Source organism: Artibeus jamaicensis, unplaced genomic scaffold (genome assembly GCF_021234435.1).
Source record: "Artibeus jamaicensis isolate MK-2021 breed Jamaican fruit bat unplaced genomic scaffold, CSHL_Jam_final contig_233, whole genome shotgun sequence".
Taxonomy (NCBI): domain Eukaryota; kingdom Metazoa; phylum Chordata; class Mammalia; order Chiroptera; family Phyllostomidae; genus Artibeus; species Artibeus jamaicensis.
Genome location: NW_026521486.1, coordinates 4,643,934 through 4,781,176, shown reverse-complemented (window position 1 = coordinate 4,781,176; position 137,243 = coordinate 4,643,934). Strand labels below are relative to the sequence as shown.

Here is a 137,243-nt window from a genome sequence, read left to right as displayed (position 1 = left end):
AGCAGAGCCTTCATTAATCCTTGGGGACCCTGGAGATTCGTAACCCATCTAGCAAGGGAGGGGACATTAACAGACCAAGGAGCCACACTCCACTAGAGGCACTCTGAGCTTCCCTGTGGAGGACTGAGCCCCGCTCCCAGCAGAGGTTGGGAAACACTGTCTGGAGCACAGCGAGAAAGCCGTGGGCTCAGCAGGTTACCAGTTGTGTGACCTTGGGCAGGCCACTTCCCGTCTCTGAGCCCCTATATCTTCAGGCAGGTAGGGAGGCTGAGTTCGGTACAGTGTCACTGGCATGGAGCAGTGTTGCAACTAACCGCTATTTACTCCAAAATGAATCTCAGCGCATCTGGCTACTGGTCACCCTGATGCGAGACTCTGCCTAAGTATAAAACCTGGAAGCTATTTTAAAGCAGAGAAGCGCTACAGGAATGTCTGTCATGGAGCAGACGCGATTATGGTTTCCAGCGATATTTGAAGGGCTGAAGTGTGGGAGAGTGGTTAAGCTCATTTGGTCTGGTTCCGAAGGATGGGTCTGGGAGGTGAGGTCTAGCATGTGTCAGGCACTGGGCTGGGTACTTTCATGTAAGTATTCTTCCCTAATCCTCACTGCAGCCTGCGAAGGTGTTAACCACACTTACAGAGGAGAAGAGCAATGTTCAGAGGTTTCACTAGAGCCACACGAGGTTACAGAGCTTGTTGGAGCGGAGCTGGGCTTTGAGCCCAGATCTTCAACGCCAGAATCTGTCCTCTGATGTAATGGAGGCATGTTTCGGTTGACGTAAGAAGCATTTGTTGTTGTAAAGTACTAGAACTGTCCCGTAGTGGAATAAGCTTTCTGGAAGAAAACGAGCTTCTCAGTCTAATCTTGTTGAATCGGGCTTCTGGAGTTTGCCAAAGAGAGGTTTTTCTACCTTGAAGCTGCTCTCATCCCCTTTGTCCCTTGAGAAAGTGGTCTAAGTCTCTCTTCTAGATAAGGGCTTGGTGTTTATCCATGAGAATTTCACAGGCCTGAGACTTGGGCTCCAAGTTCGGGAAATGGTGCCGTTTCCCAATTGTGATATCTGGGTTGCATGGCCTTATGGGCAAACTTGGGAATGTCTCTGGGCCCTCGAGTCAGGTGTTTTACTTTTTGACTTAGGAAATAAAAACAAAACCCCAGTAAGTGATTTCCTTAAAAATATGCCCAAGTCATCATTCTGTTTTTTGTTTTTGTTTTTTTTGGTGAAGGTGCCAGGGAATGAACCCGGAGCCTCATCTTTTTTAAATAATAATAATCTGGACTACTCATACCCCAACCACAGTGCTCAACATATTATTATAAGACTTGGTAACACCAACTTTTAAGGTAAAAATAATTTCTTACCTTTTTTTATAAAGATTTTATTCATTTATCTTTAGAAGGGAAGGGAAGGAGAGAGGGAGAGAAATATCAGTGTATGGTTGCCTCTCATGAGTCCCCTGCTGGGAACTGGCCTGCAGCCCAGGCATGTGCCCTGACTGTGTATCGAACCTCAACCGTCTGGTTTGCAGGCCTGTGCTCAATCCATGGAGCTATACCAGCCAGGGCTAATTTCTTACCTTTTTTAAACAGTATTTTTTTAAAAGGTTTTATTTATTTACTTTAGAGAGAGGAGAAGGGAGGGAGAAAGAGAGAGAAACATCAGTGTATTCCCAGTTGCCTACTGGGAATCTGGCCCACAACCCAGGCATGTACAGCACTTTACATGTTCAATTCCCCTGACTGGGAATCGAACTTGTAACCCTTCAGTTTGCAGGCTGGCGCTCAATCACTGAGCCACACCAGACAGGGCTTTTTTTACTTTTTTAAAATTGAATTTTGGGGTGGTGTTGGTTAATAAAAGTATATAGGTTTCAGATGTGCAGTTCTATAACACATCATCTCACGTCAAGTCTCCTTCCATCACCATTTATCCCCTTTACCCGCTTCTACCTCCTCTCACTGCCTGTCCTTCTGGTCATCGCCACACTGTTGTCTGTGTCTGTGAGTTTTTCTCCTAATCCCTTTGCCTTTTTCATTACCTTTTTTCTTGTTTATAAAGGTACCTATTGTAGGCAACTTGGAAAATACAGAGGTATAGAGAATATTATAAAAACTACCTATAATTAATTTATAATATCCCACCTCACCCTGAAATAACTACTGTTAACATTTTTGGTAAATTTTCTTCCAAGGTTTTAAAATTTTACAATTCAAATTAAAAGCATGTACAACAAATAATATATGTATTTATACAGGTAGCCATGAGAACATTCTTATAAATATTTGAACGGTACTGGTAAAGCTAAAATCCTCCTTTTCTCCCAGCCCTTACTTGAACTCCCTCTTTCCCCAGGAGGGTCCTCAGCAGATCCTTCGGGTTGTGTCCTCTTTGGTGTATCTCTATGCACGTAAATGTACCTGCAGAAGTACAGAGTCTGGAAGCGCTGTGTTGTGCATTTTTTTGTGTGTGTGTTGTGCATTTTACCTGTAACTTGATGAATCTTGGGGATTTCCCCTGAAGTGCTGTACAGTATTCCGCAGAATGGATGAAACGTAACTTTTTAAAAAATAAACAGCCCTGGCTGGTGTAGCTCAGTGGATTGAGCACGGGCCTGTGAAGCAAAGGGTCACTGGTTCGATTCCCAGTCGGGGCACATGCCTGGGTTGCAGGCCAGGTCCCCATGGGGGACACATGAGAGGCAACCACACATTGCCGTTTCTCTCCCACTCTTTCTCCTTCCCTTCCCCTCTCTCTAAAAATAAATAAAATAAAAATAAATAAATAAACAGACATTTATGTTGCTTCTAATTTTTTAAGTATTTCACGTAATGGTGCAGTGAGCATTCTTGCAGCTAGCTGTCTTTGTGTGTGCTGGAATGGCGCGGGTAGTAATGGAGAAGTGGGGTTGCTCGGTCCCATCCCATTGAGTGCTGTGGTCCTTAAGTTTCACAGCTATTTCCGTTCCCACTGAGAAGACTTCCCTGGTACTCTCTAATAGCGGAATCCCAGGTTGCTGTCACCCCCAAACCCTTGTTCATATTTTATGTTGTAAATCTTTAAAAGTTTTGCCAGTTGCTTTTTCTATAATGGGGGGTAAATATTCATGTTCTTTAGAAAACTCAGCCTTCATTCTTTTGCTTTTTAACAATCCAAAGTAGGTGACAAATTGTAGAAAATAGTGTGGAAGGTGCATGGAAAGAAGTTTATATTTCTCTGAAAATTTTTTCTGATTTTAAAATTAGTATACGTACAGTAGTCAAGGTTCAAAATTACATAAATATAAAAAGTTAAATGTTCTCCATAATTTCACCCTCCAAGGATAGCCACTGTCATCCATTCCTTTTTTAAATTTGATTTGATTTCTCTTTTAGTTGACATTCAGTATTATTCTGTGTTTGTTTCCGGTGACAGCATAGTGGTTGGATTTGTCCGATTTCTTTGACTCATTCGTGTCCTGATCAGGTAGAGTTGTCAGGAGACACCCGCAGGGCCCGGGGTCCGGGCTGCTTTTGGGTGCTGGTGTTGATGTGTCCCACCCGCGAGATCTTGGATGGGTCAGTGCCCTTCTCCAGCTTCCTCGTGTGTTAAGTCATACACAGCAGGGCTGTCCATTTGTGTAAAGGGTTATAACTTGGCACTCAATGGAAAGTATTACAGTACGAATAATGATGATTATTATCATTGTCTTTGCTTAGAAACCTCAGCCATGATACCTGTTTGATGTGGGTACTGTCGGTGCTGTGGGTACCGTGGTACCAGGCACTGTGGGGAAGGTTGGGTTCATCGTAGAACCAGTACTGGGTGCCCTCCTTGGAGTTAGCTCGTACCTGGCGTCAAGCCAGGGAGTCTGGTGGAGGAGCGGTGGTGGTAAGTAACCCTGGAGGGGCCTCAGGGAGTTACAAATTGTGTTTGATGTATTTTCTAAATATTTTCCATGAAATATATCCTACTTTTTAAAGTGGGAGGGAAAACCCCAGTAAATGATAATTTTTAAAAAGCCCTGCTTGTAGCATTTTATATAATTATGCTGTTCTCGGAGCCCATTCATGTCATTTCTTGCCTCATGTAATACTGTAGATGTTAGTCCCTTTTCCTAAATGAGGAAATGGGTTCAAAGGTGAAACCCGGGTGAGGTCACACAGCTGGTAGGTGGGAGAGCTGGACTCTGGAGCTAGGTCCACGTACCCTTCACTGTGCTCTCTTGTGCCTTGTAAACCACAGTTTGTAATTCAGGCTGTTTTGGGATGGTGAACCACACCCTCCCTGGCCCTGTCTGGTTTCCAGTTGACATTCCATTTCCTGCTTTGTCTTTTACCTTCTGCCTTTGTGAGTGGTTTTTTAAACATACAGACTGTCCTCTCTCAGTGCCTTGCAGACTCCTGTGTCCTCCACAGTCCTGCTCAGTGAAGCCTTGTGTGCGTGTGTGTGGGGGGTCCGAAGGAGAGTTCATTGCTCCCTCTGCTGCACTCCTGCCCATTCTGTGTGCTTCCTTCTTGCAAGGGTCACAACATGTTGCATTTCATTTATGTGCTTATCTTGGCCAGACTAATGTATACCATCGTAGGGACCATCTTACTCTTCTTGGTATCTGTGTCATATTGCTTGGTACAGAAAAAGTGCTGAAGTGTCAAACTACAAATGTGCTTATAGGAAAGAGGTTACAAGATGAGTCGCCATGAGCCTGTTCTACTTCTGCCCCTCTCAAATGCGTTATCTACACAGCAGCCATGATTTAAAAAAAAAACGCATGTCTGATCTTGTCACGATCCCGCTTAACTGCAGTTGGCTTCCTGTTGCTTTGGGGATCAGGTTATAAATTTAGCAGCTACTATAAACCTCACACAGGACAAGGCCTGCTAAAGGCACAGTGAGCCACTGAATGAGCCATATTCAGATAGTTCATTACTTAAATACAGAGTGAGAAGAATAGGCCAAGGGTGCCAGCTGCCTGGGCCTGGTCCCACACTTAAAAGGGGTAACGTGAAAACAAAAGGAGCGGAGGGGCCGGGGCGGGAAGCTCCGAACCTCCCCGGGTCCAGGGAGTGAGGAGAAGCCGTCTCAAGGCAGCCATCCTGGGGCATTGAGGAGGCAGATGGGACGTAGCCTTATAGCTCCTTAGAGGCCTCCACCTCGGTGCTCCCCGAGGTTCCAGGTTGCTCAAGGGCTTTTCTCCTGCTACAAGGCCCATAAGGATACCTGGCTCCGTTTTCCTCTTAGCTTCATTTATTTATGTATTTATTTAGGTCATTTCCACTGCACTTCGTTCACTTTGCTCCAGCCAGGCTGGCTTTCTCTTTCTTCCTTCAGTTATAAGTGCGTCCCTGCCGTTGGGCCTTTGCACATGCTCTCTGTTCTCTCTCTGCGCCAGGTTCCCTGGATACCTGGCTGACTCCTAGTAATGCTTCAGTTCTCAGAATAAATACCACTTTCTTGGAGAAGCCCTTTCTCTATTCTAGATTCGTTTTCCCAGCTTTATACTGTTACAGCCACATAACTTTTCTTTCATAGCTCTTCTTGTATATAGTTGCTTGTCTGTCCCTGGAGTGAGTACTTGGTACCTGTTTTCTCCCCCGAGCTATAAACTCAACAAGGGCAGGGGCTGTGTCTGTCTCATTCATTCAGGCACCACAGCACGAAGTCTGGGGCTGGAGAAACATTTGTTTAATGAATCAGTAACATCTTAGTTTAAATTAGGGAGGGAGTACAGTGTGGAAAGCATTGATGTGAGAAATGATCAGCTTGAGTTGTGCCCCAAACTGCTCTTAAGTAGGTATGTGACCTTGGGCATTCATTTCTTCATATGTCAAATGGAGAAAAAAGATTTTGTGATCTTTGGTCACCTTGGGCTCATAATCTGTGATTCTAGATGAACCATTTAATGAGCAGAGCTCTAGAGGTGTGGGTCCTAGGGTTAGAATCCTGCTGCCTTCTTAACATCTCCACCGGGGTGTCAGATAGGCAGAGGTTCGTAACCCATCTCCTGATCCCACCCCCACGCCTGTTGTCCTGTTGCCTTCCCCATTTTAGTTTATAGCACCTCTGGTCTTCCAGTTACTCAGGCCCAGAACCTCAGTGACATTCTTGCCTCTTCCTGTGTCCAGCCCTTTCTCACCACCTCCGCCACTGCGACTCTGCTCTAAGTCACCGTCTCTTTCCCTGGCCATTGCATTGGCTCCTGCCAGTCTCCCTGCTGCCTCCTGTCTTACATACAGCAGCCAGGATGATTCTTGTAAACAAGGCAGGACATGTACTTCCTGCTCAATTCTCCCTTAGCTTATCATCTCACTCAGAGTAAAGTCCAGAATCTTCACTGTGTTCTACAAGGTCCCATACAACTGCTTTTCTGCTTCCTTTCATCTTACCTCTTACCTCACTCCCCCTGTTTATTCTGCTCTGGCCACAATGGCTTCCTTGCTGCCCTCCTCCCATCCCCATATATTTAAACAAAATTTTTTAAAGACTTTTATTTATTTATTTTTAGAGAGGGGAAGGGAGGGAGAAAAAGAGGGAGAGAAACATTGATGTTTGAGAGATACATTGATCGGTTGCCTCTGGCACACCCCGTACTGGGGACTTGGCCTGCAACCCAAGCATGTGCCCTGACTGGGAATCGAACCAGTGACCCTTTGGTTCACAGGCTACACTCAGCCCACTGAGCTACACCAGCCAGGGCTAAAAATATTTTTAAGAGACCATTTTAAGCATGTTAAGTGTGCAGTTTAGCACATCAAGGACATTCGCGTTGCTGTGCAACCATCACCCGCATCCGTCTCTAGAACTTTTTCATCGCAAACTGCAGCTCTGCCCATTAGATAGTAACTCCCCACTTCCCCTCCCCCAGCCCCTGGAGACCATGATTCTACTCTCTGTCTCTGTGATCTTGATCACTCTAGGTTCCTCATGTAACTGTAATCGTATTTGTCCATTTTCTTATTTCTTTTCAATTTTTAAAAAAGATTTTATTTATTTATCTTTAGAGGGGAAGGGAAGGAGAGAGGGAGAGAAGCATCAATGTATGGTTGCCTTTCTTGCATCCCCTGCTGGGAACTGGCCTGCAACCCAGGCATGTGCCCTGACTGGGAATCGAACCGCGGTTGTTTGGTTCGCAGGCTCGAGCTCAATCCAGTGAGCTGTACCAGCCAGGGCTCTTTTTAAATTTTTATTCATTTTGGGGAGAGGGGGAAGGGGGGGGGAGAGAGAGAGAGAGACATTGGTTTGTTGTTCCACCTATCAGTCATTGGTTGCTTCTTGTGTGTGCCCTGACTGGGGTTCAAGCCTGCAACTTTGGGGTTTGGGGATGGCACTCCAACCGACTGAGCTACCCAGCCAGGGCCGTGACTTTCCTGTTTCACTTAGCATGTCTTCGGGGTTCATCCATGTTGTAGAATGTGTCAGAATTTTTTAGGCTTTAAATTTTTTTTAAGGCTGACTAATATTCCCTCGGATGTATGGACCACATTTTGTGTATCTCTTCATCCCTCAGTGGGCACTCTGCTGCTTCCAGTTTTCGTCCGCTGTGCGTGACACTGTCGTCAGTACGCGTGTACGAGTACCTCTACTTGCTGTCCTTCGAGGGCTACAGAGACTTCCTCATGTTACTCAGAATGGTGTGCAGTTTAAAAGTTAATGATTTGTTTGTTTCTGGACTTCTCCACTTAATATTTTCAGAATGTGATTGACTTCTGGTCACTGAGGCCATGGAAAGTGAAATTGGGTAAAGGGGGAGCCTACTGTCCAAACGTTTTACTTTAACAGGTGCTGCCTAATTGTTTTTCAAAAATGTTGAACCTGTTTACAGTCTAACCAAAAGCATCTGAGACTGGCAAATTATTGATTTGTCTTGTTCACAGTTTGTTCTCACAAGGTTAGCCAGCCCCGCTGTGTATTTAACCTGCTCGCTGAGAGAGATCTGGTTGATAAATGAGAGGCAGCATTCATTGGCTTATTGCACTGGTGTTTGGGGGGCACCTCCTGTGTGTGAGACCTGGTGTTCAGGCACGGCGAGTATAGTTACTAATAAACAGACACAATTCCTCCCCTATGGGAGTTTGCAAACTACCGCAGACGGCTCTCATGGTGGATGTCAGGAAGTAATAAGTGGGAATATATAATGGGCTCTGATTGGGCTGCATGTCCGAGGATGATTCTCTGAGAAAGTGAAATTAATTTGGAACTTGAAGGATCAATGGGAATTATGTAGACAAAGGGCAGGTGGAGAAGAGAGCAGGCAGTTAATTTACAAAAAGTGATAGCTCCTTATATAGACCTAGGAAAGATGTGTGTGTTGATAAATGATAAAGACCAGTTGCAGAATAGTTTGTCAGTTTCTCATTGGTGTGGAAAACACTCTAGAGGGGCCTGAGTGTAGTCTTGTAAATGCACAGGGGTAATAATAGAAACTGCGCCAAGACTTTATGTGATCTCCCCTGTCATCACAGTATCTCTGTGTGGAAGTGAGTGCTTAGTGCGGTAAATTGTCCAGATGACTCAGATAGTAAATGGGCCGCCAGACTTGACTCCGGGTCTCCCCACTGGGGTAGCAGTGGGTGGTGGCTACAGCTGCAGTGTGGCATGTCCCTCTGCACACATGCTGTCAAAAGTCCTTTGATGTGTTGGCTCGTCCTTCATTCCTGCCCAGTGAGACAGGTGATGGGGACCCCTTGGTGGATTTGGAGATGAAGGGCAAGTGGCTCTGAAGCCTGTACTGGAAGCTCAGTCCTGCCGTGATGGGGAGGTGGGTCGTGGTAGGGGTGCTGCTCCTACTGGGGTGGGCTCCCACCACTGGATGACCTGAACAGGGCATGGCATCGGTGCACTTGTATTGGTCCAGATGCTGAGGTTGGCAGGGGTTGGATTTAAATGTCCAGGGGACACAAAGAAGGGATCCTGGGGCAGTAGCTTGGGTGTTACCTTGTCCTTGCTTGAGGGTGCGTTCCTCCTGGGACTGCACACACCTCCGAGAAGGGAAGCAGCTGTTTCTTCCCCTCTGTCGGTTCTCTGGGTTCACGTAATCCTCCCTGGTCACAGTGAACGCTGTGAGGGTTGTCATCCACGGTTGAAAATGAACTAATACCCCATCTCAACAGTCATTTGTTTACTGCTGCAGAGCAGATTGTGTCCTCAAATTTAGAGGCTTAAAACCACAAATGCTTCTTTCTTCGAGTCTGTGCACCAGGACCTTGGGAGCATGGGGGTTGCTGAAGAATTTGCCATCCGGATGTCCGCCAGGGCTGTGCTTATCTGAAGGTTTGGGCTGGGGGGGAGCACTGGCTGGAGAGGTGGCTGCCGCGTGGTGTTTCACACCCCTGGCAACCTGGTGCTGGTTATTAGCCTCAGTTCCCACGGGGGCCTCTTGCAGGACTGCTTACGTATTTTAACATGTGGTGACTGTCTTCCCCAGAGCGATCAAGGATACAAGCCAGGTAGAAGCTATCCTTTTTATGACCTAGTTGCAGGAATGAGAGAATATCCAAAACTCATGCTTGGGGTTTTCCTCATTAATTCTTCCATCTATTCAACAGTTAGTTATTGGCTCTCTAGTATGTGCCAGGCATTCTAGATACAGAGATAGGTAAAATGAATGAAGCTTGATACCCACCCTCAGGGAACTTACATTGGAGAGTAGAGTAGCTATGGCCTGTGTCGTGCTTCATAGCTTAGCAAGAACTTTCACATTCTGTTCTCATTTGTCCTTTCCAGTAACCCTGTGATCACCAGGGTTGGTTGGGCCTCCATTCCCATCTCCTCTGGTGCTCAGATGATGGGAGATTTTCTTAGGTTGATAGAACTTGACTTTGATCCAGCAATTCTGATTACAAATCCCTTGCTCTTTCTCCTGCCACAAGCAGTGTTCCTTGTGGCTGCTGTCTCATCCGCGTCATCTCTATGCCTCAGAGGAAGAAACAGGGTTGCGGCCACTGAATACTCCTGACATTGTCATTCCTCTCTCTCACTTGTCACACTGATCCCTCAGGGGCGGACCACCCTCGGTCCTCTGTTGACAGTTGCTGTTGTCTGTCTTCTTGCAGAAAGCCCTGGGTGTGCGGCAGTACCATGTGGCCTCCGTCCTGTGCCAACGGGCCAAGGTGGCCATGAGCCACTTCGAGCCCAGTGATTACATCCGCTATGACCTGCTAGAGAAGAACATCAGCACCGTTCGCAAACGGTAAGGCTGCCGGAGGGAACTGCGGAGAGGCCTACAGGTGCTTCTTCTGCTACCTGCCCCTTTCGGGGAACAGAGGAGGTGCTCGATAAAAGATGGTTGATGATGGTGGCAGGATCAGGACTTTTGGGTACAAAGGTCCCTGCTGAGGAAAGGCGTTCTAGATAGGCAATGGCCCTTCTGCCCTCTCCGCTAAGGGAGAATCTGTTATCAGGAATCCTGGTGATATGGACCATAGGGAAGGTCTCAGAGACTCGTTGGTGCTTAGGCCCAACCTTTCCAGACACCGGGACGGGCTGCTGACCCTGGACCAGCCCTCTGGGACCCACAGGGCCTGATTGCTAGAGGAATATGTATATTTCCTCTTCCGTGAGCAGGTCCAGAGGAGAACTCGGGTGGGATCTTGACTCTTTCTTTTTGGGGGGTCTTCCTTTTCTCATTTGGTAGGATGGCAGCCATCTTTGCACTACTGTCCTGTGAGCCAGGTGCTGGGCTAGATGCTGGCCCCAGAAGGATGAATAAGCTGCCATAGGAGGGTGGGGGGCTGGTAGTATACCCCAGCCAACACTGCTCCTGGAACCTGAGCGACTCCCCACCTGGTGACAGTGACCCTGGGAGTAAGGGAAAACAGATAGGAATGCACTCATTTTACAGCCACACAGTGAACAAGTGGTGGGGACCTTGTCTCCATGTCCTCACCCAGTGCTCTAGCCATTGGCCCACCCCTCCTCTCTGTTGGCACTGTTTGCCTCCTTACTGGTCTCCTCACTTCAGTTCTAAAGGTAGGGACAGCCTAGTCTTTATCTAATCCTAGTAAGGACCTGTGAGCGTTCTGCAAGGAGCTACCTAAGTGTCCAGTTTGGTCTGGACGTGTCACGTGCATGATTTCTCTTCTTTTCAACAACCTCTGTAGGTCGTTGGTACACCCCCTCCTCATTTGCAGACACGAAAACTGAGTGTCAGACTGGGGAAATACCCTGCAGGTCTGTCTGGCTCCAGTGCCACCCAGGGTTAGTTCCAGTGTTCCCGTGGGGTTTACCCAGGCTGCACTTTAGAGTCACCTGGGAAGCTTTTGAAACTGCTGATACTGGCCCCCCAGAGATTCGGATTCAGGTTGCGAAGGCCTTGCTCCTGAAAATGCGGTCCAGAGATCAGCAGCATTGGCACCCCCGGGGCAGTCGTTAGCAGTGCAGAACCTCAGGCCCCACGCAGGCCCAGAGTCACAGTCCTCTGTTTACCAGCATCTCCGGGGGACTCGTGGGCTCCTCAAACTGTGCCGGGCCCTGGCCAGTTTCCCAGTTGGTTCGCACACGTAGTTAGGGTTGCGAACCACTGTCCCCATCGATATGAAACCTTGTGCAAATATTTTTTTCCTCCTGGAAACAATATTTTATTTATTCTTGGAGCTTTCAGACCATAGCTCAAAACTGCAAAACACTTCCACCTTGATCTTCATTATGCTCAGAAGGAGAGTTAACCTGGAAGTTTGCCTTATGGCAACGTGACAAAGAGTAATATTCACGTCTAGTCTTTGTGCTAAAAAAATTAACCAGAAAAACTGCCTTCTAAGGCACTGGGAATATTTGGTTTTACTTAACATCAGTAAAATTAACCAAAAGAAGGGTTTTTTTTCTTTTGCCTAGTTATTCCAACCCTGCTTTAACAGAAAAGCCCATAAACATTCAACATTTTCCAAATTAGTACAGATAAGGGATGTTAAGTTTTCATTGTTGCAATAGAGCAGGGGTTCTCCCTTGGGGTGGGGGTGTTGATTTTGTCCCCTGGGGGAATTTGACAATGTCTGGAGACATTTTTGGTTGTCATAGTCCCGTGGGGTTTTGTGTAATCTAGCAGGTGGAGACCAAGATTAGTACTGAACGTCCTGCAATGCTCAGGATAGCCCCCCAGCAAAGAACTGTGGGGTCCACAATGTCAGCGGTACCACGCTCAAGAACCCTTGGGTAGAAAAAGAAGGCCCAAGTGAGGCTATTCTAAAAAGATGGTAGTGAATTAAAATACATTTACGGGTATTTTGGAAAGCCAGGGGACTCTTCCTCCACCCTGTGTCTATGACAGGAGGGGCCCAGTTCTGTTCCTGGGAACTGGCTCTGTCATTTGGCGAAGCAGAGGGCAGGTGGGACATGGAGGACCCAATTTGCTGTCCGCAGTTACTCCTCAAGGAAACGTGGTGACACGCTGTCCTTAGGCTCTCGTCACTGTCAGGCTTTTAATACCACCGCAGGCATCTGCTGTCAAGGTCTTTGGTTTTAAGCCTGTGTGCTATTTTTTGTCTCCCCTGGGGCCCCGAAAGAGGGGCTGTGCTGCACACAGTGGGCATGCCTGCCGTGGGGGTGCTGCCGCTAAAGGGGGCAGGCTGTACCTTGGGCTGGCGCTATTTTTACTCAGGGTCCCATGACAGCAGAGCCACAGGGTTCTCAGAATGGCCGGTTGCTCCGCTGTTGCCCACAGAGCCTGTGCCTTAGGGAACTCTCGCTCCCAGGAACTAGGTACACGTGTCAGTGAGGGGCTGGGACCCAGGCTAGTGGGAGAGTCAAAGGCCAGCAGAGTCAGATTGGTAGTGACAGTGATGGTAGTGACTGGACACTTGCACGGGCCCAGCCCGCAGTGTCCTGTAAAGAGCACAGACCGTGGAGTCACACTGCTTGTCCATCCGCTCCTTGGGCCACTTGCTGGCTTTGTGACCTGGGCAGGTTACTTCACCTGTGCTTCAGCCTCCTCATCTGTGTTGTGAGGATAAAATGATTTATGTGCAGTGAGGTGCTTAGCGGTGCCGAGCTGAGAGTAAGAGCTGTGATGGAACCAAGCCGTAGTGGTGGAGAGCAGACCGGTGGTTGTCGGGAGTGGGAGTGGGCGTGAGGCCACGAAAGCACTTTTGGGGGTGCTGGGTGTGTTCATTATCTTAATTGTGTTTATTTTATAGGTGTGTACACATGTAGAAACTTAACAAGTGGTATGCTTTAAATATATGCAGTTTATTGCACTCCACTTATACCTCAATAGAGCTGATATGTTGTAAGTGCTGTCTGTTATCTCACTCCAGTTGAAGCCCTGGACTTATGGGTTGGTCAGCTCCCTGTGAAGGACAATTGCTTATCTGGTTACTCAGTGGGTTTAATTAATAGGGTCAGGTCATACATACCTGGCTGGTGTGGCTCAGTGGATTGAGTGCCGGCCTGTGACCAAAGGGTTGCAGGTTCAATTCCCAGTTGGGGCACATGCCTGGGTTGTGTCCCCAGTTGGGGGAATGCAAGAGGCAACTGACTGCTGTATCTCTCACACATTGATTTTTTTCCTCCCTTTCTCTTCCCCCCTCTCTGAGAAGTAAATAAATAAAATCTTTAAAAAAAACACATCAATGTGTGGTTACCTCTCACGTGTCCCCCACTGGGAACTGGCCTGCAACCCAGGCATGTACCCTAACTGGGAATCGAACCGCAATCCCTTGCTTCATAGGCCCGCGCTCAATCCACTGAGCCACACCAGCCAGGGTTAATCTGATACTCTTTTTCCCTTGAGTTACTGGGTGTAAGTGGAACTCTGCCCCTTCCCTGGAGGTGTCAGGTTGGGCGTAAGCTTTGGGAGTGGTGGGAGGCAGTGTGAGGTCCAGCCATGCTGCTGTGCGTTGTGGGCCGCCCAGTGGAGTGGGCGGCAGCAGGAAGTCGTCAGGACGCCCCAAGGTGGGTGGTTGAGAGTTGACCTGCACTGATCTCAGTCTGCGTGGGGGGGTCCTGGGGAGAATGAAACGGGGCCTGTGAGCCTTGGCAGGGGCTGCATATCCCCAAGGGTCAGGCTTGGACTGCTATTTTAGCCCTGATGAGGAAGAGGGGGTGAGACTCACAGGGAAATGGGGTGTGAAAAGAGGGGAACTAGTGAGAGGCTAGAGGCAGTGATACGGGTTTCTGTTCCCGAGAGCCGACAGCCATGCCTCTCCTAATGGAGTGAGAGCAAGTGCTAGTGCAGCTGGTGGGCAAGGTGTCAGCACGGTAGGGTGAGGAGGCCTCCGACACTGGGGAGGTTGTGGGTGAAGGGTGGGGCGGGTTGGGTGAGGGGGCTGCTGGCTAGGATCCTCTGTCTTGGTGGGGCTGACAGCACAGGGGAGTTGTTGGTGGACAGAGAGAAATTGAGGGTTCAAGGTGAGGCTGGCTGTGAACTTGGGCTGTTAACACCAGTCTGCTGAACCTCCACTCCTTCTTGGTTGTTTTATTAAGTGCCAGGGATACAATGAGGATTAAATGGTGAAAAGTATATGTAATAGATGCTCCTCAGATAATAGTGATTAATTTGCCGAAAAACAGTCCTTTAAAAAAAAATCCCTCCCAACTCTTGGGCCGTTGTCATTTATTTATTCATCAAGTAACTTTCAAGCAGGTAATAAGTGCCAGGTTCTATGCCGTGTGCTGGAGGTGCCACCGTGAGCAGGACCGTTCCATCCACCCTTGCGGAGTCCTCTGTCAGGGGCCATGTGCACAGCGGGGGGATGCTACGTGTGGGCGGGAGACTGTGCAGACGGCACCAGGCAGCCCCTTCCCTTCCCCCCAGACTGAACCGGCCTCTGACCCTCTCTGAGAAGATTGTGTATGGACACCTGGATGACCCGGTCAATCAGGAGATCGAGCGGGGCAAGACATACCTGCGGCTGCGGCCCGACCGCGTGGCCATGCAGGACGCCACAGCCCAGATGGCCATGCTGCAGTTCATCAGCAGTGGGCTGCCCAAGGTGGCCGTGCCGTCCACCATTCACTGTGACCATCTGATCGAGGCCCAGGTTGGGGGCGAGAAAGACCTGCGTCGGGCCAAGGTGAGCTGACGGTTCTGTGGGGAGTGGGGGTGGCATTTTGTGGCACAGACGAGAGGCAAAGCCCTCGCACTGGGCATGCCTCCAGGGTCCACCGGGCTCTTTCTTCGGGTTAGTCTCTTTTTTAAAAATTATTTTTGTTCTTTTCCAATTCTTAAAATATCTTTTGCTCATTGCAAAGATGTTAGAGAATACAGAGGAAACCTAAAATCATAATCACCCTTAATCTTACTACAGTAAAGGTTTTGTCTTCCTGGACCATTTACTGTTATATGTGAGAAATGATGTAGGCATCAGGTTCTGGTAAACACTGTCGGTTGCTCTGAGGAGGGCGGTTCAAATTTTCCGTTCTGCCAGCATCACCCGTGCGCTCACTCAGTCCTGTTTGACCCCCAGAGGCCCCGCCAGGGAGGCAGGCTGATGGCTGTGATGTGAATTTGAGGCAACCAGGGCACTGTACAGTTGAGTCCTGTAGCCTCATGGCTGGGAGCGGGGGCGTATGACTGGCCTCCTCTGGGGGCTTTTCTCTTCTGTCTTGCTTAATGAGATACAAGGGACTGTGTGCCGTGCCGAATTACCCCCTACCCTTCCTTATGAACCAAGTCCCGGCTCCTTCCCAGGCTCTGCCTGTGGTACCTTTGTGTGTGATTACTCTTGGCAACAGCAGGTCTCTCCCAGATCTGGGCCTCTGCCCTCTCCGCCCCCTGCAGTGGAAGTGGGCGCCCTTTGTGGGGGGCCTGTTGGCAGGAGCTGAATGCTGGCAGGCCCTCGGCCGGGCCGGGCGCAGAGCGTGGCATGCTATTGAAAGTGCTGCAGCTCCCAGGGTCAACACGGCTTAGAGAGCCCCCGAGGCCCATGGGAAATGCTTAGGACAGCTTTCCCATTCAAGCCCCTTCTCCCCACCCTGGCGCGCTGGTCTGTGTCCTGGTTGCACAGTGGCTCTTTTCCCACTCAGCTGAAAGAGTTCAGCCTGCTGCTGGTGGTTCCCATGTTAGTGCAGCAGTGGTGATGGTGACACCAGAGGGGCACCTGTGTTGCCAGGAACTGGAGCCTTGTCACCCCTCTGGGGGGGTGACTGCCCACAGCAGGGCCACCACTTCAGGGTCTGGCCCTCCCCTCACTTTGTGGATTCAGAATATACCTTCTGGACATGAGAGTCACAGAGTCAAGGATTTCAGAGTTCATGCCCTCATTTAACATGTTTGTTGAACACTAATTATATATAATACTGTGCTAGGTGCTAGGGATGCAGTGAACCAGACAGATCCTGCCGTCGTGGTTCTGAGAGTCTAGTAGGGAAACAGCTAGTCACACAGATAGGTAATTGCCAGTTTGTATGTGTTATGAAGCAAAAGCACAGGACTCCGAGAAGAAGGAAGGTGTCTAATCGATACTTTTGGGGGAAAGGATACCTCTTCGAGGATGTAACGTGTAAGCTGAGACCTACCTGAGCAGATAAAACGATGTTTAACTGGAGGAAGAACATTCTAAAGTGTATGAAGGCTCCAAGGCAGGAGGCAACTCCATGCATTTGTGGAATTGAAAGCAGGGGGCTGTGGGGCTGGAGCTGTGTATAGAAGAGGGGTGGGAGGAGGTGGGCTGGGGCGGGTACGGACAGGGCCTTGAGGGCCAGGGGCACCAGCCTAGGAGTCATTGAAGGGTTTAGGCAGGAAATGATATGGTCAGATTTATAGGATTGGGGCCCAGAGAGGCAGAGTGACCTGTCCCAGGTCACACAGGCAGCCAGAGGAATCTAGGCTGAGTTCAGGCCAAGCCACTGCGGCCTCTTCCCCCACTTGCACAGACATACGACTGCCTGCTTCCTGCCCTTGGTGCCAGTTTTATAAGTGACTGATTTGTAAATGAAAAAGCCAGTATTGTTAATAATTAATCAGAAAGAGACCACTCTGGGGACCCAAGTTCTTTGTCTTTCTTTTTTACTTGGAAGAACCAAATGGGCCCTGAGAAGGATGCGTTGCTGGTCTGGGGTGTGGGTGAAGGGGGTTACACGGTCTTGAGGGTGTTCTGTTGAGGGCCCAGGGGAGCTGACAGTGGGTCCCTCCTCTGCCTTGGAGCATGACTGTCCCGTGCCCAGAGGCCGGCAGATCTCAGTTCCTAATGTTGCCTTTGGGACTCTGTGCAGTCTGTGGTGGTCCCATCCCTTTTGACACTGGTGTTTCACCTGTGCAGCGGCAGGCATGGCATCCAGGTAAACCCTGGCCTCACGTCAGTGTGCTAGGAAGCCTGCCTTGCTCTCTGAGGAAGCTGCCTTCGAATTACAGACAGAATGGGTATAGCCCACCCCATTGCTTTGTTGAAACGTACATGTCAGAACATGGTTCGTCTGGCAGTCTTTCTCTTGGGGACCGTCACATGTGTTACACACTATGGACCGTCTGCACCATGCGCGGTGCTGGTCTGGGTGTACTGAGATCCAGGGGGAGCGTTATTTTATGTCTGAACGTCGCTCTCAGGCTCTGGGGTTGAAGAGGCCTGATTTCAAACCCCGGCTTTCATCTTTCACTCTGTTTTTGTGTCTGTAAAGCAGGCTTGATGACAGCACCTCTCCCCTCGTGTGGTGGCTGGGCGGGTGTTTAGCATGAGGCCATTTCCATAGCTGGGCGTTCATTCAGTGAAGGACAGCCAGGGTCACAGATGAGGCGGCCGAGGCTCAGGTGGCGGAGCAGCACCACTGTCCGGTGCGCCCTCACTGCTGGCCTTGGCGGGGAGGACAGGGTACCACAGGGCCCCTTGGAGGTCATATAGCCCAATTCCTTCTACAGCTACAGAAACTGAGACCTAGGGCAGGGAAGGAACTTGTTCTGGACCCACTCCCTGGCCAGGAGTCGCAGAACTGGGGCTTTCTCTCTGCTCCCTGTTTTTCTCCCAGGCCTGCCAGCTGAAACCGGGCCAGCATCCAAGCCCTTGGAATGTTTGTAGAAGGCCTGCGGGAGAGGGCTGCCCTCAAGTGCCAGCATTTCAGAGTCACAGGGGTGGTGCGGTAGAGGGGGCAGGCATGAGCAAAGGTTGTCCAAGACAGACTGTGTTACTAATGCTCTGGTTATTGATTTGTCTCAATAGGACATAAACCAAGAAGTGTATAATTTCCTGGCAACTGCAGGTGCCAAGTATGGTGTGGGCTTCTGGCGGCCCGGCTCTGGAATCATTCACCAGGTAAAGCAGGGCTTGGCCTGCCTTTTGTGGAGGGGGTGGCAGGCTGCCCCTAGGGAACCAGAGAGCGTCTCCAGGCCTGTGGGAGCAGGGAGCTCGGGGGCGGCGGGGGGGGGGGGGGGAGAACTGGCTTATATCAACGTCTCGGGCAGCCCTTGGGCTCCTTCTCCATTTTTAAATTAATTTTTATTATGTCAAGTTACTCTCACTCTCCATGTAAAAAATTAAAATAGTCCCTTCTGACCCCTTCAGTAACCAACATTTTAAGTTTGACATGTTTCAAAAGCAAAAACAAACCAAGGAAACAACAGAATGGGAACAGAACCACAGAAATGGAGACCACATGGGGGGGGAGGGGGGAGAATGGGGGGTAAGTTCCTAGGAATAAGAAGTCTAAATGGTAGGTACAAAGTAAGACGGGGGAGGTTAAGAATAGTATAGGAAATGGAGAAGCCAAAGAACTTAATATGTAGGACCCATGCATGGAAATGGACTAAGGAGGGCATGGAATGCGGTAGGAGAGGATAAAAGGGAGAAAAAAAATGGGACAACTGTAATAGGATAATCAATAAAATAGTCTCAAACCAAAAAAAAGAAATCATTGACTGTAGAGGCCGGTTTGGGGAAAATAGCAAGAGGAGGTAATAATTGTCAAGTACAACATATAAATAAATGTAAGGCTTCTTCTACTTCTAAGATAGTGTGATTTAATTTGACCATGTTACTAATGCTTTTAAAAAAATACTTATTTTTAGAGAGCAGGGAAAGAAGGGAGAAAGGGAGAAAAACACAAGTGCGTGGTTCTTCTGTGCGCCCCCTACAGGGGACCTGGCCTGCCACCCAGGCACGTGCCTGACTGCATATCAAACCATGACCCTTTGGTTCCCAGGCCTCTGCTCAACTCATTGAGCCACACCAGCCAGGGCTTACATTATTAATACTTAGCAAAATTTGAGTATAGCTTTAAAAAAAAATGTTTGATGTTCCTTCTTCTAAGCATTATAGTATTGTGTTATTTTTTGTTTTGCTTTTTTCCCAAGTGTTACTCCTTGCCACATGAATAGCTAACCAGATGGGAGCGTCCCACAGGTAGTCGCCTCCTCAGGACCCCGAGGTGGGTGGTTTTGTTAGCCACGCCTTACTGACGAGGAAACGGAGGCACTGAGAAGTTACTGTAATCTGCTTGCCCAGGGACACCCAGCTTGCCTACCGTGGGGTCCAGACTCACGCCGAGGCGTCTGGCCCTGGTGCCAGTGCTCCCCACTGTATGCCACTCTGGGGTGCCTCCCCTCGGGGCACAGCGCTTCTCTGAGTCTTTTTGGCCAAGATGGTATTTTGTAGGTTGGAGGTACCATAGGCCACGGGGCCCTATTGGCCAGGAGTTCTTCCGGGATCTCTCCCAGGAGGAATTTTCTCTTGGTTGGCAATTTTGTCTCTGTAAGTGTGAGTGTTTGTGCGTGTGTGTGTCTGGGGAGGTGGGCGCCTAGCTTTCGTCAGAGGACCACTGGCCTGGTTTGTGTGTTCATCTGCAGTCCATCATCCATGTGAAACCTGCCTCCGCACCTTTCCAAGGTGACCCTTCTCCCTGCCTCCATCCCAGGCCTGGCTTCCCAGGATTCCTTCAAGTGTGCCGAGTCAGGCTGTAATCCGACCCTGCGGGTGCCCAGCACCCCCCTTCCGAAACAGCCCGCGGATCACTGCTCTGCCCTTTCCAACCCCTTTCCAACCGTCACCCAGTGGGGCTGCCTGGGAATAGCAGGTCACGGCCTGCAGGGGCCAGAAAGCCTCTCAGCTGGGGTGGGGAGGGGAGAGGCCGAGCCTTGGCCTTTGGTTGCTAAGGGTGTCCCAATCCAGGTGTCCCCTGTTCCACCTCGGTTCCACCTTGGCACAAATGCCCAGGCCTGTTTGGAAGCTCCCGGGCCAGAGTTTGGGGCTATGAGTGATGGCAGCTCACACCTGCCACTGGCCGCCAGCTGAGCTTACAGCCTGGTACATTTGTTCCTTTAAAAAGAAAATTCTAGGGATCATGTGATCCTGTGCAGCTTTGCTTTTGTCTCCCCCTTGGTGACCCGCCATCAGCAGCTTTAATCCACCACGTCCCAGTCAGAGCTTACCTCCTTTCCCTGCTCCACGTCCCGCCTCCCTGTGCCCCACTGGCCCCCCTGTGGCCCACATTGGCACTCCCTTGTGGGCCCTTCACAGTGCGGCCCTGACTTGTGTCTAGTGCTTTCCCCACTGGGCCCTGTGCTCTGTGGGGACGGAGACCGTGGCTCATTCTTCCTCTCTAGTCCCGGGCCTGGGGCCAGGTCAGTACAGAGTAGGTCCTCAATGTATGTGTGTGCTGTGGGGGTGAATGGCTGAGTTTCCAGCCTTAGGTTGAGATGTTAGTTGAGCCCAAAGTCACTTCTCTTGCCATCACCCCCTGCCCCATTCCCTCAGCCATGTCCAGCTGATCACTGAGGTCACTGTCACAGCCAGCTTCGTTGTGACACTCTCTGCAGTCCGTGGGTCTGCACTAGCCTCTCCTTTCAGATGCAGACCACGCGGGAGCACACTGAATCCTGTGTATCTGGTCTTCTGGACCAGTGTCTTACAGCCTCGAGGAGATTCAGAGATTAACTAGTTTCAAAGTTTTGTTCATGGCTGAGGCAGGGAGAGCTGGAGAAATAAAACCTTTAACCAGAGTGCGCTCCAGCAGTTGCTTTTTGTTAGAGATTTCCTCTGTGTTAGCCTGTTCTCCCAGCCAGCTGCCACCCTCCAGGGAAGGAACCAGATATTCTAACTTTCTGCATTCCCGAGAGAAGACCCCCTGTACCGTGATGAGTCTGCTGGGCAGGGAGCCTGCCCTCCATTCGGTGGGTCTGACAAGTTGTAGAGCCTTCTCGTCTCTGCTCTCGTTTGTCCTCCCCAACACCCCTCCGCATGTGTTGGGGGCATGATTCCATCCGATAGGCAGGCAGCAGAAACTAGGTTAACAGATCTTGCTGCAAAATAATAAAAATACGCACCTCCCAGGCACGATTACAGCTCTCCCCGAGTCCATGAGCTCCCCGAGTCGTCACTGTGATCCAGTGAGGTGAGCGCACTGTCCACCTCTTCCACGCGTGAGGAAACTGAGGCTGCGAGAGGCGAAGCGACTTGCCTCAGGGCCCGTGGCTACTTGCGGGTGGTGGGGCCAGAGTTCAGACTCTGGCCAGGCTTGCCCAGTCGTGTCCTGCAGCCTCAGAGCGTCCGCCACCTCCGGGCCACGCTGGGAGGGCTGACCTGTGCCACCATCGGATGTGGGGGAAACCTCACTGCAGCACCTTCCCAGCGAGGACGAGTGCTGATAAGGGAGCTCCGTGCCATGGGAAGGTGACGAGACAAGTCACCGTTTCCTTTGAGCAAGCCATTTCAACTGTCGGAGCCACCGCCAGCTTGCTGGGGTGGGGAGGCGTTGCCTGTACTTCAGCGCAGCGGTGGGAAGCGGTGGGAAGCGGTGGGAAGCTCACGGCCCCGCCGGTGCTCCCTTTGGGTCCCAGTGCTTCCTCGTGGGGGCTGGCGCCGGGACACGGAAGAATTGTCTGCCCTGGTGAGAAGCCGGATAGGCGCACTCTGCATGTCCACCTCACGAGGTGGGGACTGTCATCAGGAGTACCTTTCAGCGGTCATGCTTGTCCCAGGCCTGTCCCAGACACTTCCTTGCATCCCAGTTTATTTAGATGGTTCTCACCACAGTCCTGGGACCGCGAGGGTGTTGGTGTTCTCATCACTGTGCCAACAAATGAGGAAACAGAGGTGCGGGGAGGCACTTCCCAGCCCAAGTCAATCAGCCAGGAGCTGTCAAGCCATTCACGAGCCCAGGCCAACCGTCTCCCAAGTCTCTGGCTCTTCTGGCCCCGCCCCCAGAGTGGCCCCTCTGGAGGGGTACCTGGGAATGGCCCAGTGGTCCATTGTTAGTAGGGAGCAGTTTCACAGATCTTTTTTGGGCCCTACATTCTCTGCTGAAGGCTTTTAAAGCTTAAGATCTTGGATTCTTTTCCAGATCATTCTGGAAAACTATGCATATCCTGGGGTTCTTCTGATCGGCACTGATTCCCATACCCCCAATGGCGGTGGCCTGGGGGGCATCTGCATTGGAGTTGGAGGTGCCGATGCAGTGGACGTCATGGCTGGGATCCCGTGGGAGCTGAAGTGCCCCAAGGTAAGTGTAGGGAAGGGCTCGCTCCCGGGGGGCTGCGGAGGGGTCGTCGGTGGGGATGAATGGGAAATGTGGAACCTGGAAGGGATGTGTGACTGGGTCAGCCTCACGCCTCTGAGAGGGAGGCGGGGAGAAACCAGCAGAAATGGGGAGTCCAGTAGGTGGGTTCCTGGTTGGCACGTGGCACACGGGGCCTATGGTTGCTGTCTTGCCCCACCTGTTCAGGTGATTGGTGTGAAGCTGACGGGCTCGCTCTCCGGTTGGACCTCACCCAAAGATGTGATCCTAAAGGTGGCGGGCATTCTCACAGTGAAAGGCGGCACGGGCGCTATTGTGGAGTACCACGGGCCTGGGGTAGACTCCATCTCCTGCACTGGTGAGGAAGGCACCACGTGACGTGGCCCTCAGCCTGCATGGGGCCTGATGGTGGAGCTGTAGAAGCAGCGACTGGCTTTCCCTTGAGAATCTGTCCAGTTCGGGGACTTGGGGCAGACACTTAGAGGCTGAGGGGAGATGGTTAGTCCAGGTCCCCATTAAACAGGCAGGGATGGAGGCCCACCAAGGAGGGAGGGCTACCCTGCTGAGCAGGACAGGTGGTCCAGAACTGGGACTCAGCTGGTAGGGGCCGAATCCTGGATTCTCTTCACCCCACGCAGCGGCTACTCTTGAGCGCCAGAACGCTGCGCTCTGGCCCCTGGGGCCTCCCTTCCCTGGCCCTGGCTTGAACTTGGGCCACAGGGAGGAGTCTGCCAACTGCCACGAGGTGGCCGTGGAGTGAGGGAAGCAGGTGTGTGGGGCCCACGCCAGTGCTCAGCCAGCCCGCGGGCACTGTCCCTCTGCAGGCATGGCAACAATCTGCAACATGGGCGCAGAGATCGGGGCCACGACGTCAGTGTTTCCTTACAACAACAGGATGAAGAAGTACCTGAGCAAGACAGGCCGGGCAGGTGAGCGGCAGGGGAAGCGGGGCAGGGCGAGGGTAGGGAACAAAGTCATCAGCTGCACCTTTCCCTTCTGGGCAGGGGTCCTAAGTCCCTCTGTCTCCAGACTGGCCTCGGGGGCTCTGAAAAGCCCCTAAAAGGGTATGAAAATTATGTGTGTCTTAATGTTCAGCAGTTGGGTGTCTTTAGTTCTGACCAGCGTCTCGAAGGGACTGGCATCGAAGTTTGAGATATCCCTGCCTCGGGACTGGAATTTAGTTTCCACCTGAGAGGGTGGCTGTCTGTCCAGTCGTCTGGCCTGGTCCCTGGTGCCCCCTACAGGAAGCTGTGGAACTGCCAAGGATCTGCTTGTGTTTGTAACTCCTGCCCTGAAAGGGGGGGAGGAAACACATTTGGAACAAGAACCACTTTCCCAGCCTCCCTCACAACTTCCCTGAGGTTCTAGCTTGGCTTCTGTGAAGCTCGGAGTTGGAAACAGGGCTTGCGGGAGGGATTATTGGAGCCTCCAAAGGGAGGCGGGTGAGGAGCCCCAGGCCAGGCGGCTGTGGGGGTAGCGCGGCAGTTTGTTTCCTGGATCTGGGCAGGGGAGTCCTTCCTGGAAGGCCCTTTCCTCCTTCCCACCGCCTGGTGACATCTCCTTCAAAACTCAGCATTTCTAGTCTCCGGGAGGCCTTCCCTGATTCGGAACCTCCGTCGGTGCTTCTCCTGTGTGTCCCTGTGTTCCTGTGCATCTGTCATCTCGTATCGTCACTTCTGGCTCACTCATAGCTCCTTCACTAGGCTGTAGCTCCTCAAGAGCGGGGACAGCGTCCTGGACTGTTTGTCTGGTTTCTTTGTTTGCCATCAGTGCCCGGGGCCTGGTGTTTGGCAGGTGCTGGGTCCCTCTGGCTTGGATGGATAGATGGTTGGATGGGTGGATAAGGTCTTGTAACCCATTTCTGTCTCACATGCTTCAGTCTCCCTTCCTCGTTGATTTCAGACATTGCCAGCCTAGCTGAGGAATTCAAGGAGCACTTGGTACCTGACCCTGGGTGCCATTATGACCAGGTGATTGAAATTAACCTCACCGAGGTAAGGAAGGGCATTGGGTCCGAGGGGTTTCTGAGGGTGGGGAGTTCAGGCCCCATTTGGTGTGCCCTGGGGAGGTTGGGGGCGCTCTGGCCCGACCTCCCCAGGACTCTGCGCCAGCAGGGCTCTTTGAGGCCAGTGATTCAGAAACTAGTCCAGTTTGCCCTACCTCAGCGTGAGCAAAAGCCAAGATTACGTCCTGGAGTTTACTTCGTGTCAAAGCTCAGAGGTCAAGGCCTGAGATCTCTAGTCCTGAGCAGGTTGTGGCACCTGAGATCTGTAGACCAGGCCAGAGGGCAGGCAGGCTGCAGGAATGGAAGCAGCAAAGGAGAGTGGTCAAGGGTTCTGGCCCTGAAGCCTGTCTGTAGGAGGTCAGATCCTGGCTCTGCCACTTAAGCCTGTGACCCTGGATAAGTCAGTCAGCCTCTGCAGACCTCACTCTATCATGTGTAAAATCTAAGGCGGTCATGGGCATTGAATGAGCTCATTCATGTCCTACCAGTTGCTGACATGTATGGAGTGCTGAGTGCCAGGCACCTTGCTAAGTGCTCCACGTTTGTTGATGAGTGTTATCGCACACAAAGCATCTGGCCTTAAGTCCATTTGTCGTAAAATTCCCAAAGCACCGTAGTATGGGAGATAATGGACTTAGGAGGCTGCCAGCCTCCATTCATTCCATGTCTCTGCGAACTCCTAGTTATGTGACCTTAAGCAAGGCACCATTGAGACCAGTAACCCCAACGAACCTGGCAGGGCCGGAAGGATCCCAGGGGTGTGCCTGGGAGGAATTTTGAACCTGAGAACAGTAGTCGGCTTCCTGGGCCCTCTGTAGGGGCCTGCTGAGCAGGAGCCAGACAAGCTCTGAAGAAGAGAGGCGTCTGCACGCCGAGATCTGTTCTCTCCCTGCTTCCTGCTTCTCATGACTTCCTCTCTCCAGCTGAAGCCGCACATCAATGGGCCTTTCACCCCTGACCTGGCGCACCCTGTGGCAGAGGTGGGTGCTGTGGCAGAGAAGAAAGGATGGCCCGTGGACATCAGAGTGGGTGAGCACCTTGCGCTGTCTGGGTCACGGGCCTCAGGGCCAGCGGGTCTGCCCAGGGCTGTGGACGGCCACCTGTGCTTACCGCCGGTGCTTCCCAAGTGTACCAGGCACCTTCTGAAATGGTTTAGTTTTCTTTATGGCTTTTTAGAGAAACTTCGTTTTCTGGGTATAAAAGAAATACGATCATTGTAAAACACCCCTAATCTCAGCCCCAACCAGAAACCAGCTCCAGGAGCTCTCCGCGAGGTACGCCGTGTCTGTGCCCACACACCCAGTGAGGCATGTGTCTGTCTGACAAACGTGTCATCGTGCTGCCCGGGGTGCCTGGTCTCACGTCACGTGTACGGACACACTGGTGTGTCAGTGCCACTGGCACCTGCTGTTGTCACAGTGCAGTGTGGCTGAGCAGAGCACGGACCTGGAGCCAGGTGGCCCGGGTTTGAACCTGCCTCTGCCACTTCATAGTTGGGTGACCGTGAACAAGTAACTTCACCTCCTGGTTCCCGTCTGTAAAGTGGGGGTGACCATCATGCTTCCCCCTGAAGTCCTGGGGGGGTGGCGACTGACTGTGGAAGCAGCCTCCATGGTGCAGGGCACAAGGTGCGGCAACCTGTCGCCCATATTAGTCGAAGTGCACACAGTGTTGGGTGGTTCAGCAGTCAGAACGTAAACAGCCGACTCGGTCAGGAGATCCGCCTCAGGATCTGTGGGTAGCATGAGGTCATCCAGTCTTTACTGACTTTCTTAATAACGGATGGGCTTTTTAAAAGACACCCCTCTCCCCAATTATAAGCCAATTTTAAAAAGCCAGAGAATTCTAGAAAGTCTAAAAGAAGAAAATCAGTTTTGTCTGGTGTGGCTCGATAGATTGAGTGCTGGTCTGCGAACCAAAGAGTTGCTTGTTCGATTCCCAGTCGGGGCATGTGCCTGGATTGCAGGCTGGGTCCCCAGTAGGTGGTATACAAGAGGCAACCACACACTGATGATTCTCTCCCTCTCTTTCTCCTTCCCTTCCCTTCTCTCTAAAAATAAATTAAAAAGAAGAAGAAGAAAATCAGTGTCTCTTGTAAGCCCTCACCCAGCGGTGGTCTGTCCATGTGTCAGTGAGCCCACTAATGTGCACACATACACAGCGGGTCTGTGAGTGTGACAGCAATGGTGTTTGGTGGCCACACTGCCTTCCCTTAATGGCTGGGTCACAAGTAGCCTGCTCTTCACTGTTGGACAGTTACGTTGCTTCTGACTTGTCTGTTACGAATGGCCCCTGGCCCAGCACAGAGGGTGAACACTTGACCAGGTCTGGATAGTTTGAGGTCAGGTGGAGACCTCTGGTCACTGTCTCCTCCTGACTCCTGGCCCTCTCCCCCGACAATGCACCAGGTCTGATTGGCAGCTGCACCAACTCCAGCTATGAGGACATGGGGCGCTCGGCAGCTGTGGCCAAGCAGGCTCTGGCTCATGGACTCAAGTGCAAGTCCCAGTTCACCATCACACCAGGCTCTGAGCAGATCCGTGCCACCATTGAGCGGGACGGTTATGTGAGTGCCCACGTGCCTCTACCCCTGGCTCCTGCCTGCTGAGTACTGTGTCTTCAGGACGGGGTGCGCCAGCACCCTGTCGGCCAGGGCTCGGGCAGGGCCCGGCAGTGCCCCGGGCTTCTTCCAGTGCAGCTCTTCGTCCCCCAAGCGGCGGAACCACCCTTCCCGCCTGACAGTTCCCTGTCCCCCTTTCTCCCCTGCAGGCACAGGTCCTGAGGGATGTAGGCGGCATCGTTCTGGCCAATGCCTGTGGCCCCTGCATTGGCCAGTGGGACAGGTGAGAGGCATGTCTTTGGTAGGACAGTCCCTTGAGTATGGAGCCCCAGCTGTTGAAGGGAAACATTTTGGGGGCGGACGGAAGAGACTCAGGCTTCAGGCAGAATTGGAAAGTTGGGCTGGAAGAGAAGCGGGAGAGCCCTGCAGAAGGACTGAGCAGCCACCTGGCCAGAGCCCCGGCTGCTGGGAGGAAGGCAAGGTCTCACCCTACTGGACACAGCAGGGGCTCTCGTAGCCATCGGAGGGAGTGGTGGCCCAGGTCAGCACAGTCAGGCTGTGGTCTGGGCCCCGCCTCTGCCTTGTCTGTGGTCTCGGGGGAACCTCAGTGATCCACGGGGTTCTTTCCTGTTCTCTCTGTGGGAGTCCCACAGCGGAGGCCCATCCTGGGGTCTTTGTTACCCCTTCTCTAGAGACTTAGGCAGAATGGGCCAGGCGACAAGGCCAGACATTCCTAATCCTGTTCTCTGACCTGGCAGAAAGGACATCAAGAAGGGGGAGAAGAACACAATTGTCACCTCCTACAACAGGAACTTCACGGGTCGAAACGACGCGAACCCAGAGACCCATGCCTTTGTCACATCCCCAGAGGTGAGACGTCCTAGCTAGGCCCTAGCCTGGGACTGCCTTGGGTGGGGCCCCGCCCCCAGCCAATCAAGGGAGGTTTGGACAGATGGGGCTTGGGACCAGGGCATCCGACCCACGGCCTGCTCTGGGAGGGTTGCAGGGCAAGGGGGTTATGGGAGCAGAAACCAGGAGCCACTGGCCTTGTCAGCATCAAGCATTGTGCCCCCTGCCCGGCCCCGACACGTCCCGATCACGACAGTCGTGATCACAGACGGGAGCTTCGGAATTAGCATGTGAGACAAACGCCAGTGTTACCTCTACGCAGCCCCGTGGGCTCGTCCATGTCACTCTTTTCTGGGCCTCAGGCCCCTGTCAGGATCACGTGGGCAAGTGCAGAAAGCCCTGGTGCTGTCTCCGAGCCACTCGGAGCCTGGTTTTAATGAACAAGGTCTGAGCCCAGCGCTCTGGCCACTTATTGGGGGTTCAGTTTTAAGATTTTATTTATTTATTTATTTTAGAGAGGAGAAGGGAAGGAAGGAGAGAGAGACATCCATGTGTGGTTGTGCCTCGTGCACCCCCAACTGGGGACCTGGCCTGTAACCTAGGCATGTGCCCTAGACTGGGAATCGAACCAGCAACCCTTTGGTTCATAGGCCAGTGCTCGATCCACTGAGCCACACCAGCCAGTGGTGGACTTGATTTTTTAAGTGAGTGTTTTAGAAACACTTGTTTGCTAGAACTGAGTGACATGATGGTCCTTCACGTTTCCAGTGTGCTCCCACGCAGGGCCATTCTCATCCCAGTAGTGTTTCTGTGCCGGGAGGCACGCCTGCAGGAGAGGAGGGGTACCCAGCCGTGCCGGCCCTGCCCTGTGGGGGCCGGGGTCCAGGCCCCAGCAGGGTGTGGGCGAGGCCCAACTGCCCGCGGTTAATGAGTCTGCAGACCAGCTCCAGCCTCTGCGGAGAACTTGGACATTTTCTGGGCTTCACTCTCCATTTTGATTTAGGCTTTGGCTGGGTTTGGGGGACAGGAGTGGTGTTTGGTGCTGATCAACACACTGGCCACCTCCATTTCAGATTGTCACAGCCCTGGCCATCGCTGGCACCCTCAAGTTTAACCCAGAGACTGACTTCCTGACAGGCAAGGATGGCAAGAAGTTCAAGCTAGAGGCTCCGGACGCAGACGAGCTGCCCCGCACGGTGAGCAGCTCCGCGCCCCTGCTCTTGGCGCTGCAGACCTGCCTCGGCCTGTGAGCCTCAGGCCGCTGCCCGTCTTGGGTGGGCATGGGGACACCTTTGATGAGAGCTGTATTTGCTTCGGAGGCTTGTCTTCTGGCCAGAAGGGACTGAGGACTCTGCCATACCCAGCATGTCTCTGTCCCCCTACAGGAGTTTGACCCCGGGCAGGACACCTACCAGCACCCGCCCAAGGACAGCAGTGGGCAGCGAGTGGATGTGAGCCCCACCAGCCAACGCCTGCAGCTTCTTGAGCCTTTTGACAAGTGGGATGGCAAAGACCTAGAGGACCTGCAGATCCTCATCAAGGTCAGTAACGTGGGGACGAGGGGGCACAGCCCCTGCCCGCCAGGGCCCCCTTCCTGGATCACCAGGGAGGCTGGCTGAGACCACGTGCCCTCCTCTGGGCCTGGGAAGCAGCAGGGCATGGTTAGGGTGGGGGCAGGGAGGGAGGTTTGGCTGGAGAGGGGCCAGGGCGTCTGTAGCCCAGAGTCCCCTTCGTGGCAGCCCCATGCCAGCTGCTGTCTGGGGCTCTCAGCCACCTGGCTGTGACTGGTTAGTGCCACCCCCAGTGGGTGTGGACAGTGAATGCACCACAAGAAGGGCAAGAAAGGCATGTGCGATCCAGCATAGCAGGTCTCCACCCCTCGGGTTTGACCAAACAGGCCCCAGAAGTCACTGATTGCCGCTCCCGCAGTCGGCCATCAGCGGTGTGGCCTGTGTTTGGGCGCTGAGCTGCACAGCCTTTGTGATGAGGCCAAACAGGCAGGCCGTGAATGTCTGCTGTCGACTAAGGGGTCTCCAAACAGTGGCACCACCAGTATTAAGCCTACAGGGTAAATGAAACTGATGGATGGCTTGCCAGGACCCAGACACACCCCCTTGCTCCGCTGTCTGAGTCCAGCATGAAGTCTGTAACTGGCTTCTGACTGGGGCATCTCTTACCGGGGGCCGAGGCCTGAAGGCTGAATGAGCAGACGCATCTGTCTGGCCTGTCTCGCCACTGCCCCCTTTGAGTGTCCTTTTCTGACACTCTCACTCCCATGGCCTTTGAGAAGGGTGTGATGGCCTTGTCTGGGCCATTTTGGCTAGAGGTGACAATGCCAGGATTGTAGACTTTGTATCTTGCACCTGCTTATCTTGTTGCCCCTCCTGGGTCCCCAGAAGGGGACTGGCCTGCTGCCTGCCTCTGGAGGGCTTCTCCCCTTAGCCACCAGTCAAGGGCCACACCCCAACCTGTCTTCTCTGCCCACCCACCCAAGGTCAAAGGGAAGTGTACCACTGACCACATCTCAGCTGCTGGCCCCTGGCTCAAGTTCCGTGGCCATCTGGACAACATCTCCAACAACCTGCTCATTGGCGCCATCAACATCGAAAATGGCAAGGCCAACTCCGTGCGCAATGCCATCACCCAGGAGTTTGGTCCTGTCCCTGACACTGCCCGCTACTACAAGGTGGGTCAGACTCAACCAGGACAGGGGTGGGGTCCTCTGGCACCTCCTGGTAACTGGGTGGGATAGAGGGTGGTCCGGGGAAGGGGTGCTGTCCATCCAGGAGCCCACACCCAAAGCTCTGCACTTGAACGATGGCCAGTGCCATGGAGCAGTCCTGTGTGTGTCCCCTTCACTGCACACCCACTGCTCTGGGTTCTGGGCCTGCCCCGGGGCCCTCCACCCAGCCGGCTTCTGCTGTGCCAGTGGCGGGGGCCGTGCGTGTTCCCTTACAACAGACAGGGCCCGTGTGTCCTCACCTGTGTGCTCAGGGCCTAGTTCGGACCTGATTCACCTCTGCCTTTACCTGTCCTTGGGGAGCAGGTGACAGAGGGACTCTGTAGCCCCTTGTCCTGTGAACCTCAGGAAGCCCAGGGGTACAGGCCCTCCTCCCTCATACCCCACCACTCCCACGCCTGACAGAAACACGGCATCCAGTGGGTGGTGATTGGAGACGAGAACTACGGTGAGGGCTCAAGCCGGGAGCACGCAGCACTGGAGCCCCGCCACCTCGGGGGTCGGGCCATCATCACCAAGAGCTTCGCCAGGATCCACGGTGAGCTGGACTCCAGCCCAGCCCCACCCACTCCCCTCCTTGGCAGCCCAAGGTCAAGATCATCCAGCTGCCAGTGGCTGAGCTGGGCTGGGGCCATGTGCCTGGCTTCCAGGCCTTTCCCGCAGCTCCTGTCTTCCACACCCACCAGCCTCCGCCCCTTCAGACTTGTGCCGCCCATGGCTTCCCGCCTCTGGCAAGCACCAATCTTCCTTCTAAACTTGTGGACCTAAACAGTGGAAATCTAGGGCTCATGATCAAAGGGGTTTTTCCGCTGGTGAATATCTGTCAGGAAGGCTTCACAGAGATGGGAGCACCCCGCATGCTGGCGTAGGGCCCTAGCCCCACACCTGTCCCTGGTGGCAGGACAAGGGTGTGTCCAGAGCCCTAACTGAGCCTAGGAAAGGAAGCTCTCCAGCTGGTGAGGTTCTGCAGAGGGGCGATGGGGCCCGCCCACCATGGACTGAGTGTGCCTCTGCCTTCCAGAAACCAACCTGAAGAAGCAGGGCCTGCTGCCCCTCACCTTCGCCGACCCAGCTGACTACAACAAGATTCACCCTGTGGACAAGCTGACCATCCAAGGCCTGAAGGACTTTGCCCCTGGCAAGGTCAGGGGGCCAGGGAAGGAGAGCAGGCTGGCCATGCCATCTCCCCAAGGGCCCTCTTGAGGGGGGAGTAGAGGGGGCAACCACCTTGCTTCCCTTTCTATACTTGGCCCCACCTGCACCTCTTCCCATGAGCCTTTGTTTCAGCTAGAAGGGCCCTTACAATTCTCCAGGCAGCTCCCAGAGGGGGAGGGAAGTGCCTTCCCAGAGGTGAGGGTGGGGCTATCTCAGGCCCTCCTACTGTGCACTCCTTAGCTCAGGCTTGGCCCTGAGAGGCCAACACCTCAGGAGTTACGCTATTCAGTTCTTACCATTGCCACCTGGGCCCAGACCTGGCCTAGAACTTGGTTTCCCTGCTGGGCCCTGAGGCCCCAGAGGCCCCAGAGTAGTGCCCTGCCTTCCTGACCCTCCAGCAGACCCCAGGGCCATGTTCCTAAGGGCTACCCCACCCACACCCACTTCCTCTCTCGCAGCCCCTGACATGCATCATCAAGCACCCCAACGGCACCCAGGAGACCATCCTTCTGAACCACACCTTCAACGAGACCCAGATCGAGTGGTTCCGCGCCGGCAGTGCACTCAACAGAATGAAGGAGCTGCAGCAGCAGTAAGGGCCCGTCCTGCTCCTCGGACTCGGCTCTGGTGGCGCGAGTACAGTCAAGCCACACCTGATAGACCTGGCCATGGCTTCCTGCACTGAGGTGGTGCGGCCAGGCCTCCCACCCTCCCGCCTCAGCCCGCGGAGTGACCCGAGGTTGCAGGGTTCTTAATCTGCCTTCCTGTTCTCGGTTCAGATCGTGAACCAACTGTATTTATTTTTGATGACAAGACTCCCATCTAAAATTTTTCTCCTGTCTGATCATTTCACTGGTGGCTGAAGGATTTTAAGGAACCTTTTGGTCTTGCAAGGAAAATAAGAACTCACACTCAGCGATGGCTCCCGTGTGTGAGTGGTGGTGGCATTATCAACTCCAGGGTTTGCGGGGGTCTTTTCACTGGGGTTGGCAGAGGCCCTCAATAACCACAACGCAGCTGGACCCAACGCTGCAGTGGAGACGGGAGCTGGCAGGCTCCCCCCCTCCATCCCGGGGTGGGCCTGGGGAAGGCCCCAGGGGAAGTCTTCCCTTCCTGTGCGGCTAAGACCAGACCCTGATGCTGTTCGGCCAGAACTCCGGTACCGCCACCTCCCTTTCCCCTGGGCATCCGGTCCTCCACACTCAAGTGGGCACAGCCCCCATCTTCCACACAGGCCACCCTGTCCTAGGTCACAGCCAGTCCACCGTGCACACGGCTCCCTGGCACTGCCCATGCCTCCATGTTCCTGTGCCACGTGTGGGCCAGAGAGGCCAGGAGGGCAGGACAGAGGGGCCCCTTTGCCAAAACAAGACTTAACTACAAAACCGGTGTCCTGGTCCTTACAGAACTAAGCGGAAGGGCAGGAGGAGCTTGGCAGAGCCATTCTGGTGAATAAATGATGGGGTTCTTGCACTCCTATCAGGCTCTGGGGGTCCGTGGCAGACCCACAGGGTGTTCCTAATGTGGCTGGTCTGAGAGACAGCTGTCCCCAGGCATCCTGCTCTGAGGTGGTGACATAGCTGGTCACTTGTCCTTACCCTCAGGCTCTTCCATGGCCCCAGGCAGCCACCCAAGGCCAGCCTTTTGTTCCCTGTATCACCTTAAGGAGCCACCAAGCTCAACCAGCCCAAAGCCTGGCCTGAGGCAGCCTGGCTCTCCCAGCCCCCACCTTCTGCTATGTGTGGGGGCCATCTCCACAAGCAAGTTCAAGAGATGAAGGGCATGCTGTCCCAGCTGTGGCAGCTCGATGACCTTAATCATGACGACAGCCAGGGAAACTGGTGGCTCTTCAATGGACGTCTCCACTGTTTATTAAATGTCTTTGCTGTCACTGAGAGCAGGACTTCCAGAAAGAGGAATGAGCCCTGGGTGGCAGAGGAGGGGACAAGCTGGCTGCCCTGCCTTGCGTCTCCACATTGCGCAGACTCAGTTCCTTGGCATCTGTGAGGCGGCCACGGTGTTCAGGCCCTTCCCAGGGCTGGGGTCTGCGGACATGGGCTGGTTCACAGCTGAACCCCAGGGCTAGCTGCTGGTCCACCAGGAGAGGAGGCCGAGGCCCGGCTCACTGATGGATCCCTGCCAGGAGGGGAGAGAGAATAGGAGCATCTCGTCTACCTTCAGGGCTTGAGCCAACTGCAGCTGGAGGCAGAAGGGGCCCTTTGTCTGGGCACAGGGCAGGCCCAGCACTCACGGCTGGTGCGTGTGAGCGCACATCTGGCCTCCCCTCTCCTGCCCCAGCTTCTCCTGAGGCCTCTAAGGAAAGTACTGGTTTACTAAGGACACAGCCCCTGGCCTCAAGGTCTCAAGGTCAGGTGTCCCCTTTTTTGTCCTCAGGCCTGTCCAAACCTGGGCACCCTCAGGCCAGTCATGAGTATGCCCTCCCAAACCCCCTGTGGTCTCCCTGCCAGAAAGGCCCAGCCGCCAAATACATGAGAGGGGATGCCCTGGGCCACCTGGATTCTTGGCAAAGATAGCTGCCACCAAAAGGAATAACCCAGGGTCCACGTTACACCAGAAGCCCTATGAGGAGGGCCCCGAAATCCCACTTTTGCCATGTGTCACTGTCTGAGTTCGTGAAAATAAAAGGCAAACGGAACCCACGTCAAATCTGGCTGGGGAGCAGCCCTGAGGGTCACCGTCTCTGCAGCCTCATCCCTCCTCTTGGGGCTTTGACTCCTGACCGCTTTATCACCTCACCCTGACCTGCTGGGAGAGGGGGTTCTAGGACTGGGACCCAAGTCACCACACAGGGAGGCGGCTCCCCTACCACTCCACAGCGGGGTTCTGCCACCACTTGGTCCCTGGGGTTTTGGCGGCGCATCAGGATGTCTCACCACAAGCGTGTATGGGGCCTCCTTCTTTGGCAGCTCCTCACTGGTAGAGGTGGTGGCCTCGGCAGAACTGGGCCCGGTGGGGGACGTGTCCACAAAGCTCTCATCCACCACCCGGAAGCGGACCTCCTCCCCGATGTCCATGTACAGGTCGTGCGCACCTTCCTCGGTCTCATACTCCCACACCCACATCTGCTCTGCCTCGTCGCTGGGTGGAGCCCAGGTCAAGGCAACTATCAAGCCGTGGGGGAGCTCCTGAGGGTTGGGGCTTCCTCCCCCAGCACCCGACCCTCCCTTTGGCTGGGAAGTCACAGGGAAAGCAGGCCCACGTGCCAAGGGTGAGGCGGGGCTAGATCCAGGCCCCCCAGAAAGGAGTGAGAGCTGCTGGGGCCAGGATCCAGACTGGGAACACGGGGGCCCCCCACCGAGTACCTGCAGGTCATAAAAGCAGGGAGGCTCAAGAGCAGAGCTCAAGTTCGCCTTTCAAGATGGGAGTGACTGAGGCCTGTTGCTGCCTGGGGTCCCCTCCCTGCCCGGTCTGACTCCGCCCGTGGGTCCTCTCTGAGGCCAACTGACAAGTGCAGAATCAGCTCCACAACCTGCCAGCTGTGACCTGAGGTCAGGCCCAACCTCTCAGTGGCTCAGGGTCTCCATGTCTACAAACGGGCTATGTGGCAAGGTCCCCCTTGCAAGGGTGTGGTGAGGAAGAAAAAAACAAAGCGCTCCCCATTGGCCCTCCCATGTTAGCTAAAGCTAGCCTGCTTCTGTGCACGGTGCGATTCCACATCCCTTTCCATCTGCACCTCGTGACACTGACTGGGCAGCACAAGGACTTCCCTAGAGTTCAGTGGGTTGGCGGTGGGATGGAAGGTCACGTGCCTGAGGGCCCACAGCTGGCAAGAGGACCGGCAGGGCTAGGTCAGGTTTTCTGACAAATTCTAGACTCACACAGACCTTGACCCTGGCCCTGCACAGGCCCAGCCGGGGCTGTGTGCCACACTGGCAGCCCAGGGTTGCCCTACGGAGCCCACACTGAGGAGCCAGTGCTGCCCTCTAGTGGCAGCCTGGGTCCTGCCTCTCCTGTGCCTGGTCCTTCAGTGGGCACCTTGGGTACAGTCATGACAGGTTGGGGTACCTCCCAGTGAGCAGTCTCAGTGAGGATGCACAGAAACAGACAACTTCAGTGCAGCAAGCGAAGGGCTGGGACAGGGACAATGGGGAAGATGAATAGAGGGCACCAACCCCACCAGGACCCTCACAGCCAAGCCCTCAAATGCTTGGTGCTACTTCCATTTGCAGCCTAGGGAGGAGAGGAGGGGATGGGAGCCATTTGGGGCAAAGCTCTCGAGGGAAGTCACCTTTGAGACGATTCCTGCGTGGACGACCAAAGCAAAGGGGGCAGGAAGTGAACAGCACCCTGCCTGCGTGTACAGCCCAGAGAGACGACGGGCGTGTGGGCACCACAGGCAGCAGGGCAGCCCAGGCGGTGTGGGCACAGAGGCCAGCAGCATCAGGTCACAGGACCCAGGGCCACGCCCGGGGGTGAGGACCAGCCTTCAGATTGGCCCGAGCCCCGCTGCGACCCACTCTAACCTTGGGAGGATACAACTTGGCGGGCTGCTGCAGCGATTCCGGGGGGATGAGAATGTCGTCGAAGAACCCTAGAGAGACTGAAGACAGTGGACGGTTCAACATGGAGGGGTCTGGGTACTGAAGAGGCAAGTTCCTTACCATGTGCTGCCTAGGGGGCAGATGTCACCAGGGAAACCTGGGCCCCGCCCCACCCTTGCAGTCCTACACGGGCCTCTGCCTCTGCCACTCACACACCTTGAGCAGCCACCCAAAACTGCAGGTGGACACCGCACACAGCATGGACCAGGGGGTGCCAAGGCCCCTGAGTCACCTTGACCAGGGCCCACCCTGATGTCTGGCCTCACGGTGAAGCCTCACAGCCCACCAAGGTCCTCACTGTTACAGGAACACAAGAGGGGGCTGGGTGTTCTCGCCGACAAGCTTTTCTGACACTGTGGCGACATTCTGCTTCTGTATCTGACTGCTCCCCTGACCATGTGGCCCAGCACAGAGGCTAAAGGCAGGCTGGCTGGCTGGCCTGGCCATGGCCCTAGCCACTGATCCCACTGTGCTCCCAGGTCCCATCTCAGGAGTCAGGGCCACCATTACCGTGCACTCCCTCGGGGCTGCAGCCTTTGATCTTCCCAATCAGAATCTCGTCCAGGAACGGGTGGAACACCACATAGCGAAAATGGACTGGAAACGAAGAAAGCACGTCAGTGATGAGCAAGCATGTGAGGAACGGGTGCTTCCACCAGGGTGGCGCTCACTGGCCAGCACACTGACCCAGAGGGCCCTCGGCTGCTCCAGGAGCCCGCCCAGCAGTCCCCATGGAGCCCCTCTGTGGGCCCAGACACAACAGTGGAGCCAGAGGGAACTTCACGCGGTTCCGTGCAAGGCCGCAGCTTGGCCCTCACGGGAGGCCAGCAGCAACACCCCAGAACTGGGGGCTGGCTCCCAAATCCATCAGAAAAGTCACACCTGAGTCCATATTCTGGGCCATCGACGACCCCAAAGTCATGTCCAATCTTCCTCCAGGCTCTCTCCTTTAAATCCTAAAAAGGGTGGCAGGGCCTGGCAAAGGCTCCCACCGACTGGTACAGTTTGCCCCAGGCACAGCTCTGACCTGGAATGCAATGCTAAAAATGCCCTGACATTAAGGGGGACAGAGCTGATCACCTAGCAAAAATGCTTCTGCAGCCTTGGCTGGTGTGGCTCAGTGGATTGAGTGCTGGCCTATGAACCAAAAGATTGCTGGTTCGATTCCCAGTCAGGGCACATGTCTGGGTTTTGGGCCAGGTCAGGCCCCCAGTAGGGGGCACATGAGAGGCAACCACACACATGACCCCCAGACAGGGCCATGGGGCTGAATCTGCCCTCCTCAGACAGACTCACTCCCCACATAGGCTTCTGCTACCAGCACCCTCAGCTGCCTGGTCTGCCAAGGGACAGCAGGCCCACGTGGCCCCCAGCACCCTGCCAGGCTGCCGCCTCGTGACTCCAGGCAGGGAGCCGAGGGAGGAGGAGAATCAGCTCAGCCATCGTGAAGATGGCAGGTCCTCGCCTGACCTCAAGGAGAGTAAGCGGCCGAGAGCGGCCAAGGGTCACCCACCCGCAGGACGGAAGGTCCCTATCCCCCACACGATACAGCATCAGTTCAGTGTAACAACCCCCACAGAGCCTCTACCAAGTCTGTGCCAGGCGGACTTCAGCACTGGACTTCCGGGGAGGGGGCAGGACAACGGGCGCCCCTGTCCGGAGCAGCCACAGCACACCCAGAAGCACACAGCGAGCCACCCAGGGCTCGACGGGCGGCCACGAACACAACAGCCTATCCGGGCGATGGGACAGTGTTCTGCCTCCAGAGACAGAAGTGCTGGTGTGCGCTCCCACGTGGAGGACACCACACTACGTGACGGAAACCACTTACAAAGGCCACTGAGCGTGTGACTCTGCCTCTGTGAATGCCCAAGATGGGCAAATCTGGGACAGAAGTAGGTTAGTGACTCCAGGGGCTGAGCGAACTAAATGAACGCAGGGTTTCTTCTGGGGTGATGAGAATGTTCTGGAATTAGCGGAGATGGTTGCACAGCTCTGTGAATACACTGAAAGTCACTGGAAGGGTGAACTTTAAAAAGTTCACTTTAAAAGGGTGAACTGCCCTGGCTGGTGTAGCTCAGTGGATTGAGCGCGGGCCTGTGAACCAGACAATCACGGTTCGATTCCCAGTCAGGGCACATGCCTGGGTTGCACGCCGGTTCCCTGCTGTAGGCCACTTCCCAGCAGGGGACGCACAAAAAGGCAACCATACATTGATGTTTCTCTCCCTCTCTCCTTCCCTTCCCCTCTAAAGATAAATAAATAAAATCTTTAAAAATAAAAATAGATAAAAGGGTGAACTTTATCTCAGTTTAAACACAAAAAGGAAGCCACAGACCAGCTGGAGGGCCGGCAAGGACAGAGCAGTGCAGGGCCGTGCGGGGCTCTGGGATGCGCAGCGTGCAGGCAGGAAGTGTGGAAAGTCGGGAAGGGTGGGTCTGAAGTGCCGCTAAGAGCAGGAAGACCTGTTCTCCGTTGTGGGCTTGGGTACGATTGTTCAGAACAGGAGAGCTGCGTCAGGATGACCGAATTTCTACAAAGGACAAATGCCACAGGACTCCACTTCTGTGAGGTTCCCAGGAGCCAAAGGCGTGGACAGAAAGTCGGGCGGAGGCTGCTGGGGCCGGGGGCGGGGTGGAGGCGGTGTGTGGTGGGCGGTTTCCGTTCCTCATGACCTGAAAGCTCTGGAGTGGGATGCCGACGGTGGCACAGCCACGCAAGTGCACTCAACGGCACTGAACCGCACACTTCAAAGTGCTCAGAGTGATACGTTTCATGTTATATATATTTTATCACAACTTCAAATTAAAAAGGACAAAGCAAACGGCAGGCACAAAGACAACAGGCTTACTGGGGAGCCCCGATCAGGCCCCAACCCGGCCTGGGCGGGTGTCGGAGCAGGTCAAAGGGGCTTCCCAGGGGCGGCCACGTGCTCCCAGGGTCACGGGGCTGGTGCCAGGCAAAAACACCCTAAGTGACAAGACAGAAGGCTGGCCAATCGGCCACTGCCACAAATCACAATGGCCGGCATCTTGTGAGTACTTCCTCTGTGCCAAAGGCCACACAGTTTTTCCCATTTACTCTTCACACTCATCTTAGGCGATGGGTAGCATTACTACTATTATTATTATATTATTTTTCTAGATATGGAACCCAAGTCTTAGAGAAGTAAAGCGACCTGGCCTGGGCAGAAGCGGAAGGAACGGAAACAACTGGCAAATGAACCTTCCAGGCAAAGGCAGAGCCGCGGTGCTGGGCGCTCCCGGCACATTCTCAGCCACAGCCCTGGGCTGTGGGGCAAGGGGGCCCGCTGGAGGGTCAGCACAGAAGCAGGGAGATTGATCCCCACCACAAATCAACAACCCACCCTGCACAGTACTCAAGGGGCCACAAGGAGCTTTACAGCTGCCAGGGTTAGCCCCATTTCACAGATGAGGAAACTGAGACTGAGAGGTGGAGTTACTTGTCCAAGGTCTCCACCCAGGGGGCCAGAGCCAGAATTTGAATCTAGGCCCATGAGGGGCCCAGCCCAGCGCTTTGCTCCTCACACCTCACTCCCAAAAAAACGTGGGACCTGGTGACTGGAGGGGCAATGAGAAAACCAAGTGAAATCTCACACCCGGTGGCAGTGGCAGAAACGACCAAATGAACAGAGAGGGTTTTTTCAAATTTAACTTTTTTCTCCCAGTTTTTCTGGTACCTCTTATTACTTGTCCCCTGGACAACCAAGGCCCCACCCAAAGGCAGAGACTGGCTCATCTGGACAGTACCCTTCTCCGCAGACAGGGGCTCCGTCTTGTTTTTCTGCTAATGAAACTGCTCCAAGTCCCTTCAAACAGCAGAACACGGTGGCACGCACGAGAGCTAATGAAGCTCCCGCGTCCCTAGACATGGATGCCAGGCAGCCTCTCGCTCTGAAACGCTTCACATCTCTGTGCCTGAGCTGGGAGGCTGAGCAGTGCCAGCGAGGGCAGAGCTCCTCAAAGGTGGCCCCGTGTGAGAACCACCAGGTCCTTGGTTAGAACAGTCTGCGGACTCCACCCCGAGACACTGTGATCCTGCAGGCCTGGGGCAGACACAGCAGGTCTCCCGCCCAGACTCCAGCCAGCCCTGAACCACCTAAATGGCCCCCTTGCCCTCTGCTTCTGATTTGGCTGGGAGAGCTCTTCGCAAGGGGATCCTTCCTCTGCATCTCCCTCGCATCCTCAGTGCATGCGCCTTTGCAATGAGACAACATGGAGAGGTGTAGCCTACTTCTCCATCCTCCCCCCTCAAGCTGCCTTCAGCCATGTGATCTGCTTTGGCCAATGGGATAATAAGCAGGGGCTCTCAGCCAAGTCCAGCCCACTGAAAGGGGAGACCACACAGAACAGAGATATCAGTGTTTCTCTCCGTCTTTCTCCCTCCCTTCCCTTCTCTCTAAGAATAAATAAAATCTTTACCCACAGATTTTGGGGGGGAAGTTCACTATGCACCCGAGTCCTGTCCTGAGAGCTTTCCGTGCGTTAAGACAGTAATCCTCACAACAGTCCTGTAATAGCAAAACTACTGTTAAATGCATTTTATGGGTGAGGAAATGAGGCTTGGAGACACACAGTGAAGAAGAGGCAGAGTTGGGATTTGAACCCAGAGGCCACACTGTTCGCCGTTATGTCTTAGTGCCCCTCGAAACCCCCCATCCCCAGCCTTCCTGGGGGGGGGCAGCTGCGCTCCCCTCTGCTCTCCACACCTTCCACCTCTCCAAGTGTCTTAAGCTGTCTCGCCTGCTCCCTCCCTCTGCCCTGCCACTGCCCCGGACCAAACAGCCTGAGGGCCAGGCACACAGCAGGGTTCAGGAGCAGGTGAGACCCAGGGGGCATGGACACAGAGCTGCAATCTCAGGGCTGGAGAGGAGTGTCCACCTCCCATTTCTTTCTTTAAAATTTTTATTTATTGGTTTTAGAGAGAGAGGGGAAGGAGGGAAAGAGAGATAGAGAGAAACTGACTTGTTGTTCCACTTACTTATGCATTCACTGGTTGATTCTTGTATGTGCCCTGCCTGGGGACTGAACCTGCAACCTTGGCGTCTTGGGATCACGCACTAACCAACTGAGCTACCAGGCCAGGGCCACCTGCCATCTCGTATAAGTGAGGAAACTAAGGCCCAGAGAGAAGATGCTGCCCTTCACCACCGAGTCAGTCCCTGGCAGAGTTGGGACTGGGCCTCAGGTCTCCCAACGCCCACAACAGGACTCTCATCACTGACAACTGAGCCTCAAAAGTCCAACGCCCCAGGAAGAGAGGGCACCCACCTTTGGTGTGTGACGCGCCATCCCCGGGAAACACGTAGGAGTCCTCCAGCTTGGTGATGTCGAACAGACAGATGCAGAGTCCCACGTTGTACACGACCTGTGAGAATCAGCACGTACACACACGGTGAGCCCAAGGCCCAGCTCCCGGGCAGTCTCTCTTTAGACCTACCACCTCAGGGCAGGGGTGACCACCCCACTTCACGGTGGGAAATGAGTTGGGGGCACTGCCTGAAGGAACCACAGATGAAGAACCGTAGAAGAGGCAGAGCTCTGGAAAGAACAGGGCATTTGAAGACAAGGCAAATGCAGGTAACAATGCCCAGCTCTGCCACTCACTGTGTGACCTCCAAGGTCACCTCTCTGAGCCTCAGCTTCCCCATCCACAAAGACAGACATACCAGGCCACAAGGTGGTTAAATAGAGAGAATGGATGGATGGGAAGCTGTGATCCCACTACCTGGCTCACATGCTAGAAATTATAATGACAGTCAGGGAAAGATCATTATTATTACTAGTAAGGATCAGTGGTAGGGGAACCCCTAGTTAAACCTACACTGTCCAAGGTCCCCAGGCCCATGCTAGAGCTCACAGCTCACTGAACATCAGAACCGTAAGTAATCTCCCTTCTGCTCACAATCTCAGACACACAGACGTGGCCACAGGGACTGAGGCTGGCAGGATGACACATGGCCAAAGTCCCAACACTGGGCAGAGAACATCCTATGCCCCACCCCCACCCCATGGGGCTCCAAACAGTTGGTTGCTTGCTTGGTGTCTGCTAATCTGCCACTAGTGTCATCACCTCCCAATTAGAGACCTTGTAGGACTGTTCAAGGATTAGCAAGAAGCTCAACGTCCTGGCCAGACCTCATGGTGGTAAGGCAAAGTCCAGCACAAGCTCTGTGCCCTTTGCCGGACCGTGGACCTCTCTGTGCGTCCTCCTCTCAAACGACTCAGATTCCAATACGGAAAGAGTTGTTCGACAGGTCCCTGAAGGACCTATGCCACAAAGGGGCTGCATTCCTTTCTTGGCACACGTTCTTCCTCCATGAGGGTCACACTTCATCCTCCCCCGCAGACCCCCTGGCTTTCTACAGCACAAAGTAACCAGAACCCCTTTACCAAGGACTCCATGAGAGCTCTCCACCGCCACCGACTCCCCAGATCTGCACACCCGCTTCTGCAACCTCAGCCTCTATAGAAGGGACTTGCCTCCTGTCTAAAGCCAGCTCATCTTCCCCTGACTGGCTCTGCCCCACTTAATGCCTCCTGCTGTTCTAAGAATGCAAACCAACACCTCGTGAAGTCTTGCGGCCCTGGGTGGCCTGGTCCCTACCACCTTTTTGGCCTGCGAGGCCATACCAGCCACCTCCAGGGTGTGAAGGTGCAAATTCTCTCCGAAGGCCACAGGGCCTTTGCAAATGCTGTGTCCTCTGCCTGCACAGCCCAGCCCCTCCCACCACAAAAAAACTAATACCCTAGCTAGCTCCTCCTGGCCCTCACAAAGCAGCTTGTTTCCTTCATTGTAGGTATAGTTCCTTTCTTCCATGGGCTTGTGAACACCTGTCCTTCAAAGCCTTTACCTCAACTTGTCATCACATTCAACTATGGGAGCCTCTCATGCATATCTGCTTTTCCCACCACACTCCAGGGAGAAACCTTCTGTGTCCCTCATTCAGTCGACAGACCATTATGGGACAACTACTCTGTGCCTGGCTTTGCTTAATATGGGCAAGGTCCCTGCCCTCATGGAGATGGAAAGAAAAAAGCCAGTAATCCAGGAAACCAGTAAGAAAACAGAATGGTAAGTGAAGTGCTGGGAAGGAAAGAGGGATGTGACACAGACTAACCGAGGAAGGAGGGTCACTACAGAAAAGGCAGTGGAAGACCTCTGGGATCTGGCATCAGGCACACAGGCCTGGCACACAGAAGGCGCACATACATTTGCAGGAATGAATGGATGAACCTCCAATGAACGGATGTCCGTCTTCACAAAGACAGTATCTAGTTGGACAGCAATGATTGTTTCTACTTTACAAATGGAAACTGCACCTCAGAGTCGGTAAATGCTCACCTAAGACTGCAAAGCAATTTGGAAGTGTTGAATCTAGCCCTGCGCAGTTACAAGGGCTCTTCTCAAACCGTTTCCCTTTTGATTCTCTCCAGCATCCTCGTGGGATAAGGGTTACCACGTACAGGTGAAGAAGCAGAGTTCTGAGATAAGCTACCTGCCCAAGGCCAAGGCTTGGCATGACCAAGCCAGGCCTGCACCATGCTGGTGGGCAGTGCTGGGCCCTACCGTGCAAAGGCTTTTCCGCGAGCCCCTGGGCCCATCGGGTACCTTGTTGGCCAACTTCTTATTCAGCTCCTCGGCAATGGAGTCGTTGAGTTTCCGCTCAAACTGCCACGGGGGTATCCGCACAGTGTCCACCATCTCCACCAAGACGAACATCCTGGCCTGTGCTGGGGGCTCTGGGAACAGGAGGGTCAGTCAGGCACCGGGGACTGGAGCCCTGAGGATCCCCGGGCTCCCTCTGTCCCCTCCCTATAGCTGAGACAACCTTCTGATCGGCAGTGTGGCTGCGCGGTACGGCCTGAGGTGCCTCGTGCGGGACATGTTCCGCTACTGCAAACGGAGGAAACTGAGGCTCAGCGCGAGAGTATCTCAGTCCAGCGTGAGGTGAGCACGCCCGCGCCGCACGGACCAGCCCGCCGCCCCCACACCACGCACAGCCACCACGCACCGGGCACCCACACTAGCCGACGGTCTCACAACTCTGGGCAAGATTCGGAATCCTATTGCTTCCGGAGAACCGACCAATAAGGAGACTGTGCCCGCCCCACGTTGCAGGTCGACGGTGCCAACCGGTTCCTTTGCGAAAGGGGGCGAGGCGGGGCCTGAATGGGGCGGGGCGGGGCCTGGATGGCCTTCCCTATTGGAGGAGCTGTCAACCCTCGGACGAAGCTTTCTGGTTGCTAGGCGACCTAGTCTCGGACAAGCTGTCCTTGCTTCTTTCAGTCTGCCCTCTGCGCCCGCCCCAGCCAGAGTGATCCCTTCAAAACGCAAACACAGTACTGTACTTAGACCCTTCAGTATTTTGGACACGGGAGAACTGACCGGAAAGGGACAGGCAGGACCTTTATGGGGGGGGGGGTCATAGAAATGTCACAGATGTATACAATTCTCGAAACTCATGGAACTCAACACTTAGGATCTTTGCGTTTATAATGGACTGAGCACATCTCAGTTAGAAAGTAGTAATACGTTGTGACAAATAAACCACTTCAGTAGCTTCCCAGCGGACTAATAAAGTCCAAAACTTTTTTTAAAAGATTTTATTTTTTATTTAAGAGAGGAAAAGGGAGGAAGAAAGAGAGGGAGAGAAACATCAATGTGCAGTTGCCTCTCAAGAGCCCCCTACTGGGGATCTGGCCTGCAACCTAGGCATGTACCCTGACTGGAAATCGAACTTGTGACCCTTTGGTTCTCAGGCTGGCATTCAATTCACTGAGCTGCACCAGCCAGGGCATAAAGCCCAAAACTTTTCTGGTAGCTCACAAGGCCCTGCAGGATCTTGCCCCAGACCCACTCCTCCACATTCTCTGCCCTCCCTCACCCCTGCCCCGTTCCCATCTCATTCATCTTGATCTGATAGCAAGTGTGGGCTTGGGCCAAGAGAATTCAGTAACTTGTCCAAGACCGGAGGCTGCTAAGTCTAAGTCTACACTGCCTCCAAAAGTTGGTGGGTTGTGAAAATATACTGAAGTGTGTTTTAATAATTTGAGAACTTAAAAAGAGCCTTGAGGTAGGTGGCAGAGGACTCAAGAAATGGATGATGCTTTAATTTGCTCATTTTACACACACAGAGATCCTTCTATGAGACTGGCTGCAGTGGTACTGGATTTGACCTTCCTTGCATCCATATTTTTATTTATAGGTCTGTCTGCCTTTCCTAGGATTTGAGCTACTTGAAGACAAGGGAAAATGCTACTTCTGCTCTTTATTCCCTTAACGCCCTAACATCTTTCCCAGAAGGCATTCAGTAAAAGTGCTTAGGAAATTATATATTTTTTCTCTCAAATCTTCTTTCTTCATTCTATTCCTACAGCGACTGCCCTGGTTCAGACCTCATCATTGTTCCCCTGGAGCTTAGCCATTTACCCAGCTCCCAGCCTCAGTTTCTCCTGCAAGCAACTGCCACTGTCACAAAAGCCTTCCGTCATGAATATCCTTTGCCCACACAGAAAAGTCTGGATTGAACTCAGCCCTCCTCTCCAGCCTCATCTTCCTTCTGTTCTCCAGGCATTGGGAGCCTCCAGCCCTGAGGACGGAACAAGCCTTTCATAGCCCTGCCTGCATCCCTTCTTTACCTGGAAAACTGCAATTCATATCCATTAGAACACAATACAAGGGGCCTTTCTCATTCATTCATTTTTTTCAACATTCTGTGTGTCTAGCTGTTGGAGATATGATGGAATAGAACTAGGCCCCTGGATTCAACTCAGAGGGCTTGGAAACAGGACAGAGCGAGAATGTGATGCTTTCAGAACATCAAAAGCGTTTCAGCGAGTATATCGGGGAGATGAGAACTGATGAGGTTGTAGACCTAACGTGATCCAGGGTACAGGGCCATGTCGTAATATTCATGACCTTTTTTGATTTTGAGAGTATGTTTATTAAATCTGGGGACAGTGAAATAAGGGAGGGCCTCGGATAGAAGGAGCAACAGGAGAGAGCCTCGGTGGGGCTTCTTTGACTCTAGAAATGTTATAGGAAAGAAATGAGCTTAGGCAGGGCTGCTCTGGCTCACTGGAAAGTCAGAGAAAAGGGGGCCTTGAAGTCAGGTTCAGGGGGTTACCCCAGAACAAGCTTTTTCTACCTGTTGCTCCCTTGGTTGCAAGTCTCCTGGAGACCCTCGGGGTTTAGGGTTTGCCGACCTGGGAGGGGAGTGGGCCTCATTAATTTAATACTCACAGCAGGTATGAAAGGTCGGGGTGATTATTATCATTATCTAATGTATTCATTATCTTTTATCATTCTTGTTTATGCCATTGCAGTATCTAGAATTTTGCCTCATCAGAGAGGTTAAACGGGTCCCTCAAGGTCTCACAACTGATTAGTTGCAGAGGTGGGATTCAGGCCCCAGAGCCCACTGTCCTAAGCACCGAGCTCTTTCTCCAGGACCTTAGTCCTAGGACAGCAAAGGGAAGCCTTAGAGGGTTAGAACAAGGAAATGACATAGTGACCCATCAGCTGGATGGACAGCAGATGGGAAGGGGCTGGAGTGGAGACAAGACCGGGGAGGAAGTTACTGGGTGACTCCTTAAGAGAAGGGCCCTGGCAGGGGTTAGTATGGGGGGGGTGGTCTCAGGACAGGGTGGATGATCTGAGATCGGAAGTGGGAGGGGCCAATCCCTGAGGTTTTTAGCCACTGGCTGGGTGGTGGGCCTTTTGCAGAGATGGGAAATTGGAGGAGAGCCAGGTGGTGGTGGGGAGCTGGGGCGGGGGAGGCGGGAATGGGGCCAGCATTGCAGAGTTCAGTGTTTTGGGTTCCCAGGCTTCTTTAATGGCGTTCATCTCACAGGATTGTCACAGTCATTCGCTGGCACGGATGGTTTCCTCATTAGTGAAAAACAGGGACCAGGCTTCTTTATTCTCTGTGTCATTCACGGAAGACTGGAGGTGGCTTACAAAATACACAGAGACTTGGTCTGCACAGTCCTGTGTGGCGGAGGACTCCTCTGTCATGTCCTTCACCTCCTCTGGGCCTTGCCCTGTGCCTGGCACATGGTCAAGGCTTGTAAATATGTGGTATTTGCACAAATAAAAGGGTGGTAAAATAATTGCTAAGAGTGTAGGAGCGAGGGAGAAGTAAGGGTTGGAGACTCATCCGGGAGGCAGAGGAAAGAGCCGAGTGGAGTTCCCGCTGCAGCCTGCTAGCTGAGCCATCCCGGGGGGAGGTCCCTGGCTTTAATGTCACCTCGGTGTCATTTTCCCTGACACGTATACCCCTTTTTTAAATTGCAAATCAGCCCCCTCTCCCTTCCCTCCTTAATAGTTTTCTGTAGCATTTATTGCCCTCTGACATAGGCATCAGTACTTATTAGGTTGTTTTATTGTCTCTCCCTCCTGACTGTGAGTGCCATGAAAACAGGGGTTTCATCTGTTTCATTCACTGTTGATTCCCCGGTGCCAGGCACATGGTAAGTCCAGGACAAATATTTCTTGGATTAAACAAAGGGATGACAAGAAAAGATTAGCCTTGAGATCGTCATGGTCCTGTAAACTTGCTGGCAGTAGAAGAATCTGCCCCTGGGCTTTCTAGCAATCAAAGCAAAGAGACCAACATTTCAATTACAAATGGAAATTAACCAGGTTTCCTTGATTCTGGACCCTGGGAGGACTCTCTCCAGGTTCAAGAGGAGTGTGGGATCTGGAGGATGGAAGGACGCCCGATGGTGTCTGGATAGGCCCAAGAACCATTCTCATTGGGGCACTTTTAAAACGACCCCTCCATGGGGGCAAAGGCACAGCCAAAGTGCCATTGGAAACAGCGATTCTGAAAGGAACCTAAACGAAGTGTCCCAGGATGTTGCTCTCTGTTTCATCTTGAGCCGAAACAGAGGGCAGACAGTCAGCAGGCATTTGTTGGGGCCGCTGTGCCTGAGGCCGGCCCTGCTCTGGGGGAGTGGGGAGGGGACCAACAGAAAACGGGGAATAAACAGATGCAGGAGGTCATTTCGGGCATTGCTATCAAGAAAGGTCACACGGACAATGTGACAGTGGCTGACAGGGGGCTGCCACTTTAGTCAGGGTGGTTCAGAGACAGGCTCTCTCAGAAGGTGAGGTTGGAGGTGAGCCCGAGGTGTTGAGAAGGTGGAGATGCACAGCCCGGGGTGTTCAGGAATGTGTGAGTGTGTGTGCGTGCACACACATCTGATGGAGCCCTGGCTCACAGCCCATCCCATCCCGCATCAGTGGGGGGTCAGCCTGGCTGCTCCAGCCCCAGGTCTTCAGGGCAGGGCGCAGGGGGTGCCCAGGCCAGGGACCCCTCTGTGTTCCCTCATTCTGCTGCCCACATTGATCGTTACCTTAGACAGGACTGCCAGCCACCAGCGGCACCAGAGGCAGAAGCATGTCATTTCTCCCTGTCTCACTTCAGAGGAGGAGCCTGCCTCTCACTGGACCCCCCAAACCCACACAGCATGGTTCCTGCTCTTCTCCCCTTCCCTGCTGCGGCCACATCAGCGACTTTAATTTCCTCGAATACACAGAGTTCTTTCCTGCCTCTGGGAGTTCACCCACGTTGTTCCCTCCTTAGGAAACACTTTTCCCTGCTTTTAACAAGGCTGGATCCTTGTCATTTGGGGGGTTTAGCTTACAGGATCCCTTGTCAGAGTACTTGTGTCTCAGCCCTCTATTTCAGCAGCTAGACTTGGCCCTACTAGTCGCCTTGGTGTCAAATTTGTTATCTTCAAATGTGTGATTATACATTTATTTGCTTACGTACTTGGTGCCACGTCTCTCCCTAGATGAGACGGTTTTGTAAACTGAAGGGGTATTTGCCTTATTCACTGCGGTATTTGAGCCTAGACCATCTGGTAGATAGTAGGTGGTCAAACAATATTTGTCACGTGTATAAACAAAATGAACAGATCATGTGATCAGACCTGCAGAAAAAGATCTCTAGCAAAAGGGCAGTAGTCAGATCGGAGAAAAGAACTGGAGGACAGGGAGGGAAGAAGGAAGGACCAGTCTAATTTACTAGACAGGGTGGAGACAAGTGCCACGGCGGTGGAAGAGACAGGCCTGCAAGGACCCGAGAAGGCATTTCAAAGACAGTGTGGTACAGCAAAGAAAAATAGTGCAATTATTCTTTAAATGGAGGCCAGAATTCCTGAGTTTCAATCCCAGCTTCGTTACCAGCTGTGTGATGCTGGGCAAGTTTCTTAACCTCTCTGTGCCTGAGTTCATGCATCTGCCAAGTGGCACCAACCCCTTAGGAATGTAGGTACTTTAAAGGGCTATGGGCACCAAGGCTGCGGTCGTCCAGGACTGGCCCCCGTTGGTGGGCTGACCGTCAGTAATGGGGTGGAATTATAATCCAGGTGAAATAAATAGGATTCAGGTGCTGTTCAGCTCTGACCCACGTCTTCAGCTTCTCCAAGATGAGGGAGGCTTTCAAGGAGACAGGCTTTTGAATTCTCAGCTTTTCACAAAAATAGCCTTTGTGGCAGAGCCCCTGGTTTGAAGCAGACAGTTTCTTTGTTACTCACTGCATGTGGGTGGGTAGGTTGTGCCTCGGGCTGCTCATTTCCTGAATGAACAGCTGTGCCCTCTCCTCACTGTCGAGAGAATATCATAACACTACTTCGACCCTCGCCCAGCCTCCCCCATTCACTGTTCCGGCACATGCTCACCAGCTGGCAGGGAGGAGCCTTGGAGAAAGAAGGCTGGACAGGCAGAGAGGGTGTAGGGAGGGCCGGGCCCCGGGCCCTTGCCCAACCCTTGGCCTCATTCACAGCACACCAGGCCTCCCGGCCACACCAGCCTCCTTCCTCCCCCCTGGATACAGAAGCTCATGCTCATCTGAGGGCCCTTCTGACCCACCGTCCTCTTCCGACGATGTCTTCTCTCTGGATTCTGGCAAAGCTGGCTCTCTCTGGTCAGGTGGGACTCAGCTTAAACATCATTAGCTTGGAGAAGTCCTCCCTGGCCATGCCCCTCTGCTGGCCCCTGTTTGTAATCCACCCCCTCCCACACCCCCACACCCCCCTTCTGGGTCCACCAACAGCCCAAGGCCAATCTACACAGACTCAGAAGCCATGGGGATGAGAGCCAGCGGCATGGAGATTTCTGCCCACATCCTAGCACCGGTTCTCACTGGCCGAGCCTGGGCCAGGGGTCCTGTGGACAGAGAGAGAGGAGAGGGGAGTCCCCAGGCGGGCGCAGGGCAGTTCCCAGAAGAAGGGACAGCGGGGGGTGGGCAGTGAGAATCACAAGGCCTCCACCGTGGTCCAGGTCTGGAGCCGGGGCTCAGGCTGCTCTGTCCCAGTCCCTTCAATGAGCTCGGCGACTCCGGGGAGCCCCGGCATCCCTCCCAGCCTGTTTCCTCACCCAGGTAAACCTCACAGACTACTTATAAGAAGCAGATGAGATGATGAAAACTATTATTGTCTTTGGAAGAGAAGAAGGAAAAAGGGGGAAGATTCCTGTGGGCAGGTCCTCCGACGGGTGACGAGGAGTCAGAGCTGTGGGTCTCGGGCAACCCGTCTCTCCGGGATCAGGACCCAGGATCTGGGAGGTTCTGGAACCGCAGGGTATGTGGGAGGGCTGCGTGCCCTGGGTCCAAACGCCCCTCTGACCGGGTAACGAACACAGGCAGCCCCTCCTGCCGTCTGAGCCTGTTTCCGCACCAGCAGACGGGCCACCATAGTGAAGTGCAGGGCTGCCATGAGCTTGAAACGAGGACAAAGCAGGTGGCCTCACGAGTGGGACACCCTCAGTGCACTTCCTGGCTATTTTTACTCGTCTTTGGTATTTTTCACGATTGTTTCCCTGTTACATCCTCCCTTTTTATTTTAATAAGACTTATTTTGACAGTACCAGCCTGCTTCAGTAGTACTAAGGGTGTAGGAGGGAAAGGCTTCCTTCTGTCCACTCCGAGGCTAAGGAGCAGGGGCCGGAGGGAGGAGGGGAAACTCCTCTGTGATGCCTCCTCCATATGGCCCTGAGCTATGGCTTTTGTCCGTATTGCACTTGAAGCCCCAGTGGTCCTCTCTTCCCTGCTCTACAGATGAGGCTGTGGAGGATCAGAGTCGTAAGAGGCTTGCCCAAGGTCACACAGCCTGAAAGTGCTGGGGCTGAGACTCACACCGGGGGCTGGTCTGCGGGGGGAAACGCAGAACTCTCCGGGGGCGTGGGGAGAGACTCCCACGCTGTGTGTGTAGCAAGCCTATTACTCCCTTAGGGTCCTCTTCTATTCAAAACAAATATCTCAAGGGCCCCCTGAGAAAGCGGTGAGTTCTTGTGACTTGCCAACGTCCGTTCACTCACAAGGATCTCAGAGCCAAGCAAGGGGCAGCCGTGAGCACAGTGTTGGTGCTAAAGGAAAGCAGGGACACTCTGAAGGTCCAGAGGGTAGAGAGAAGTACGAGAGTCCCTGGGGACCCAGCTCTCCCCGTCCCTGCCCTCATCTGGAGCACCCTCTAGGGGGCCCTTTCTGCTGTGGCCCCCACCCTCCCAGACTCAGCCCCACCCTCAGCCCCCCCAGCAGGCACACTCACAGGTATACTCACGCTCATGCTTGCTCGCTCCCTTGCTTGTTCGCCACCCCACTTGCTCTCTAATTGGCAGGAATGCAAGCTGCCCCCAGCTCTTCCTCCCCTGCATTCCTCAGCAGTTACTCCCACCTGGCAGGGCAAATTATACCCTGGCCTGGCAATAAAAGCCACTTTCCAAAAAAAGAAGCTTTAGGGCCCCGAGAGACGCAGCTAACTCTCTCCCCAAGCCTGTGCCTGACTCAGGAGGTGGTGTCTGGGCCCTGTGTGCCTTTAAGCAGGGAGTACAAATTCCCACCCCAGCCCCTCCCTCCTGCTCTTTCTGACGTCAGGAGGAAGGCGTGTGTGAGTGAGTGAGGGGCTGAGGTGCCGCATGCTCACACACACACACACACACACACACAGGCACGCGCTCATACACACAACACATCGTTCAGACCCGTCCCCTGCGCCCGGCTCCAAGTGCCCGGAAGCGGCAGAGTGCTGAAGCCGGCTCCCTGACCTCAGCCGCCAAGGAGAGGTAAGGGGCTGGAGGGGGTCTGAGTCCACACCAGCTCTAGAAACTGGTTTGGCAGGGGCAAAGGAGGGATGTGGGGGGGGTGCTGGGAAGGTGGGTACCTTCCCCCGGGCTGGACCAGCCCGTCCAGTTTACAGAGGGGATGTGGGAGGGTGTGTAGAGGAGCCCACCCTGCCCACACCCCTCTCCCTGGCCCCCGAGGGAAGCCGAGGCTGTGTGGCTCCCCGTGAGACAGCATGTGTCTGCGCGTATGTGTCTGGGACTTGTGTCTGGCTCAAGAAGCAGAGCAGGCACCTGCCAAGCTGCAGCCTCCTGTGTGGGAACCAGGGGGAGAGAAATGACTGGAGAAATAATCTGAATAATTGTGCTCCTACCAGATGCTGAAAGTAAAGTGCAGGAGGGGACATAATGGGCCTTGTCCCCAGGAATTTGGGGCTAGGGCGGTGGGAGGTGCGGGGGAAGGGCCGTCTGGAGCCGACAGTTGGACCGGGAGCAGCTGTCTTATCTTGACTGCTTCTTCCCCATGTGATGGGGTTAATTATGATGATTGGCTTGGAGAGGTAGCTCCATGCTACTATTTTCACCTTGGAGCCACCCTACCTGTCCCTTTTGCCTCTCCTGAGGCCACCCCTCTCCCCTGCTTTGACCTCCACTCTTGCTGGGGTACAGCCCCTGGAAGGCAGGGGTGATAAGCCAGAGGCTTCTGGGCCCCCAGCGGTGGAATACAGGGATTGGGGCAGGCTCAGCAGGAGCCAAGTCCCTGAGTGGCCTGACCCTGGCACGAGGAGTCCAGGTGGAGATAAGGGGCCATGATACTGGCACCCACAACGGAGGCGGCAGGTTCCTGCCAGCCTGCCAGCCGGCAGCCTCTTCCCAAGGAGAGGGGAGGGGGATGCAGAGAACAATAATAAACACTGAGTGTGAACTGCTGCATCCGCTGCGAGGGGGGCGGGGAGGCGGAAGTGCACCCCAGTGGGGGGTGGGCAACCTCTGGGGGCCTGGCGTCGGGCCAGCCTGGCTCTGCTCCATTACAGGCCTCTCTCTGAGAAGGGGTTGTCTCCAGCCCCCTAGGGGATGGGGAGTCAGTTCCCCAAATCAAACTGCATCTCAGAGGCCTCTGGATGAGGCCTCCACATTCTGGATGTCTCCTCCTCCCAGCCTCCCCGCTACCATGTCCTTCAAGTCTTTTTCTAAAACATCTATGTTCCCGTACCTGCCCCGCCCCTCTGGATCTGTCTGGCCCACCCTCCAAAAGAAGGACAGATGGAAGTGGGAACTCACACTGGCCTGGGAGAGGCCAGAGGGCAGTTCCAGGCCTGGAGACAGGTGGGCAGTGTTCAGGGGTGGCCACTGGCCATACAGTGGGTCTCGCTAGGGAGCATCGGGGGCCACACGCAGCTAGTGGGTGGGGAGGGGACACCTGGAGGCTGGTCTGGAGTAGATTCCCAAGAGTGCCACCAGCAGAGGGCGCTCAGGGCCTGGCTGAGCTGGTCACAACCAGCATGACCAGGAAGGGTCCAGAGCCTGGTAGAAAGGGGGCTTGGGACAGTTGGGACCTTTGTCCATGTAAGATAGGGAGCAGCGAGATGGGGGGGTGCAAAAAGCAGTGTGGGGCTCTCCATCTGCCCCACACCAGTGAAATGATGGTCACTGGGATGAGAGGCAGGACGTGCTAGAAAGGTCAAGAGCTTTGGGGTCTTGCTGATGGAAGTTCAAGCTCAGCCACTTTACATGTTACTCTGACCAGTCTGTTCCTTTCTCTAAAGGAACTCAGAGTGGAAAGTGTCTTGCCCAGGGCCACACAGTCTCGCAGAGCTGAGATGTGAGCGTGTCTCTCCAGGTCCCCACCTCTACATCCCCACCCTGGTGATGCCAAGAATGCCCAAAGGCCTAATCCCAGCAGCCCCCCGGCGGCATGGGCATGCGGCAAGGACCAGAACAAAAGTGTCTCAATTAAAATTAAGTTTTGGCTGGGGCAGCCCCCCTCCCTTCCCCCCACACCATGGATGGGGAAAGAACCAGGCTTAATTAGGTCACCTCCAGCTGCTGGAGCGGCTTTGGCACTGAGGTATTTTAAGGAGTGTCTGGGAGGCAGGGTGGGGGAGGGGCCGGGGAAGTGCCAGCCTTGCCCGGTGGTCCTGAGGCTGTTCCCTCCCCTCCTGGGGCTCACCCTAGACAGGACCTTAACGTTCAGAAAGCCCTTCCACTGTCATCCTGTGTCCCCTGTCCTTCCCATTTTTAGGCCATCATATTCTTCCTCCCCTGTCTGCTTCTCCGCAGTGGGGTCTTGGGTTGGAATGCTTTTATTGGGGGAGCTGTTTTTAAGCAGAGTTGGCAGGTGACTCAGTCAAGGTCATGGTCTGAGTCAGCGCAAAGCCAGGAATAGAGCCTGAGCCCTGAGTCCCCAGTTCTTCCACACCCCAGCCCTCCCTTCTCCGGGGACTTGCTAGCCCTCCCCCCACCTTCCAGCAGGAGTTGAATCTACACCCCGCAAATGTTTCCGGGCTGTGGAAGTGCTGCCCCTGACTGGCTGGGCGACCCCAGTGATCCTCTTCACCTCTCTGAGCCTCGGTTTACTCTTCTGAAGAGTGGGAGTAGTCGGGGCGCTACTCCGCACAGTGCTGCTGTGAGGACTAAATGAGGAAATGGGGCAAAGGGCCCGGCGGCCCACGTGGCACGCGGTTGCTAATCAGTAGTATTGGAGTAGCCATGACCTGTCATGTCAGGCTTCCCACTCAGGGCTCCAGTCCTCTCTGGGCGGGGCTGCCTCCTCTCACGTGTGTGGCCCTGGCACCCAGCACTTGGTGTTCCTTCACTTATGCACGTAGGTTCAGTGACTTTAGGGGACAGTTGAACGGACCCTTGTTAGTCATCTGGACCAGTGGAAATACGTGTAGCTGAGGTAGCCGGGGTCAGGTGCTTGTCCCAGGCCACCTGGCACTGGGAGGTTAAGCCAGATTGCTTTCCCGGGTCTGCCCCAGAGGAGAGCTTATTCACGTGGTCAAGTGAGAACTCTGCCAGCCATTTCCTGTCTGTCCTTTTGGAGGAGCTGAGAATTGGAGGAGCCCCAGCACCAGGGCTGAGTCACCGTCCCAGGTCCCATAAAGCTGGCTGGATCGCAGGGGGTCAAAGGGAGGCCTCAGATTATCTCCCAAGAGCTCTGATGTTTTGTTTTTGCCTCCTGGGCGCTTTCATCTGCAGAATCATGGTCAGCTGGGGTTAAGCCTGCACACGGGCAAATGAGGAGGGGCTTGGCTGGGAGCCAAACCAGGTGTGTGGGGGGGGTGCCCCCTCGCTGGTAGGCCCACTCACAGCTCCCCGGCCCCCTCCCACAGCGGGGACAGGGTGCTCCGTGATCAGCCCTATTTGACAAATGAGAACTCTGAGACTCAGAAGGAGGGGTGGGGTCCCTCAGCCACAGCACTGTGGAGCCAGGGACCCTGGGGCCTGAGCTGTCCTCGCCTGCTCAGACCACCGTTCTGAAGGGCACCATTCCTGGCAGGACACGCCCCCAGACTGCCACACCGGGGCCTTCGGGAGCTGGGCTTCGGGTCTGTTAGTGTTGAAACAAATGTTCTACAGACACATTTGTTTCTCTGCTCCTGGAGGAGTTTATTTTCCCCTTTAGCTTCTCGGGGAGAGTCCTTTTGGGAAAACTCCAGCTTTGTCTTGGCTGAACTAGGAACAGTGTTTGTCCTCACAGGAAGAGCACTGGTTACCTGGAGAGGAATCTGGGTTCTCTCACTTATCCTCTCGGAGCCTCAGCTTCCTCATCTATAAAATGGAGACAATTCCAACTGCAACCTTTCAGGGCAACTGGGAGGTTGAAAAATGTTAAGTTGTTCTGAAAAGACTTCTGCAGATATATGGCATTCAGACAGTAAAATCCTGTCTTGATTCGCCCCTTTTTGTAGCAAGGACCTGAGCTGAAAGCTTTCTCTGCATCCCTTCTCTCTGGGCTCCTAGGCTGCTGGGCATGGTGCAGCTCCTTCAAGTCCAGGGCTCTGGCCCAGAGAGGGAAAGACTCTGTCCAAAGTCACAGAGCAAGTCAGTAACAACTCAGGGCCAGAACCCAGGACCCCTGACTTCCCACTCCAGGCTGCAGAGTCAGACTGCCCAAGTTTGAGTCCTGGCTTGGACATTAATTGCTGTGTGACCTTGTGTGAGTAGCTTAGCTTCTCTGATCCTCAGTTGTCTTTTACGAGATGGGCTAATAATAGTACCAGCCTCAAAGGGCCATTGCAGAAAGTTAATAAAAGGGGAAGCTATGACAGATGGGGCAGAGATCTAGTGGATGGGTGTGTCCCTGGGGAGATGGGGAACAGGTGAGTGAAGGCTGGGCTTGGCTCAGCTGGGTCTCTCCTTCCCCCTCCTCTGTCCTCCCTCCGCGCCCAATTTAGCAGCCCTGTCTGGGAGGAGCAACCTCTTGCCCAGCACCTACTCTGTGCTTCCCACACTGCATCCCATCTCTTCCTCCTCGGAGCTCTCCAAGGAGGGAGTCTCGTGATTCCAGTTTCCAGGAGAGGAAAGAGATGCGCAGAGGGTCCGGAGCAGCTCCGCTGTGGCGGTTGCCTCATCTGCCCCTCCTGCCCAAGGGCACCACCACCACCCCCCACCCCCGGGGGGGGAACATGGTGGCGGTGCAGCCTCAGCCTATTCCCTTGGGGGCTGGATGCTGCTGGTCCGTTTTGGGGAGCCTGCCAATGGGAGGGGAAAGAAGAGGGCTACTCTGCTGTCAAGGCTGACCCTGGATAGTCACTGCATTTTCCCCTTCCTACCGCCCGGGATTGGCCTTGGCTTGGGAGGCCTGGCTGGCCAGTGCCCAGCCCAGCTCAGCTGCGTCTCCCTGGTAACCACTGTGGGCTGCCTCTGCCCCTCCCCCATCTCCTTCGCTCCCCTCCACCCCCAGGACCTCCCTGCACTGGCTGTCACCACCAAGCACAGTGCCAGGCCTGGAAAAACTGTGTAGTGGGCAGGACCTCCCTGCTTCCTGCAGAGAGGAAGGAGAGCTTCTGTCCCCGCCACCCGCCACCCTTGCCCCAGTGAGGTAGGGGACACCCAGCCTGGCACCTGGTGCTTTCCTGGCTGGCATCTTGGGGAGCTTTGCTGCCCATCTTCCTTTTTGATAACAGCTTTATTGAGATATAATTCACACGCCATGTAACTCACCTGCCACGGACAAGTCCGTGGTTTGGGGTACATTCACAGAGTTGTGTATGTCAATTTAGAACATTCCCATCACCCCAAAAAGAAACTCTGTACCCATTAGAAGTCACTCCCCATTTTGCCCTCCCCCAGGCCCTGGTAAACGCTAATCTGCTTGCTTTCTCTGTGCATTTGCCTATTTCGGTCACTTCTGATGAGTGGAACCAGGCACCGTACGGTCCCTTGTGCCTGGGTGCTTCCCCTGGCGCGACGACCTCAAGGCTCCTCTGGGTCCAGCCTGTGTCAGGACTTCCCCCCGTTTTCTGGCTGGATAACACCCTGCTGCCCGGCGGCACGGCGCTCTCTGCCTGTCCGGCCACCAGCCGAGAGACCTTTGTGTGGTCTCCGTGTGCTGGCTACAAGCAAGAATATTGCCATGAACACTCAAGTGCAAGTGTTTGTGTGAAGCCTTCTTTTCTTGAAGCTTCAGTTTTCTTCTCTCTAAAATGGGGATAAAAAAGCCAAACCTAGTCCACTCCTGCCTGTTGGAGTGGGCTCCGAAAGACCTGGCATCAGCTTGAGGGGGTTATGAGGGCTGTGAGGGACTGTAGGAGCCCATGACAATGACTGTGGAGGCCATCAGGGGCAATTCTCTGCCCCTCCAGCTCTGCTGGGTGGAGGGGAATACCTGGGCAGGCGGAGGCGGTCCTACCTGCACCCCCAGGGCTGGCAGAGCTACTCATCATCTCGACCCAGAAACACCTGTGTGATCTTCACAGGGGCCAGGAATCCTGCTGCTGGGATGGGGGTTGAACAAGTGACTCCTCGCTCTTCCAGCCCTACCGTGGGGTGTCTGGTGGGCTCCCCGGGCTTTCTAGACCCCTGGGAAGCCTTAAACTCCTTCCTGGAAACTCCAGGCTTGGGGGTGGGGCAATGTGGAGGCCGGAAATAGACTTGCAGCTCAGGGATTCTCCTCTGACCCCAGAGCCTCTGGGTGAGGGGTTGGGGTTAGGAAGAGGGGTGAGAAGGTGGAGAACCCACCGCCCTGACTCCTACATGACTGTGGACTCCAGGAGTTTCTTCGCATATCCAGGCTGAGCCAGGCCCCCGCAGCCTGTGAGGGGTGAAGTGGGCTTTGTCCGTTCCTTCGTGCAGAGAAGCCCTTGCTCCCCAAGGTCATAGCTAATCCTGCGCTGAGCTGGAGCTCTTCCGTCCAGGCATCCTGCCCGGCCCCACGTGGCGGGCTGCCTGGCCCAGGCTCAGTCCACAGCCGGCTTGGTGCATTGAGCTCTTCTCCCCGGGGTCCCACAGCAGCCTCTTGGGGTCCGAGGCTTCCCAACCCCTGTGGAGAGGGAGGGTGGGGAAACTACCATATTTTGTGATGTGTAATGCACACTTTTTTGCCTAAATTTTTGAGGGGAAAAATAAGGATGTTCATTGGGCATGGGTATAAATGATTAGATGCCATAGATATAGTAATGCACAAAAACCTGGGTGCACGTTATACTCGGCAAAATACGGTATGTTTGCCTCCTCAGTAGAGGAAAATATAGAATGAATGTTTTCAAGGTTATCTGCACATTGAGCTGTTGACCGGGAATTTCTGTTGGTTTGCATTGATAATAGCAATTGATTGGGTATCTACAAGATGCTAGGTGCTGTCACACACACTAAGTCATTGAATCCTCAGCAACCTTGGGAGGTAAGTGTTCTCAGTCTCATTTTAGGGAGGAGGGAACGGGGCTAAGGAAGAACTGCCAGCCTTCCGAGAGCTCACCACGCCTTCGCCCTGTTCTCAGCATGTAGAAAGTCACTCAGTCCTCACAGCAACCTCTCTGTGAAGTCAGAACCAACACTATCCCCATTTTACAGAACAGGAAACTGAGTCAAAGTTTGAGTGTTGACCACAGTCACAGAACCCGTAGGCAGAGAAACCAGGATTCCAACCCAGGCCCTCTGGGCCCACAGTCCACACACCCACCTACCACGTTAGAGTAGAGGTCACCAGGTTATGAATGACAAAGTTGAGGTTCAAACTTGAGGTTCAAACCCAGATCTGTGGATTTGAAACTGCTGACGCTCGGGCCTGACTGTGTTCCTGACCGTCGGCCACCTCACCCCTCCCCCCTCCCAGCCCCCCCCCCCCGCCCCCCGGAGTTAGAGAATCGAACGTGAAGCTGGAAGGACTTCGAACCCGTCTTCCTCGGTGCGGACCACCGTAACAAAATACCACAGATGGGGCCTTAAGCGTCAGGCACTCCGTTTTACAGTTCTAAGGCCAGAAGTCCAAGCTCATGGTGCCAGCGTGGTGTGGTGGTAGATGGCCCTCTTCTCGCTGTGTCCTCACAGGCCAGGGAGAGAGGAAGCAAGCCCTCCAGGGGCTCTTCTAGGGACACTGACCCCTTCCTGGGGCCTCACCCTCCTGACCTCATCTAAACCTCGCTGTCTTCCAAAGGCCCCCGTCTCTAACACTGTCGCACCAGGGGTAGGACTGTGACACGTGAATTTTAGGGGACTACAACTCCGCCCATAGCAAGGTTCTATGTTTTGTCTTTGCGGTGAGGACACTGAGTCAGAGAAAGGCCACGAGTGGCCTGATGTCATTCTGGGAGGAGTGGCAGGCAGGCCCGGCCCTCCAGGCTGGTGCTCAGTGTCCAGAAGCTGCCGGTCCTGGACCACACTCACCTCTTCCTCTCTCTCCCCTTCTAGACGGAGCCTGTGGCTGGAGAGGCCTCCGGGCAGGGCCGGGCCGGGCCCTGCCTGCAAGGACGCCCGAGCCCCTCACTGGCCCCTGTGCCCGGGAGCCCACCAGGCTCTCCCCCTGGCCCCACCATGACTTCGGAGCCCACCTCGTCCCCGGTCGTGCCCCCACTCCACTCCCCAAAGTCCCCCGTCTGGCCCACCTTCCCCTTCCACCGGGAAGGCAGCAGGGTCTGGGACAGGGGCAGTGTCTCATCTCGGGACCTGCCCAGTCCCCTGCCCACCAAGCGGACCAGGACGTATTCAGCGTGAGTACCTGCCCCTTGCACAGGCTTCAGCCCCATCCTTCTCCAGCCTCTGTTCTTTCCCAAGGACAGGAGAGCTGTGTGTGGACTTCTCAGTAACTGCTGATGTTCATTCATTCATTCCACAAAGACTTATTGAGCTCCTGGCCAGGGGATCCAGTGTTAAATTCTACAAAGTCTCAGCCCACAAGCTGCACACAATTCTGAGGGAACTCGTCCACCATTCACTGCCTCTGGCAGGGGTGGGAGTGAGGACCCAGAGTTAGGCGTTAGTGACGGGGATGTCTCAGCTGGGATGGGAAGGTATACCAGGTGAAGGACAAAGTTGGAAGATGGACCAGCCTGGGCAAAAATGGAGGCTCAGGGTTGACCTTTGGAGTGGGGTGGGCCTTTGGGGACAGTCACTGACGGGGTGGGAAGGCAGAGGAGGTTTATCAGATCCACAGGGAGGTTGACTTGGTGTGGCCAAAGGAAGGGTTTTTTTATGGCAAGTGCTAAGTGTCCCTTGTGTCCAACAGGAGGCCAGGCACGGAGCAGGTGCTTAATAAACAATCAAAAGCACTCGCCTCCCCTGACCCCCCTCCTTCCCCCTGGGGCCCCTTACTCCTGCCCTTCCCTCTCTAAGCTCCCAGGGCCCTTCTTTTGCTTTCGTAACTTATTTCCTGAGTCCTCAGAGCCCAGCTGGCTCACTCCTGCTACCTCTGTAACTTTCTAAATAAACTTTCTCTTATAATTTGAAACAAATAAATAAATGAATGAGGAAGAAGGAATGAGTGGCAGAGGAGCGAATAGGGTATCGCTGCTGCAGGGGAGAGTGAGGGGGTGCTGTGCATCGAGGGGCGCTGGCTGGGAGTCAGGAGACCCACTTTCTGAGTGCCCTGGGACAGCCCCCCACTGCCTCCCCACCCCAGCACTTGCCCCCCGCCACACCGCTTCTGTCAGTGCAAGGAGCTGAGTGAATCAGCATAATTGAATGCAGTTTCTGGTGGGGGAGGGTTTCCTGAGGCTGGGTCCCCAGGCAGAACCCCCTGGGTTCTGGGGGTCTGGGTGGGTCGTGTCCCTAGGCCAGAGCTCCAGTTCCCCTGCTGTATCTTTAGGACAGCCCGCGCCTCTGCTGGCCCCGTGTTCAAGGGCGTCTGCAAGCAGTTCTCCCGCTCCCAAGGCCACGGCTTCATCACCCCTGAGAACGGATCCGAGGACATCTTTGTGCACGTGTCAGAGTGAGTGCTGTCCCCCAGCCCCCATCTCAGTGGTCCCTCCTGTCTCCTTCTCAGCTGCAGCGTCCTAGCAGGGCCTCTGAGATGCCTCCCCAGGTTTCTCCCCTCACAGCTGAGGCCTGGGTCCCCCAGGATCATTCTCCTCCTCCCCTCAGGGGCTGGGTGCACTGGGAGGAGGAGGAGAGCTGGGGTGCATGGCGGGAGGGGGCGGCTCAGCTCCCAGGAGCTTTAGGAACCTCTAGCTGAGCCCTGGGATCCTGTCTCAGCCTCAGGGGCCTGGGAGGCCCCGGCCAGCCCCTGGGCCCTTCTGCCCAGAAGGGGCCACAGGCAGGCAGGTAGGAGGGGACAGGTATGTCTGGCCTGTGTCCCAACCCTAATCCTAGGCATGACCTGGGGAGGTCACAGATTCTCTAAAGCCTCAGGGACCCCCCTGCACCCTTTCTCATCTCACTTAATCCCCAACATAGAGGAAAGGACAGTTTATGCCTCCCATGTTACAAGGTAGAGGGCTGAGGTTCTGGCGAGCGGGGCGGGGGGGGGGCCGCTAGGCTGCCCTTAGGCCAGGCTGCAGGGAGTGTCCAGAGAGGGGGCCCACTGCGGGGCTGACGACCCTTTCCTGCCTCCAGCATTGAGGGGGAGTACGTCCCGGTGGAGGGCGACGAGGTGACCTACAAGATGTGCCCCATCCCGCCCAAGAACCAGAAGTTCCAGGCTGTGGAGGTGGTGCTCACCCAGCTGGCTCCCCACACTCCCCACGAGACGTGGTCCGGCCAGGTCGTGGGCTCCTAGGCTGGGGGGGGAGTCCCCCAGGGTGGACAGGCAGCAGCTGGCTCCCTGCCCCACAGCACTGGCTGACTGTCCCCTGGGCAGCCTCAGTGTGCACGTCTGTCTGTCTGTCTGTGCTTGTGGCAGTGAGTGTGTGCCTCCATCCAGCCCTGTGACCTGTGACTGTTACGTGAGCTGGACCGAGGGGGCAGCCACCAGACCGCCTCCTCTTCTTGTCCACGCTCTCTCCTTCCTCCCCTCCCTGCCACACTGGTGCCCTTGGCCCCCCGGCCCACCGCTCCATGTGCCTGCAGGGGGCACCCCTGGGCCCTGCTTCTGCCTGAGGCCCCGGCCCTGGGGGGGCCAGGGCTACTTGTGCTACTCCCACCTCCCCCAGGGCCGGGGTCTCCCACAGTGGCCTGGACCTCACCCTCAGCCAGGCCAGCAAGCACTTTGGGGGCCTCCCAGCCTGTGGCAAGGAAAGAGGGTGAAAGGTGGAGGCGTGCGGCCCCCTTTGGCGCCCCAGCCTGGCCTCCTCTCCCAGCACACACTGGAGGCAGGGGAGGGGCCCGAGGGCAAAGGCATCTGGGGCCTGTCCCTTCTCCTCAGCCTGGCAACGGCTCCATGAACCCCAAACTGAGGTCGTATCTTCTCCCCTGGGCCACGCTGAGTCGGCCGCCTCAACTTCCCCAGGAGGCATGGGTCTGCGGGGGTGGGGACGTGTCTCCCTGAGCCTGGATTGAGGCCTCTCCTTTGTCCTGACTCACAATCCTCACTGATGCTCAGCCTGTGCTCCGCACGATGGCTGCCGCGGACCCCGCGATGGATGGACGCACGTCCCCTCAGGCAGGGCCAGGCGGGGCACCCACAAGGACGGCCCTCAGCCTGGGAGGCCACTAACCCCGCAAACCCCTCGCTGGTCCCTCTTCCCAAATCGGTGGGGTGGTGGTTTCTGCTGGCCCCCAAGGCAGTGGCCAAATCGTGTCCCTACGTTGTCAAGCCCTCAGGTGTGTGTGTGTGTGTGTGTGTGTGTGTGTGTGTGTGTGTCTGTCTGTCTTGGGTGGGGTGGGCCTGGCCTGGGAGGCCAGGAAGGAGGGCTTCCCCCGACCCCCATCCCCATCCAGAGCACATTGACCTGATGCAGATTGAAACGGGGCTTAAGGGGGGGCCTGCAGGACAGTGACCCTGAGGACCGCAGTCTGTGTGTAAGTCGGGGCTCAAAAGCCCAAGATGCAGAAGTGACAACTGCCTAGGACCCCCAGCTCTGAAGACACCAAGAATGTGGGGTAGAGATCAGCTGGGATTCACGTCCCTGTCCTCAGTCCCCACTAGGGTCTGGGAGCCCCAAGCTGCTGAGATGTGCTGGCCAGCTTCCCAAAACTGAGAATGACCCAGCCTGACACCCAGCTCTGAGCTGGGGCTGCACTAGCAAGGCCCGAGGCCTCTCCCCTGAGAACAAGGACTCCCCAGCTTCCTTGGTAGTCAGTCTACTGGTGCAGACTAACCCCTGGAAGCACCCCCAAACCCCCTCCTGTGAGTAGACCCCCTTTTTGAGGCCCTGGTGAGGAGGCAGGATGTGGGGACATCAGCCCTGGGGCCACCTGGGGTGACAGGAGCAGCAGCACTCCTGTCACCTCGCCCCCACAGTGTCTAGTCACAAACCCTTCTGAGCCCCCAGCCACCCGGACTCCCCCACCCACCCCCAACACTGGCAATAAATCCTCAACTGTGACTCAGCTTGGCCCAGAACTGCCTATGTGTCTGGTCCCCGGGGGAGGGGCTGGGGAGAACACCCCAAACCACCCTTCTTCACTGGGTCAGAGACTTCTGTGTGACCTACACTGAGTCCCTGCCACCTGTGCCAGTTTCCTCATCTGCGAAGAGGTGGCCACGACGGCATCTGTGGCTGGCACCAATTACCCATTCAGAAAGAACTGATGCATGCCTTGTCCTGGGAGCTTTAATATTTGTGATAAAGTTCTAGTAAATACACACCCTCCCCACCACCCTGCACCCCAGTTTGGGACAGGCAGGCAGGGTGGGCTCTGTCTCACACGGACACTCACGCACACCTCCACCCAGTGCAGACGGAAACCTGTCCTGTTCAGAAATACAAGCAGCAGCTGGAGCCCGGGCCACTGGGGTGGAGGGTGGAGCCAGTCCCACCAGGAGCTGGCCGCCAGGGACGGTCTGCACAGACCCTGGCCCCGTCACAGTGGGCCTTGCAGCAGGCAGTGAGGCAGGCGTCCTGGGCTGGAGACGGAAGGGCCAGGCGCCCACTGAGCACCGGGGCCAGGGTGTTTTCTCAGCCTGGGCGGAGGTCTCTGGGAGTCGCGGTCACACCTCATGGGCTGTCTCTGGGAAGAAGATCTCACGACATCGCTGCACTGTGTCCTGAGGGGAGACCACACTGTGGCCCACAGTGCGGGGGTCGGCATAGATCTCAAAGTCGTTCCCACCCTGTGCACAGAAGGAGACAGAGATGGTGGCGCCTGGACAAGGCTCCCAGGTTGGGGACCAGTACCCACTCTGACTCAGTGTGGTCTCCTCCCACACTGGCTTCTGCAGAGGAGAATGTTCTGGATGTCCCCTCAGAACATTCAGAAAGCCGTCCTCTGCCCTTACCAGGTCTGCCCTAACTTGTTATGTGACATGAAGCAAGTGCCCAGCCAGCTCTGCGCCCCAGCCTTCCAATCTGTGTAATGGGCTGGTGAGCACAGGCTGTTCTCGGGGAGTCCCCCAAGGTCTGTTCTGTCACCCCGTGCCCTGGCCTTGACCTGGGGGGTGACGTGGAGTGGGAGGGACCTGGGCTGAGCCACACTCACGGGACTGGTCTCGTTCCCGAAGAAATGGATGGTGTCGAAGCTGTCCTGGCCCAGGCTGTCCAGGCAGTAGCGTTTGTCCCAGCCCTCGGGGAAGACGTCAAAGCTGATCATGCCTCCTGCAGGGGCGGGGCGGACAAGGCCCGCAGAGGGGTGGCCTGGGTCAGGCTCTCCATTGGTCACTTCATTCGACCTCCCTGAGAGCCTCCTGAGGCCCAGGCACAGGACAGACAGACTCGGGGTCCTTGTGGCAGTTTTGATCCAGGTGAGTCAGTGGGGTGGCGGGGAGTTCTCAGCCAGCATGGTAGGGGAGACTTCTCTGAGGAGGTGACACTGAGCTGAGATGTAAGCCGGCACGGTGGTGGCTGGGGAGCAAGTACAGTCCCCAAGAGAGGTGAGGGCGAGGAGTGTAACAGGTCTGTTCCTCCGTAAGGACCCCTCTGGCCACTGTGGGGATGGGTGGAAGGTGAGGAGGCAGCCAGATGGAGCCGGGCCGAGGCTGCTGGTAGGGGAGGCGTGGGCAGTGGGCGGATTCCAGGTGGATTCCAGACAGAGGGTTCCGGGACTTGTCAGCAGACTGGACTTGGGAAGGGGTGAGGGAGAAAACTCAAAGGAGACGTTCGTTTTTGCCTTGAGCAACTGGGTGGGGGGCTGCTGACTGGGTTTAGGTGCAGAGGAGCGGGAGGTGGTAACACACGGAGTCCCTGGTTGTTCGGCCTGAGCCTGCCTGTGTTCTGCGGGGGGAGTGGGGGTTGCAGTGCAGCGAGGCTCCAGGGCCGGCCCTGCCCCTCAGGCCCCAAGTGGGTGGACACGTACCTCGGGAGAATCTCAGCCCTTTGCCAGCAAACTCAGTTTTCAGAGCTTCCACAAACTTCTCCCGGATCCTCTCCTTCTGCAGGAGGGAAGAAAGCAGACCAGGGCTCAGAGGCTGCTGGGAGCCAACCCCTGTGCTGGGCACACAGCTCCTGAGAACTCACTAAGTCCCCCAGGTGGACACATGACCCCTCCTGACCTATGGGAAGCCAGCGGAGAGGGCCTGCACCTGTTCAAGGTCACCCAGCCTCAGTGGTAGAGCCAGGGCCCGAACCCAGAAGGTCAGTGACGGGACTCAGTGCCACGTCCTGCCAGTGGGGATGCAGGGGAGTGTTCGGAAGGACACCCTGGAGTAGAGGCTAAAGGAGCAACGCTGACGGGAAAGGGCAGCCTGAGCCCAAAGTCATAGAGCCCACCTCAGGGCAGGGCTCTGCCCAGCTCAACACAGCAAACCACGGTTCAGACAGCAGACGTGAGTGTAAGAAGAGAGCACACGAAGGCCTGTTAATAAGTAGCAGTGGGCGCTCAGAGGGAGGTCAGCAGGATGGCGGGCTCAAACAGAGCACCAATCAGGCAACGTTCATTGGCTGGGCGCCCCTGGGTGCAGTGGACTGGCCTGGGTGGGGGGAGCCAGCAGGGCCCAGGGAGCCCCAGCCCCCAGCCCCCGGGGCAGCATATCTACAACGTGCAGTCAGGGGCTTTCACTCACCAACCTGGCCCGGCTGGGACCACAGAGGGGAACAGCCATGCGGAGCCTGGAGGGGCAGCTGTACTAGTGGGGAGGGGGAGCCAGCACACAGGAGTGGTCAGCTCCCTCGGCCCAGGCTGTGGCAGAGGGTGGGGGTGGGCTGTCCCCATGTGGCCCAAGCAGCTTAGCAGGATGGTCAGCTCACACGGAGCCTGGAGGCCTGGTTTGGAGAGTTAGGACACATTCTGGGGGACCAAAAGCCACCGGAGAGCACAGGAGTGGAGTGCCTCGTACTGTGCCTTTGTCAGTCAAAGCCTTGGGTGGGACTGGGACGAAGAGGGAGACAGGTGATGGCCAGCGGTTTGGAGCCTAGAAGTGGTCCGGGGAGGACATGAGCTAGAAGGCCTGCCACGACCCAGGTTCCAGGCCTAGCTACTGTGCTTCCTGGCTGTGTGACCACGGGCAAGTCACCTAACTGGTACGGAGGAATGGTCCTAAGTGGTTTCAGGTGGCTGGCTGTGCCTGCTGTCTCTGGAGAACCAGCCCCATGTGCCAAGTCCAGCCTCAGCAGGGCGTGCAGGAGGCCCAGTGGCACACGCCCCACTGCAGCACCAGGAGCAGGCGAACAACAGCCAAAGAGCCGAGAGGAGACCTTCCTTGGGGTTGTGGGGAGAGTGAACGCTGGCAGACCTCCATCCTGCCCAGTCCTCATTATACCCCACAAGGTGGGAACTGTGATCACCCCCACTTTAAAGATGAGAAAACACGCCCTGGCTGGTGTTGATTGAGCATCGGCCTGAGAACTGTTAGGTCGCCAGTTTGATTCCTGGTCAGGGCATATGCCTGGGTTTCGGGCCAGGTCCCAGGTTGGGGGGTGTGAAGAAACCGATCAATGTTTCTCTTTTTTCTCTCCCTCCCATTCCCTCTCTCTGAAAAGTAAAATCTTAAAAAAAAAAAAAAAAAAAAAAAAAAAAAAAAAAAAAAAGGATGAGAAAACAGAGGCATACAGTAGTGAAGTCATTTTCCAGGTGACTGATTCGTCAAGCAGAAGGTGGAGCTGGGACTGGAACCCGGGGTGGCCTGAGAAGGGGCACGTGTGTGGGAGTCTTCGCCACTCCCACAGGAAAAGTCTCCCCGCCTGGAGGGCGTTGTCTACCCCAAGCCTCTGGACAGAGAGGGGGTGGGGTTCACTGAGCTAGGAGGTGCATCACTTGAGTTCCCACCCACCCTCAGGGAAACCTGTCTCAAGTTCAAATCTTTGCTCTGCAACCAATTTCCTACGTGACCCTGAACAAATCACTTGCCCTCTCTGGACCTCAGTTTCCTCATTCATAAAATGGGGATAATACCACCTATTTCATTCATTCAAAAATTATTTCTTGAGCCCTTGCTATGTGCCAGGTATGGGCTGGGCCCCGGGGATTTGGCAGCGAACAGCACAGAAATCCTGGCCCTGAAGGAGCTTACAGCTTTGGCGGGGGACCAGACATCAGCCAAGGTTTAAAAAGCAGGTGATCCAGTGTTGAGTGGGTGGCGAAGGCTGCTTGGGGAGAAATCAAACAGAGGAGTCGGAGGTGCAGGGGGACGCAACGTTAAATGTCATGCTCGGGGAAGGCCCCACTGAGAAGGTGACATCTGAGCAGGTGTGAGGGAGATGAAAGGACAAGCCGTGTCTGAGGGCACAGCCCTGGAGCGGGAGACTGCCTGCTGTCTTACAATCACAAACGGGACATGGCCGGAGAGCCATGGGGGACAGCAGACTTCAGGTCAGAGAGGCCAGGGACGGGCCAGCGTGAAAAGGCTCGGATGGATGAACTCACTCCATCCCTGGAAGGGGGGGTGAGGATGACAAGCAAAATGCAATTCAAGGTGTGGCAGGGGCAGCACACAAAGGGCCTTGGTAAGTCCTAAGCACAGATGCACAGAGTAAGCTGAACAGGTGGGCCTGAGCCAGGCAGACAGACCCTCAGGACACCACAGGAGGAGGCTGAGACATTGTCCAGTTGGCAAGAGGGCCATGGAGGGCTGTGAGCAGAGGAGACAGATGTGCTTGTCAAGGTTCTCAGCGGAACTGCTGGAGAGTAGACTGGTTTTACCACGTGTGGGGAGTGGGGCACCGGGGGAGACATAGGCGAACAGATTTGAGACCAACTCCAGAGGCTGAATCAGCAGGGATGATTGTTGGACCCTGTGTGGGTGGGGAGGTGTAGAGGGTGCCCGAGGTGTGAGTTTACGTAAGCAGGTGGTTGGTGGTGTCGGTCATCAGAGGAGGGAGACACGCCTATAGCCATGGCACATGGTAGGTGTCCAGGGTATCGGTTCTATCGGAACACCCCACTCTCAACCCATTTCACTGATGAGAAAATTGAGGCTCAGAGAGGTTGAGTAACTGAGGCCCTACAGCCTAAGGTGGCACCTTGTCCAGTTCAGAGAACTCGATTCGCTCTTCCAGGGTGCAGCTCCGGCCGATGGGTGAGATGTTCAGCATGCCATTCCGAAACTCGATGAAGGTTCCACTGGTGGTGATGGGGTGGGAATCAGAGAGAAGGAGACAAGGCCCTGAATTCAATCCAGCCCCATCTGGACTGCACAGGGGATAAGAATACCCCCTCAGTAAGTCAGGGCTGGAGCATCTCCAGGTCCCACCAGAGGCCTGCCCTTTCCTCCTTAGGCCCCGAACTGGGAGGAAGGGCTGGACACAGGCTGGGCAGGGTCTCACCGCTTCTTGGGCAGTCTGAGCAGGGCCATGTAGCGGAGGCAGAAGTTGATCAAGTCCTGCAGCAGTTCCTCCCCGAGGTGGTTCTGGATGGTCTGGGCATGGAACACGAGGCTCTGAGTGGAGCAGGCATGGTGCCCCTCCCCGCACCCAGGACAGAGGGCACCATGGACTGCTTCACTCACCGTGGAAAAGCGTCCCTCGGCTAAGGGCCTGGGGCGACACTGACCTGCTTGGAGAGCAGTCGTCCATGCTTATACTGCACTGTCCCGTTCTCAGCAAACACATAGTCAAACTTCTCGATGACTTCAGGGACATGGAGAGGCCAGGAGAGAGAGAGAGAGTGTGAGACCAGGTGTCCAGAGCCAAGGAGATGAGAAGTGACTGGAGTGGGCAGGAGTGGGGAGGCACAGGGAACGCAGCCAGAGGCTGTCGCACGTTCCAGGTGGGAGGCGATCAGTGGTGGGGCTGTGGGGATGGAGACACGGGGACACAGGGAGACATTTCTGGACTGGCTGATGAACAAGGAGGTGGGGAAAAGGGAAACTCCAGGAAGTTTCTGGTCTGAGGAGCTGGAGTATCTGCCTGAACTAAGATCAGGAACCTGGCTGAGAACAGGGGTTCTGGGGCCAAACACTTCCTGGGTGACTTCAGAATCCTCCTCTATAAAATGGATAATCATGTACGCACTGAAGCGCAGTGGTGAGGATTAAATGAAAGGAAGCTAACACATGGTCGTTTTGAAGAAATGGTAGCCATAATTGGTTATGCCTATTTTAAAGATGGGGAAATTGAAATTCAGCAGGGAGAACTAAGAATGTAAACTATGTCAGGGCAGGATTCTGCTTCTGTTCCCTACTGTTTCTTTAAAAAAACAATGCCTGGTTCTGGCTGGTGTGGCTTAGTGGATTGATCCCAGGACTGCAAACCAAAAGGTCACTGGTTCGATTCCCAGTCAGGGCACATGCTCAGGTTGCAAGCCAGGTCCCCGGTTGGGGGTGTGCAAGAGACAATCGATCAACATCTCTCTCACCAATGTTTCTCTCCCTCTCTTCCTTCCTTCTCCTCTCTCTAAAAATAAATAAATAAAATCTTTAAACCAAAAACAGTGCCTGGCACATGATAGGTGCTCACTAAGTGGTTGCTGAACCAGTGAGGAAACATCTGGCCATTTCTTCTACCTCCTTTGCCGCACAGAAACAGGGCTGGGTCTTTGAAGGCATGTTGATCCAGGGATCTCCCCAACTCCCGCTCCCGCCCCCAACCCAACCCAACTGCTGAGCTGGCCCTGGCCAGCTCCTCCTACCTTCGTCCCCCTCTCCCAGCTGCTCAGCAATCTTAGAGTAATCGGAGCCGCCCACCACACCGATCTGCACCCTGCTTCGCAGCTTCTGCAGGAAGGCAGCCACCTCGGGGTCAATTTTCTGCGACGGGTAGAGAAGCAAAGGATGCTGGCTGTCAGCACGTCTGGGGCCTCCGCTCAGCCCTCACTCTGCGCTCAGAATCCAGGGAGCCCATGTTCCACCTGGATCTGAGGCAGTTCAAGGTTTAGAACACAGATCTTAAAAAAATCAGATGCACTTGGGCCCCAGCTGGTGTGGCTCGGTGGATTGAACACCGACCTGCAATCCAAAGGGTTGCTGGTTCGATTCCCAGTCATAGTACATACCTGGGTTGCGGGCCAGGTCCCAAGTAGGGGTCATGTAAGAAACCACATGTTGATGTTTCTCTCTTTCTCTTTCTCCCTCCCTTCCCCTCTCTCTAAAAGTAAACAAATAAAATCTTAAAAAAAACCCAACAACCAAAATCAGATGCACCTGGGTTCAAACTCTGGCTCAAGTCCCTCAGTAGCAGGATGACCTTTGAGCAAATGGCTTTGCCTTTCTTTGCCTTGTTAGTCCAATCAATCAAATGGGGGTCACAGTAGCAACACCTGCTAGGAAGTGTTTAGAAATGACCAATTAACTGGTGACCGATTGATTACGTGAAAAGATTCCCCACCCAGGAAATGTAAACTAATGAATTATAATCCATGTTTTCAAACACTCAGATATTCAAAGCTGACAATATCAAGTGTGGACAATGATACAGGGGGTGGGGGGGACAGGCACACTCAATATGGCTGGTGAGAGTGCAAACTAGCCATTCTGGAGGGTAATTTGGCAAAATTTACTAAAACTTATAATGCACATGTCCCGTCACCCAGCATTTCCGCTCCTCTTGCCCAGGCGGGTATAGAGGTTCGCAGGGGTTTACAACAGTGGAAAACTTCAAGCGACTTACGTGCCCATCATTCACAAAATGGCACACACCAGCTCTGACATATTACACTGCGGTTACACAGGGTAAGTCAGGCCTGTACTTCCCACATGGGAGAGTCCTCAGACAGGCTAATTGTCAAAAACAAGTTGCAGGAAGACACACACAGTATGATGTACGATACCACTTATTTTTTAAGAAGCCTCATAAAACAATGCTTAATGTTTCCTCTGGGCAAACAGAGACCCAGATAAAAGCCTGGGAGGAAGCCACACAACAGGCAGCCGGGACGCCCTGGGGAGGGGACTGGGTCCTGACACAGTACGTGGAGAATTAGCCCTCTCTGTTGTTTTCATTTATTTCAAGAGAATGCATTTTTAATTAGACAAATATTCATAAATTATACCTGTATAATTAAAAATTAACTTTTTCCCTGGCTGGTATGGACCAAGGGTCGCAGGTTTGATTCCCAGTAAGGGCACATGCTTGGATTGCGGTCCCCGGTTGGGGACTCGAGGGGTGACTGATTGATGTTTCTCTTACACATTGATGTTTCTCTCCCTCTTTTTCTCCCTCCCTTCTCCTCTTTCTAAGAATAAATAAACAAAATCTTAAAAAAATTAACTTTCAGAAAGCACTAAGGACAGGGCCTGGCAATGACACTGGCGGGCAGTATTAACACCATTCTCCTACAGGCTGTTGGGCCAGAGAAGCAGAGTCAGAGGAAAGGGGCTGTTTTTAGACACTGACACTCTCCCTCCCCTGTCATCTCTCTCCCATCCCAGAGGACTGGGGAGCTGACGGAGGGCAGGAAGGCCTGATTCCTCCATGTGTCCCAGGGCCCAATCCAGAGCCTTCCCACAGGGAAGAGGATGGGGCATGCAGGACCTAAGAGTGGACACCAAGACCTGTTTCCATCAGCCCCTGCCCTGTAACCCAGCCCTACTGGCTCCCGACTCTAGGAGATCCCTCAGCTGGTCCTTGTGGCCCCAGACTAGAGGGCGGAGTACATGCAGGGCAGGTGAGAAAGAGGCCTGTTTATCCAAGCAGCCAGCTAGTGAGGAGGGATCTCGCGGCTCATCCGGGGTGAAGTCCAAAGGGAGAAAAACAGTGTGTGCAGCAGAGGGCGGAGGACCCACAGGGTGGGATGTCTTTAGAAGCACTGCACTCCCAGCTAACCAGTACCACAATATCCTCCGTGTGACCAGGTTAGTCCTGAGAACTCTCACCTCCAGGTGGGCAGGGCCCATAGTCAACCGAAAAGGCATAGAAATCTCTCCCTCCTTCCCTCCACGGCTGGGATGGAAAGTGGGAGAGGGGTTTGAGAAAGTAGATCCAGGCCCAGGCCTGCAAAGGTTGGAATAGATGGTTCTGAAATCCCCTTACCCCCCCACCAGATGGCGAATTTGACACTTGGGTGTGCTCCAAGTCCCATCTGAAACCCGAGTTCAGACGCCAGCTTCCGGCTACCGGTGCATCCTAGGACTGAACTGAGGAGAGCCCCGGCTAGGGATACGGGGGTCTTCGAGAGCCAAACGTTGGCATGGGGAAGGCTGGCAGAGGGTTAGGGAGGGAAGCTAGACCCTCCCTCGCAGCCTCCTCCCTCCAGAATCGACCCAGCCCGGACGCTCGGGGGTTGTGACGTGAGGGATCGGGTGTCCGTCATTCCTAGCGGCGATCAAGGGTGTCGGGGACCGAGCACGGCTGAATCCCACACTCGGCCTCTGAGGTCCGGGTCACTCCGCTGCAGGCCCCACATACGGCCTCCGGGTAACTGCGTGACATTCCCGACCCGAGCTTCAGAAGGTCGGGTCCCTACCTGGCGAGCTGGCGTGAGGGTTCCGTCCACGTCAAACAGGCAGAGCACGCGCTCCTTCCTGCGGGCGCCCTCAGTGGTCACAGCCATGGCTGCAGCTCCGCGCGCCCGGCAGAGTCGTGGGATGTGGCTCCCGAGGCCGCGCGGCAGAGAGGCAAGATAGGGCGGGGCTGGGAGGGGCGGGATCGGCGGGCTGACCCGGTTGCGCCAATCTCTAAAGGGCGTGTCTGGGGCGTGGTCTCGGCGGGAGGTGGGGGCCCGGCCTGAGCTAACTCGACAGGATGATTTTGGTTGCATAGGGCGGAGAAGGGACGGGGAAATGGGGCGGGGCAGAACCCGGCACAGATGGATTGTTCCAACCCATGAGGAGGCGGGGCCTGGGCTCGGAGGGGAGAGGTAGAACCCGGAAAAGAGGGTCGTGCCACAGCTGGGCCGTAGATGGATGATACTGATTGCTTCTGGAGGTGGAGGGGCTGGACCGGGGCGGGGTCTCGAGTCTGCAGTGCAGGGCCCCACGAGGCGGGGCGAGGGCTGGACTGTCCCAACTCTCCGTGCCCGCCTTAAATCACTCTGTGACTCGTCCCTGCCGGCTAATGCCTTTGCCCTAAAAATCCTGAGGTTGAAATCTGATGGTCTTTGTTCAGGCTCTGGACTTTGCCAGATGGTTTTCCCCTCTCTTCTCCTGCTGTCATTCTGTCCACCCCATAAGGCTCAGCGCATGGCCCACCCTCTTCAAGAAGCCTTCCTGGATCGCTCTTTCACAACTATTTAATCATCGCGTTGACCCTGGGGTCAGTTCTAGGTTGTTTTCCCAGCTCCACTACTATGTGACTTCCAGCAAGTCATTTCCCTTCTCTGAAGCTTTGTATTTCTATTTGAAGAATGGGAAGAACACCTACATTGTAGGGTTGCTGTGCACATTAAAAAAAGAAAAATTTGTGTAAAAGACCCCGCAAAACTCCTGTCACATAGCAGGCTCAGGCCAAAGGAGATTTTGTATAGATGTGCTTGATACTGTTATGGATTAAACAGCCATTGCCTGTCAAAGTCTTAAAAATGTGCAAACGTTTTGAGCCAGCAGTTCAACCTCTAGAAAATAAAAGGAAAAAAGGGGAGGGGATTCGTGAAATTAATTATGAATCATCTATAAGATGAAGTCATAAAAATCTGTGTTGTAGAATATTTATTTATTTATTTTTAGAGAGAGGAGAAAGGAGGGAGAGAAACATCAATGTATGGTTGCCTCTCTCGGGCCCTCTACTGGGGACCTGGCAGGAAACCCAGGCATGTGCTGTGACTGGGAATCAAACAAGCAACCCTTTGCTTCGCAGGCCTGTGCTCAATTCACTGACCACACCAGCCAGGGCTGTGTTGTAGAATATTTAATATGGAAAAATTATGATTCTGTTTTCTAAATATATTTTATTTATTTTAATTGTTGTGTGATCCCATTTTTGATATTGAAAAGTAGCAGGCTGTTGCTGGGAATTCAAAGTAGCATGAAATTCAAAGATATTTCCCTCCTTGGAAATGTGTTGACTGCAGCTTCCTATCCTCCAGGGCTCTCTGTTTTTCCCTTCTCCCACACTCCAGAGCCAAAGGCCTGCCTCCACATCCCTCTGTTGTCCCAGGGGCCCTTCAGCTTGAGGCTGTACCTGGGAAGGGATCTTTGCTGCACTTGCCATCCTCAGCCCTGATTCCAGTGATCAACTCAGGTCATGTAGTTGACACACTCACCCACACACCTATGAGTGGCAGGCACCACTGTGCACCATGTTTTTGATGGCCTGTTTGCTTTTCTGTGTTGGTAGCTGCCCCGAGGAGACCACTGGTGTCAGAGTCCAGGAAACTGCAGTTTGATCCCTTCTAACAACAAAGGTTGAACAGATCACCTTCCCTCACTTGGCCTGTTTCTTCATCTATATAATGGGGACATAATTCCCACCTGTTAGGACTATAGAAGGTGAGATAGTAAAAACTGTTGCTTGTCAATCCCTGATCGTGTGCCAGTCATCATAGTGGACACTTGACCACACATCTTCTTGTACGCTCACAGCAGCTCCAGAAGGTATTCTTGTCTCCACTTGATGAAGAAAAAGGAAGGGCGTGAGCCCGAGGCTGCACAGAGCACCTCCAGGCTGGCAGGGCTGAGACCAGGCCTCATGCACAAAATTTAAGCGGGCACAAAAATAAACTCAGTAATCAAGATAATGTTTTAATGTAATATGCTTTTTTTGTTTTTGTTTTGTTTTTAGATTTTATTTATTTATTTTAGAGAGGGGAAGGGAGGGAGGAAGAGAAACATCAGTGTGTGGTTGCCTCTCTAACCAGGGAACCTGGCCTGCAACCCAAGCATGTGCCCTAGACTGGAAATTCAACCTGTGACCCTTTGGTTGGCAGATCGGCACTTAATCCACTGAGCCACGGCAGCCAGGGTTAATGTAATGTTTTTTAAAATCAAAATCAATGCAAGAAAATTGGTGATGAGCGCTGACCAGTGTGGCTCAGCAGGTTGAGGGTCCTCCGGCAAAGCAGAAGTGGAGCCAGAAAAAGCCACTGCCTGTCACTGCCAAAATCAATAAGCAGAGACAGGGGTTGAATCTTTATGGGTGCTTTATTCAGATGGCTGGCGATCTCGGAAGACAGCAGTTTGTGTGCCCTAACAGACTGTCTTATGTTCCATTTTAAACTGACCCTTTTTATAAGGAGAAGAAAAGTATAGGTAAGGGGATTGGAATTCAGGGAAAAAAATTAATCAGATAAAAAGCTGCGTCATTCTTTCATCTGTGTCCTGGGTAGTGGTCGGAAGCTGGTAGTCCTTGCCTTGGAGCACAATGGCTCAGATACCATCTTGACCTCTTGCAGTCCTCCTGAGGCACAAAGGTGGAACTGTTTATGGTCTCGTGGAGTCAAGGAGGGTCATACCTTCAGTTCCTGGAAGAACAATAGCTTTTTCTATGCATGAATTACTAAGCTTATTGACTATTACCTAGAACTAAAATTTCCTGTGTCTGGAGTTCCACCATCAAAAGGTCTCCAGTTCCAGGCCCGGTCAGGGTACGTGCCTGGGTTGCAGGTTTCACCCCTGGCCAAGGTGCGTAGGAGAGACAACCAATCGATTGATATTTCTCTCTCGCATCAATGTTTCTCCCTCTCTTTCTCCCTCCCTTCCCCTGTCTCTGAAAATAAATAAATAAATAAATAAAATCTTTAAAAAATTTTGTGATGTACAAATGTCAAAAAATTGAAAAGACAGGCCCTGGCTGGTGAGGCTCAGTAGACTGAATGCTGGCCTGAGAACCAAAGGGTTGCTGGTTTGATTCCCAGTCAGGGCACATGCCTGGGTTGCGGGCCAGGTCCCTGGGAGGGGGCATGCAAGAGGCAACCACACATTGATGTTACTCTCCCTCTCTTACTCCCTTCCTTCCCCTCTCTCTAAAAATAAATAAATAAATAAATAAATAATTTAAAAAATTTTGTAACCATAAAAAAATTTAAAACACAGGATCAATAATCATTCTGAGGAGCCATACAGGAGTCAAGAGGCAAAAGGAAAAATCTTTTTTTTCCAGGCCCCGCAGCAAAATTCGGTTCATTCGTGAGACAAGCGTATCGTGGCAGACATTGCTGGGAGTCCAGGGAACACTGTAGGAAAACAAGAAGCTTTTGTTGTCTGTTGGATGCCGACAGAAAACAGAAGAACCATCTCCATGAGAGAGAAGACGAACTCTTCTCCTTGCACCTCCTGCTCCAGCTGGATCTGGTCTCTGAGACTCAGGCCACTGGCGACCCTAAAACCCTTTCCCAGGGCCCACCTGTGGGTGGAGCTACAACTGGCCAGATTAGTCTCTAAAATCTCACAGCTGACACCTATTCCATCGCAGAAGAATTCCTAAGGAGTTGGTTAAATGCAAATGCCTGGGCTCCACCCCATACTGGAATCCGGAAGCTGTAGGATGGGGCCCGCGGGGCAGGACAAATGTTTGTCTCCCACACTTCGGGTCCACCTTTTCAGAGACAAGCAACGATAAGCTCCCAATAATAGCGCACTTATGCTTTAGACCTGTAGTGACCCAGTTTCTTCACAAATACCTTTCACGGTCTCTCTCTAATCTCTCACTACAACCATTTCAGTGAGGTAGACACTGAAACCCAGAGAGGGGAGTGAACTGCCCTGAGACACAAACCCAGGAAAATCAGATGGGGTGGCCCTTGTGGCCACCAGTATGTCCCTTTAAGAGGGAGACTCATCCCTAGCAACTGGTGTTCAGGTGTGGCCTGGGGGAGGCCCCAGGGAGAGCGAAGAGCAGGGCTGAGGGAACTGGGACTGAGACGCCTGGCCAGGAGTGTGTTTCCAGAGCACCAAAGGAAGCCGGGCTTGAAGGCGGGGGGCCCAGGACCCCATTCGAGTAGGATCCTGCTCAGGAAGGAAGCCTGGGCCAGGCAGTTGGCTAAGGTTTGAAGGTTAGTGACTTCCATGTTTGCTTTGGGCAACTGTAGATAGAGCTCATACTTTGGGCGTTTCACTGACTTTTGCCAGAATCCTCTGAGGTGAGTACCCTTATACTTAATTTCCAGATATAGTTACGGACACCAGAGAGGTGAAGTGGCTTTCCTGGGTCACACAGAACAGTCAGGATTCACGTTCAGTTCCAGTCCCCTAAACCCATGCGTTTCCCTGGCCCCTTGGTGGAAAGCCAGGTGTCAGCATGTTACTGAACAAATACAGCGTCGTTGACCCTCTTTTCCCCTAGCTCAAGTGTGACCCTCTGAAGGTGGGTCATCCCAGCCCAACAGGGCAGCACAGGTGTAGTGGGTATACAGTCAGCCGATCATTCCTGGGGCTGCCCCTCCCAGCCAGGTGACCTTGGGCAGGTCCCTCCCACCCTCTGAGCCTGTTCCTCATTGCTAAATGGGGCTGCCACTGCAGCCTGTCCAGGCTGTGAGGAGATGAGGGTGCAGGGGAGGAGATGCGCTTAGACTAGTCCCTAGAGGACCTGCAGAGAGCAGGGCAGACTGTTGCTGGCTTTAGTTCCATCTTGGTGCTGAGCAGTGGGTGGTTGGGGAGACTGTGTGTGTTGGCTGTTTTTCCTTCATTTTCCAAAATGCCTGCAGAGCTTACATTGTTTTCACAATAAACAAGTGCGTTACACTTAAGCTGCAGTGAGCATGTGTAGAGGTGGCTTGTGGAGGGATGGAAGCTCTTGCTGGCTTGGCACAGGCCCTCTTGGGGCTCCTTGGGCTCCCTTGGGGCTCCCTCAGCCAAAGCCAGTAGGGACAGAGATGGCCCCAGCACTGCCCCGCCTGGGGGTGAAGAGCAGGGACAACAGCCTCTTGACATCTGGGTTAGTGATCTCTGGCTCAGACCTGAGTCCTGAGGACAGTGAGACCTTGGGCAAGTCACTCACCTCTCACATCAGGAGCAGGGAGAAAAGTCCCTTTAAGAGGGACCTTAGAGACAATCTGATTCACAGTTTTCATTCAACAGAAGAATAAACTGAGGCCCAGTGAAGGGAAAGCCTTAATCTAGGTATCTGAGGTAGAGGCTCAGTCCAGGCCCACCAAAATGCAGGTCCAGGGTTTTTTATGACCCACCCCTCCCCCTCAATGTGGGCCTACCAGGACTGAACTGGAGGACTGATTCACTCCATGATGGCAGCTCTGTGCCAGGCCCTGTGCTGGGTGCTGGGTGCCCAGGGGATCACAGCCAGGCCCTGCCCCAGCTGGCAGGAGTGTTTGGGGAGGCACCCACAGGAGGGAAGGAGCCGTGGGTGGGTAGGGGTCAGGAAGGCTTTGCAGAGGCAGTGCTGGTGCTGGGCCTTTAGCACCAGATAAAGGGGTGCTCTAAGGATAGGCGCCGAGGGGTGGGGAGATGGTTTGGGAAGGGTGGGAAGTCTGGTGCAGCAAAGAGTAAATTGAATCCAGATATGGAAACCATCGCAGTGATAGGAATCCGCTCTTACAGCGGGGTGTGGGAACTGAAGTCCGGGGACAAGTTAGAGAAGGGCCTTGACAAATGTGTTCCCCCATGGGCTCTTTGGGGGCCAACGAAGTACAGAAGTGTGTGGGGAGCACAGCATACTCCCGTTATCTGCAGTACCGGAGGCCTCCCGACTTTGGGGGTGGGCCGGGCTGCGTGGGTTCCACAGCGCCATCTGGTGTACATCTCTCTCACTGCATCATGTTGCTGGGGAAACGGTGGGTGGGTCAGAGGTCTGGCTCCTGATCAATCTGAGCTTCAGGTTCCTGGTCAGCCTTGTAGACGAGGGGTCCAGTCCTCTTCCAAAGCAATCACGCTCCGTGGCCAAGGGCTCACCATCAGGAATACACCAGACCCCTACTGGGTCTTTGCCTGCCCTCGGGCCAGAGCCCCAGTGTGAGTGAGCCTAAGGACACATAGGTCTCACGGAGCAACCGTCCAGCCTGGGCAGACACCTTCCTCCCACACCATCTCACCCTGCACAGCCGTCCTGCTTCCACGCACACATCTGTGATGAGCAGCCTACTCTTACCTTACTGGAGCCTTGCTACATGTCGAGAAGACAAAGCCAGGTATCAAACAGCTTGTCTGCCATGTGTGCGACTTCAAACCCACTGGAAGGTCTGTAAAGATGTTCACAAGATGCTCTCCCAGGATGATGGGATTTGGGGTGACTTTCCCTCTCACCTCTGTGTTGGTTGCTTATATTTTCCGAATATATATAAAATCTTCATACTTACATAACCAAAAACTTATTTTCATTTTGGAAGAAACAAATTAAGAAATCTGAGCGCACCCCAAATCAGAGTTGGAGCGTCCCAGCAAATGCTTGTGGAAGCAGGGCAGTGGCTGACAGCGGCTCTGTGGACTCTGTAGCCCTTTTTCTTAAAGATTGTATATGTTTTTAGAGAGAGGGAAAGGGAGAAAGAGAGGGAGAGAAACATCGATGTACAAGAGAAACACCAGTCAATTGCCCTCCACACATCCCCAACTGGGGACCTGGCCTGTAACCCAGGCATGTGCCCCTACCAGGAACCGAACAGGGACCCTTTGGTTTGGGGGACGATGCCCAACCCACTGAGCCACACCTGTCAGGGCTCCCTGTAGCTCTTGCCTTCACATGTTTCTGTTGTCTTCTGTTCCTCCTGGGGGGCAGGAACCAAACCGATTTCCAAGGCTTCTTCATAGCTCCAGGCACATAGCAACACACAGTACACCTCACCCGCTGCCTGACAACAGCAGCACCCCGCCCTGGTTCTCTGAGGCCCCTACTGGCCCCCCGCCTCAGTGCGTTCTCAGTATCGCAACTGATCATGCTACAAGGCCCTGCACCGTCTGGCCTGTGTGCCTCTCCAGCCTCACTCCCCGACTCCATTCCCCATGGCTCTGGTGTTCCAGCCACTCTGGCCTCCCCTAGTGCCTCCAATGTCCTTTTCACTTGCTGCTCCCTGTGCCTGGAATGCTCTTTCCTCAGATCTGGGCTTTGTTACATCTCAGATTAGATACCACTTTGCCACACAAGGCTTCCTCAACCCCTTCCGCATATTCCCCACTCCCACACTATGCTGCCACCTGGTTTTATTTCTTCCTGAGCATTACCACCACCTGAGATGACCCAGGGTATACTCTTGTCTCCCAGCCTTCTCAGAAATAACCCCTGCCCAGCAGGGCCTTGTCTCTGTACCCCTGGCACAGGGGCCAGCACCGCTTCACACACAGTGTGCTCCCGGGAAATGTGTGCGGGGTTGAATGTACTCCATGCAGACTTGCCAAATGTAAGGGTGAAGCGTATTTTCTGCCATTTCCCCAGAAGCAGGCAGTGCATGTCTACAGTACCTCGTCTTAAAAACTGCCCTCAGGAGAGAGGATTGGCCGGGCCCTCTGCGTGCGGCTGGCTCACAGAACCCTGTCAGTGGCAGGTGAACACATTCTTCCCACAGTCTGATACTCACTGAGCACCTAATCTGTGCCAGGCGCTGGGCAGAGCGCTTCATAGTGACTCTCTTCAAAACTGCTGGTGAGAAAGGCCCACTCAAATGCCCCATCTTATGAGACAGACGGGCTCAGAAGTGGCAAAGTTAGGACTTAAGCCCAGGAAGGATCAGGGCGGGCACTTCTGACTCGCGCCTCGGCACATATCAGCTCTTGGGGAGCAAATATATCAATCAAAGCCACCTGCCCCGTATCCTCCGAAGACAGAGCCTCGTTTTATTCTTAAACTAGCACACTGGACAGACACGGTGCTTCAGTGGGGTGGTGGTGAGAACATGACCTCAGTTCAGGGGCGTGGCCTCCTGTCGCCTGGACAACTGTTTCCCGTCTGGGAATGGGACCAGTGCCCACTTCTCCAATCCACTGTGAAAACACGCAGCACAGTCCAGGCTCACTCAAAGGGGGGTGACTAAACCTGCAGATACCCGCAGTCAAGCTGGGGTGTCTGGTTGTAGCAGGGGGCATTTATTCACCCCAATACTTGTTTGGCAGAGTTATAGTAACATGGTGGGGAGAGATCCCTGGGGCCGAACTGAAACCAGAAGTGAATACTTTTTGGTGAGGTCAGACATCCCGGTGGCCGAGGTCCTCACTGATGTTGGGGCCAGCAGACCAGGCTTTTGAGTCTTACTCAGCCAGCAGCTGTGAGGTGACCTTGGGCAAGTAGTGTTCTCTCTGGGGCCTGTCTCCATCTTTACAAACCAACGGTGAAAGTCACCTACTCTTTGCTGCTGTCTCCACTTCTTATCTGTGAGGCTGCATATCCAGACTCAGCAAAGCCAAGCTCAGAGACAAACAGATCAAGAGCTGGCCAGGGCTTCATGTTGGGCGCACACCCAGAACTTCAAACATGACACAAAAGCAGCAGGCAAAAGTGTTTATTGCATTAGAAAAAACATCGAAGAAAACCAGCAAACACCTCCATACTAAACAGTTATTAGTTTGACTTCAAGGGCAAAAAAGACTCTCACAGGTACAGGCTTTATTTCTGGGAGGGGTGCTGGTCTTATCCCGCTTCCCCCCCGTTCCTTTAAACCAGTGGACCTCTACGGAGTGTCCGCTGTGCGCTACAGCGAAACACATGGCTCGCTCTGCTCCCCACGCCCATGTGAGGCTAGCTGGGCACAGTGGATGCACTCCTGAGGTGCTGGGAGATAGAGAAATACAAAGATGGGTTGGGGGGGGGGGCGCTGAGCCCGTCTGGGCTTCCAGTCAGTGCTGCTGGGACTTGGGTGGCGCGGTGGGGCAGAGCTCGCTTTCCTGCAGGGCTCTTAGAAGCCAGTTTACTCACCCGTTTCCCCCTGGAGCACAGGCGTTGGCACAATGGATGTTGGACATGAGAGGGACCGTCGATGAACCAAGTGACTCAAAGTCTCTTAGTGAAGCCATTTCTCAGTACTGCCCTGGGTCCGGGGGTGACCGTTGGGAGGGGCGCACCCCACCCTCTGGCTAGAGCTCTGTGCAGAGAGGTTTGGAGCAAGAGCCTGCAGAGAGGGAGACCTGGGCAAGGCAAGCTGGAAAAGGCAGGGACCAATGTACTGCCTTCCTGGGACACACCCAGCCTGAAACCCATTCTCCATAGTCCATTCTGCCAGTTGGTCAACATTAAATAGGGTTCCCTGCCAGTTTCTGCTCTAATGTAGCAAGCCAGCAAATCAGTGGGTCCTGATTAGAATTAAACTGCTCATTGGTTTGGCCTCCAATCTGAAAAGTGCCAAAATGTTACATCACAGCTGGTCATCACACACGTGCCCCTGGTCAGGTCACAGGCAAGCACTAAGGCAGAGGCACATGTCCTCCTCTGGCTGAGACCCTGGCGACGCAAACTGTTGCAGCTGACAGTGCAGATGGGAGGGGAGGCGGCCGGGGTGAGCAGCAGCTTTTTGGAGAGAAAAGGCACCTGCTGCAGGCCAAACTCCAGGAAAGACAATGTAATTCAAGTCTGAGAAGTGGCAGGAGGGGCCCAAGAATGTCAGAGTGGGGACGCAGGTACCTGGCAGCTCTGAGTCCTCTCCCCACCTCACTTCCCCAAAAGCTAACTTAAGGGGAGACTCAAGTGAAGAAAAGGAATCTGAAAGCCACTCCAGATAAGAAACTTCCAGATTGTTCCCTGCCTGTAAGCTCTTAACAGCAGCTTGAAAGGAAAATGCCCACGCACACCATGCATCCTTCGAGTCAGAATGACAACGGAAATAGCACGTGTCTTCACAGCACATTTAGGATAATGTAAAAATTCCTACCAACAGCAACTGAGTTTTCTTGCCACCTTGATTGCTCATTATTGTTCTTTCTACATCAGGAATCTCCTCCTGGAGCAGGGAGTCATTTCCCCTCGGCCCCCAGCCGCAGGCTGCATGCTGGTCTGAGGGGTGGGTCCAGTGACCGCACAAGACCTGCGTTCCTACTTGCAGACAAAGTGCCGGCTCTCTGCTGCTCCAGCCCAGACCTTCAGTAATTACGACAGGTCAGCTCTGCTGAGGAAGAGGAGGAGCCTGTGGGCAGCAAGGCAGGTTCTCCAGGATTGAGGTCAGAGGGTTGGTAATCAGTCTAGGAGGGAGGAGGAGTGGCTTTGTCCTGTGTTCTCCACCTGACACTGGCTGTCACTCTTCCTCAATTTGTGGTTCTGGCTGTTCCAGCTCTGGCCCCGTGGCCTTCCCGGGGTACAGGAGGGAAGATGATATACGTTGCGGCTAACAAGTTCACTTAGGTCGGGTGAGTCATCCTCAGACGGGTTCCATGTGCACCAGCTCCTTTGGTTCGTTTAGCACTAGAGAACAACTGCTTCCGGGTCATGGCTGTTGTAACACTCACCTGGGTAGAGCACGGGCGTTCCCTGGAAAGAGGTTCTAGGTTGGAGCTCCCCCAAACTGTGATTCCACTTTCTGCATTAACAAACCCACTCCCTTTCTCGAGCGTGGAGGACGCTTAGGAAGCAGGGTCACAAGTGAACTCACAGACAAGGCAGCCTTAATAAATTAGTATAATACTATTAGAAGGGATGGCGTTTTGTTGTTTCTTAGCAGCATTGTCCTACGCGCGGCCTGATGATCTCCTTCCCTGGGAAGTTTAAAAAGCTGTCCCCTGGTTGTTAGCTCTGATGTAAAATTATAAAATAGAAATCTGGTAGGGTTTGTTTTGTTTAAAAAGAAAAAGCCCTGTCGAGACAGGGCGGTCCATGCGGTCCTGTTAGCTCTGGCCATTGGGTCGGCCCACGGTGCTCCCCCCGGGAGGCTGGATCTGGATGGAGTCCAGGAGGGGCCGCAGGGCCTGTCCGAAGGGGCTGCGGGGAAAACAGACACAGGAGCTGCGGCGGGCCCCGGGGCACAGGCTGCCGCAGCCGGCACCACCACACCGGGACAGGCTCAGCTGCCCATTCCATTTTCTCACCTACTGCCACGTGGTTTTTCACGGTTGGGGGATCTCTAAATAGCCTGCTCCGCATTTTGACTCCTGGAGTCCCCTCCTCAGAGATGCTACTACTCACTCCCTTTGCTTCTAGATCCCTGTTAGCTGTGGCTTGCACAGGCTGACTACACACAGGAATTAGAGGTTCCTGTACTTTCTGTACTTGCATCTCGAATTCTCATGGTACAAGAAGATAAAAATAAAGTTTAATGAGGAAGCTGAGTTTAACAAAATGAAAAGGACACGAAAAAGGTAAAGTCAGGACTGAAATTCCTCCAGGAACTGCGGTCTGCTAGGGAAACAGGGGAGAGGTGGGAAAAGCGACAGACGCAGGCCGTCGGGAGGACGCGCTTTGCCAAGGGCTCCCTGCGCGTTCAGAGGCGCTCAGCTGGAAGCAACGCCGTCCTGCGTCTCAGAGACGCTCCGAGATTGCTTCGGCCTTGAAACAGGCTGTCCACACACATCCTGGTCACTGGGGTTTGTTTCCGTTGGTGGGTACTGCCATTTTTGAAAATTGTCCCCAAGCTCGAGGGAATGAAATATTCACGAAAACATAAACAGATGAAACTGAGAAATAGTAACCTTAATTCAGACAAGCTCAGGGACTCCACCCATCAAATAATAACAGCAAGAACATTCCAGCTACTAAAGTTTGCTCTGGCCCCATAACCTAGATCCTTTAGCTAGGTGGTGGGGTTTAACACACCCACTAAGGCAGGCAGGGCCAGGGCTGGGAGGCGGGGCTCTCCTCACCAACTTGACACCAGAGCCTCCTTTCCTGTGTGAGTTTTTCCTGGGGGCTCCTACTCAGGGTGGAAACAGCTCACCTGGCTGGGCTTGCTGAACCTGCCGGCACCCCTGTTGGACAGGGCCACAGCTCAGGAGAAACTGAGTCAGAGCCGGCAAGCGGACACGGTCCTGGAGTGGGCAGAGGCTGCCCGAACACGGTCAACAGCCAAGGCTGGGAGGGGTGTGATGGCTTTGGGTGGGTGTGTCCTTTTATTTTTTTTTTTATTTGTTGATTTTAGAGAGAGGTGTGTTGGGTTGGGGAGGGAAAGAGACAGAGGGAGAGAACACGGATTTGTTGTTCCACTTGCTTATGCACTCATGGGTTGTGTGTGCCCTGACCTCAAATCAAACCCTCACCCCTGGCATCTTAGGATGACACTCTAACCGAATGAGCCGCCTGGCCAGGGCTAAAAACCCTGCGTTTTAAGCAGGCACTTCTGGGGAGTGGCATGCTTCATGTGCAATGGGAAAGACCGCACTCAGGCCCGGGGGAGGGGTCAGCTCTGAGGAGGGTGAAGTAACACAGGTGAGCATCGCCGAGGAAAGAGTGGCCTTCCACGTTGGAAGCTGCCTTCATGACAGGGCCCACCCTGCTTAGGGCGAGCCTGCTGACACCAGGGGAGGGCGGATGTGGGCAGAGGGGTGGCACTGGCTGGGGGGGGGGGGACTTCAAACGCAGGGGAGAGACAGGAGCTACTTACGTGGAGAGAACTTCAGAGGGAAGGTCAGTGATATAAGAAGGGATCTTCCGCCCAGTCAGGAACTGGGCCACTTCGTTGCTGAAGGTGTTACAGTTGTGTTCAAAGAGGTTGTAGGCTTCGCCTCTGTGCATTGTGAGAAAGGTTTGGAGAACAGACATGAGACAGCCAGCCAGCGAGAGTATGAAATAAGTCACACCAGGTGATGGAAGGGTGAGCCTGAGGGCTGTGATTTCCCTTCTCTCCAAAGGACTGCTCGACTTGCCTCCCTGGACCATTGAAAACAGACTTCAAAGGGAAGGATAAAATATAAATGAGGCTCCTCCACAATTTCAGGAGAATCGTTACATTCATAAAAGCAGAGCCCTAGGGTCGAGTTTAGCACTTATAGAGCAAAGCTCCTTTAAGAGAAAAATCTGCTCGGTTTGGATTTTACCCTCTACAAACACTGTTTTGTTTTTTAAAGATTTTATTTATTTAGTTTAGAGAGAGGGCAAAGGAGGGAGAAAGAGAGGGAGAGAAACATCAGTGTATGGTTGCCTCTCATGTGTCCTCTGCTGGGAACTGGCCTGCAACCCAGGCATGTGCCCTGACTGGGAATCGAACTGCGATCCTTTGGTTCGCAGCTCATGCTCAATCCACTGAGCTACACCAGCCAGGGCCAAACCCTGTTTTTGATATTCAGGACAAAATACTTGGCAAGTGTAGGTGGAGAGCAGTGTTTGCTAAAATAGCAGCATCTGATTTTAATCAGAAAGAATTGATAGTCCATCCTTCCCTCAAAGTTTCAGCAGAAGGTTTGCTGGGACGGAACGTCGGCCTCCGAGCAATGCCGAGCTCTTCTGCGGGACAACAATGCCTTCTCTTCATATTTATGCAGCAAATGCTGGCCCAGAGCTTGTGCCGAGTGCCCTGGGGGCTATGACCGGGTGGCCGCCCTCTGGGGGCTGATTACCTAGTAGGGGAGACGGACACGACTCACCGCCGCCAGTGCCCACTCACCGGAACTGGGACTCCCCCAGGGAGGACAGGTACTCCAGAAAGATTTCTTCTGTGACTTCTGTGTTCCCCACATCAACCACAGAGTCTGGGGGCCCAAGCAACGTCCCTCCCTAAAAGAGCCAACGGAAAGAAAGTCATTAAATTACCATTCCATGGACGTTCTTAGAGTGGCTTTCCATGGAAGACCACGAATGCTCTGTTCCAACAACTTTACCTTTCAGAGCACCCAGGGTGGATGAAGAGTGTTACTTCCTATTTGCTTCAGGGCTACAATGGTTCGCAGGCACCTCTGCTCCACATTGGAAGAGTTGTCTCAGGCCACACAATTAAATACATTGTGACATATAATCACAAAAAAATCCCACAACGTCTTAAGTAAATTTACGATTTTGTGCTGGGTCATTCGCAGCCATCCCGGGCCGCCTGTGGCCCACAGGCTGGATACCCCTGGTTAGACTTCCCATTGCCAGTGCTAGAAGTTGGGCTTGTTTTCTGGTGGGCTCTGGGAAGCTGAGTCTCGTGCAGGTCGGGCTCCCGATGCTGTCCACTCATTCAGTTGACAGAAAGACAGGCATCTAAAACCTGAAGTCTCCCTTTGTCCCCAGCACGCCTGATCATGAGGGTGGAACGGCGCTGTCTGGAAACGCTCCGACTTGACAGGCAACCTTTCTGTGCCTGTATTCATAGGGGAGGCAGCCAGGGTTCCTAATGACACACTCGACATCCTTTGAACACGGGGAAAATGTGAAGGACAGAAATCTCGCAGGCTGGCCAGTATTTCCACAATTCAGTTCTCCTGTGGTCTGTGAGGATAATCTAATCATGCTAAGAGGGCTCCCCGGGCAAAGGGTTAATGGCCCCTGGAAGGCCTACAGAAAGCCCTTGGCCGTGGGGTAACAGACTGCCCCAGCAGACCAAGGGAGAGACGGAGGCCCAGTGGTGACACCAGCCAAGGGGGCAGCAACAGGGTTGCTGGGGAAGACAGAGCTGGGGATGAGCTGGGAAAAAGGGAGAGCGCTCCGGAGCAGGGCTCCCTTCAGAGACCATGAATCTATGCGACAGCTAAGGAGCGCAGACCATGTGTCTGACATTGTCCTAGGCACTGGGGAAGGCATGGTGGGCAGGACAGCCATGGTACCAGAGAAAAATGATCTGAGTTACAGGAGACTAAAAGGTCACTACTTGACCCCTCCATTATTCACTTATACAACATATATTTGTTGAGAACTTACTGTGCGCCAGGCCTTATGCTAGGCACTGGGGGTATGAGGTGGACAAGACGAGATTCTTGCCCTTGGGGAAGGCAGACAAAAATAATCCCATAAACCAATGTATGATTATGAGTTGCAGTAAGGGTCTTGTTGGAAAACATAGGATGCTGTCAGAACACACGATCGGGGACTGTCCCAGGCAGAAGGGTCAGGGAAGGCTTGGCTGAGAAAGTAACAGTGAGTTCAAGTCCGAAGGACAAGGTGAAGGATGAGGCAGGTGGAGTGGAGTCAGAGGACAGGTTTAAATGTCTACGTGTGTTCAAGGAGTGAGAAGAGAAACGGGCAGGCGAGGGCGGGACTTGAGAACAGGCCGTCCAGAGACAGGGACGGGCCAGGGCCTCGGAGGCCATGCTGAGCTTTCTGGTTTTCCTTTGGAGAACAACCGGGGCAGTTCTGACTCAGGCAGGGGAATGCCACGGGCAGGTTTGCATTTCGAAACGGTCACTTTGCCTCCCGTGGGAGAACCGACTGACAAAGAGCAGATGCTTTGCTTTGGCCCAGGCTGGGCGCAAGCGTGGCCTGGATTAAGGGGAAAGCTCCGGAGAAATGGGGAAAGGTGAGGAGAGAGAGACTGATTTAAGACACACCGACGAGGCGGCACCGACTGGGCTTAGTGAAGGGTTCCTCATAGAAGGTGCGGGACCGGTGGGTGAGAAGAAGCCAAGAATGACTTCCCCTTGGTGAATATCGAGATGAGTGGCTGTGTGTCCTTTGTCTGAGCGCCTCTGGTGACAACCCTTGGATAGCTCAGATGGAAACACTGGAAAATGGCACGGGCTTCAGTCAAAGACCTGTCAGTCCTGGTGCCACTGACCTGGCCGTGCGCCTTTGCAACTCGCCTTACCGCTCAGAGCCCTCATATCCAGCTTCGCACTGGCTGACTTCATACTGTGAGCCAGGCACTGAGTTGGTCATGCAGACAGAAAAGTGAGACGGCCTTGGCTTACAAGGAGCTTACACACAGCTCCTTGTGGAGACTCAGGAACAGCCCATTTCACCATAACATGTTCGGTGTGACACAGAGGGACCCAAAGTGCCATGGGAATACAGTTGAGTGACTGGCTGGAGGGTCTAGGAAGGATTTTCTTGAGCTGAGACTTAAGGTAGTTATGAGAACTATGTCACAGGCCCACATACACTGGGCTAGAAACTGGAACGTGTACAGTGGACAAGTCCCTGGTCTCTGGGGACCTCCAGGAACCTGAGACTGCAGGACAGGGTGTGGGGCAGGACTCACCGGGGGACAGCTGGAGATACCACCACTGCCGAAGAAAAACTCGTCCTTGTGAACAACTATGGAGGTGTGCCTGCAATGCAGAGGAGAGGCAGCGTAAGCCAGAAAATGTCAAACTGCCTTGAGAAAGAGCAATCACCACCCTGCAATGAGAATCATTTCTGCCTGAGGATATGACTGTGGCCAACAGCCTTATAAAACAAACGGAGCAAAGGCAAGATAAAGAACGTGGATTATGGGCTTTGGCGCTACTGACATCGGGGGCTGTCCTGTGTGGTACAGTATGTTTAGCAGCATCTTGGTGTCCACCTGCCAGATGCCAGGAGCACCCATACTCCCTTCAGTCATGATGACCAAACGTGTCTCCAGACCTTGTCAAATGTTTCAGAACTGTCCCTTGCTGAGAACCACTGCTGTAGATCATGTGAGCAGATGGGAGTCCCTAGAGATTCACCCTGATTTTGACAAATCAATTACCAAACAGCAAGGTCAGTCCCCAGGCTTTTTAAACTAACAGGAGCAGTGCACCTGGAGCGTGCTGATGCAAGAGCAAACGATGTAAAAAGTGTGGACCTGTTTCAGGCGAAGGTGCTCATAGTATTTGGTTCAAGTTAAAGCACAAGGTTATTCCGGTCAATCCAATGTCAGCATGGGAGTCAAGACCAGATGTGACCTATGGTTTCCTTATCAATGGAACGGAGAGCTCAGGTACCATCCTGTCTGACAGGGATGAGTCCATAGTGAGAGACCAAAGTCCAAGTGTTTTCACACAGACACGTGTGGCCCTGGGCCTTCTGTGGTCAGAAACCTCGGCCGGGGTGGGCAGCACATCCCTCCGCCTTTCCCAAGGACAGGGTTTCTCAGCCCCAGCACCGCCGCCACCGAGGCCTGAAGAAGTGTTTGTCACGGACGGAGGGCTGCCTGGGCGTTGCAGGATGTTTACAACAGCATCCCGGCCTCCACCCACCAGAAGCGTCTCTGGACATTGCCAAATGTCCCAGGATGGCGGGGGCCGACAAAACAATCCCTGGTTGAGAATCCTGCATTACAACCTGAAGATTTGTGGTACAGAGAGCCAGGTTTCAAGCTGGGAGCCACAGAATGGAACCCGAAATGCCTGGGTACAGCTCTGTTTCATAAACCAGCCACTGTGAGGCACCCCGCCCAACTTACCAGATGCCTTCCAGTTGTTTCCCTGCGGAGAAAAGAAGAGATTTAGCCACTGGGACCAGACTGAAGGCCTCCCAGCCTGAGTAAATTCAGAACACCACTTAAACCCAGAGGAACCCGCTATAAACCTCTTGAAGGACTTTTTAGGAATGCATTTCTCCTCCAATAAGGTCCTGAGGTCGAGACACAGGTATATCATGTTCAGTAAGTTGAAAAGTGATCAGAATCCATCAGGATGCAAGATAAAAACACTGTCAGATGTACTCCAATTTTGTCTGCTTTTCCTTCCCTTACGGGGTCAGTTCGACTTCACTTTTTAAATTCGTCTCATCTATGCAGACTATAATAAAATAATAGTACAGAAAAGCTATTATCCACTTCTTCACTGAGCATATGTGGGATAAAATCCTTTAGAAATGGGAGTAAAACTTTGCAAATGCCATCCACTTAAATAGTCAATGCAGTTGTATTCTGTAACTCTCTCTGCCAGAAAGGATGTCAGGGGTGAAAATGCAAACATGAAGAGATTACTGTCCCTGCCTTTGAGGAGCCCAAAGTTAAAGGGAAAGAGAGACACACAGAACTCACTAAAGCATGCTGCTGGCTTTATAATGTGGTAAAAATAAGGTACTACCATAATGAAGACAAAGAACTACCTTCATAAGCTGCAATTCAACCTGTAAACAAAGAGGATGGATGGATGTTTCTGCCATGGGGAGCAGCACGTGCCAATGCACGGTTGTGAAAAAGACCATCTTGCAGGTTAGAGCAAAGGGTGCAGTGAAGGTGATAACAGGACAAGTGGGCAGCGAGGGTGCCAGCAAAGTAGGGTGAGCCTGCACGGAAGGCCGTCCCACACAATGGGGGTGCTGAAGGTTGTTGGGCAGCAGGGTGCCTTCATCAGATCCATGCTTTTACAAGATAACTACAGCCATGACCAGTGTGGCTCAGGTGGCCAGGTATAGTCCCGGAAAGCAAAAGGCCACTAGTTCCATTCCCTCTGGGCACGTGCCTGGGTTGTGGGTTTGGTTCTGATTGGGGCACGTACGAGAGACAAGTGATGAATGTTTTCCACATCAGTGTTGCTCTCCCACTCCTTCTCTCTCCCTTCCACACTTTCTAAAAATCACTGAACGTTAAAGAAAGATAACTCAAGTACAGAAGATAAATTGCAGAGGAGAGTGAAGACAGCAGCCTGGGGCGAGGCCTGTGCAGTAGCCCCTGGGAGCAGCACTACACCAGTGCTGAGGATGAGGAGGGGCAGAGAGACGGGAGAACCTGATCAACACACGTACTTGCCTTTGGTTACAATTTCACGTTAATTGTTTACTGACTGCTAAATGCTACTTTCAGTACTCGCCCTGTGACTTTCTCAGGGACGCAACTCCAAGCACTGTGTGAAAGGAGTGGTGACATGCTGTGCTTCTCCTCCCTCTGCGTTACACAACTATGGAATTTACCTAGGAAATAAATGGAATATGTGTATGGTCCCTTTAAGAAAACTTTTTAAATGGAATAGAAAACATGGCTCCTCAGGAGAACCTACTGATGGCTCAGTGGAGTATCATCAGCAGCAGTTAAGAGAACAATAGGCTCATCCCTGGCTGGTGTGGCTCAGTGGATTGAGTGCTGGCCTGCAAGCCAAGGGGTCACTGGTTCGATTCCCAGTCAGGGCATGTGCCTGGGCTGCAGGCAAGGTCCCTGGTGGGGGTGCGCAGGAGGCAACCGCACACTGATGATTCTGGTGCTAGTGGTGGGTCTTGGGCAAGTTTACTCAGTCACTCTGAGTCTCAGTTTCTTCAATATGGAGTTGTTGTGGCCAGTAATGGTAATGCATGAAAGCATCACAGTTGTGGTACACCGAAGTCTGGTTACCCTAGACTACTATGGGGTGTAACGTCCTCTTTGGGGAAAGGGGTTAAAACCTCCAAAAGAGAAATGAAATCTGACATCAGGATTGGTGGGTGAGATCTAACAACAGATTCATCAATGAATTAGTATGAAATGCTGTATCTATGTTACACATAAACATTTCACTCTTTGCTGTCAGTGTTGTAGGGCTAAATGAAATAACAAAGGAAATTAGATGTAGCAGAATTCTGCCTCTCTTCCAGCTCCAGACCTGCTGCTCTGGCCCACAAGATCACAGATGGAAAAAGGGGTTCTGGCCTGGGGTTTCGGGGGTAGCCCCCTGAGACTGTGGGGCAGACTCTGCCCTTATCCAAGTTGAGCTAAAATTCCACAGAGGTGGATCAGAAACAGACTGGATGCCAAAGGGGAGAGGCAAGCCATTTAGGACAAGCATCTTCAAATACTGGCTTACTGGGCTGTAAGATAAATTGGTTTAGATTCTCATCTTTTCTGGCTGACTCTAGAAGATCAGTAAGTCTCTTCCTTCCTATTTACTATGTGTAAAATGGGGAGATTAACAGTGTGTTTTATTTTATTTTAAATATTTTGTTTATTTATTTTTAGAGAGCGGGGAAAGGAGAGAAACATCAATGTGTGGTTGCCTGTCACATGCCCCCAACTGGGGACCTGGCCTGCAACCCAGGCATGTGCCCTGACTGGGAGTGGAACTTTCGACCCTTTGGTTCCCAGGCTGGCACTCAATCCCCTGAACCATACCAGCCAGGGCTAACGTCGTGTCTTAAATAGAGCTGATGGCCCTGGCCGGCGTGATTCAGTTGGTTGGAGCGTAGTCCTGTAACCGAAAGGCTGTGGCTTTGATTCTCAATCAAGGCATGTGCCTAGGCTACAGGTTCTATCCCCAGTCCGGGCATAAATCATCCCTGGTTCTAGTGCACAAGGGAGGCAACCAATCAGTGCTTCTCTCTTATCCTCTCTCTCTAAAAGCAATGAAAAGATGTCCTTGGGTAAAAATTAAAAAATTAAATAGAGCTGATGTGCTCTTCCAGACTGCCATTTATAAAATAGCTTGTCTAAATGGCAGCTTTTTATTTTCTTGAGACTTAATAATGCAGTGAACTGGCATCAGGTATGCTTTTTGCCCATTCTTCCCCACTCACTTTGGGAGGAACACTCTCTAGAGAAATGAATGGTTACACAGGCTTCAGTGTGGACAGGCCGGGTCTGAATCCTACCAGTCCTATCAGTGAACTAACGTTTACTGAGTGACTACTGTATTTCAGGCACTACTCTTGGCACTAGAGATATATCAATAAACAAAGGAGACAAAAATCTTCATGGCACCTATAAGGTTGGGGGAGGAGACAATTAATAAATAATAATAAACATACTATCATAATAATGTTAGCAATAATGAGTGATACAGAGAAATTAAGAGCAGGGTAAGGGAGATTGGGAGTTTCCGGGATGGCCACGATGGGACTCTCTGAGAAGGTGACATCTGAGCAAAGATCCAAAGGAGAGAAGGGGAGGAGCTACGCAGATGTGGCACAGGCCGGGTGCTTCTGAGGGACCCTAAGGAGGCCAGGGTGGCTGGAGTGGGTGGGTGAGGAGGAGAAAAGTAGGACGTGAGCGGAGGTAATGGAGGACCAGACCACACAGAACCTTGTAGAGGTTGAGGACTTTTCTCAGCCTGACTGTCCAATACGGGAGCCACTAACCACTATTAAAATGAAAACTAAAAGAATAAGTTCCGTTCCTCAGCTGCACTACCATTATTTCCAGTTCACAACAGCCCCATGTGGCTAGCGGGTACTGACAGGGCAGTACAGATGCAGAACATTTGCATTACTGTGGAAAGTTCTACTGTACAATGTTGTTAAACCTCAGCTTCCTGTTCTGTTGAAAAAAGCCCATAATAATAGTGTCCACTTCATAACATTTCCAACATTAAGAGATAACACATGAAATATGCTCAGCACAGCACCTGGCATATAACACATGTCTAAGAAAGGCTAGCTCATTTCTTTCAGGTTTTATTTATTTAAAGATTTTATTTATTCAGAGAGGGGAAGGGAGGGAGAAAGAGAGGCAGAGAAACATCAATGTGTGGTTGCCTCTCATGAGTCCCTTGTTGGGGACCTGGCCTGCAACCCCCCCATGTGCCCTGACTGGGAATTGAACCACCAACCCTTTGGTTCACAGGCCAGAGCTCAATCCACTGAGCTACACCAACCAGGGCTCTTTCCGGCTTTAGAATTTGGAAGTTTTATGGCTGTTCTCATAGTACCTTGGTATGGGACTACCTATTTTTGTGTCTTTCTCCCCAATTTGACAAGTGGCTCAAAGACAAGGGCAATTTCTTATGCATTTTTGTAATTCCAGGACCAAGCAAGGTACCTGGAACACAGATGCTGCACGCCCATCTGCTGAGATGAAGTATTGTTTCATTAGCTCTGTTGGTTGACATACAGTGGTATTGAGGCCAAAGTTCTTAACCTCAATCTTAGTTGCCCTGGCCTGTTATTCATATGACTTTGCACCCTTGGCATACTGCACTGAGTCTGCTATTGTCCTCTTAGATGCCCATGCTCAGGGGCCTAGGAAGAGAGCTGGAGATGTGTCACTTCTAACCCAGCCCTACTAAATGAATGGAGTTTTGGAAAGGGGTCTCAGACCATCCTGTCAGTGATTTTACACCTGAAAAACAATTCAAAAGTTGCAAGACACAAACTCTGCTTTATTCTCTTGACAGTTTCTGTATTGCTCACTAAATGTGTCTAGAAGCTGAACATGATGCTTCTTTCTTATTCAACTACATCAAGGGACACTGAAGGTCTCATCCACTCACAGAATGGTGATAGGGACTACAGAAAATAGATCCAAACCTTTGGACTGAGCAGATTCACACGTTAATTTCAAGTGCGTCAACCCTGTCTGGTGTGGCTCAGTGGATTAAAGCACCGGCCTGCAAACTGAAAGGTTACTGGTTCGATTCAAGGTCAGGGTACATGTCTGGGTTGTGGGCCAGGTCCCCGGATGGGTGCATGCGAGAGGCAACTGATCAGTGTTTTTCTTGCACATTGATGTTTCTCTCCTTTTTCTCCTTCCCTTCTCCCCTCTCTAAAAATAAAATCTTTTAAAAAAGTGCTTCAGTTACCCTTATTCTCACATATCTGTACATGGTAGAGTAGGGCAAATATTTATTAACATCATTTTATAAGTAAAGACACATGGTTTGTCCAGCATAAAACCAAGAAAAAGCAAGCTATGATGATGTACTTGTTGGAGCAGCTCAGACAGAAACGTAAGGGTAGCTGCTTGACAGCCTAATCTCAGGAGAACAGTGAGGGCCGCCCTGTCTGGTGTGGCTCAGTGGATTAAGTGCTGGTCTGTGAACGGAAAGTTGTCAGTTCGATTCCCAGTTAGGGCACGTGCTTGGGTTGTGGGCCAGGTCCCAGTTTGGGGTGTGTGAGAGATAACTGAACGACGTTTCTCTCCCTCTCCCTCCCTTCTACTTTCTAGGTTAAAAAAAAAAAAAAAGAGTGAGGGCCACGGTTTCCTGCACGGGGTGATGGGCCATGGAGAGCTGGACATGATCCTTAAATGTTTCTGGCTAGACTGGGGTGGGAGTAGGTGAGAAGGAGGTGGCAGTTTGAGACTAAATTAGGGCACAAGGCCATTGTGAGATAATGAATTAGGCTCCGTGGGTATTAGCACATTACAGAAACAGATTATTTTCCCACTGGGATTTCCTCAGCTAGCTGGAGAGCAGGTGGGTCAGATGGCTGCCTGCCTCTAAGTTTGAGCTTGTTAGCATATCCAGTGCACTGATTGTGAGGTCTATGAAATATGCACATGAAAACAAACGGAAGACATGGATGTCAGCCTTTTTTTCCATCATGAATAATAAAAAAGTGAGGTCCGCATTAGTCAGCCTTCCACTGGCTGTAAGAGTAAAATGAGTATATAAAAGCCAAGGAGAAAATACTCCATCTACTTCCTCATCCATTAAGATAGATGGAGCTCGTGCAGATAGACATATAGGCTGGTGCTAAATAAATGTCTATGAATGAGCATGAAGTGGATGATGTGATGGAGCTCCAGGGGCGGGGCCTCTGTGCAGGCAGCCTTAGCTCATCGGTGCAAATCAAATGTAGCCCCAGCTCGCCTCACAGATTCTTCCCCCAGTAACCAAGTGTTTTTAACTAAAAATGTTTTAATCTGATAGTTGGCTCAGTTATTTGCCAGATTACCAGCAATGTGAAAGGGTTAATGTTAACCTAAAAAAAAAATCAGCTTCTTCTCTGGGACTGCTGGATAAATATTGAATTTAGGGGAAAAGTAAAAGGATTCATGTATCACATAAGCAGGTCACTGTGCCAATATTGTAAAAAAATCCTATTGGCAGGGGTCTTGCCCTTCAGGCAGAGAAAGGTTATCACAAAATCAAAATGCATTACACTGTTGAACACTGAGAGGGTACTCCAATCCTCAAAAAAAAAAAAAATGCAGATTTTAAACTGTTGTGCCTAATACTCTAATTCGCTAAGATTTCTTGGAGTCAGTACAGGATTCTTTCCCAGCTTAATAACTGATGTGTGAGTTCTTTCCCTCCATACAGAGAGGGCCCTCCTCCACTGCTGCCTGTCCTGGTTAGTCAGGCCCTCTAGCAATGCTCTAAGGCAGGTGTGTAACATCCCACCGTCCACTCAGCTTGTATTTACTGAATGCAAAGCCCTGCTAGACTCTGGGGATGCCATCGAAAGTTCATCCCCCAGTGAAGCTCCCAGTTCAGTTGGGGCAGGTGTGGACAGAGACAAGAAAACAAGAAATTATGAAATAGAATGATGAATGCTATTGAAGGAGAGTAGTAGATGTTATCAGCACATAACAGGAATGCATGACCAAGATTGGGGGAGGGAAGATTTCCTGGAGGAAGTGACTTTAGTTTAGACCTGAGCAGAAGTTAGTCAGGCCCAGATGAGGAGACAAAGTATCCTTGGCAGGAGGCAAAGCCTCTAAAAAGCCTGGAGGTAAAGAAATAACTGGTCAGGTTCAGTCTAGCAGGGTGCACAGCAGCCCTTCTCCACTGGGGCTGTGCAAGAGGATCAAGCCACGTCCCTTCCCCTTCGTCCCTTCGTCTCTTCATAGCTACTGGGAGAATGAGAAAAGTCACTCAGGTCATTTTCCCTGGGGCATAATTTTCTTGAGAAAGGATCATGTCAGGACATGGAGACAGGTGAGGGTAGAAAGAAAAGCAGGAGCTGGATCACAAAGGGCCTTGTAAGCCACATCAGTTTTCGTTTTGCCAGAAAGAAATTGCACGATCACTAAATTAATTCATTAGCTGGATCTAGAACAACTCACACAATGAACAATAAAAATCTAAAACAAAGCACAATAGATGGCATTAAAACATTTAAAAAAACCCTCAGCTACAAATAAATTCTACTTAATTGTCAAGTCTCAATCATTTCTATATTTATTGAGCACTATCTGTGACTGGCTGTTGGGGACACACAGGAACAAGACAGAATCTCTGTCCTCCAGAAGGTCAAGGTTTTTGCCAAAGTCCTTCTGATACACCCAGCTCACCATTTCTCCCTTCTTCTCCTTTTTAATCCTAACTCGAGGATATATTTATTAATTTGAAAGAGAGAGAGGGGAAGAGATTGAGAAACAATAATTGGTTGCAGGCCCTGACTGAGGATCAAACTCACAACCTAGGTATGTGCCCTGATTGGGAATCAAACCTGCAACCTGTTAGTGTATGGGATGATGCACCAACCAACTAGGCCACCCACCCAGGGATCTCCCTTCCTTCAAGGCTTAAAATAAATGCTTCACCACTTATTCATTTTGGCACCTAATCATAATCTCTTTTATGCTGTTATATGCATATGTACATTATTTTTAGTGAAATTAACTCCTGGAGAACAGAGTTCATACCTTTCATTTCATTATTAGTTGCACTATAGAATTAAGTGAGGAACTGAGCATAGAGTAAAATCTCAAATATTTATTAGATTTTGTTCAGCCATATTTATATATGATCTCAGGATATGTGCATGTACAAAAAAACAATCAACAAATATAAAGGTAGCTCTTACTTACTACAACTTAAAGAAAATTCAAACCCTCTACATTTATCTCTATGTACTTTGGCATAGAAAGAGGTCAAGAAATTTAAAGAGCAGCCAAAAGTATTAAGAGGAGGAATCAAATGATAATTATAATAGCTAATTATCTTACGTGAATGGTGACTATGAAAAAAATGGTACAATCAGGCTGTCTGGTAGATTAGAACAATAAGGACAGTTTGGGGATCATTTTCCTGGTGATGGAGGGACTGCCCAACAGGAATACCTTCATGGGAGGTACTAGCACACACAGGGTGGAACAGTGGAGTCTACACTGTTTTGGAGGAGAAGAGAACTGGGCTTTATTTAGCCCAGTCATGACTGCAGTAGAGATAGGTGGGGTTTTATCATGAGGAACTGCCATAGTAAGAATAAGAGGCTACTGCCAATGAGGTCACACTAATTTAGTTTGGGAAAATTAAGGCTAAGAGGGGTGATCATAAACCTATGATTAAATAGCACATACACACTGAGCCCAGATTTTTATCTCATCCAAACTTGAAACACTTGGCCAAAGATGCTTTTATAAGCATTGAACAAGGTACCTGCTTTGCATCAATTGTAAGGGAACACCTTACACAGCAGAGGCAGTACAGCAAAATGACTGAGAACATGAGCTCTGGAAGTCAGACTGCCTTTGTTCATAACCCAGCTCTGCCTCAACTGAAAATCAGAGGTAATAACAGGACTCACCTCACAAAATTGTGGTGAGGATTATGACACATGTAAAGTTCTCAGAAAGAAAAGGTCTGGCACATGGTAAGCTCTCAAGAGATGCTAACTACTAATACGCTCATAGGAGTCATTGAAAAATCAGGAAACAAACTGCTTTTTAAAGGATCAAATAGATTTAGGAATGGGAATGGCTATTAATAGACTTGGGTTAGGGGAGGTCTGGATGGGATGGACCAGTAAGGCAATGCCCATTTTTGTAAGTTTTCAACTCTAGGAAGTAATGGCTATTAACTTTGATAATGCTGTCTTTATTGCTTTGGCAAAGGGCATAAAAGCAATATGGAAAAAAGGTGGAGAGCAGGGAGAATTAGATTTGGCTACTTCTTCATCTTTAAATTCTCAACTTAAAAGTCACTACTCCTGGTAACCCTTATTTAAAGCAGGTCTTGTTATTTTCTTTCTCGCACCCAGGTTGCTTCCTGTTAAGTCCAGTACTTACCATAATCTACCATTACTTTATTTGTTTATTTATTTATTTAAAATATTTTATTTATTTATCTTTAGAGGGGAAGGGAAGGAGAGAGGGAGAGAAACATTAATGTATGGTTGCCTTTCGTGTGTCCCCTGCTGGGAACTGACCTGCAGGGAACTGGTTTGCAACCCAGGCATGTGCCCTGACTGGGAATCGAACCGCGACTGTCTGGTTCGAAGGCCCGCGCTCAATCCACTGAGCTACACCAGCCAGGGCCTGTTTATTTATTTTTTTAAAATATTTTATTCGTTTACGATTGGAGAGGGGAAGGAAGGGAAACATCAATGTGTGGTTGCCTCTCATGCACTGGGGACCTGAACCAGCAACCCAGGCATGTGCCCTGACTGGGAATTAAACCAGCGACCCTTTGATTTGCAAGTGGGCGCTCAATCCACTGAGCCACACCAGCCAGGGCTGCTGTTTTATTTTTAAAGATTTACTTATGTTTAGAGAGAGGGGAAGGGAGAGAGAGAAACATCGTATGAGAGAGAAAGAAACATTGATTGTTTGCTTCCTGTAAGTTCCTGGAAAGGGCTGAGCCCTCGACCTAAGCCAGCCCTGACCAGGATGGAATTGGCAACCTTTCACTTTGTGGGACGATGCCCAACCAACAGCCACACAGGTCAGGGCTGCTTATTTATTTTTAATGTCTTGCACACTAAGTAGCTTCATGATGGCACAGAGTATCTTTGTTCATTACATCATCTTTAGTTAAGCTCAACACATGGTCAGCACATAGTAGGCACTCGATAAACAGCTGCTGAACAAATCATGAAATAACGATTTGTACGACTTCTTTCAGCTAAAATCAATGTATTAGGTAATAGACCAACAACAGCGAAAAACACCCTTTGTATAAAGGGGGAAGCTTTTAGTTTTGGATCTAGGAAACATTTAATGCTTCACTGTGATAAAACTAACCAAATGGCTCCATTCCAAGAAGTCTGGTTAGAACATGACTGATGTAATCTCAGTAACCAGCACCTTCCCCAAACAGTGACTTTGTAAGTTTTGCTCTTAGATTTGCCTTACGAATTTTAACAGTCTAGGCCCAACTTCTGTCCAATAATGGACCAGCTACACAGAATTTTCTGAGGAGTTTTTTAAAACTACAGATTTTTGGACCACAATTCCAGAAGAGTCTTATTTAGTACTTATATAATGAGGCTGTAGAATCCATATATTTAAAACTTTGCTTATTTTGAATAGATAATACATGTATGTACTATACAATTCTGTCTTTCAGCTTCAAGTTCCCTTAAAAAACATATTTTATTTATTTATTTTTAGAGAGAGGAGAAGAGAGGGAGGAAGAGGGAAAAACATCCATGTGTGAGAGAAACATCTCACATGCCCCCAACTGGGGGCCTGGCCTGCAACCCAGGCATATGCCCTGACCTTTGGATATGGGGGATGATGCCCAACCCACTGAACCACACCAGTCAAGGGCAAGTTCAATTTTTGATAAGCTATCATTGTAACCATTTTTCTTGTATTCTTCCAGGCAACTATTTGTCTAAGCAAGTATGTACATAGCCTTTGCTTTAAAGACACACTTGCATACTTAAAGAACTGTTTTAATTTTGTTTTTTCTATACCAGTTTAACAATATAGGTTGAAGATGAAGGTGTCTTTGTATTTTTCACAAGCACCCTAGGTAGTTCTAAGGTGAAGTTGAATATAGAAACCACCCACTGGCCCAGGGTTAAGAGGTTAAATTCAACCTAATGTGCTCACTACAGAACATTAGAAACTCAAGGATATTGAAGAGATGCCCTCAAAAGTAGCCTTGCTTACTTAACCTCTGCCCTCTTCTCTTATGCACATGAACCAAAATATTCTCTAATGTCTCCATAGGCCAGGAAACACCAGTCACTCAAATGGATGTTGCCAAAGCTGTTCGATTTTCAGTTCCTGGAATCCTTTCCTGCCCAATAATATCACCTGAAATCACAAACCTGACAATCACTATGTTACACAAGGCATTTATTTGGTATCTGGATTATAATGATGTTTGATCCTGGCGGGTAAGTAGTTTAATGGAGCACAATTTACTAATCCTTACTGACACAACAGTGTCCCATCCTCCCCGAGAACTGCAAAAGCAGTACCATGCTGTCAGGCCGAACTTGGTGAATTCTCGAGAGTTCGGGCTCCAGCACACCTGACTTCAACTCTATATAGGGACTAGGGCCGAGTGCCTGTGCAGCTCTAGCTTCCTCCTCCCACCTACCCTAGCGACTGCAGAAACAGCTTCCTTTTGGCATGGAGGGTAGGCTCTCCGAGGGCCACCCGAGAATCTCCTTGCAGTGTCCCTTTTACCACGCGGCAGGCATCCTCACCTCCGCGCGGTGGAAGGAGCTAGAAGGGCTCGCCAAGCAAGGAAGAGAACCTCGGACCCAGCGCCGGCTTACCCCGCCTCCCTGATGAAGGGATAAGGGAGGGCGCAATTCCTCTCTATCCCTTCCCCCAGTATTCAAATGGCAAAGTGGGGCATAAGGGCCCAAATCTCAGACCCCTCCCTTCTTCACCCGGGCTTTTCTCCATCCTCTGGGCCCCACGTCTCCTCCGAGCCTCGGCCCAGGCCTCCCCACCTCCTCCGGCCGGCCTGGCCCTCCTTCCTGCCCGCCCCCAGCCCCCTCACCCAGCATGATGGGGCTGAGCCGCCGGGCCAGGCCCTTGGACAGGTCGTACACGTAGAGCTTCACCGGATAGAGATTTGGCGGCTCCATCGGGACCCGTGGCGGCGGCCACAAAGTCCCTCTGGCACCGGGCAGCGGCTTGGACCTTCCCGTACCCGACCTGGGTGGGGAACGAAAGGAGCTTGGGAGAACCGAGCCTAGGCCCGGCCTGAGGGGCGGGGGAAGAGGCCGCCCTTCGCTGCTCGTGCCCCTTCGCTGCTCGTGCTCCTTCGCTGCTCGCGCCCCGACGCCCGCCTCGGGCAACGACTACTGTGAGGTGACAGAGCCGGAGCCAGCAGGGTCGGAGCGGAAGAGAGGCGGGGGCGGGACGCACTTTAGCGCATGTGCACACCATCCCGACCGGTGGTGAAGGGCGGGGTTTCACAGGAGGGGTGGAGCTTTCGCAGAGAGCCTTGTATTGGGGCCTTGTACCGAAAGCATGTTGGGGGAGTGGGTGTGTCAGCTGACAGGAAAAGCTGGAAAAGTGCGCGTTTTGCGTGGTGACGTAGGGCGTTGAGTGGGTGAGAGAACTGGACCACTGCGTGCGCGGCACCCCAGTTTCAGTCCAAATTGATCTTTCCCCTACGCGGGAGGTAGGCCCAAATCGTCTGGGTTGTGTGTGTGTTGCTGGCCAGTGCGGGCTGGCCTGACCCTCCTTCGCTGCTCGGTCTGGCGCGTCCCCCTAACCTTGCTGCAGGGCCCCCTCAGTCGTGAGTGTGCGGCCCAAGGGTAGAGGCACACTACCTTTGGTTCCCCTTTCTTCCTCCCGGGACAGGCCGCACCCAGCCTTGGAGACCCCGCTGGGCGTGGCCGCCTGACGAGTTGGGGGCGGGATGAGGACACATAGGTCCGCTAGAGGACTGAGTATCAGGAGCGGGAATCCCTCAAGTCCAGACGGTGCCGAAGGTGGAATGGACCTCGACATCGATCAAAGCGGCCACCCTGGGCCACCTGGGCCACCCACCATGGAGCATCTTTAAGGGGTAGCTAAGGCGGGGCTGCTGGAATGACCTCCAGGCCCATTTTCCTCTGGGTCTCAAATTACCGCGAGCTCCCGAGGTGGCAGGATCCAGCATAGCCCTTGCTCAGACTCACCAAGAGCGCTTAGGACAGGCCTCAAAGGAGTGGATGTTTTTAGATTCAGCTTTGCTTGTTACTGATCTTAACTCTTTCTCCTAGCGAGCAGTTACCAACATGTCAGAGTGGGAGTCTTATTACAAAAACGAGGGCGATGAAGAAGAAGAACAAGAGGAGGGCCTTGAAGCAGGTGGTCGGTGACTTTAACTGTACTATACTGTGTGTGGAAAACATCCCCTGCCTGTCTCTGCGGGTTGTCCTTGGCTGTCTAAGGGACTACCCTTCTCTCCCCAGATAATACCTCAAATACCGTTTTCCCTTTGAACTTTACAGAGTTACCGTAGGTTTTTTTTTTATTCATGTCTACTCTAATCTATGGGACATTTCTAGCCTTAAACTTTTGCTGGACACTGGTACATTGCTACCTGTGGAGTTCCAATAAATGACCCCGAACAGTGGTATTTTTTGTCACCTTAGATGACACAGGTAAGCCTCTTCCTCACTCAGAAAAGTAGTTTTACTCATTTTAGGACCTCAATATAAAAATATCTTCACCTAACAATAATCACAGCCACCAAAGTGTAGACATTAGCAACAGTTACAAGTGTCATTTCCTCACCATAACCTCCATGTGGGGAGTATATATGTTTGGCCAACACAGTAACACATAGGACCAAGGAAGAGAAATAAGGGCTAGAGGTACTCTACATACTGGTTAATTTAAGTCCTGGGTGGAAAACTTGAAAGTGTTTTTATTAAAATGGAGAAACATATAGAAAATATTGGAAATAGAGGAAGTTTACTGTAATCTATATAATCTGCCACCCCAACACAATTTCATTCCTCATATTTCCTAACTACATACATTTGTTTTTCTTTGTATCTGATTCTTTTATATAGTGGTAATTATATATACACTTAAAATTTTAATTTAATCAGTACGGAGTTTGCCAAAAAATTTTTTTTTAAAACTACAATTCCCCTTCTGGGTATTTACCTGAAGAAAACAAAAACACATTAAAAAAGATATGATACCTGCAAAAAAAATTTTTTTTAATTTATACCAGTCTTCTAACAAAAGGAATTTTAAACACATACATAATTTTATTTTCTGCCTTTTTTTCTTATTTATCATAGATACATTTTACCCATGTAAGTATGTAAATGTAATCTCTATAACATTTTATATTTATTATAATTCATTCTGCTTCCTGTTGGATATATTTTTTAATTTTTAATTGATTTTAGAGAGAGAGAGAAACATTGATTGTTATTCCACTTATTTATGCATTCATTGATTAATTCTTGTATGTACCCTGATAGGGGGGTCGAACCCACAACCTTGGTGTATCAGGATAATACCTTAACCGACCAAGCTACCCAGCCAGAGCCATTTATACATTATTGTCAAGTTCTTACTTTATTTTATTATTATTATTTTTTAGATTACATTTATTTATTGTTAGAGAGGATGAAAGGAGGGAGAAAAAGAGGGAGAGAAACATTGACGTGAGAGAAAAACATCCTTTGGTTGCCTCATCTGCACCCCTGGGGACTGACCTAGGCCTGTGCCCTGACCGGATCTGAATGGCAGCCTTTCACTTTGCCGAACAATGCAACCAACTGAGCCACACTGGTCAGGGTGTCAAAATAACATTGTGAAAAATTTCACGTATGGATTTTTCCATATCTTACTTTCTTACAAAGATTTTTAAGCCGTAGGATTCCCTGGGTCAAGGTAGAATTTTGTTTAAGGCTTTTGACACAGATGGCTATATTGTTTTAATAAAAGGTGGGTAATTAAATTTGTTTTATTAAGCAGCAGCATCAAAAAGGGAGACAACCAGTCCTGGCTGGTGTGGCTTAGTGGATTGAGCATTGGCCTGTGAACCAAAAGGTCACTGGTTCAAATCCCAGTCAGGGCACATGCCTGGATTGTAGGCCAGGTCCCCATCAATGTTTCTCTCCCTCTCTTTCTCTCTTCCTTCCCCTCTCTCCAAAAGTAAAGAAATAAAATTTTTTTTTTTTTTTAAGATTTTATTTATTTATCTTTAGAGGGGAAAGGAAGGAGAGAGGGAGAGAACTGGCCTGCAACCCAGGCATGTGCCCTGACTGGGAATCGAACCGTGGTTGCTTGGTTCCCAGGCCCGCGCTCAATCCACTGAGCTACACCAGCCAGGGCTTAGAAATAAAATCTTTTAAAAAAATCATTTAAAAAAATCATTTTTAAAAAAGGGAAGACAACTGAATATGAAGAATACATCACTCATGATGTAGTCACGCCAAGAAAACAAAACCTAAATCCGATGAAGTCTTTCTGGGTCCTTAGAAGGAAAGACAAAGGACTCTGTTCATCAACACGAAAAGGATGCCCACAGCCAAATCCAGAAGATGGGAAACTGCATATGGCACAATATCCTGGCTCTTCAACAAATAAACTTGTTTTGAAAGACAAGATGGAGAGGGTTATCTATAGACTAAAAGACTTGAAAAACATTAAAAAAAAATCAAAACTAGTGTTGCCTTGGCTGGTGTGTCTCAGTTGGAACATTGTCCCATAAACCAAAAGGTCATAGGTTCAATTTCCGGTCACGGCACATGCATAGGTTGCGGGTTTTATCCCCAGTTGGGGCAAGTGGGAGAGGCAACTGATAGATGTCTCTCTCTCACATCAGTGTTTCTCTCCTTTTTCTCCCTCCCTCCCTCTCTCTCCATAATCAATAAGCATGTTCTTGGGTGAGGATAAAAAACAAAACAAAGTGTTTAGGAGTGTTCTCTTGGATGAGAAAACTATTTAAAATAAAGGAAGTCAGGATAGAGGTTACTCTTGGGAGGAGGGTGTGTGTTGTAATTGGGAGAAGACACACAGAGGGGGCTTCTGGGGTGACTGGCAAGATTTAGTGTGGGTGGTGTTTTTAAGGGTGTTCACCTTATAATTTATTAGGTTACAGTTTTATTTAATGGGCTTTTCTCCATTTTATTAAAAGTAATAAACATAGATATGAATGCAAGGGCAGAGGTTTTCTTCCTTTTTTTTCCCCATGTAGGAGAATATACATATTCAGGGAGAGACAGTTTGATATTTCTGGTTGATGCTTCGAAGGCCATGTTTATTAAATCAGAAGATGAAGATGAATGGACTCCTTTTGACATAAGCATTCAGGTAAGATTACCTTTTTATTTAAAACAAACAAAGACCATGAAGTATTAATGCCACTTTCAAAAATACGGACTCTGAAAATTTTGTTTGTGAGTGATAAATGGTGGTTAGCCTCCTGGGATGGCTGTCTTAACTTCCAGCTGAAGAAGAGTAGCGGTGTTGGAGGACAGGCCCATTTTCTTCTGCCTTTGAACTCTGGACCCTAGGAATATATTGCTCCCACCCTCAGCATTCACCCTGGTGGTGGAAGTGGGCTGCTCCTGCTGTGGAGATGGGAGTGCAGCAGAAGAAAGGAAGTTCCAGCAATGACTGTTGGAAGTGAGTTCCACTGTGAATGATAGTTGGAAGTTGGGTGCTATCTGTGATTGAAGAAGATTGTTACAACAAAATGACAAGAGAAACCCAATTAAAAAATGGGCACTGGATTTGAATATACATGTCTTTAAAGATATATAAATTGGTTAATGAGCACAGGATATTCTCAACATCTTTAGTCATTAGAGAAAAGCAAATCAAATCACAATGAGGTATCACTTCTGCTAGGATGGCTATAATTTAAAAAAAAAGGAAAATAAGATGGATGTAGAACAATGGGAAACTTCATACATTGCTGGTGGGAGCGTGAAATGGGTCACCTGCTGCGGAAAAAGGGTTCGGCAGTTCCTCAGTTCAGCATAGAATTACCATCTGCCTTACTCCTTCCGGGTATACACCCAGCAGAAAAAAATCAGCTACTCATATCCTGATTCTGCCACTTATAAACTGTCTAATGTTATGCCCTGGCTGGCGTGGCTCAGTGGATTGAGCACTGGACTGCGAAGCAGAGGACTGCTGGTTCAATTCCCAGTCAGGGCACATGCCTGGGTTGTAGGCCAGATCCCCAGTATGGAGTGCATGAGAGACAACCACATGTTGATGTTTCTCTCCCTCTCTTTCTTCCTCCTTTCCCCTCTTTCTAAAAATAAATAAAATATTTTAAAAAACTATCTGATGTTAGAAGAGTAGTTCAACCTCTTGGTGTCTGTTTTCTTACCTGTTAAATGGAAAGAAGAATAGTATCTTGCCCATCAAGTTGCTGCGAGATTAAATAGTTTAGTTTTTTTAAATTGAGGTGTAATTCACATGACAAAATTAACCATTTTAAAGTATACAATTCAAAGCTATTTAGTCATTCACAGTGTTGTGTAAACACCACCTCTTGTCTTATTACCAAACATTTTGAATGGATAAACAGAATGTTTATACCTACAGCTGGAATGCTACTCAGACATACATAAAAAATGAAGTGCTGACACATGCCACACAGTGAATGAACCTTAAAAATTATATTGAGTGAAAGAAGCCAAATGGTCACATGTGATAACATTTATATGAAATAGAGAACTGATAATTTATAGATTGGTGGTTCCTAGGGGCAAGGGAGAGGGAGATATGGGGAGCTATAGCTTAATGGGTATGGGGTTTGCTTTTGGGGAGGGGAAAATATTTTGGAACTAGATAAAGGTGGTCATTACAGAACATTGTGAATTTATTAACTACCGCTGCATTTTCTATATTTTTAAGTAATTTTGTTGATTATGCTATTGCAGTTGTCCCATTTTTTTCCTCTACTTTATCCCCCTCCGTCCTGTACCCTCCTCCCTCCTCCTTCCAACATTCCCTGTTCCCGTTCCCCCGCCCCTTAGTTCATGTCCGTGGCTTGTACATATGAGTTCTTTGGCTTCTCCACTTCCTATAATGTTCTTAACCTCCCCCTCCCTATTTTGTACCTATCATTTATGTTTCTTATTTCCTGTATCTTTTCCCCCATTCTCCCCACTGGTAACCCTCCACGTGATCTCCATTTCTATGTTTCTCTTCCCCTTCTAGTTGTTTGCTTAGTTTGTTTTTGTTTTAGGTTCAATTGTTGATAGTTAGGAGTTTGTCATTTTACTGTTCGTATTTTCGATCATCTTCTTTTTCTTAGATAAGTCTCTTTAACATTTCATATAAGGCCTTGCTGGTGATGAATTTCTTTAACTTGACCTTATCTGGGAAGCACTTTTTCCGCCTTTCCATTCTAACTGATAGCTTTGCTGGATAGAGTAATCTTGGATGTAGGTCCTTGGCTTTCATGACTTAGAATACTTCTTGCCTGTAAGTTTTTTATTTTTTAGAAATCAGCTGATAGTCTTATGGGAACGCCTTTTTACTCCTTTTAACTGTCTCCTTTTCTCTTGCTGCTTTTAAGATTCTCTTCTTATCTTTAATCTTGGGTAATGTAATTACGATGTGCCTTAGTGTGTGCTTCCTGGAGTCCAAGTTCTTTGGGACTCTCTGAGCTTCCTGGACTCTCTGGAAGTCTATTTCCTTCACCAGATTGGGGAAGTTCTCCTTCATTATGTTTTCAGTTAAGTTTACAGTTTCTTAATTCAGTGTAATATATATGCCCATCACTCTCACTGATTTATGAATATCCTGAAGGCAGAGGTCATAGCTTATTCTAACGCCAAGTGCACATTCAGCAAGTATATATCAGGCACTGTTATGTGCCAGGCACTTAGAGAGTTTGTTTAGTGGTAAGTAGTTAGACATTAACTGAATTCTTGTTCTTATTTTTCCAGTGTATCCAGAGTGTGTACACCAATAAAATCATAAGCAGTGATCGAGATCTCTTGGCGGTGGTGTTCTATGGCACCAAGAAGGACAGAAACTCAGTGAATTTCAAAAATATTTATGTCTTACAGGAGTTGGATAATCCAGGTCGGTAGCATTCTAAGAGTAACTTTTTAAAGAAAGATTTTATTTATTTATCTTTAGAGGGGAAGGGAAGGAAAGAGAGAGAGAAATATCAATGTGTGGTTGCCTCTCGTGCATCCCCTGCTGGGAGCTGGCCTGCAACCCAGGCATGTGCCCCGATTGGGGATCGAACCACAAACCTTTGGTTCGCAGGCCTGTGCTCAATCCACTGAGGTATACCAGCTAGGGCTGTTTTGATTTTTTTTTAATTAATTAATTTATTTTTAGAGAGGGGGTTGGGAGAGAGAAAGTGAGGGAGGGAAACATCAATATGTGAGAGAAACATTGATCAGTTGCCTCTCGCACACCCCAGCCAGGGGACCTGGCCTGCAGCCCAGGCATGTGCCCTGACTGGGAATCGAACCTTTCACTTTGCAGGATATTGCGCTACTGAACCATGCTGGTCAGGGCTAAGATTATCTTTTCCTTTAAATGAGAAGGTTATGGCTCTGAACAGAGATGAGATAGGAGCAGAAGACACCTTGACTCAGAGTATGCTTCCTGCTCTAGGGGGTTCTTACCGGGAGGTGGACTTTCGCTGTAGGGCTTGAACAGCTCTGGGGTGAGGATGGGACCTTAGACTCTTCCGTTGCCCTTGTGACGGCGTCCACTGCCACTGCTCTGACTTCTCTGCCCATCTGACTCCCTGTCTCTGACCAGGTGCTAAACGAGTGTTGGAGCTTGCGCAGTTTAAGGGGCAGCAGGGGCAGAAACATTTCCAAGACCAGATTGGCTACGGATGTGACTACTCACTAAGCGAAGTGCTGTGGGTCTGTGCCAACCTCTTCAGCGATGTCCAGGTCAAGATGAGCCATAAGAGAATCATGCTCTTCACCAATGAAGATGACCCCCATGGCAAGGACAGTGCCAAAGCCAGTCGGGCCAGGACCAAAGCTGGGGATCTCCGTGACACAGGTTGGCATTTTCACAGTTCTTTTAAATTGGTACTCAATGCTATTGCCTCTTTATAGTTGATGTCAAACATTTGCTTTTCTCCATTCAGAGTAAAATGAAAGAATAAAGTGAAGCTGGAGGAGACACCTGTGTAACATTCCCAGTGAAAATGGCCAGGCCGTTGGTAGTCCTAAGGGCTCTCCTAGAGCCCTTGATTTTAATGCTACCGTGAATGGTGGTTATTTGAACACGGTATCTGAAGTCATTATATAGCTGATTCCCATAGCCATTTTCTCTAATTCCTGATATGTTAATAATCAGTGTAGTTCTTTGGGAGCTCTAAGAAGCACGTTTGAGCTTAACTGAAAAACAATTATTGCTGAAAATTGTTTCCCCTCACTTTTATCTGTCCTCGTCCCAGGTATCTTTGTTGACTTGATGCACCTGAAGAAACATGGGGGCTTTGACACATCCTTGTTCTACAGAGATATCATCAGTGTAGCAGAGGATGAGGACCTACAGGTCCACTTCCAGGAGTCGAGCAAGCTAGAAGACCTGCTGAGGAGGGTCCGCGCCAAGGAGACCAAGAAGCGTGCGCTTGTCAGGTGGGCACTGAGCCTGGGCCAACGGCCCACGAGTCTCCTAACTGGTCGTGAACAGTGCGTGGCCCTGGCCAGGTAGCTGGTTGGAGCGTCGTCCTGATAGGCCAAGCTTCCAGGTTCAGTCCCTAGTCAGGGCACGTACAAGAATCAGCCACTCAATACATGAATGTGTGGGACGACACAGTGATGTTTCTCTCTGTCTAAAATCAGTACATTAGAAAAAAATCAGCACCACCCCAACAAAAAGGAAATACAGGAAAAACCACACCAGTGCACGGCTCTGACCCCCGGCGGCCTGACTCTGGACTGTGCCGCTGCTTCACTGGGCTCCTCTGAGAGACTCGCTGGATTTCAGGGCAGCACCAGTTATGTGCTTCTCTTCCCTGGAAAGAGCTGGTGTATTTCTTCAAAGTAACACAGCCCCCCACTTTCTGGGGGCAAACAGTATCCTCAGTTGCACTCACTAGTTTATTGTCTGCTTGCTTCTCTATAAATCGGGGATAACCAGTAGTACCTGGTATAGAGCAAAAACTCCATAAGTGGTAGTTATTATTGTTGCCAAAATTGCGGTTTTCTGATTTCTTACAAGCCCGAGTCCGATAGGAACCAGATGGTTAGATTTATCTTCTTTTGGAGAGCTAGGGACCTAGGGACACCTCAACGTTTCTAAAGAGCACCAGGTTTTCATTTTAGACCATTTCCTCAACACAGGGGAATGTGACCGTTCGTGGGTTCTGAGCACTTTTCAAGAGATGACCGGTATTCTGCTAGAAGGCTCGTGACACTAGTGTAAGGACACCACGGCCCAGCTCGCTGCTGCGGTCCTTGTGTCGTCATTGCCCTCCTTTTCCCTTTGGGACTGTCACTCTTTCCTCGGACAAGCACCCTGTTACCTCTGCTCCCTTCCTGAAATGGTGACATGTTATTCCCGTGACAACGTGGAAATTACACATTTTGGTGTGGGTGGCAGGGAGCCTAAAATTGAGACAGATGGCTTGGATTCTAGTTCTGGCCCCTATGCTGTGTGGCCTGAGGTACGGCATGTAACTTCTCTGAGCCTCAGTAAAATGGGAACAAAACTGGTAGCTCCTTACAGGACTGCTGTGGTGCTTACATGGAATAAGGTCGGCACAGTGCTTGGCACATAGTGGTTGTTTATGAATGGTAGTGATTCTCACTATTTTGTGGAAGACTCATTAGAGGCTACTTGATGTGAGTAATAATACACTGGAGCTGTTTGAGAACTAATCATGCCTTAGGCTGAAGACCTAGAACATTATTGTACTTGTTCTTGCTATAATCAAATAATAAATTTACTTTATTGCATGGTTATTGTGTTCCAGGCACTGCCCTAAGTTCTTTGTAAATGTATTAATTAACTTATTTAATCTGTAATGACTGCCCTTTCAAGTAGGTTGAAACCTACCCATTAATAACATTAAAGACATTTCAAATGAAGTTAACATATTAAGCAACTTGTTTTGCACTGTGGGCTTCCACAGCTTTCCTGGCAGGTTATGACATACACCATGGTGTTATAAACTGTGACGCTCTCCTGTAACTTTAGGTTAACTTAGACTTATGACATTTTCAAAGTCAAAAGTTACCTTAGTTTATAAATATGAACATTTAAGACTAGGTGGGAGGAGTATTGGATTTGCTATTTTGGGTTAGAAATGGAACCCAAAGTTCTATTTCAAAGGTTACTTGAAGCCTGAAGTCATAGTGGACCACATTGGCCAGTGCTTTTCTCCAGGATACAGCGATTTTTTAAAGTTACTTTTGAAGATTATGTAGTTTTTAATTGGTGACATTTATTCTCAGCTGTCCTTCAGCAGCCTTTAGACAACTGAGTTTAACTGAGTCAGCCAGAACAATTTAAAATAGGAAGCCACCAAACGGTTGGCATTGTTAGTAATATCATCTGTTACTAGTACTCACCTGGGGGCCACATTGAGCGATGTCAGACTGATCTGGAGACATATTAGGTGCTTGTTCCAGGAGCCACCATTTCTAGGCAGGACTCTGTCTTCCAATAGAAACTGACTCTTGACCAATTTCAGTGTAATCAAGCAAAATTCTGAACAGGGTGGATAGTCTAGGAATAGATAGAGTGGGTCCCAGAATCTAGACAGCAAGAATGAATGACAGTGTCTTTAGGGTGCCCCTGTCAGAAAGCATCCCTCTGAACATGACCCAGACTCCAAAGAGAATAGGTCCAATGGCTTGAGCCTGGATCAGATATGCCCACCTCTTGGCCAGGGAAGAGCACAGCACTTTGATTAGCACTCCCCCAAAACTGCAGTGGTGGAAGGGTGGTTCCCACAGAAAAATTGGGGTTTTGTTGTTGAAAGAAGGGAGAAGGGATTCTAGACAGGCAGGAACAACAGATAATCAACACAGCACTTACATGGTTATGATGATTAAGTGAGTGAATAGCTGTAAAGGGATTGGAATAGTGTTGGGCTCAATTTTAAAAATCATTATTTGTATTACAGTATTTTCCTTACTATTATCTTACATAGTTAATACATCCTAGAGCTAATTTTTGTGGAGTAGACCCTGAGATAGTATTACAGCAAACTCCATTATATTATTAAAATGAATTAAATGTATACTCTAAAAGCTTGTTTGGGGTTATAAGAGAGATTGAAGTAAATTAAGGCTTGGTTGCCACAGGAGAATTTTAGGTAGGAAAGTATAATCTCTCAGTCTATGCTTTTTTATTTTTCTGTCCTCCAGGTTGAAATTTAAGCTTAACAAAGATATAGCGCTCTCTGTTGGCATTTATAATACAGTCCAGAAGGCTGTTAAACCTCCTCCAATCAGGCTTTATCGGGAGACAAATGAACCGGTGAAAACCAAGACACGGACATTTAATGTAAATACAGGCAGTTTGCTTCTGCCAAGCGACACCAAGAGGTCTCGGGTAAGCCTGCCTGCTTACTGAATTTTGTTCCATTGAAGGGTTAACAGGGAGGGGAGACATTTATCAGCCTACCCAGGTAACTTTCATGTGCTCATCTTTCTAACCAAGCTGTTAATAACAAACTTTGGAACTATGGCATCTAGATCAGTGGTACCTTGAGAGCTGGAAAGGTGGATAGAGCCAGTGTTTGAAAGCTATGTCAGTGAAACTTCAGCCCCGGATCACTCAGCACAGGCTGCTCCATGTCTTACAGTCTCATTTCTTGCTCAGGTACAACAGCAGAAAGTGCTTACAGTTAACCAGGGAGATGAGGAGCTAGGGAAAGTGTATTAGGTGTCAAGTGCAATTTTTTTTTTTTAGGGAGGGAATTTTCTTTTTTGGCCAAACTAATTGGATTTTTCTTGTGCTTTGAAATAATACACATATGCCTTTCTTAATCTGAAAGATCAACTTTGAATGTAGAATGTTATCTTTCCTTATCCTCTCACCTTTGTTCAATCTGTGGAAGGGTTTGATATCCGAAATTAAAATAAAATGAATCATTCTTCCTTTTTGATTATGCAAAGTGTGGGAGAAAATCGAAGTGTGTGAGATGTTTTTTGGAGCACACATTTCAAGCCACAGTGTTCTGCCCTGCTTTCTGAAAGAGAGGAAAGGAGAAATTTCCTTTTCCATTTTGGAAGTAGTTAGTTTTCCATATTTGTTTACAATAGGAAGCTTTTCTAGACACAGAGTTTCTTTATTTTTTCTAGGATTTTATTTGTTTACTTTTAGAGAGAGGGGAAGGGACGGACAAAGAGAGGGAGAGAAACATCAATGTGTACATTGATCGGTTGCCCCTGGCACGCCCCCAACTAGAGACCTGGCCCACAACCCAGGCATGTGTCCTCACCGGTAATTGAACTGGTGACCTTTCGGTTTGCAGGCCGGTGCTCAATCCACTGCGCCACATCAGCCAGGGCACTGAGTTTCTGTCTTGATTCAGTGTCCCTTAAAAAAAAATGGAGGGTTCTGTTTTTCATAAAACCCCAGTTTTACACTGTCACTAATCGTGTATCTGGGATCAAAAGGCAAACATTGGAGTTCGAACATAGTGCCTTTGGTGTGTGTACGTCTGCCTGCCACACTGACCCAGACCCAGCACACTCCCTGGCCCAGGTCCTCTCAATAAGCAGGTGTGGGTTTTCTTTCTTTCTTTTTTAAATAGGTGTGGTCTGAGCATTCTTTGGGTGTCAGGGTGAGCATTCCATACATGTAGATGAGGGAAGGCACAAATACTTGAAGAGCACGGCCTTTGGAACCAGACAGATCTGGGTTTAACACCCAATTCAGTTGTATAACCTGGAACAAGTGACCAATCCCTGAGCCTCAGTTCGCTTATCTTAAAACAGTTTTTAACATCTCCCACCAACTACTGTTCCAGAAGATACAGGGGATGATAGGTGTGAAGGGTCTGCTGGGCACTCAGTAAATGCTAATTTCTGGTGGGAGGGGGACGATGGCCCTGGCGAGCCGTACTCCTGCTCCTTAGAAGGAAGCAGGTTGTGACTTGCTGGTGTCACATGGCAGCCATTTCGCATCTCCAGCGGTCTATGTGGCCCCTCCTTGTTCCCGCCTTTAGATCTATGCGAGTCGTCAGATCGTCCTGGAGAAAGAGGAGACGGAACAGCTAAAACGGTTTGATGAACCCGGTTTGGTTCTCATTGGTTTCAAGCCCCTGTTAATGCTGAAGAAGCACCATTACGTGAGGCCTGCCCTGTTCGTGTACCCCGAGGAGTCCCTGGTGAACGGTGAGTGGCACAGAGCAAGCGAAATGAGTGAGTAGCAGCGCGGTAGGCGACCTGCTGAATAGGTGCTGCTTGGAAACTGTCGGGTGTGCTACTGGGGCATTTTGAAAGTGTTTCCTGCTCGAATAAAGTTCGGAAAGGTGGGGCTGAACTAAGTGGAAGAGGTTTCTGTAGGACCTGTAATACCCTGGCGTGCACTGTGAGTGTCCAGGAGGGGTATGGAAATCAGTACTCTAAAAACTTACTTCTACGGAATTCTGAATTTGAGGCATCAGATAGTTTGAAAACAAAACAAAAAACTTTCCCCAGTGTTGGCGATGAAAGATGATGTGAACTCAGCCATGGAGTGTTTTTGCGGTTCAGACCTGCATTGTGCTGTGTAGCTAATGAACCTCCCTGATCTGACCTGACTGGTTTTCACTAGTAACTGAGGCTTATGTTATTAGCTCAAAGATCGTAAAAGTGAACTGCCATTAATAATTCACACTCCTAAATTGAGTATTTGAGACATCCAGTCTCTCACTCCTTTCCACACTTCTGCTGCCCCCATTTTCCCCTAAGCTCTGGGTCATCACCCCTTTTGACTGAAGTATCATAAACCCTTTTAAAAAATGGAAGGAAAATTGTAGGCTTATATTGTGGGCTAAAAGGGGAGAAAGGAGGAGACAGTTTGGGATGTGTACTGCTCGGATGTTTGTTTTCCAGGGAGCTCAACCCTCTTCAATGCTCTCCTCACCAAGTGTCTGGAGAAGGAGGTCATAGCAGTGTGCAGATACACCCCTCGCCAGAATATCCCCCCTTATTTTGTGGCCTTGATGCCACAGGAAGAGGAGCTGGATGACCAGCAAATTCAGGTGACTCCCCCAGGTATGTGAAGGAGGTGTTTTCAGTGTTCGCTTTGGAATCACTCATGGGATTCCAACTCAGACCTGCAGTACCAGAGTCCCCAGGAATGGGGCCTGGGCAGTGCGTTGTGAAGGTGTCACAGGCGGGTCCAGTGCACGGGGCGCATCACACACAAGCGCACGAGGCAGCTCTGCGGCTGGGGGTTGGCTGCTCAGCGGACTGTTTGCAGGTTACCGACACGAGTTCATGGGGTCTCACTGCCGATGCCTGTCCTTACTAAAGGCCATTGTTTGGCACCTTTGTCATGCGTAACGTTCAGTTTATCTCCTGTATACACCAAGGCAGTGAGCTATAGTGGAAGGACATGGGTTTTGAAGTTAGACTTCACCTTATGCTGTGTATCTGAAAGCTTTCTTTTGTTTTAGGGCCATCTCTGCAACTTGTTAGCTGGCCAGTTTGGGCAAATAATTTAACCTTTCTATTTATACTCCTTATCTGCAAAGATGAGAATTCTGGAACACCTTTCTCTCAAGGTGGTCTCACATTTGAAATACACTAATAAATATACAAGTGCCTAGCACAGAGTACCCTATGAATAGTGGTCTTCCTTTTTCTTTAACCATGCTAGTAAATATTAACTTTATGAAGTAACTCTTTAAACATATTGTATTTTTAAGCCTGGTCATCACAATGCTCAGGAATAGCTTTATATATCAGTTTTTAAGCTATTAGTGCTAAGCTCCAAATTCACCCTTCAGTGCTCTGAGGCTGAGACTCTCCAGACCCAGGTTCTCTGCTGCGAGCTGGCTCTGTGAGGAGCAGGTGCTGGGGGAGACTGCAGGGCAGAGGAGAGCGAGGGGCCTGGCTCCTCCCCTGGCTTCGTGCTGTCAGCATTGCCTGCAAGGGTGGTGGCAGCAGCTGGTTCCAGGCTTCGTATTTTTCAGTCGTTAGAACCAGCCCATGACTGGAAGGAGTTCAGCCTGAGTGTCCTCATGTCTTCCCTTTCGGCGTGTGGTGGAGGGTGAGGGATAAAAGGGGGCTCAGGAGAGGGCCTCCGGTGTGTGATGGAGGTGGGACTTGGTCTTTCAGGGAGTAGCACTGTCCCACTGGCCCTGGTGTATCAAAAAAGCTGGAGGTGGAACCAGCTGCTGCCGCCAGGTGAAGAGCCGGGGCTGGAGCCCCAGTGACAGGAACAGGAAGTATATGAAGAGGAGCCCCTGCCTTGGGATCGCTCTCTGGCGGAGGGAGTCTCCGAGGTGGATGCAGCCTCACAGGACATAGAAGGGTGAATTTGGAGCTGAGGAACAAAGGACAACTCAATCACTAAAAGCCTTTGTTAAGTCAGATCTCAGAAATCTTATCCCCCTTCTTCAGGGTTCCATCTTATCTTCCTGCCCTATGCTGATGATAAGCGGAAGCTGCCCTTCACTGAAAAAGTTGTGGCAAAATCAGAGCAGGTAGACAAGATGAAGGCTATTGTTCAGAAGCTCCGCTTCAAGTACAGGTGAGTAGGGGTCAGTCACAGGCTTCCTTCTGGACCTGCCTCCTGAGTTGGAACTCTTGTTGGGAATTCGAGTTAAGCATAGACCAAGAGAATGAGATTTTACTCTTTTCAGTTAACTGATAGATTATTATTTTTTAAAGGCAATCCAGAGACTGGAAGTTCTTATTATGCGGATGGGGCAAAGTAGATTTATAGTTGTGAGTACTGTGCAAACACAGAGTTTATTATTGTATTATTTTCCATACAAACAACTGTAAACTTACCTTTGCCCCAGCCTGTACTGAAGACAGGAATTGTGCTAAGTGCTTACAGCTGGTTGACCTGTTGTTGCACTTGGAAAGCCAGGTGAGTGAGCAAGTTCAAAAAAGCAGCAGCGAGGAGAGGATTCTTAGTTGGCCTTTTCCTTAATTTATTCACACAATGAGTAAAAGTAAGTAAATCCAATGTAAATTGTCACAGGATTAAAAGGATGATAATATATTTCAAGTCATTCCCTTTCACGGACACATAGACCATCTTGCAGAGCCTGCACAATGTGACAGACACCAGACTTTTTTTTTTCACATTTCTCCTTTGTCTTTAGACTATTTCCCTATCTCTGCTGACCTCTGGGCAAATACCTTCCCCTCCAAACACTGTCCTTTATTGGGAAGTGGAAGCATTATTAAGATTCTGTCCTGTGCCAGGCACTGTGCTAGATACAATTCTAACATCATCTCACTTACTCTTCATAAGAACCTGAAAGGTAGGCTTCATGCCCGTTTTACAGATGAAGAAACTGAACCTTAGTAGAGCAAGGCAGCTTGTGCAGACTCATCCAGATGGAAAGAGCTAGATCTTTCTGACTCTAGATTCTTTCTCTTTTTACTCCTGTGCTGCAACTGAATGGGAGAAGAAAGAGTCCTTGGGTCTGTTACCTCCTCATCTTCCATCCTCTCTCCTTTGTCTTTTCTCTACTTACATAGCCCCGCCTCCTCCGTTTCTATCTCTGCCCAGAGCTTCCAGTGACAAACAGGAGGGCAGCTCTTGTTTGCTTTTAAATTTGCTTTTGGATCTCTAGCACCAGACAATCAATTGAAAAATTGGAGAAAGAGAGGTTGATTCAAAATATAGGATTCCCAGCTCTTTTTATTTGGGGTGTTTTTCTCAGCTGACCCTGGACCTGGGCTGAGTTGGGTTTATTTAATTTTATCACTTTTTAAATGTTTATGTTTTTATTTTAAAATTTATTTGCGTTAACCATTAGTATCGTTTCAACAGGAGTGACAGCTTTGAGAACCCAGTGCTGCAGCAGCACTTCAGGAACCTGGAGGCCTTGGCTTTGGATTTGACGGAGCCTGAGCAAGCAGTAGATGTGACATGTAAGAAGGCCATGACCAAGCTGGGAAGCTCCTGTCGTGGGACTGTTCTTACTGATCTCACCCTGGACAGTCAGTCCTGTGGATGCGTTTCCTAGCACCCTCTCAAGACTTAACCTCGTTGTCCAGCCCCTTTCTGTCTGAGAGATTTTCTAGACTAGCGTAGCCTGCCTGGGAGCAGATTCAGCCAGTCCTGCGGTGAGAGGAGGAGGAGGGAGCGCCAGGCTTCTGAGGCCTGCCTCTGAGCTGGGCTGCCCATGGCTACATGATGGTAAAAGTTTAAAAAACAAAACCAAAACCCGGGCAGCCTTCCAGGTTTCTGTGACCTCGCGATGCTTGCCTTTCCAGCCTCCTTGCTGATCTACCCTCCTCACACCGTTTTCAAGCTGTTATGTTACCTGCCGTTTCTCACCCCTGTTCCTTATCCTGCTTGGAATAGTATCTGCCTGAGGAAGAACAATCAGCTTTCCCGAAAGTCTTTCTGACCCCCACCCCAGCCCACCCCAACGTCCCCCGCGTGCTGTACAGTCCCTCATCCGTGGCATTGCCCTGCTGTAGTGCGTCCATGTTTTGACCACCTCCTTCCCCTGACTCAGCTGTAAGCCTCACGAGGGCACAGACTCGTTTGAATCCCCAGAATCCAACCCAGTTTCCACTCCTCCACTTCCCAGCCGTTTGACCTCAGGCAAATCATTTAACCTGTTCTCCTCCTTAGGTTAACAAAGCATTTAGAAGGGTGCCTGGCTGTAATATGTGCTCATTAATGCAGTTGGTAGAAGGAACTTGGTAAATGTCAGAAGAACTTTGTTGAACGTTCTCAGGGCCAGGTCAGCCGTCTCCTCATGGACCCCTCTGCCCCCAACCTCCCCCAACCGCCCCCAACTTGTTAGGTGCTTCCCTGAAGCCAGGGATTATGACTCACCGGGCCACTTTGCCCATGTTTTGATTTTCTAGTGCCTAAGGTTAAAGAAATGGATAAAAGACTGGGTTCTCTCGTGGATGAGTTTAAGGAGCTTGTCTACCCCCCGGATTACAATCCTGAGGGAAAAGTTCCCAGGCAAAAACCAGGTGAGCGCTGGGTGTGGACACCCGTAGGCTCTTTCGAAAATTTGTCTTCATGGTCTTATCGCAGAGGATAATGCCCTTTCTGAAATTTCTGCACAAGCCTACATATTTAACTATACAGACACATAGTTCAGCATAAATGGAGTAGTACTCATGTTTGTAGGCCATTTCATTACTCACCTGTATGTGTTAGAGAGTGATTTGTATCCACAGTGATATGTCTGCCTTGTTTGTGCTAGTGTGTTCACCTACGTGGACCGCCGTCCTGTCCTGGTGGGGCCAGACCCATAGGAGAAATTCTTTGCGTGGGAATTGCTGGGTCAGGGTGTAAAGTTCTGACAAGAATTGCCAGTTTGCCTCTGGAAAAGTGATACAATTTATATCCTATCTGAGAAGGGGTGGGCGCTTTTCTCTGCACTCTCACCAATCCTGTACTTCATTTACTATTTTTTTTTAAATTTTCACAAAAATATTAAAAGGAAAATTATATTCTGTTTTGGTTTGTAATTCTCCAGTTATGAGTGAAATATTGTTTTCTTGAATTTCTTTTTTTCTATGAACTTCTAGTTTTTGGCCTTTGAACTTTTTTTTCTATTGGATTGTCCTTTTTTTCTATTGGACTGTCCTTTTTCCTAAAGATTTTTATTTTGCTTTTTATTTTTAGAGAGAGGGGAAGGGAGGGAGAGAGAGAGGAAAAGAAAACATCCATGTGAGGAAGAAATACTGATGGGTTGTTTCCTGCATCAGTTGTCCCACCAGGGGCCTGGCCTGTGACCCAGGCATGTGCCCTGACTGGAGATTGAGCTGGTGACCTTGCAGTTCGCAGGCCTGTGCTCAATCCACTGAGCCACACCAGCCAGGACTGTCATTTTTCTTACCACTGGCTCCAAAGAACTATACCATGCATGACTCACAGTTTTCTGGACAGCCCCCTGTGAGTTCCTCACTGTTTGGGAATAGTTCTTAGGTTGTAATCCTTCCGGTTATCTTTGGTCGAGTAAAGCCAAATTTGGGCCTTGCCTAAAAGACCAGTGAGGGCAGTGGGGCTGTGCAAGGGTAGGCGTGGCCGTGGTGCTTTGCCCGTGTTGCATGTGAAGTGACTTTAGTGTCCTGTGTGACATTTTGCTTGTCATACTTGTGTGTGCTCTAGCGATGTACTTTTTTTTCACCTTTTAAAACTTTTTATTGTTACTGATTTTAGAGAGAGATAGAGGGGAAGGATGAGAGCAAGAGAGAGACACCAATTTGTTGTTCCACTTATTTATGCATTCATTGGTTGATTTTTATATGTGTCATGACCAGGGATTGAACTCAAAACCTTGGTATATTAGGGTGATGCTCTCGCCGACTGAGCTACCTGGCCAGGACATGATGTACTTTTTATCTCACTCAGCCTGCACATTCTTATCCCCTAGCATGGTGCCTTTGTGCTTACCTGGTGCTCTGTAAATGCTTTAGGAAGGCAGGAGGGAAGGAATGAATGCCTTGCTGATACAGAGTAAGCAACAGTTTCAGGTAAACTAATAGGACTCAGACTACTCTTAACTCCCTTCTAGGTTGATCTAGTTTTGATTTTATGCCTAAATGAAGCTGCTTTATCAAGATACCTGTCTTTGCCTGATGTTCTAAGTGGGTATCACAGCTTTATGGAAAATGGCTGACTGCGGGCCAGATCTTTTGGGGGCCCTATGCAGTGTAGCCAGGATGCCGTTCACTGGTAGCATTTCCAGTCACTCGCTCCTGACCTCTCCCCCCCAGATGATGGAGGTTCTGGAAGCAAAAGACCCAAGTTGGATTTGTCCAAAGAGGAACTGAAGGTCCATGTCAGCAGGGGCACGCTGGGTAAGCTCACGGTGCCCATGTTGAAGGAAGCCTGCCAGGCGTGCGGGCTGAAGGGTGGCGTGAGGAAGCAGGAGCTGATAGATGCGCTCACCAGGCACTTCCAGAAGGACTGACCGGAGGCCGGACACCCAGCCATCCTTCCGCCCTGCAGCCAGGCTGCCTGGTTTGGTTCTCATCACGTTAAAATGTGTTCCTCCTGAGCCAGGAAGAGTCTGCCAAGAGAAGCCAGAACTTTATGAGACTTTCTGTTGCCATGGAGACATCATAGTCCTCCCACTCTGCAGTGCCTTATTCTATTGTCTGAATAAAGAGCCCTACTTTTGTACTATATACTGTTCTTCAGTGTGAAAAAAAGACGCGTCTGCCTCGCATACAAATATCACTTGCTGTTGGCTATTAGCTTAATTTTCTCTCCCACTTGGGACACCAGTCATCATGATGTGGACAAAATGAAGGCAGGGGAGAACGCGGTGCATCAGGGCACGTGAACTTACTTTGGGAATGACAAGCCCAAGTAAGATGCTGACTTCTGACCTGTTTCCCTTTGTGTCATATTCAAAGAACAGATTTCAGGAGTAAGAATGCAACGTTTCTAATACTGGTACCGTTTGCCTCATGAGTAAATAGTACCTCCTCGTGTTGCATTCCTGTGAATGTGGCACTCAAGTATATGAAGGTACATGGTTTCCGTTGCCCTGAGAATTTGGGTTCCAGTGTAAGTGAAATCAGTTATTTTTCACAGGTGCTGTAGCAAGTTCAAGAATATGAGAGGCGCTAGTGTTAGACGGGGAAGAGGAGGGGAGTCTTTCCTTTTGTGTTCTTCCCCCCAATCCCTTCTCCTTCCTCCCTGTCCCTTTCCTGTTCTTTCTGCTACTGCTTTTGAAAAATTTGCTTGAGATAAGGAAGGATAGCACCTGGAAGGGTGTGTGTCCTCTAAGGGTGTTTGAGATTCAGGGTTTTTGGGTCCTGTGTCTTTCGGGGCGAGAATGAGCATCTCGTGAGGAGAGTGTAGGAGGGGTCAAATTACTCGTAAGAGATTTTCAGTTTCATTTCTTTGCCCTGAGGTTTATGAAGTTGTTCTTTTTGGCCCTGGCTGGTGTGGTTGAGTGGATTGAGTGCCGGCCTGTGAACCAAAAGGCCAGTTTGATTCCCAGTCAGGGCACATGCCTGGGTTGTGGGCCAGGTCTCAGTCAGGGTGTGCGAGAGGCAACTGATCGATGTTTCTCTCCAACATCAGTGTTTCTCTACCTGTTTCTCCCTCTCCCCTCTCTCTAAAAAATAAATAAAATCTTTAAAAAAATAATGAAGTTGTTGTTTTTCACTTGTTTTAGCTTTTGTTTTTATTTGGAAAGGAAATGTATGTTCTTTGTTTTTAAGATTTTATTTATCTTTAGAGGGAAAGGGAAGGAGAGAGGGAGAGAAATATCAATGTATGGTTGCCTCTCATGCATCCCCTGCTGGGAACTGGCCTGCAACCCAGGCATGTGCCCTGACTGGGAATCGAACTGTGATCCTCTGGTTCGCAGGCCCACACTCAATCCACTGAGCTACACCAGCCAGGGCAGGAAGTGTATATTCTTGTTTGGATTTCTTATCCGGGGAAAGGGAGGATAATTCTCTGATTAGAAGAGATGCTGGGAGGACTGGGTAGAGTGGGGCAAAGGGGGAAAACTGGGAAAACTAATAGCATAAAATACTTTTAAATTATTTTATTCAATTACAGTTCTCTGCAGCATATTTTTTAAAATATATTTTATTGATTATGCTATTACAATTGTCCCATTTTCCCTTTTATTCCCGTCTGCCCTGCACACCCCCTCCCACACACATCCCCCCACTTTAGTTCATGACCATGGGTTATACATATAAGTTCTTTGGCTTCTACATTTCCTATAGTGTTCTTAACCTTCCCCTGTCTATTTTCTACCTACCCTTTAAGCTGCTTATTTTCTGTACCTTTCCCCTGCTCTCCCCCTCCCACTCCCCTGTTGATAACCCTCCATGTGTTCCTTTTCTAGTTGTTCGCTTAGTTTGCTTTTGTTTTTGTTTTAGGTGTGGTTATTAATAACTGTGAGTTTGCTGTCATTTTACTGTTCATATTTTTATCTTCTTTTTCTTAGATAAATCTTTTTAACATTTCATATAATAAGGGCTTGGTGATGATGAACTCCTTGAACTTGACCTTATCTGGGAAGCACTCTATCTGCCCTTTCATTGTAAATGAAAGCTTTGCTGGATAGAGCAATCTTGGATGTAGGTCCTTGCCTTGCATGACTTGGAATACTTCTTTCCAGCTCCTTCTTGCCTGTAAGGTCTCTTTTGAGATATCAGCTGACAGTCTGATGGGAACTCCTTTGTAGGTAACTCTCTCCTTTTCTCTTGCTGCTTCTACAATTCTCTCCTTCATTTTAATCTTGGGTAATGTAATTATGATGTGCCTTGGTGTTCCTCTTTGGGTCCAACTTCTTTGGGATTCTGAGCTTCCTGGACTTCCTGGGAGTCTTATCTCCTTAGCCAGATTGGGAAAATGTTCCTTCATTAATTGTTCAAATAAGTTTTCCATTTCTTGCTCTTCCTCTTCTCCTTCTGGTACGTCTATAATTTGGATGTTGGAACATTTAGAGATGTCCTGGAGGTTCCTAAGCCTCTCCTCATTTTTTTGAATTCTTGGTTTCTTCATTCTTTTCTATTTGGTTGTTTCTTTCTTCCTTCTGGTCCACTCCATTGATTTGAGTCCCAGTTTCCTTCCCATCACTATTGGCTCCTTGTACATTTTCCTTCATTTCACTTAGCATAGCCTTCATTTTTTCATCTAATTTGTGACCAAATTCAATCAATCCTGTGAGCATCCTGATTACTAGTGTTTTCTGTTAACTCTGCATCTGATAGGTTAGCTACCTGTCGATGCTTAGTTGTATTTTTTCTGGAGCTTTGATCTGTTCTTTCATTTGGGCTATTTTTTTTTCTCAGCGCACCTGTTACGTAGTGAGGGGCACAGCCTTAGGTGTTCTCCAGGGTGGGGTAACCCACTTCACTGTGTTGTGACACTGTATGTCGGGGAGGGGTCCGAGAGGTAACAATGGTGCTTGCTCCACTCTCTGACGGTTTTCAGTCACTTCCCCCACTACCCACAAGCACAGTGGGCCCTTCTGGTGCTGATTGCCATGTGGGCGGGCTTGTGTATGTTCTAGGACCCTGTGGGTCTCTCCCACAAACTCTCCCATGAGGCTGGGCGCCTCTCCCGCTGCCACCGCAATCCCCACAGGTGTTTCCAATCAGTGGTTTGAGGCTTTATTTCCCCACACTGGGGCCCTGGGTTGCGAGGTCTGTTTCACTCCCCAGTTGTTCCTCCTGGTTTATCCGCACACAAAAGTGGGACCACCCGCTCCAGCAGCCGCCGCCTCACCTTTCCGCCAGCTGCCACCTTGCTGGCCAGCTGCAGCCTTGCCCACCCTGCTCCACAATCTGCCACCTTGCCGGGCCTGCCTTCCACCGCCTTTCCGTGAGTCCTCTCCACCCGGCTGCCCGTCTCTGTCCTCCTACGGGTCTGGATGAATGTGTCTTCTCTAACTCCTTGGTGGTGGATTTTCATCCAGTTTGATTTTTCTGTCTGTTCTGGTTGTTTTTTGTTTTTAAATTGTTGTTGTCCTTCTTTTGGTTGTATGAGGAGGCACAGTGTGTCTACCTATGCCTCCACCTTGGTTGGAAGTCCCTGTTTACAGCATAAAATTATATATATATATATATATATATATATATATATATATATATATATATTTTTTTTAAGATTTTATTTACTTATTTATTTATAGAGGGGAAGGAGAGAGGGAGAGAAACATCAATGTATGGTTGCCTTTCATGCATCCCCTGCTGGAAACTGGCCTGCAGGGAAGCAGTCTGCAACCCAGGCATGTGCCCTGACTGGGAATTGAACCGCGATCCTTTGATTCGCAGGCCCATGCTCTATCCACTGAGCTACACCAGCCAGGGCAGCATAAAATATTTTTGAAAAAGATAGTTTTTTATTATCAATCCAATAAAAAATTGAAAATATTTTTAAATTAAAAAAAAGATGCTTTGAGTATACAGCAGGATGATGCAAAACCATTTAACAGTAGCGCTCCTTCGTTGAGAAGTGAGACCATCCCTTCTAAATGAACATGTTTGGAAACCGGGTTCTACTCAGGGTTACTACCAAGATAGGTTAGACTCAGGCTAGGCACAGCGGGAAGGTGAGCATGAGTACTGGCAGTGGGCCTTTATTTTCACTCCTGGATTTCCTGGCTAGCCAGGGAGGGCCCCAGGTTGAGTGCCAGGTTTCTGTGCACCCCTGAGGGTCCTCGTGCAAGTCTGGGCTCCTCTCCTCCGTTCTGTTTACAAAATGGAATGACAGCTCAAGGGTCCAACAGCAAGCACCCACTGCCCTTTAAGCTACTTATTTTCCCATGATGTAAATGATAACAAAATCACCGCAGGAGGTCTGTGCCACACAGCAACTGTGTGAGCCGTCTCTGCAATGAGGCCTGCCTTCTCTGCCGTCAAACTGCCCACGGGAGAAACACCACGTCCAAACGTAATTTGGCTCGGCTATTGTAAACTCACACGTCAGATTTAATACCTTTGTGTCTTGACTCCATCATGTACATACAAGGGACTGTGGGAAATGGGCCTGGCATTTTCAAACCTCCGTTTCCTCACATTTAGAACAAGAAGGGGTACAAGGTGAGGGCAGAAACTGCAGCGTCTTTTACGGAACCTAGGACATCTCATGACATTCCTCAGTACTCCGAGTCCCACAGACCAGCTCTGAGTGGCTGTGAGCGGAGACTGCAGAGGGCGTGAACTGTACAGGGTGAGGGTCGGGGGGCGGGGGGGGGACGACCTGGGTGCTGGCTGCCACAGCATCACGGAGACTTGCTACTTCAAATCTTTTTCTTTCCTTCAGAAGATAATTAGACCCACTCACCACTGCCCCATGTGAGATGTATCTGTCTGCTAATGCCAGAGGTACATATCTGATTTTTCAAAACGTAACTTGGCTGACACTAAGGATACCTGGGGATATTAAATGGCTCCAACAAAAGCTCCGTCCCTTCCTTAAAACATCAATTGGGGATTTAAGGCAATGGAAATGCATTTAGTACTTAACAACAAATGAATAATCTCTTTCACAAGGTCATTATCATAAATGTAAAAGTATTCCTCAATCATACGTCCTTTTGAAAAAATGGTTTCAGGAAACTTATTCTAAAGCAGAAGTTCCTGTCACTATGGAGTGTTCTAGAAACTAAGTATGAAACACTGAGCAAAGATGAGACATGGTGGAGAATACGACACAGGACAGGCAGTGGAGACCATTAGAGCCACAGGGCTTTTGTAAGGTGATTGCAGACTGACACCCTGCACTCTGCTTTCAGTGGAGCGGTGGGCACTGAGCCAACACCCGAGTGGGCGGGGCACCAGGAATGAAGGTCCCAGGAGCCCCTGCCCCACCCCACTTCTTAGGGCTCTAGTGGGTGGAGCCCTAACTCTAGTCTTAGTTTAGGTGGAGGTTGGGCTGATTTCTCTCGGCCCCCAAATTATTTGTCTTTTAGGCATGACTATAAAGACATACATGATAAAAGTACAAGAACTACCCCCAACTCTACCATCCACAAATATGAAACTTATTGGGGTGGGACTGGGGGACAGTGTAGACACAGTGGGGTGAGCTGGGGGAAAGGACCGCCCTGCAAGCACAGAACGAGCCCTACTTCTGCAACAATGATTCTTAACTTGGGGCAACTGTGCCACCAGGGAACCATGTCAATGTCTGGAGGGAGGCCTTAGGGCTGCCATGACATCCAGTGGGAGAAGGCCAGGGTGCCGCTCTGCCTCCCACAACACAGGCAGCCCCGACGCCACAGGGACTACCCAGCCCAGAACGTCAGTGCCAAGGGCGAGAAATCCTGGGGTGACAGCGACACCCTGATGACAAAGTCTGCACGAGGCATTCTGAACTGCCAGAAACCACTGGGAATGATGGTTTTTGTACGGCTTCTCTGTGGGAAGTTGAGAAGTTAACACCATTCTTACAATGAAGTTCTCTGTGCAAGTAGTAGTTGGATCCCTGCCAAGAATCACACTTTCTTCACACTGGAATATGAATATATTTCTTTACTGGGACTCTCATAAGAATGACACATTAGCACTGTCCTTCTGACGTGATAAAGATACATACATCTGATCCACGTTATGGCAGGAGACGGGTGAGGGCTCTCGGAGCAGGTACCGTGTCCACGAAGAACTCTCTCTTCCCCAAAGACAGGACGTTTCCTTGGATTCCATTATCTGTTGTAGCTTCCAGGTCTCCGAGACTTGCCCGGAATCCTTCATCCCAGGACCAGGTGACCCTATTCTCTCACGTCATTCGGGACTCCTTTAAGACCTGGGTCACCTGCCCCATGTCTCACTAGCACAGGCCACCTCTGGAATTCAGCAGCACACCTTTTTGGTATGCTGTTGTCCTGCCACCCTCAGGGGCACAGCTGGGAGTTGGGGGTGGGGGTAGACCGACTTAACATCATATTACCAAAAGCAAACAGTAGGGGCACATTAGCAGATGCCATTTGGGCACCCAACTAAAAACCTCACAGAATACATGCTTCCTCCCCAAATGACACACATGATCCCCTGGAGAGCAGAGGAAACCCCTAGACCATTTAAACACGCATGGAATGATTCTGTAGTCAGGCATGAGGGAAAATCAAGCGGGTGTTTACTTCACCATGCCCGCACACAGAAGGGAGTTAGTGCCTGAGAGCTGTAACCAGATCTCCATCCTGGCTCGTCCCTGCCTCTCAATGGTGTCACTACTCTGTTCCCACCTGTTTGGGGGCTTAGTTCATTTATCAAAAGAGAAGATGTCAGAAGGTGGGAGATTTAGGGCAGGGGTGGAATGACAACCTGTTAAGACGGATAAAGTAATACAAAAAATGTAAAAACTAGATTTACTAGAACAATATTTTATAACAATGGCAGGTAGCTGGAAGATACTACATGTTAACACAGACAATATAATACACAACCCCAGGGGGAGGAGTCAGTGGCAGAGTGTGGCAGAAGCCACCGGTTAGACCAAGAGCCTTTCAATGGACTGCTGGATGGACTGGATCTGCTGCTTCAGCTGTGAGCCTTCTTTGATGGTGACAGAACACGCGATGACAGGCCTGGAGACCCCACAGGCCCGCCCCAGCGCCTGCTTGGAGCGCACGAACACGTAGGGAACGTTCTTGTCTTCACACAGCAGCGGGAGGTGCAGGATGATCTCCAGGGGCTCTGCATCGGCGGCCATCACAATGAACTCAGAGATGCCTCTGTTGAGGGTTTTGGTGGCTGTGGACAGAAGGATGTGAGGCCAATAGGTGATGTGGGGTTTGGGCAGGGAAGTCGTAGTGACATAATGACATAATGTCAATCTCTGAAGAAAAGAAATACAGGTGAAAGCAAGCCGAGCAAAACCCCCAGGCATGAGCGGTTCTCTGTCTGTCCGGTAGTGGCCTTGGAAGGGGACAAGGGATTTGATCACCAACCGGCCCTCCGCAATGCCTTTCTGAAACCCCACCAACGCCCTCAGCTCTGTCAGAGCATACCCTGTATCACACGGGCCCCTTCACTCCTCTGTACCACCCGTCCAAGCCACTGCCATCTCTTGCCTGGCTGGCCGGACAGCCGGCTCACAGCCCCGCCGGCACGGAGCAGTGCGCTGCAGCGCCTCTAGACTCAGGTCTGCGAGGGCTTTACCGCCCCAACCTGCCGCGACCCACACAAGCTCACACCACATGCCCCTCACCAAGGACACGCAGCACCGCACAGCATCATTCAAATGCTCATTCCCGACTGCTTATCTCTGCGGCCCACGGACCGCACTCTGCATTACTGGGGGACACCTGCCAAGGGCACCTGCCAAGGGCCCAAGAGCAACGCTGCCCAAATTCAGATTCTGGCTCTCCTTTTCCTTAGAAGGTACCTGTGACAGACAAAAGGCTAATCTAAAAAAATTCTCAGTCCATTAACCTTTAGCATCTAATGCCAAAAGGCTGCTCTCGTGCCCTCTCATCACATGTCCTCTCATCGGCCTCAATCAGGAGCACCCAGCCCTCTTTCCATATTGCAGACCTGAACCAGGGCCTGCGGACAGAGACAGGTGTCTTTACATCCGCCCGGAGCACTCCGGCCGCCTTACCCTCGTTGGCTCCTTTCCGAAGCTGCTTGTAGTTACATGACTGCTGAACGAGGTCCAAGAGTTTTTTGGTGAGGTGGGCATCTGCAAGAGGGTAGGCCTTCGGATTCACATCAGCCTCGGTCTGTCAGTGGGGTGAACAAGGCATCAGTGAAATGGAACCAGAACTTGTCCCGACAAGTCACAACACAATCAACAATTGAGGCACAATGGTCAGCTTCCCGGCTCCCTCACCCACAAACACACACTTAACAAATGACACTGGCCTGCACACTCCCAATTTAGAGAAACTGAATTAGGATTAAAAAAAGGTTAGTAATTACACAATCTAATAATGCATAAATAATACAGCTACAATAACGTATACTTTTTAACTTGCCTCTCTTTAGCCTAATGCTGAGTAAAACCACAGCACATGGATTAAAAAACGGGCTCCATGGCTCGACATCCATTGGGGTAGTCTTCAAATTTGGATTTTCACAGTCCACTCCAAGTTTACTGAGTCAAAATTAAGGTATAATTTATAGAAGTGCAGCACAAAGTTTCCTCTCTCCATTCCCTATTCAATGTTTGAATTTCCCTTTGTCCTCAGTAAGAACCCTTGTTTCCAAAACATCAAAATATTTTCTCATTTACTCAACCCTACAATAACATACAAAATGACTTCAGAATTGCTGTAACAAATTGCCTCAACCAACAACAAGCTCACCAAAGTCAAGATTGCTTTCTGTTATTAGAATATATCTGCCTAAAGCCACCGGGTCAGAGTATTATATTTAAAAGTTATTTAAATTAAAAAATTTCCACCTGGTTATCAATTTGATATACAACTAAGATTCCTTTGTATTCAGTCTGTGTTTTAAAAAGCATTATTTTAAATTTTATTTTTTCAAATATATAAAACATCTGATGTTTCCAAAGTCAAAGCTATGCTAGTGAACCGACAGTGTTCTGAGAACTGGTAATGAGTAAAGCATCCATCCTGCCTTTCCTACACGGACCATATCCCCGTGTAACCAAGCAGCAGATGAGAAGTTTCCCTTGTATCATTATCTCCACCTAATAAGGAAAGACACAATTAAACATCACCATCTTATAACCTATATTAACCAATCCAGACACAAATTAATTAATGGATCCGGACAGGGATTAACAGGTACTGACAATACAAAAGATAACAGGCGCTTATTGTCCCTTCTCAAAGAACAAAACATCTATAATCAAGTAGTCGTAGGGAAAAAAATAAAGAAAAAAAAATCTGATCAAGACTTCGATTCTAATACTAGATATTTAATATTGAGGAATTATTAAATGTTGGAGTGTTACAGTGGCATTTCAGTTGTCAAGTTTATTTTATAGATATATACCTTAATACCTATGGATAAAATGTTGTGTCATTGGAATCTGCTTCCAAATAACCCATGCAGGGAACAAACTGGATGGGATCCATCCTACACTATGCCTTCCAAGTTTCAAGGTTAACCATTTTCATCAATTTCTCATTTGTTTTCCCTGTGATTCTTCTTACACATATATTTGTACTACAAATATAACCCAAATGCAGCTCCACATCACCATCGCACGCACCCTGCGGTTTGCCGGTGGCAGTGAGGTCCAACCCTGGGTTTGGGGCTGGACCTCGCAGGCAGCATGTAGCACCGCCAGGTGTAGATAGGCAGTTGACCCACGAGTGATGGCCAGGTGGGAACTCACAACTGCGTCTGCCTTGGTGGTCTCTTTAGACTGAAATAACACCAAGACACCAAAATGATCCCCCCCCCCCCAAGAAAAAGAAAGCAACACAGGAATGATGCCTGGGGAAGTGACATCAAGGGCAGATTTCAGCAAGACACCTACCTGGTCCTTAACACATGGCACTGGGTAAACCTGTCACAATCCCTGCCTGGGTGATGGGGATTAGGTGAGGGCTAGAGGAGTTCCCTGGAGAAGTGGGTAAGAAAGCCACCTTATAATCTGTCTGCTCTTCTCCATACATTTTAGAAGTAGCTTTTTAAGGCCCATAAAAAGCCTGCTCGGACAATCTGTCTGATTTGTAGATCTGATATAATAAGCATTCCGGTAAACCACCTTTAGGATGCAGAACCTGCCAAACCATGATAATATATATACTAGCGCTTTAATGCTTTCAAATAAATCTTTATCATTTCTCCAAAACCCTTAATATCTTTTAGACTTATTCCTAGATAATTCAAACTAAAAAAAATTCACTGTATTTCCCAGTGTGCTAAGAATTTTTCCTTTTACAAATGAATTGGTGAAAACTATCAGATTTTTTTTTGTACTGACTCGGGTAAATAAGACTTTTCTTCTTTAATTTTTAGTAGTCCTATGTTAAACCAATTTTTAATTCTTGGGATAAAACCAATTTAGATAAGATTTTATTTTATATCCATTAGCTGATGGACATAAGGTTTCTTTGGGGATAATAAAGATGCTCTAAAATTCAGTACAGTGATGGTCGCACAAGTCTATAAATATATGAAAACCACCGAATTATATACTTTAAACAAATTAACTTTGTGGTATGTAAATTATCTCAATAAAGCGATACAATAAACTAGGTCTAGACCTGCGGGGACTTTCGGCGTCTCTGGGCCACAACGGAAGCAGAGTTGCCTTGGGCCCCACATCAAATACACTGCGACATTCAATTCCATTAAAACCTCATGTTTTAAGTAAGTCCACAATTTTGCGTTGAGCCGAATTCACAGCCGTCCTGAGCCACATGCAGGCCGTGGGCTGGGTGGCCTTAGTAGAGTTTTTTCCAGGTTAAAAAAAATTAGCTCAGCCCTGGCTAGTGTAGTGCACAGGCTTGCGAATCAGATGATCGCGGTTCAATTACCAGTCAGGGCGCATGCTTGGGTTGCAGGCCAGTTCCCAGCAGGGCGAGAGGCAACCATACATTGATATTTCTCTCCCTCTCTCCTTCCCTTCCCCTCTAAGATAAATAAAATCTTAAAAAAAAAATTTAGCTCAGTTTACTCTTCAAGTTTTAAAAAATTTCCACTTGAATTGGTTTTGATAATTGTATTTTTTTCAGTCATTTGTTTAGTCTAAAATTCTATGTTTTCGTATACTGGCACTAAAAGGTAATGTAAAATAAATACAATAAAGATTAAATTGAAAAGCCAACTAAAATAAAAAATAAAGGTATCAAATTGTGCTTAATACCTAATTAAGCACAATTTCCCCTCTAATTTCTTTCTAATGCCTGCATATTATGTTTCCTGCATGCTGTTACTCCTTATATATGACTTTATGCTTATTTTCTTTATCAATTTCACTAAAGGGGCTTCAAAGAATTGTCTTCTGATTTTGTCCATCCTATAACATTAGCATCTATTTTCTATTTCAGTAATTCCTGCTTCCTTTGGGATTATTTTGCCCTTTTGTTCCTTCCCCGCCAACATAAGCATTTTAGGTTCAAAATAATACTTTAGTTGTACCCTACATGCCCTGGTATTTGCTATTTTCATTATTGTTCAGTTCTGTTTTCAAATTTCCATCACACTTTATTTGGCCCAGTTATTTATATCTTCTTTCCAAACACTTTGTTACTGATTCCTAATTTATTTGCATTTGGTTGGGAGAATGTGATCTGTATTATTAATAGTCGTTTAAAATTTGTTGAACTTGCTCTATGATCCGGGTTCCTTGCTTGAGAAGTGTCTTCTATACACATCAGGTGCAATATTTACTACACTATGACCACTAGATCAAGTTTACTCACAGTGCTGTTCAAATCCTCCATTTCCATTATGATGATTTGGCTTCACAATCTAACAATTATACACTTAAATGCTGTATGATTGCATATTGTCTATTTCTTTTTGTAACTATGTCATTTTCAAATTTGTCCTGTATTTTGGGGCCACTTTCTATGTTTACAGATCATTTCTTTCTGAGGTTTACATAGGCTACACTACACTTTTTAAATTGGCATATCTTTTCCATTCTTTTTACTTCAAACTGTCTCAACTGGAGCATTTAGTCCCTTTTTATATTTACCTAAGTACTGACTGGGTAATTTAGGTAAACATTTGAGTCCAAATCTTTTTGTGCCTTATATTGGTCCCACATGTTGTTTCTTTTTCTTTCTTTTCTTCCTTTGGGTTAATTTTTTCTTCATTATTTTCCCCTTTATGAGTTTGGAGTTATGTATCTTTATCCTTTTGGCGGCTACCTGAGAAATCACATTTGTCCTTAACCTATCAAAATCTAATTCTCATCGGCAATCAACCCCCTCCCTCAACAGTAAAGGACCCAACAACACTTGAATGCCAATGACTCCTCAAAGTTATTTCTTAAAAATGGCAGATATTTCCATTGTGGCTTCCAACAACCCATCTCTGGAAGTAAGTATTCTCAAGTCTGAATAAACATCAAGAGCAAAAAGAGGAGACCAAACCACCATCAAAGAGGAATCATCTTATTGTTTTAATATCAGACTACTACAACAGAAGGTCGGCTAAACTTTATAACCAAACTATTTATCTTATAAATAGCTGAACTGAAATTCCTCACTGTATTTATCCATCTTCTAACTTTTTAAAGGGTTAACTAAAAGAGTGAAGAAAATCATACCACTGGCTAACTTTAACCTCCAGCTCCTGCAATTTGGTCTCCTGTATACCAGAGATCCCCAAACTGCAAGGTTTTGATTGAACAAATACTGTGAGCACTCATTCCGTAACAAATATTATTAGGACTAGGTGTTTATCGTGCAATATCTCATTTAATTCACTCTGCCCAACATCCTTAACACTGCAATGGGAAGTGCAGTGTATTTCCCGTTTTACAAGTTGAGGGAAATTTCTTTTATGTTCAACCTGAGACCATCGATTCCAAAACCAGCGAACTGCGTTACTACAAGCACTGGTTTAGAAGCTTCAAGTTCTAGGCTCAGCTGAGCACTACTTCAAAATGAGGCAGGTGGGAAGGGCTCGGTAAAGTGAAGGGGGATAAGATATCAACCTGGATCCAAGCTCTATGGGAAGGATTAAACCTCATTACGTAAGTGAAGTACTTTGCAAACTCTTCCCTCCTTAACAAGTGCCAACCCAAACTAGCTACCAGGCTACACAGTTTGATTAAAAGTTGGAGACCACCAACAGTTCGGAGGCACCGCACATGGTGATACCAGGATCTCTGATTTCTGAGACTGCCACCTCGCAGGAGGAGCCTTTGCTGTGCTCCAGGCCCCGCGGGGCTCGAGAATGCTCACTTTCCCCACATCCCCCAATGTCAAAGGCTCCTTTAGGTCCCCGGCACGTGTAACTAGCGGCGAGCCTGTAAGGCGCAGATCCATGGAGATCTCCCTCTCCTAAATATCAGCAAAGGAAAGCGGGGTAGGAGAGACTGACTCGAATTCAGGGTTCCACACCATTCTCTAGAGATCCCCATCCCCTAAATTTAAAAAACAAAGTGCTCTCGTCCAACTTTCTATCCTCATCCACGTGGGTTGGTCTCTTTCCCCCAGGTCGGATCGTGCCCGTCTCGGCTCACCAAAGACCTTAGGCTGAATGCGCAGACTGCTGCACCCCCGCCCCAATCACAATAATTGGGACCCTAAGACTTCGGGAGCTGTAACCTCCAGCGGGGCTGTTGGGACCGAGCGGCTGCCGGAGCTCAGACGCCAGGCTGGGAGGCCGAGGCTACGCAGCTACCAAACTTAAGTCTCAGCCCAGCGATCAGACGGAGCAGATTTTAAGCCTCTTCAGGCTAGTGAGTGAACCGAACTCCGAGTCTCCCGCTTCCCGGCCCCTGGGCCAGGCGCAAGCACTCACCATAGCTGCGATTCCGCGGTCTCACCTCCCCTAAGAAGGGCCGAGGACGTCAGAAGAGTAGCGGTCCACACCGCCAGAAAGTCGCACCGAAAGAAGTAGAAATGGCCGCGCCTGCGGCAGGAAGCGGAAGTGAAGTCACAGAGTGGGCGGGTCTCGCCAATTAAAGCGCTTCCGGGAGGGGGCGCGGGGTATAGTTTCAGTGCTGAGCGGGGGAGCTCATTTTGCTGTTTTTATCTTCATTCTACTATACATTATTGGCAGAAACGAGTTGAACGTCTAAAAAAAATACGAAGAGTTTCAGTGGTGTCATTATTCCATTGTCAGAATATGTTTCAGCACATTCTTGTATTCAATATCATCTTTTTGACTCGTCACTG

The 137,243-nt window shown here is 50.9% G+C and overlaps 7 protein-coding genes across 18 annotated transcripts in view; 3 read left to right on the top strand and 4 right to left on the bottom strand.

Annotated features, from left to right (window-relative positions):
• Positions 1–32,490, top strand: part of ACO2 (aconitase 2) — a 42,415-nt gene extending 9,925 nt beyond the window's left edge. Inside the window, exons 2-18 of the mRNA XM_037160541.2 lie at positions 10,031–10,167; positions 14,725–14,983; positions 18,062–18,154; positions 22,176–22,334; positions 22,557–22,707; positions 23,174–23,278; positions 24,252–24,343; positions 25,278–25,383; positions 26,763–26,920; positions 27,124–27,197; positions 27,673–27,784; positions 28,837–28,959; positions 29,149–29,304; positions 30,258–30,449; positions 30,909–31,041; positions 31,525–31,646; positions 32,117–32,490. Of these exons, the coding sequence (XP_037016436.1) occupies positions 10,031–10,167; positions 14,725–14,983; positions 18,062–18,154; positions 22,176–22,334; positions 22,557–22,707; positions 23,174–23,278; positions 24,252–24,343; positions 25,278–25,383; positions 26,763–26,920; positions 27,124–27,197; positions 27,673–27,784; positions 28,837–28,959; positions 29,149–29,304; positions 30,258–30,449; positions 30,909–31,041; positions 31,525–31,646; positions 32,117–32,254 (2,310 nt within the window). The 3' untranslated portion in view covers positions 32,255–32,490. The remainder of the gene's footprint in view (positions 1–10,030; positions 10,168–14,724; positions 14,984–18,061; positions 18,155–22,175; positions 22,335–22,556; positions 22,708–23,173; positions 23,279–24,251; positions 24,344–25,277; positions 25,384–26,762; positions 26,921–27,123; positions 27,198–27,672; positions 27,785–28,836; positions 28,960–29,148; positions 29,305–30,257; positions 30,450–30,908; positions 31,042–31,524; positions 31,647–32,116) is intronic.
• A 1,010-nt stretch (positions 32,491–33,500) lies between these two features.
• Positions 33,501–44,323, bottom strand: POLR3H (RNA polymerase III subunit H). 3 transcript variants are annotated; one of them, XM_037160542.2, is made up of 8 exons: positions 44,256–44,323; positions 44,073–44,137; positions 43,853–43,983; positions 41,512–41,608; positions 36,731–36,817; positions 36,156–36,219; positions 34,553–34,757; positions 33,501–33,794 (listed from the first exon to the last, which is right to left on the bottom strand). In XM_037160542.2, exons 3-8 carry the CDS (start codon positions 43,961–43,963, stop codon positions 33,741–33,743), a joined length of 618 nt encoding a protein of 205 aa, XP_037016437.1. In that variant the 5' UTR covers positions 43,964–43,983; positions 44,073–44,137; positions 44,256–44,323; the 3' UTR covers positions 33,501–33,740. The 3 variants fall into 3 exon arrangements, with proteins under 3 accessions (XP_037016437.1, XP_037016438.1, XP_037016439.1); XM_037160543.2 differs by having other exon boundaries at positions 44,267–44,285; XM_037160544.2 differs by lacking the exon at positions 44,073–44,137 and having other exon boundaries at positions 44,256–44,312.
• A 5,738-nt stretch (positions 44,324–50,061) lies between these two features.
• CSDC2 (cold shock domain containing C2) lies at positions 50,062–64,177 on the top strand. 3 transcript variants are annotated; one of them, XM_053662238.1, is made up of 5 exons: positions 50,062–50,182; positions 52,198–52,312; positions 60,164–60,462; positions 61,557–61,679; positions 62,303–64,177. In XM_053662238.1, exons 3-5 carry the CDS (start codon positions 60,287–60,289, stop codon positions 62,463–62,465), a joined length of 462 nt encoding a protein of 153 aa, XP_053518213.1. In that variant the 5' UTR covers positions 50,062–50,182; positions 52,198–52,312; positions 60,164–60,286; the 3' UTR covers positions 62,466–64,177. The 3 variants fall into 3 exon arrangements, with proteins under 3 accessions (XP_053518213.1, XP_053518214.1, XP_053518212.1); XM_053662239.1 differs by lacking the exons at positions 50,062–50,182; positions 52,198–52,312 and adding an exon at positions 50,614–50,633; XM_053662237.1 differs by lacking the exon at positions 50,062–50,182 and having other exon boundaries at positions 52,017–52,312.
• A 208-nt stretch (positions 64,178–64,385) lies between these two features.
• On the bottom strand, positions 64,386–73,727 carry PMM1 (phosphomannomutase 1). 3 transcript variants are annotated; one of them, XM_037160568.2, is made up of 8 exons: positions 73,559–73,719; positions 70,787–70,904; positions 69,710–69,786; positions 69,484–69,575; positions 69,181–69,349; positions 66,080–66,155; positions 65,267–65,382; positions 64,386–64,901 (listed from the first exon to the last, which is right to left on the bottom strand). In XM_037160568.2, exons 1-8 carry the CDS (start codon positions 73,643–73,645, stop codon positions 64,779–64,781), a joined length of 858 nt encoding a protein of 285 aa, XP_037016463.1. In that variant the 5' UTR covers positions 73,646–73,719; the 3' UTR covers positions 64,386–64,778. The 3 variants fall into 3 exon arrangements, with proteins under 3 accessions (XP_037016463.1, XP_037016464.1, XP_037016466.2); XM_037160569.2 differs by having other exon boundaries at positions 69,181–69,280; positions 73,559–73,716; XM_037160571.2 differs by lacking the exons at positions 64,386–64,901; positions 65,267–65,382 and adding an exon at positions 65,389–65,628 and having other exon boundaries at positions 73,559–73,727.
• Positions 73,728–82,389: 8,662 nt separating this feature from the next.
• Positions 82,390–103,308, bottom strand: DESI1 (desumoylating isopeptidase 1). 3 transcript variants are annotated; one of them, XM_037160275.2, is made up of 6 exons: positions 102,960–103,307; positions 91,100–91,121; positions 89,930–89,999; positions 87,422–87,531; positions 86,423–86,545; positions 82,390–84,807 (listed from the first exon to the last, which is right to left on the bottom strand). In XM_037160275.2, exons 1-6 carry the CDS (start codon positions 103,045–103,047, stop codon positions 84,714–84,716), a joined length of 507 nt encoding a protein of 168 aa, XP_037016170.1. In that variant the 5' UTR covers positions 103,048–103,307; the 3' UTR covers positions 82,390–84,713. The 3 variants fall into 3 exon arrangements, with proteins under 3 accessions (XP_037016170.1, XP_037016168.2, XP_037016169.2); XM_037160273.2 differs by lacking the exon at positions 82,390–84,807 and adding an exon at positions 85,119–85,457 and having other exon boundaries at positions 102,960–103,308; XM_037160274.2 differs by lacking the exon at positions 82,390–84,807 and adding an exon at positions 85,119–85,430 and having other exon boundaries at positions 102,960–103,308.
• A 100-nt stretch (positions 103,309–103,408) lies between these two features.
• Positions 103,409–123,168, top strand: XRCC6 (X-ray repair cross complementing 6). Of its 4 annotated transcripts, none has more exons than XM_037160454.2 (13): positions 103,409–103,589; positions 104,176–104,263; positions 107,121–107,236; positions 109,837–109,975; positions 110,672–110,926; positions 111,327–111,510; positions 114,250–114,436; positions 116,058–116,226; positions 116,929–117,090; positions 118,444–118,573; positions 119,834–119,934; positions 120,886–120,999; positions 122,755–123,168. In XM_037160454.2, the coding sequence occupies exons 2-13, from the start codon at positions 104,191–104,193 to the stop codon at positions 122,949–122,951; spliced, it is 1,827 nt and encodes a 608-aa protein (XP_037016349.2). In that variant the 5' UTR covers positions 103,409–103,589; positions 104,176–104,190; the 3' UTR covers positions 122,952–123,168. The 4 variants fall into 4 exon arrangements, with proteins under 4 accessions (XP_037016349.2, XP_037016348.2, XP_037016347.2 ...); XM_037160453.2 differs by having other exon boundaries at positions 103,410–103,517; positions 104,176–104,266; XM_037160452.2 differs by having other exon boundaries at positions 103,410–103,589; positions 104,176–104,266.
• Positions 123,169–128,979: 5,811 nt separating this feature from the next.
• On the bottom strand, positions 128,980–136,981 carry SNU13 (small nuclear ribonucleoprotein 13). The gene is made up of 3 exons (XM_037160627.2): positions 136,867–136,981; positions 131,063–131,183; positions 128,980–130,212 (listed from the first exon to the last, which is right to left on the bottom strand). Exons 1-3 carry the CDS (start codon positions 136,867–136,869, stop codon positions 129,950–129,952), a joined length of 387 nt encoding a protein of 128 aa, XP_037016522.1. The 5' UTR covers positions 136,870–136,981; the 3' UTR covers positions 128,980–129,949.
• Positions 136,982–137,243: the final 262 nt, after the last annotated feature.

Excerpts from the sequence above, each read along its gene's own strand:
- POLR3H (XM_037160542.2), bottom strand. The coding sequence starts at position 43,963 with ATGTTCGTCTTGGTGGAGATGGTGGACACTGTGCGGATACCCCCGTGG. Across the intron at positions 41,609-43,852 it reads ATAAGAAGTTGGCCAACAAG|GTCGTGTACAACGTGGGACT; the intron begins GTACCCGATGGG and ends TGATTCTCACAG. Across the intron at positions 34,758-36,155 it reads CTGCAGCAGCCCGCCAAGTT|CGACGAGGCAGAGCAGATGT; the intron begins GTATCCTCCCAA and ends GGCTCCACCCAG.
- CSDC2 (XM_053662238.1), top strand. The coding sequence starts at position 60,287 with ATGACTTCGGAGCCCACCTCGTCCCCGGTCGTGCCCCCACTCCACTCC. Across the intron at positions 60,463-61,556 it reads CGGACCAGGACGTATTCAGC|GACAGCCCGCGCCTCTGCTG; the intron begins GTGAGTACCTGC and ends CTGTATCTTTAG. Across the intron at positions 61,680-62,302 it reads ATCTTTGTGCACGTGTCAGA|CATTGAGGGGGAGTACGTCC; the intron begins GTGAGTGCTGTC and ends TCCTGCCTCCAG.
- PMM1 (XM_037160568.2), bottom strand. The coding sequence starts at position 73,645 with ATGGCTGTGACCACTGAGGGCGCCCGCAGGAAGGAGCGCGTGCTCTGC. Across the intron at positions 70,905-73,558 it reads CCCTCACGCCAGCTCGCCAG|AAAATTGACCCCGAGGTGGC; the intron begins GTAGGGACCCGA and ends TACCCGTCGCAG. Across the intron at positions 66,156-69,180 it reads AGTTCTCTGAACTGGACAAG|AAGGAGAGGATCCGGGAGAA; the intron begins GTGCCACCTTAG and ends TCCCTCCTGCAG.
- DESI1 (XM_037160273.2), bottom strand. The coding sequence starts at position 103,047 with ATGGAGCCGCCAAATCTCTATCCGGTGAAGCTCTACGTGTACGACCTG. Across the intron at positions 91,122-102,959 it reads GCTCAGCCCCATCATGCTGG|GGAAACAACTGGAAGGCATC; the intron begins GTGAGGGGGCTG and ends TTTTCTCCGCAG. Across the intron at positions 85,458-86,422 it reads CCCTCTGAAGTTCTCTCCAC|CTTGGGGACAATTTTCAAAA; the intron begins GTAAGTAGCTCC and ends CATTCCCTCGAG.
- XRCC6 (XM_037160453.2), top strand. The coding sequence starts at position 104,191 with ATGTCAGAGTGGGAGTCTTATTACAAAAACGAGGGCGATGAAGAAGAA. Across the intron at positions 109,976-110,671 it reads ACAGGAGTTGGATAATCCAG|GTGCTAAACGAGTGTTGGAG; the intron begins GTCGGTAGCATT and ends GTCTCTGACCAG. Across the intron at positions 111,511-114,249 it reads AAGAAGCGTGCGCTTGTCAG|GTTGAAATTTAAGCTTAACA; the intron begins GTGGGCACTGAG and ends TCTGTCCTCCAG.
- SNU13 (XM_037160627.2), bottom strand. Across the intron at positions 130,213-131,062 it reads TCGGAAAGGAGCCAACGAGG|CCACCAAAACCCTCAACAGA; the intron begins GTAAGGCGGCCG and ends TTCTGTCCACAG.